Source organism: Pseudophryne corroboree, unplaced genomic scaffold (assembly GCF_028390025.1).
Source record: "Pseudophryne corroboree isolate aPseCor3 unplaced genomic scaffold, aPseCor3.hap2 scaffold_945, whole genome shotgun sequence".
NCBI lineage: Eukaryota > Metazoa > Chordata > Amphibia > Anura > Myobatrachidae > Pseudophryne > Pseudophryne corroboree.
Genome location: NW_026970525.1, coordinates 1 through 137,002, shown reverse-complemented (window position 1 = coordinate 137,002; position 137,002 = coordinate 1). Strand labels below are relative to the sequence as shown.

At 43.8% G+C, this 137,002-nt stretch overlaps 60 non-coding genes and 8 pseudogenes across 60 annotated transcripts; 48 read left to right on the top strand and 20 right to left on the bottom strand.

Annotated features, from left to right (window-relative positions):
• Positions 1-12,890: 12,890 nt before the first annotated feature.
• On the bottom strand, positions 12,891-13,069 carry LOC135048099 (U1 spliceosomal RNA; annotated as a pseudogene).
• A 3,496-nt stretch (positions 13,070-16,565) lies between these two features.
• Positions 16,566-16,729, top strand: LOC135048151 (U1 spliceosomal RNA). The gene has a single exon (XR_010240090.1). It is a non-coding gene; the product is annotated as a U1 spliceosomal RNA (small nuclear RNA).
• A 152-nt stretch (positions 16,730-16,881) lies between these two features.
• Positions 16,882-17,044, top strand: LOC135048164 (U1 spliceosomal RNA). The gene has a single exon (XR_010240103.1). It is a non-coding gene; the product is annotated as a U1 spliceosomal RNA (small nuclear RNA).
• An 824-nt stretch (positions 17,045-17,868) lies between these two features.
• On the bottom strand, positions 17,869-18,031 carry LOC135048064 (U1 spliceosomal RNA). The gene has a single exon (XR_010240013.1). It is a non-coding gene; the product is annotated as a U1 spliceosomal RNA (small nuclear RNA).
• Positions 18,032-18,183: 152 nt separating this feature from the next.
• LOC135048150 (U1 spliceosomal RNA) lies at positions 18,184-18,347 on the bottom strand. Its single transcript, XR_010240089.1, has one exon. It is a non-coding gene; the product is annotated as a U1 spliceosomal RNA (small nuclear RNA).
• Positions 18,348-19,021: 674 nt separating this feature from the next.
• Positions 19,022-19,182, bottom strand: LOC135048092 (U1 spliceosomal RNA). Its single transcript, XR_010240034.1, has one exon. It is a non-coding gene; the product is annotated as a U1 spliceosomal RNA (small nuclear RNA).
• Positions 19,183-19,334: 152 nt separating this feature from the next.
• LOC135048143 (U1 spliceosomal RNA) lies at positions 19,335-19,498 on the bottom strand. Its single transcript, XR_010240082.1, has one exon. It is a non-coding gene; the product is annotated as a U1 spliceosomal RNA (small nuclear RNA).
• Positions 19,499-62,227: 42,729 nt separating this feature from the next.
• On the top strand, positions 62,228-62,301 carry TRNAN-AUU (transfer RNA asparagine (anticodon AUU)). Its single transcript has one exon. It is a non-coding gene; the product is annotated as a tRNA-Asn (tRNA).
• A 5,361-nt stretch (positions 62,302-67,662) lies between these two features.
• LOC135048120 (U5 spliceosomal RNA) lies at positions 67,663-67,778 on the bottom strand. Its single transcript, XR_010240059.1, has one exon. It is a non-coding gene; the product is annotated as a U5 spliceosomal RNA (small nuclear RNA).
• A 275-nt stretch (positions 67,779-68,053) lies between these two features.
• Positions 68,054-68,169, bottom strand: LOC135048116 (U5 spliceosomal RNA). The gene has a single exon (XR_010240055.1). It is a non-coding gene; the product is annotated as a U5 spliceosomal RNA (small nuclear RNA).
• A 278-nt stretch (positions 68,170-68,447) lies between these two features.
• On the bottom strand, positions 68,448-68,563 carry LOC135048109 (U5 spliceosomal RNA). Its single transcript, XR_010240047.1, has one exon. It is a non-coding gene; the product is annotated as a U5 spliceosomal RNA (small nuclear RNA).
• A 286-nt stretch (positions 68,564-68,849) lies between these two features.
• On the bottom strand, positions 68,850-68,965 carry LOC135048102 (U5 spliceosomal RNA). The gene has a single exon (XR_010240040.1). It is a non-coding gene; the product is annotated as a U5 spliceosomal RNA (small nuclear RNA).
• Positions 68,966-69,235: 270 nt separating this feature from the next.
• LOC135048105 (U5 spliceosomal RNA) lies at positions 69,236-69,351 on the bottom strand. Its single transcript, XR_010240043.1, has one exon. It is a non-coding gene; the product is annotated as a U5 spliceosomal RNA (small nuclear RNA).
• Positions 69,352-69,495: 144 nt separating this feature from the next.
• LOC135048088 (U1 spliceosomal RNA) lies at positions 69,496-69,658 on the top strand. Its single transcript, XR_010240032.1, has one exon. It is a non-coding gene; the product is annotated as a U1 spliceosomal RNA (small nuclear RNA).
• A 671-nt stretch (positions 69,659-70,329) lies between these two features.
• LOC135048140 (U1 spliceosomal RNA) lies at positions 70,330-70,493 on the top strand. Its single transcript, XR_010240079.1, has one exon. It is a non-coding gene; the product is annotated as a U1 spliceosomal RNA (small nuclear RNA).
• A 152-nt stretch (positions 70,494-70,645) lies between these two features.
• On the top strand, positions 70,646-70,808 carry LOC135048077 (U1 spliceosomal RNA). The gene has a single exon (XR_010240025.1). It is a non-coding gene; the product is annotated as a U1 spliceosomal RNA (small nuclear RNA).
• Positions 70,809-71,479: 671 nt separating this feature from the next.
• On the top strand, positions 71,480-71,643 carry LOC135048124 (U1 spliceosomal RNA). The gene has a single exon (XR_010240063.1). It is a non-coding gene; the product is annotated as a U1 spliceosomal RNA (small nuclear RNA).
• Positions 71,644-71,795: 152 nt separating this feature from the next.
• On the top strand, positions 71,796-71,958 carry LOC135048086 (U1 spliceosomal RNA). The gene has a single exon (XR_010240030.1). It is a non-coding gene; the product is annotated as a U1 spliceosomal RNA (small nuclear RNA).
• A 672-nt stretch (positions 71,959-72,630) lies between these two features.
• On the top strand, positions 72,631-72,794 carry LOC135048156 (U1 spliceosomal RNA). Its single transcript, XR_010240095.1, has one exon. It is a non-coding gene; the product is annotated as a U1 spliceosomal RNA (small nuclear RNA).
• Positions 72,795-72,946: 152 nt separating this feature from the next.
• LOC135048074 (U1 spliceosomal RNA) lies at positions 72,947-73,109 on the top strand. The gene has a single exon (XR_010240022.1). It is a non-coding gene; the product is annotated as a U1 spliceosomal RNA (small nuclear RNA).
• A 615-nt stretch (positions 73,110-73,724) lies between these two features.
• Positions 73,725-73,888, top strand: LOC135048144 (U1 spliceosomal RNA). The gene has a single exon (XR_010240083.1). It is a non-coding gene; the product is annotated as a U1 spliceosomal RNA (small nuclear RNA).
• Positions 73,889-74,040: 152 nt separating this feature from the next.
• On the top strand, positions 74,041-74,203 carry LOC135048076 (U1 spliceosomal RNA). Its single transcript, XR_010240024.1, has one exon. It is a non-coding gene; the product is annotated as a U1 spliceosomal RNA (small nuclear RNA).
• A 671-nt stretch (positions 74,204-74,874) lies between these two features.
• Positions 74,875-75,038, top strand: LOC135048134 (U1 spliceosomal RNA). The gene has a single exon (XR_010240073.1). It is a non-coding gene; the product is annotated as a U1 spliceosomal RNA (small nuclear RNA).
• Positions 75,039-75,190: 152 nt separating this feature from the next.
• On the top strand, positions 75,191-75,342 carry LOC135048090 (U1 spliceosomal RNA; annotated as a pseudogene).
• Positions 75,343-76,025: 683 nt separating this feature from the next.
• Positions 76,026-76,189, top strand: LOC135048067 (U1 spliceosomal RNA). The gene has a single exon (XR_010240016.1). It is a non-coding gene; the product is annotated as a U1 spliceosomal RNA (small nuclear RNA).
• Positions 76,190-76,342: 153 nt separating this feature from the next.
• Positions 76,343-76,505, top strand: LOC135048072 (U1 spliceosomal RNA). The gene has a single exon (XR_010240020.1). It is a non-coding gene; the product is annotated as a U1 spliceosomal RNA (small nuclear RNA).
• A 615-nt stretch (positions 76,506-77,120) lies between these two features.
• On the top strand, positions 77,121-77,284 carry LOC135048157 (U1 spliceosomal RNA). The gene has a single exon (XR_010240096.1). It is a non-coding gene; the product is annotated as a U1 spliceosomal RNA (small nuclear RNA).
• A 152-nt stretch (positions 77,285-77,436) lies between these two features.
• Positions 77,437-77,599, top strand: LOC135048060 (U1 spliceosomal RNA). Its single transcript, XR_010240009.1, has one exon. It is a non-coding gene; the product is annotated as a U1 spliceosomal RNA (small nuclear RNA).
• A 671-nt stretch (positions 77,600-78,270) lies between these two features.
• LOC135048084 (U1 spliceosomal RNA) lies at positions 78,271-78,434 on the top strand. Its single transcript, XR_010240028.1, has one exon. It is a non-coding gene; the product is annotated as a U1 spliceosomal RNA (small nuclear RNA).
• Positions 78,435-78,586: 152 nt separating this feature from the next.
• Positions 78,587-78,728, top strand: LOC135048081 (U1 spliceosomal RNA; annotated as a pseudogene).
• A 694-nt stretch (positions 78,729-79,422) lies between these two features.
• On the top strand, positions 79,423-79,586 carry LOC135048160 (U1 spliceosomal RNA). Its single transcript, XR_010240099.1, has one exon. It is a non-coding gene; the product is annotated as a U1 spliceosomal RNA (small nuclear RNA).
• A 152-nt stretch (positions 79,587-79,738) lies between these two features.
• On the top strand, positions 79,739-79,902 carry LOC135048055 (U1 spliceosomal RNA). The gene has a single exon (XR_010240007.1). It is a non-coding gene; the product is annotated as a U1 spliceosomal RNA (small nuclear RNA).
• Positions 79,903-80,573: 671 nt separating this feature from the next.
• LOC135048117 (U1 spliceosomal RNA) lies at positions 80,574-80,737 on the top strand. Its single transcript, XR_010240056.1, has one exon. It is a non-coding gene; the product is annotated as a U1 spliceosomal RNA (small nuclear RNA).
• A 152-nt stretch (positions 80,738-80,889) lies between these two features.
• Positions 80,890-81,031, top strand: LOC135048080 (U1 spliceosomal RNA; annotated as a pseudogene).
• Positions 81,032-81,649: 618 nt separating this feature from the next.
• On the bottom strand, positions 81,650-81,812 carry LOC135048063 (U1 spliceosomal RNA). Its single transcript, XR_010240012.1, has one exon. It is a non-coding gene; the product is annotated as a U1 spliceosomal RNA (small nuclear RNA).
• A 152-nt stretch (positions 81,813-81,964) lies between these two features.
• On the bottom strand, positions 81,965-82,128 carry LOC135048153 (U1 spliceosomal RNA). Its single transcript, XR_010240092.1, has one exon. It is a non-coding gene; the product is annotated as a U1 spliceosomal RNA (small nuclear RNA).
• Positions 82,129-88,081: 5,953 nt separating this feature from the next.
• Positions 88,082-88,245, top strand: LOC135048146 (U1 spliceosomal RNA). The gene has a single exon (XR_010240085.1). It is a non-coding gene; the product is annotated as a U1 spliceosomal RNA (small nuclear RNA).
• Positions 88,246-88,397: 152 nt separating this feature from the next.
• Positions 88,398-88,532, top strand: LOC135048094 (U1 spliceosomal RNA; annotated as a pseudogene).
• A 702-nt stretch (positions 88,533-89,234) lies between these two features.
• LOC135048129 (U1 spliceosomal RNA) lies at positions 89,235-89,398 on the top strand. The gene has a single exon (XR_010240068.1). It is a non-coding gene; the product is annotated as a U1 spliceosomal RNA (small nuclear RNA).
• Positions 89,399-89,550: 152 nt separating this feature from the next.
• On the top strand, positions 89,551-89,713 carry LOC135048070 (U1 spliceosomal RNA). The gene has a single exon (XR_010240018.1). It is a non-coding gene; the product is annotated as a U1 spliceosomal RNA (small nuclear RNA).
• Positions 89,714-90,384: 671 nt separating this feature from the next.
• Positions 90,385-90,548, top strand: LOC135048131 (U1 spliceosomal RNA). The gene has a single exon (XR_010240070.1). It is a non-coding gene; the product is annotated as a U1 spliceosomal RNA (small nuclear RNA).
• Positions 90,549-90,700: 152 nt separating this feature from the next.
• On the top strand, positions 90,701-90,863 carry LOC135048100 (U1 spliceosomal RNA). The gene has a single exon (XR_010240039.1). It is a non-coding gene; the product is annotated as a U1 spliceosomal RNA (small nuclear RNA).
• Positions 90,864-91,534: 671 nt separating this feature from the next.
• LOC135048054 (U1 spliceosomal RNA) lies at positions 91,535-91,698 on the top strand. Its single transcript, XR_010240006.1, has one exon. It is a non-coding gene; the product is annotated as a U1 spliceosomal RNA (small nuclear RNA).
• A 5,546-nt stretch (positions 91,699-97,244) lies between these two features.
• Positions 97,245-97,408, bottom strand: LOC135048139 (U1 spliceosomal RNA). Its single transcript, XR_010240078.1, has one exon. It is a non-coding gene; the product is annotated as a U1 spliceosomal RNA (small nuclear RNA).
• A 655-nt stretch (positions 97,409-98,063) lies between these two features.
• On the bottom strand, positions 98,064-98,226 carry LOC135048163 (U1 spliceosomal RNA). Its single transcript, XR_010240102.1, has one exon. It is a non-coding gene; the product is annotated as a U1 spliceosomal RNA (small nuclear RNA).
• A 152-nt stretch (positions 98,227-98,378) lies between these two features.
• On the bottom strand, positions 98,379-98,542 carry LOC135048147 (U1 spliceosomal RNA). The gene has a single exon (XR_010240086.1). It is a non-coding gene; the product is annotated as a U1 spliceosomal RNA (small nuclear RNA).
• Positions 98,543-108,945: 10,403 nt separating this feature from the next.
• Positions 108,946-109,111, top strand: LOC135048161 (U1 spliceosomal RNA). The gene has a single exon (XR_010240100.1). It is a non-coding gene; the product is annotated as a U1 spliceosomal RNA (small nuclear RNA).
• Positions 109,112-109,263: 152 nt separating this feature from the next.
• On the top strand, positions 109,264-109,426 carry LOC135048162 (U1 spliceosomal RNA). Its single transcript, XR_010240101.1, has one exon. It is a non-coding gene; the product is annotated as a U1 spliceosomal RNA (small nuclear RNA).
• Positions 109,427-110,419: 993 nt separating this feature from the next.
• Positions 110,420-110,583, top strand: LOC135048155 (U1 spliceosomal RNA). Its single transcript, XR_010240094.1, has one exon. It is a non-coding gene; the product is annotated as a U1 spliceosomal RNA (small nuclear RNA).
• A 152-nt stretch (positions 110,584-110,735) lies between these two features.
• LOC135048066 (U1 spliceosomal RNA) lies at positions 110,736-110,898 on the top strand. The gene has a single exon (XR_010240015.1). It is a non-coding gene; the product is annotated as a U1 spliceosomal RNA (small nuclear RNA).
• Positions 110,899-111,553: 655 nt separating this feature from the next.
• On the top strand, positions 111,554-111,717 carry LOC135048137 (U1 spliceosomal RNA). Its single transcript, XR_010240076.1, has one exon. It is a non-coding gene; the product is annotated as a U1 spliceosomal RNA (small nuclear RNA).
• Positions 111,718-121,309: 9,592 nt separating this feature from the next.
• On the bottom strand, positions 121,310-121,472 carry LOC135048085 (U1 spliceosomal RNA). The gene has a single exon (XR_010240029.1). It is a non-coding gene; the product is annotated as a U1 spliceosomal RNA (small nuclear RNA).
• Positions 121,473-121,624: 152 nt separating this feature from the next.
• LOC135048152 (U1 spliceosomal RNA) lies at positions 121,625-121,788 on the bottom strand. Its single transcript, XR_010240091.1, has one exon. It is a non-coding gene; the product is annotated as a U1 spliceosomal RNA (small nuclear RNA).
• Positions 121,789-122,463: 675 nt separating this feature from the next.
• LOC135048165 (U1 spliceosomal RNA) lies at positions 122,464-122,626 on the bottom strand. The gene has a single exon (XR_010240104.1). It is a non-coding gene; the product is annotated as a U1 spliceosomal RNA (small nuclear RNA).
• A 152-nt stretch (positions 122,627-122,778) lies between these two features.
• Positions 122,779-122,942, bottom strand: LOC135048149 (U1 spliceosomal RNA). Its single transcript, XR_010240088.1, has one exon. It is a non-coding gene; the product is annotated as a U1 spliceosomal RNA (small nuclear RNA).
• Positions 122,943-123,535: 593 nt separating this feature from the next.
• LOC135048101 (U1 spliceosomal RNA) lies at positions 123,536-123,663 on the bottom strand (annotated as a pseudogene).
• A 144-nt stretch (positions 123,664-123,807) lies between these two features.
• On the top strand, positions 123,808-123,923 carry LOC135048114 (U5 spliceosomal RNA). The gene has a single exon (XR_010240053.1). It is a non-coding gene; the product is annotated as a U5 spliceosomal RNA (small nuclear RNA).
• Positions 123,924-124,193: 270 nt separating this feature from the next.
• On the top strand, positions 124,194-124,309 carry LOC135048118 (U5 spliceosomal RNA). The gene has a single exon (XR_010240057.1). It is a non-coding gene; the product is annotated as a U5 spliceosomal RNA (small nuclear RNA).
• A 264-nt stretch (positions 124,310-124,573) lies between these two features.
• On the top strand, positions 124,574-124,689 carry LOC135048111 (U5 spliceosomal RNA). The gene has a single exon (XR_010240049.1). It is a non-coding gene; the product is annotated as a U5 spliceosomal RNA (small nuclear RNA).
• A 274-nt stretch (positions 124,690-124,963) lies between these two features.
• LOC135048112 (U5 spliceosomal RNA) lies at positions 124,964-125,079 on the top strand. Its single transcript, XR_010240050.1, has one exon. It is a non-coding gene; the product is annotated as a U5 spliceosomal RNA (small nuclear RNA).
• A 275-nt stretch (positions 125,080-125,354) lies between these two features.
• Positions 125,355-125,470, top strand: LOC135048115 (U5 spliceosomal RNA). Its single transcript, XR_010240054.1, has one exon. It is a non-coding gene; the product is annotated as a U5 spliceosomal RNA (small nuclear RNA).
• A 274-nt stretch (positions 125,471-125,744) lies between these two features.
• On the top strand, positions 125,745-125,860 carry LOC135048110 (U5 spliceosomal RNA). The gene has a single exon (XR_010240048.1). It is a non-coding gene; the product is annotated as a U5 spliceosomal RNA (small nuclear RNA).
• A 275-nt stretch (positions 125,861-126,135) lies between these two features.
• LOC135048119 (U5 spliceosomal RNA) lies at positions 126,136-126,251 on the top strand. The gene has a single exon (XR_010240058.1). It is a non-coding gene; the product is annotated as a U5 spliceosomal RNA (small nuclear RNA).
• Positions 126,252-132,994: 6,743 nt separating this feature from the next.
• On the top strand, positions 132,995-133,158 carry LOC135048106 (U1 spliceosomal RNA). The gene has a single exon (XR_010240044.1). It is a non-coding gene; the product is annotated as a U1 spliceosomal RNA (small nuclear RNA).
• Positions 133,159-133,310: 152 nt separating this feature from the next.
• LOC135048059 (U1 spliceosomal RNA) lies at positions 133,311-133,452 on the top strand (annotated as a pseudogene).
• Positions 133,453-134,144: 692 nt separating this feature from the next.
• Positions 134,145-134,308, top strand: LOC135048136 (U1 spliceosomal RNA). The gene has a single exon (XR_010240075.1). It is a non-coding gene; the product is annotated as a U1 spliceosomal RNA (small nuclear RNA).
• A 152-nt stretch (positions 134,309-134,460) lies between these two features.
• Positions 134,461-134,602, top strand: LOC135048057 (U1 spliceosomal RNA; annotated as a pseudogene).
• Positions 134,603-135,294: 692 nt separating this feature from the next.
• LOC135048135 (U1 spliceosomal RNA) lies at positions 135,295-135,458 on the top strand. The gene has a single exon (XR_010240074.1). It is a non-coding gene; the product is annotated as a U1 spliceosomal RNA (small nuclear RNA).
• Positions 135,459-137,002: the final 1,544 nt, after the last annotated feature.

The following is a 137,002-nucleotide window of genomic DNA, read 5'->3' as shown; positions in this document are numbered from 1 at the left end:
TTTCTTTACCCGATTATTAAAATGGTAATTGACAAAAGCAAACTACATTGTCACCAGAAGAGCAATACAAAATGTACAAGTGATATATTAAAATCATCTTTCCAGCTTGAATTTCAATGATGCATTGGGGCAACGATTTTGTGAGAAACATCTTCACCCTTAAATAAAGATTTTCTTAATTCCTTACCTGTGTGCTAATTAGATATCACCTTGTTTTCACATTAAACAGACTTCCACATGAGAAAGCAGCAAGGATGCAGTGGCGTTAATGTTTCCTGGTGTCAACCTGTATTATTTCAGTAGATATTGAAATGAGGATGCATCTTGCTGCCTTTCCAATGAAGCAAGTTTAATTTAGTAATAGGTGAAAAACCATCCCTACAAAGATGTTAATCAGATACTTGGCTTTGTGGACACTTTTCAGAGAACAAATTTGTTAGCATAAAAATAAAGCCAGAAAATGAAGAGCTGTTTAATCAGTCAATTGGATTTTTTTGCCAGCATATTTCTTTTTCTCTGCAACCCACTGCTAAATTGTGCTTCCTAGCTGTTTTTATAAAATCACTGAATCAAATCTAACTCTGATTACATCAGAGAAGGCCAGGTACCCTACACCATAACAGGGGTTTTCGAAATTTTGACTTGTCTACTTAAATATCACCAAAATCTGATCACAAGGTCAATTACGTCCCTGGGTGGGATTGAACCACCAACCTTTTGATTAATAGCTGAACACACTAACCGATTGCGCCACAGAGACACTTTGCAAAAAGTACATACTGACAAAGACTAATAAGCATTCATCTAGAACGTTTCCTAGAAAAACTTTAAAAAGTCAATAATCTGGAGAGTTTTTGTAAGATGTTTCTTCCAGCAACCAATGAAGAAACACATTGGTACTTTCGCATGATGAGTGAGTGCTTCAGGATCTCTTGCACTTACATGTGCAGCAGAGTACTGCACTGGAAGCATGCTGGGCCCATAACCCAGAGGTAGGCAGATTGAAACTATCCTTTGCTATATGCATTTTTTTTTGTTCATTAAAGTAATCCAAAACTGGGATTGATATTTTAGCTTTTATTTTTACTTAAAGTACAATAACTTTTACCATTTTAATTTTTTCTAATAGTATATTGACAGTATTGTTTTCTTTCAAAAATCCAATTAATTTTCTTTACCCGATTATTAAAATGGTAATTGACAAAAACAAACTACATTGTCACCAGAAGAGCAATACAAAATGTACAAGTGATATATTAAAATCATCTTTCCAGCTTGAATTTCAATGATGCATTGGGGCAACGATTTTGTGAGAAACATCTTCACCCTTAAATAAAGATTTTCTTAATTCCTTACCTGTGTGCTAATTAGATATCACCTTGTTTTCACATTAAACAGACTTCCACATGAGAAAGCAGCAAGGATGCAGTGGCGTTAATGTTTCCTGGTGTCAACCTGTATTATTTCAGTAGATATTGAAATGAGGATGCATCTTGCTGCCTTTCCAATGAAGCAAGTTTAATTTAGTAATAGGTGAAAAACCATCCCTACAAAGATGTTAATCAGATACTTGGCTTTGTGGACACTTTTCAGAGAACAAATTAGTTAGCATAAAAATAAAGCCAGAAAATGAAGAGCTGTTTAATCATTCAATTGGATTTTTCTGCCAGCATATTTCTTTTTCTCTGCAACCCACTGCTAAATTGTGCTTCCTAGCTGTTTTTATAAAATCACTGAATCAAATCTAACTCTGATTACATCAGAGAAGGCCAGGTACCCTACACCATAAGATGGGGTTTGCAATTTTGACTTGTCTACTTAAATATCACCAAAATCTGATCACAAGGTCAATTACGTCCCTGGGTGGGATTGAACCACCAACCTTTTGATTAATAGCTGAACACACTAACCGATTGCGCCACAGAGACACTTTGCAAAAAGTATATACTGACAAAGACTAATAAGCATTCATCTAGAACGTTTCCTAGAAAAACTTTAAAAAGTCAATAATCTGGAGAGTGTTTGTAAGATGTTTCTTCCAGCAACCAATGAAGAAACACATTGGTACTTTCGCATGATGAGTGAGTGCTTCAGGATCTCTTGCACTTACATGTGCAGCAGAGTACTGCAATGGAAGCATGCTGGGTCCATAACCCAGAGGTAGGCAGATTGAAACTATCCTTTGCTATATGCTTTTTTTTTTGTTCATTAAAGTAATCCAAAACTGGGATTGATATTTTAGCTTTTATTTTTACTTAAAGTACAATAACTTTTACCATTTTAATTTGTTTTAATAGTATATTGACAGTATTGTTTTCTTTCAAAAATCCAATTAATTTTCTTTACCCGATTATTAAAATGGTAATTGACAAAAACAAACTACATTGTCACCAGAAGAGCAATACAAAATGTACAAGTGATATATTAAAATCATCTTTCCAGCTTGAATTTCAATGATGCATTGGGGCAACGATTTTGTGAGAAACATCTTCACCCTTAAATAAAGATTTTCTTAATTCCTTACCTGTGTGCTAATTAGATATCACCTTGTTTTCACATTAAACAGACTTCCACATGAGAAAGCAGCAAGGATGCAGTGGCGTTAATGTTTCCTGGTGTCAACCTGTATTATTTCAGTAGATATTGAAATGAGGATGCATCTTGCTGCCTTTCCAATGAAGCAAGTTTAATTTAGTAATAGGTGAAAAACCATCCCTACAAATATGTTAATCAGATACTTGGCTTTGTGGACACTTTTCAGAGAACAAATTAGTTAGCATAAAAATAAAGCCAGAAAATGAAGAGCTGTTTAATCACTCAATTGGATTTTTCTGCCAGCATTTTTCTTTTTCTCTGCAACCCACTGCTAAATTGTGCTTCCTAGCTGTTTTTATAAAATCACTGAATCAAATCTAACTCTGATTACATCAGAGAAGGCCAGGTACCCTACACCATAACAGGGGGTTTGAAATTTTGACTTGTCTACTTAAAGATCACCAAAATCTGATAACAAGGTCAATTAAGTCCCTGGGTGGGATTGAACCACCAACCTTTTGGTTAATAGCCTTACACACTAACTGATTGCGCCACCGCGACACTTTGCAAAAGTACATACTGACAAAGGCTAATAAGCATTCATCTAGAACGATTCCTAGAAACATTTTAAAAAGTCAATAATGTGGAGAGTTTTTGTATGATGTTTCTTCCATCAACCAATGAAGAAACACATTGGTACTTTCCCATGATGAGTGAGTGCTTCAGGATCTCTTGCACTTACATGTGCAGCAGAGTACTGTAATGGAAGCATGCTGGGTCCATAACCCAGAGGTAGGCAGATTGAAACTATCCTCTGCTATATGCATTTTTTTTTTGTTAATTAAAGTAATCCAAAACTGGGATTGATATTTTTGCTCTTTTATTTTTACTTAAAGTACAATAACTTTTACCATTTTAATTTGTTTTAATAGTATATTGACAGTATTGTTTTCTTTCAAAAATCCAATTAATTTTCTTTACCCGATTATTAAAATGGTAATTGACAAAAGCAAACTACATTGTCACCAGAAGAGCAATACAAAATGTACAAGTGATATATTAAAATCATCTTTCCAGCTTGAATTTCAATGATGCATTGGGGCAACGATTTTGTGAGAAACATCTTCACCCTTAAATAAAGATTTTCTTAATTCCTTACCTGTGTGCTAATTAGATATCACCTTGTTTTCACATTAAACAGACTTCCACATGAGAAAGCAGCAAGGATGCAGTGGCGTTAATGTTTCCTGGTGTCAACCTGTATTATTTCAGTAGATATTGAAATGAGGATGCATCTTGCTGCCTTTCCAATGAAGCAAGTTTAATTTAGTAATAGGTGAAAAACCATCCCTACAAAGATGTTAATCAGATACTTGGCTTTGTGGACACTTTTCAGAGAACAAATTTGTTAGCATAAAAATAAAGCCAGAAAATGAAGAGCTGTTTAATCAGTCAATTGGATTTTTTTGCCAGCATATTTCTTTTTCTCTGCAACCCACTGCTAAATTGTGCTTCCTAGCTGTTTTTATAAAATCACTGAATCAAATCTAACTCTGATTACATCAGAGAAGGCCAGGTACCCTACACCATAACAGGGGTTTTCGAAATTTTGACTTGTCTACTTAAATATCACCAAAATCTGATCACAAGGTCAATTACATCCCTGGGTGGGATTGAACCACCAACCTTTTGATTAATAGCTGAACACACTAACCGATTGCGCCACAGAGACACTTTGCAAAAAGTACATACTGACAAAGACTAATAAGCATTCATCTAGAACGTTTCCTAGAAAAACTTTAAAAAGTCAATAATCTGGAGAGTTTTTGTAAGATGTTTCTTCCAGCAACCAATGAAGAAACACATTGGTACTTTCGCATGATGAGTGAGTGCTTCAGGATCTCTTGCACTTACATGTGCAGCAGAGTACTGCACTGGAAGCATGCTGGGCCCATAACCCAGAGGTAGGCAGATTGAAACTATCCTTTGCTATACGCATTTTTTTTTTGTTCATTAAAGTAATCCAAAACTGGGATTGATATTTTAGCTTTTATTTTTACTTAAAGTACAATAACTTTTACCATTTTAATTTGTTTTAATAGTATATTGACAGTATTGTTTTCTTTCAAAAATCCAATTAATTTTCTTTACCCGAGTATTAAAATGGTAATTGACAAAAACAAACTACATTGTCACCAGAAGAGCAATACAAAATGTACAAGTGATATATTAAAATCATCTTTCCAGCTTGAATTTCAATGATGCATTGGGGCAACGATTTTGTGAGAAACATCTTCACCCTTAAATAAAGATTTTCTTAATTCCTTACCTGTGTGCTAATTAGATATCACCTTGTTTTCACATTAAACAGACTTCCACATGAGAAAGCAGCAAGGTAGCAGTGGCGTTAATGTTTCCTGGTGTCAACCTGTATTATTTCAGTAGATATTGAAATGAGGATGCATCTTGCTGCCTTTCCAATGAAGCAAGTTTAATTTAGTAATAGGTGAAAAACCATCACTACAAATATGTTAATCAGATACTTGGCTTTGTGGACACTTTTCAGAGAACAAATTAGTTAGCATAAAAATAAAGCCAGAAAATGAAGAGCTGTTTAATCACTCAATTGGATTTTTCTGCCAGCATATTTCTTTTTCTCTGCAACCCACTGCTAAATTGTGCTTCCTAGCTGTTTTTATAAAATCACTGAATCAAATCTAACTCTGATTACATCAGAGAAGGCCAGGTACCCTACACCATAACAGGGGGTTTGAAATTTTGACTTGTCTACTTAAAGATCACCAAAATCTGATAACAAGGTCAATTAAGTCCCTGGGTGGGATTGAACCACCAACCTTTTGGTTAATAGCCTTACACACTAACTGATTGCGCCACAGCGACACTTTGCAAAGCTATATACTGACAAAGGCTAATAAGCATTCATCTAGAACGATTCCTAGAAACATTTTAAAAAGTCAATAATGTGGAGAGTTTTTGTAAGATGTTTCTTCCATCAACCAATGAAGAAACACATTGGTACTTTCCCATGATGAGTGAGTGCTTCAGGATCTCTTGCACTTACATGTGCAGTAGAGTACTGTAATGGAAGCATGCTGGGTCCATAACCCAGAGGTAGGCAGATTGAAACTATCCTCTGCTATATGCATTTTTTTTGTTAATTAAAGTAATCCAAAACTGGGATTGATATTTTTGCTCTTTTATTTTTACTTAAAGTACAATCACTTTTACCATTTTAATTTGTTTTAATAGTATATTGACAGTATTGTTTTCTTTCAAAAATCCAATTAATTTTCTTTACCCGATTATTAAAATGGTAATTGACAAAAACAAACTACATTGTCACCAGAAGAGCAATACAAAATGTACAAGTGATATATTAAAATCATCTTTCCAGCTTGAATTTCAATGATGCATTGGGGCAACGATTTTGTGAGAAACATCTTCACCCTTAAATAAAGATTTTCTTAATTCCTTACCTGTGTGCTAATTAGATATCACCTTGTTTTCACATTAAACAGACTTCCACATGAGAAAACAGCAAAGATGCAGTGGCGTTAATGTTTCCTGGTGTCAACCTGTATTATTTCCGTAGATATTGAAATGAGGATGCATCTTGCTGCCTTTCCAATGAAGCAAGTTTAATTTAGTAATAGGTGAAAAACCATCCCTACAAAGATGTTAATCAGATACTTGGCTTTGTGGACACTTTTCAGAGAACAAATTTGTTATCATAAAAATAAAGCCAGAAAATGAAGAGCTGTTTAATCACTCAATTGGATTTTTCTGCCAGCATTTTTCTTTTTCTCTGCAACCAACTGCTAAATTGTGCTTCCTAGCTGATTTTTTATAAAATCACTTAATCAAATTTAACTCTGATTACATCAGAGAAGGCCAGGTACCCTACACCATAAGAGGGGGTTTGCAATTTTGACTTGTCTACTTAAATATCACCAAAATCTGATCACAAGGTCAATTAGGTCCCTGGGTGGGATTGAACCACCAACCTTTTGACTAATAGCTGAACACACTAACCGATTGCGCCACAGAGACACTTTGCAAAAAGTCCATACTGACAAAGACTAATAAGCATTCATCTAGAACGTTTCCTAGAAAAACTTTAAAAAGTCAATAATCTGGAGAGTTTTTGTAAGATGTTTCTTCCAGCAACCAATGAAGAAACACATTGGTACTTTCCCATGATGAGTGAGTGCTTCAGGATCTCTTGCACTTACATGTGCAGCAGAGTACTGTAATGGAAGCATGCTGGGTCCATAACCCAGAGGTAGGCAGATTGAAACTATCCTCTGCTATATGCATTTTTTTTTTGTTAATTAAAGTAATCCAAAACTGGGATTGATATTTTTGCTCTTTTATTTTTACTTAAAGTACAATAACTTTTACCATTTTAATTTGTTTTAATAGTATATTGACAGTATTGTTTTCTTTCAAAAATCCAATTAATTTTCTTTACCCGATTATTAAAATGGTAATTGACAAAAGCAAACTACATTGTCACCAGAAGAGCAATACAAAATGTACAAGTGATATATTAAAATCATCTTTCCAGCTTGAATTTCAATGATGCATTGGGGCAACGATTTTGTGAGAAACATCTTCACCCTTAAATAAAGATTTTCTTAATTCCTTACCTGTGTGCTAATTAGATATCACCTTGTTTTCACATTAAACAGACTTCCACATGAGAAAGCAGCAAGGATGCAGTGGCGTTAATGTTTCCTGGTGTCAACCTGTATTATTTCAGTAGATATTGAAATGAGGATGCATCTTGCTGCCTTTCCAATGAAGCAAGTTTAATTTAGTAATAGGTGAAAAACCATCCCTACAAATATGTTAATCAGATACTTGGCTTTGTGGACACTTTTCAGAGAACAAATTTGTTAGCATAAAAATAAAGCCAGAAAATGAAGAGCTGTTTAATCAGTCAATTGGATTTTTTTGCCAGCATATTTCTTTTTCTCTGCAACCCACTGCTAAATTGTGCTTCCTAGCTGTTTTTATAAAATCACTGAATCAAATCTAACTCTGATTACATCAGAGAAGGCCAGGTACCCTACACCATAACAGGGGTTTTCGAAATTTTGACTTGTCTACTTAAATATCACCAAAATCTGATCACAAGGTCAATTACATCCCTGGGTGGGATTGAACCACCAACCTTTTGATTAATAGCTGAACACACTAACCGATTGCGCCACAGAGACACTTTGCAAAAAGTGCATACTGACAAAGACTAATAAGCATTCATCTAGAACGTTTCCTAGAAAAACTTTAAAAAGTCAATAATCTGGAGAGTTTTTGTAAGATGTTTCTTCCAGCAACCAATGAAGAAACACATTGGTACTTTCGCATGATGAGTGAGTGCTTCAGGATCTCTTGCACTTACATGTGCAGCAGAGTACTGCACTGGAAGCATGCTGGGCCCATAACCCAGAGGTAGGCAGATTGAAACTATCCTTTGCTATATGCATTTTTTTTTTGTTCATTAAAGTAATCCAAAACTGGGATTGATATTTTAGCTTTTATTTTTACTTAAAGTACAATAACTTTTACCATTTTAATTTGTTTTAATAGTATATTGACAGTATTGTTTTCTTTCAAAAATCCAATTAATTTTCTTTACCCGAGTATTAAAATGGTAATTGACAAAAACAAACTACATTGTCACCAGAAGAGCAATACAAAATGTACAAGTGATATATTAAAATCATCTTTCCAGCTTGAATTTCAATGATGCATTGGGGCAACGATTTTGTGAGAAACATCTTCACCCTTAAATAAAGATTTTCTTAATTCCTTACCTGTGTGCTAATTAGATATCACCTTGTTTTCACATTAAACAGACTTCCACATGAGAAAGCAGCAAGGATGCAGTGGCGTTAATGTTTCCTGGTGTCAACCTGTATTATTTCAGTAGATATTGAAATGAGGATGCATCTTGCTGCCTTTCCAATGAAGCAAGTTTAATTTAGTAATAGGTGAAAAACCATCACTACAAATATGTTAATCAGATACTTGGCTTTGTGGACACTTTTCAGAGAACAAATTAGTTAGCATAAAAATAAAGCCAGAAAATGAAGAGCTGTTTAATCACTCAATTGGATTTTTCTGCCAGCATATTTCTTTTTCTCTGCAACCCACTGCTAAATTGTGCTTCCTAGCTGTTTTTATAAAATCACTGAATCAAATCTAACTCTGATTACATCAGAGAAGGCCAGGTACCCTACACCATAACAGGGGGTTTGAAATTTTGACTTGTCTACTTAAAGATCACCAAAATCTGATAACAAGGTCAATTACGTCCCTGGGTGGGATTGAACCACCAACCTTTTGGTTAATAGCCTTACACACTAACTGATTGCGCCACAGCGACACTTTGCAAAACTATATACTGACAAAGGCTAATAAGCATTCATCTAGAACGATTCCTAGAAACATTTTAAAAAGTCAATAATGTGGAGAGTTTTTGTAAGATGTTTCTTCCATCAACCAATGAAGAAACACATTGGTACTTTCCCATGATGAGTGAGTGCTTCAGGATCTCTTGCACTTACATGTGCAGCAGAGTACTGTAATGGAAGCATGCTGGGTCCATAACCCAGAGGTAGGCAGATTGAAACTATCCTCTGCTATATGCATTTTTTTTGTTAATTAAAGTAATCCAAAACTGGGATTGATATTTTTGCTCTTTTATTTTTACTTAAAGTACAATAACTTTTACCATTTTAATTTGTTTTAATAGTATATTGACAGTATTGTTTTCTTTCAAAAATCCAATTAATTTTCTTTACCCGATTATTAAAATGGTAATTGACAAAAACAAACTACATTGTCACCAGAAGAGCAATACAAAATGTACAAGTGATATATTAAAATCATCTTTCCAGCTTGAATTTCAATGATGCATTGGGGCAACGATTTTGTGAGAAACATCTTCACCCTTAAATAAAGATTTTCTTAATTCCTTACCTGTGTGCTAATTAGATATCACCTTGTTTTCACATTAAACAGACTTCCACATGAGAAAACAGCAAAGATGCAGTGGCGTTAATGTTTCCTGGTGTCAACCTGTATTATTTCCGTAGATATTGAAATGAGGATGCATCTTATTGAAACTATCCTTTGCTATATGCATTATTTTTTTGTACATTAAAGTAATTCATAACTGGGATTGATATTTTAGCTTTTATTTTTACTTAAAGTACAATAACTTTTACCATTTTAATTTGTTTTAATAGTATATTGACAGTATTGTTTTCTTTCAAAAATCCAAGCCACTGCATCTTTGCTGTTTTCTCATATGGAAGTCTGTTTAATGTGAAAACAAGGTGATATCTAATTAGCACACAGGTAAGGAATTAAGAAAATCTTTATTTAAGGGTGAAGATGTTTCTCACAAAATCGTTGCCCCAATGCATCATTGAAATTCAAGCTGGAAAGATGATTTTAATATATCACTTGTACATTTTGTATTGCTCTTCTGGTGACAATGTAGTTTGTTTTTGTCAATTACCATTTTAATAATCGGGTAAAGAAAATTAATTGGATTTTTGAAAGAAAACAATACTGTCAATATACTATTAAAACAAATTAAAATGGTAAAAGTTATTGTACTTTAAGTAAAAATAAAAGCTAAAATATCAATCCCAGTTTTGGATTACTTTAATGAACAAAAAAAAATGCATATAGCAAAGGATAGTTTCAATCTGCCTACCTCTGGGTTATGGGCCCAGCATGCTTCCAGTGCAGTACTCTGCTACACATGTAAGTGCAAGAGATCCTGAAGCACTCACTCATCATGCGAAAGTACCAATGTGTTTCTTCATTGGTTGCTGGAAGAAACATCTTACAAAAACTCTCCAGATTATTGACTTTTTAAAGTTTTTCTAGGAAACGTTCTAGATGAATGCTTATTAGTCTTTGTCAGTATGTACTTTTTGCAAAGTGTCTCTGTGGCGCAATCGGTTAGTGTGTTCAGCTATTAATCAAAAGGTTGGTGGTTCAATCCCACCCAGGGACGTAATTGACCTTGTGATCAGATTTTGGTGATATTTAAGTAGACAAGTCAAAATTGCAAACCCCCTCTTATGGTGTAGGGTACCTGGCCTTCTCTGATGTAATCAGAGTTAGATTTGATTAAGTGATTTTATAAAAAAACAGCTAGGAAGCACAATTTAGCAGTGGGTTGCAGAGAAAAAGAAAAATGCTGGCAGAAAAATCCAATTGAGTGATTAAACAGCTCTTCATTTTCTGGCTTTATTTTTATGATAACAAATTTGTTCTCTGAAAAGTGTCCACAAAGCCAAGTATCTGATTAACATATTTGTAGGGATGGTTTTTCACCTATTACTAAATTAAACTTGCTTCATTGGAAAGGCAGCAAGATGCATCCTCATTTCAATGCCTACCTCTGGGTTATGGGCCCAGCATGCTTCCATTGCAGTACTCTGCTGCACATGTAAGTGCAAGAGATCCTGAAGCACTCACTCATCATGCGAAAGTACCAATGTGTTTCTTCATTGGTTGCTGGAAGAAACATCTTACAAAAACTCTCCAGATTATTGACTTTTTAAAGTTTTTCTAGGAAACGTTCTAGATGAATGCTTATTAGTCTTTGTCAGTATGTATTTTCTGCAAAGTGTCTCTGTGGCGCAATCGGTTAGTGTGTTCAGCTATTTATCAAAAGGTTGGTGGTTCAATCCCACCCAGGGACGTAATTGACCTTGTGATCAGATTTTGGTGATATTTAAGTAGACAAGTCAAAATTGCAAACCCCCTCTTATGGTGTAGGGTACCTGGCCTTCTCTGATGTAATCAGAGTTAGATTTGATTAAGTGATTTTATAAAAAAAACAGGTAGGAAGCACAATTTAGCAGTGGGTTGCAGAGAAAAAGAAAAATGCTGGCAGAAAAATCCAATTGAGTGATTAAACATCTCTTCATTTTCTGGCTTTATTTTTATGATAACAAATTTGTTCTCAGAAAAGTGTCCACAAAGCCAAGTATCTGATTAACATCTTTGTAGGGATGGTTTTTCACCTATTACTAAATTAAACTTGCTTCATTGGAAAGGCAGCAAGATGCATCCTCATTTCAATATCTACGGAAATAATACAGGTTGACACCAGGAAACATTAACGCCACTGCATCTTTGCTGTTTTCTCATGTGGAAGTCTGTTTAATATGAAAACAAGGTGATATCTAATTAGCACACAGGTAAGGAATTAAGAAAATCTTTATTTAAGGGTGAAGATGTTTCTCACAAAATCGTTGCCCCAATGCATCATTGAAATTCAAGCTGGAAAGATGATTTTAATATATCACTTGTACATTTTGTATTGCTCTTCTGGTGACAATGTAGTTTGTTTTTGTCAATTACCATTTTAATAATCGGGTAAAGAAAATTAATTGGATTTTTGAAAGAAAACAATACTGTCAATATACTATTAAAACAAATTAAAATGGTAAAAGTTATTGTACTTTAAGTAAAAATAAAAGAGCAAAAATATCAATCCCAGTTTTGGATTACTTTAATTAACAAAAAAAAATGCATATAGCAGAGGATAGTTTCAATCTGCCTACCTCTGGGTTATGGACCCAGCACTTCCATTACAGTACTCTGCTGCACATGTAAGTGCAAAAGATCCTGAAGCACTCACTCATCATGGGAAAGTACCAATGTGTTTCTTCATTGGTTGATGGAAGAAACATCTTACAAAAACTCTCCACATTATTGACTTTTTAAAATGTTTCTAGGAATCGTTCTAGATGAATGCTTATTAGCCTTTGTCAGTATGGACTTTTGCAAAGTGTTGCTGTGGCGCAATCAGTTAGTGTGTAAGGCTATTAACCAAAAGGTTGGTGGTTCAATCCCACCCAGAGACTTAATTGACCTTGTTATCAGATTTTGGTGATCTTTAAGTAGACAAGTCAAAATTTCAAACCCCCTGTTATGGTGTAGGGTACCTGGCCTTCTCTGATGTAATCAGAGTTAGATTTGATTCAGTGATTTTATAAAAACAGCTAGGAAGCACAATTTAGCAGTGGGTTGCAGAGAAAAAGAAATATGCTGGCAGAAAAATCCAATTGAGTGATTAAACAGCTCTTCATTTTCTGGCTTTATTTTATGCTAACAAATTTGTGCTCTGAAAAGTGTCCACAAAGCCAAGTATCTGATTAACACCTTTGTAGGGATGGTTTTTCACCTATTATTAAATTAAACTTGCTTCATTGGAAAGGCAGCAAGTGATGTCATCCAAGCAGTGGGTCAAAGTTGGCTTCAAACCTCGTCTGCTTATGAAAAGAGAAAAGGGGTATGCAGGGCATGGCGGCCTTTTGCGGTGCTTGGATGACCCCTAGTTCGCATTAAATAATGCAGTCGAGTTTCCCACATTTGGGGAAATCACAGGGGTCAGCATACCCAGAATGCAATGAATGAACCGCTCCCTGGGAGAACAGTCTTCATGACCATGGTATCTCCTATGCAAAATAAGTATGATTTGGGATAGGGCTGGGGAGGGCCGCTGCTCAGGCACATCTCTGTCAAGTAAAGGAGATTCAACTGAGGCAGCACAAGGGAACTCTCATCTGGGGACAACAACTGCAGGGAGAACACATATTTTCAGATGAACATGGGAGGGCAGAAGGCTGCCTAATACTGAAGCACCCCCAAACAACAAACCAAATGCAACAACTAGTGCAAGCATTCCTGGGGGAAGGCCTGCAGCAGATGGATTTGCATATGGCGATGTCATCCAAGCAGTGGGTCAAAGTTGGCTTCAACCCTCGTCTGCATATGAAAAGAGAAAAGGGGCGTGCAGGGCATGGCGGCCTTTTGCGGCACTTGGATGACCCCTAGTTCACATTTCTTGCAGCAGCTGGGCACTGTAACAGCTCCAGAGCTGCTCTGTAAGGCAAGTAAAAGGGTGTGGGCCCTGCAGCACTACCTGTAGTTCGCATTGTGCGAGACCCCTAGTTCGCATTAAACACCCCCACCCTCCTTCGGTGTGGGGCTCATGTTGGCCATGCCCCAGCCCCTGAAGCATTCACGCTGATTTCTTGCAGCAGCTGGGCACTGTAACAGCTCAAGAGCTGCTCTGTAAGGCAAGTAAAAGGGTGTGGGCCCTGCAGCACTAACTGTAGTTTGCATTGTGCTTTGGAAGGCACAAAGTAAGCAGACGGGAAGAGAAGTCAGGATAGTGCACAAGGGTATAGACGGGAGGGGCTCAAGAAAAAAGAAGTGGAAACAGACAGCAAACTAGGCTTCCAATGCACAATGCAAACTACAGGTAGTGCTGCAGGGCCCACACCCTTTTACTTGCCTTACAGAGCAGCTCTGGAGCTGTTTAATCACTCAATTGGATTTTTCTGCCAGCATAATTTTTCTCTTACGTCCTAGAGGATGCTGGGGACTCCGTAAGGACCATGGGGGATAGACGGGCTCCGCAGGAGACATGGGCACTTTAAGAAAGACTTTAGATCTGGGTGTGCACTGGCTCCTCCCTCTATGCCCCTCCTCCAGACCTCAGTTTACTACTGTGCCCAGAGGAGACTGGGTGCTTTTCAGGGAGCTCTCCTGAGTTTCCTGACAGAAAGTATATTTGTTAGATTTTTTTATTTTCAGGGAGCCTGCTGGCAACAGACTCCCTGCATCGAGGGGCGGAGGGGAGAGATGCACACCTACTTCTGTGAGTTGATAGGCTCTGCTTCTTAGGCTACTGTACAGCATTAGCTCCAGAGGGATCGTACGCAGGTCTCACCCTCGCCGTCCGTCCCAGCGCCGCGCCGCCGTCCCCCTCGCAGAGCCGGAAGATAGAAGCCGGGTGAGTATGAGAAGAAAAGAAGACTTCAGAGGCGGCGGAAGACTTCATGATCTTCACTGAGGTAACGCACAGCAGTAAAGCTGTGCTCCATTGCTCCCATACACCTCTCACACGGCAGTCAGTGTAAGGGTGAAGGGCGCAGGGGGGACGCCCTGGGCAGCAATATAGACCTCTCTTTGGCAAAATAAATATATATGCAGCTAGGCACTGTATATATATATAAGAGCCCCCGCCTTTTTTTTACTATATTTGAGCGGGACAGAAGCCCGTCGCTGAGGGGGTGGGGCTTCTCCCTCAGCACTCACCAGCGCCATTTTCTCCACAGCACCGCTGAGGGGAAGCTCCACGGACTCTCCCCTGCTTATACCACGGTAGAAAGAGGGTCTTAAAGAAGAGGGGGGCACATAATTAGGCGCATATATATATGGAAATACAGCGCTACTGGGTAAACATAAAATTATTGTGTTTTTTTCCTGGGTCATATAGCGCTGGGGTGTGTGCTGGCATACTCTCTCTCTCTGTCTCTCCAAAGGGCCTTGTTGGGGAACTGTCCTCAGATAAGAGGATTCCCTGAGTGTATGGTGTGTCGGTACACGTGTGTCGACATGTCTGAGGTAGAAGGCTCTCCTAGAGAGGAGCAGGAGCAAATTAATGTGGTGTCTCCATCGACAACGCCGACACCTGACTGGATGGATATGTGGAATGTTTTAAGTGCTAATGTAAACTTATTACACAAGAGATTAGACAAAGCTGAAGCTAGGGAACAGTCAGGGAGTCAACCCATGCCTGTCCCTATGTCGCAGGGACCTTCGGGGTCTCAAAAGCGCCCACTATCCCAAATAGTTGACACAGATACCGACACGGATTCTGACTCCAGTGTCGACTACGATGATGCAAAGTTACAGCCAAAATTGGCTAAATGTATTCGATATATGATTATTGCACTAAAAGATGTTTTGCACATCACAGAGTCCCCTGTCCCTGACACGAGGGTACACATGTATAAGGGAAAGAAACCTGAGATAACCTTTCCCCCCTCACATGAGTTGAACGAATTATGTGAAAAAGCTTGGGAATCTCCAGACAAAAAGCTGCAGATTCCCAAAAGGATTCTTATGGCGTATCCTTTCCCGCCAATGGACAGGATACGGTGGGAATCCTCCCCTAGGGTGGATAAAGCATTGACACGCTTATCCAAAAAGGTAGCGCTGCCATCCCAGGATACGGCTACCATCAGGGACCCTGCTGACCGCAAGCAGGAGGTTACCCTAAAGTCCATTTACACACATTCTGGTACCTTACTCAGACCGGCAATTGCGTCGGCCGGGGTTGTAGCGCGGTGGCAGCGGAATTGCAGACCCGTCCTCAATTCCTGCTAAAAGTGGAATCATCCTTTCATATGAACCAACCTATTGTGATGCCTGTGGCTACGCGTGACTTGGAGGATTCCGAGTCCCTTGATGTGGTCAGGGCTTTGAAAATTTACGTGGCCAGAACGGCTAGAGTCAGAAAAACAGAAGCACTGTTTGTCCTGTATGCAGCCAACAAGATTGGCACCCCTGCTTCAAAGCAGACTATTGCTCTCTGGATCTGTAACACGATTCAGCAGGCGCATTCTATGGCGGCAAATCCATCTGCGAACTACAGGTAGTGCTGCAGGGCCCACACCCTTTTACTTGCCTTACAGAGCAGCTCTGGAGCTGTTACAGTGCCCAGCTGCTGCAAGAATTCAGCTTGAATGCTTCAGGGGCTGGGGCATAGCCAACATGAGCCCCACACCAAAGGAGGGTGGAGGTGTTTAATGCAAACTAGGGGTCAGCCAAGCGCCGCAAAAGGCCACCATGCCCTGCACGCCCCTTTTCTCTTTTCATATGCAGACGAGGGTTGAAGCCAACTTTGACCAACTGCTTGGATGACATCACCATATGCAAATCCATCTGCGGCAGGCCTTCCCCCAGGAATGCTTGCACTAGTTGTTGCATTTGGTTTGTTGTTTGGGGGTGCTTCAGTATTAGGCAGCCTTCTGCCCTCCCATGTTCATCTGAAAATATATGTTCTCCCTGCAGTTGTTGTCCCAAGATGAGAGTTCCCTTGTGCTGCCTCAGTTGAATCTCCTTTACTTGACAGAGATGTGCATGAGCAGCGGCCCTCCCCAGCCCTATTCCAAATCATACTTATTTTGCATAGGAGATACCATGGTCATGAAGATTTTTCTCCCAGGGTGAGGTTCATTCATTGCATTTTGGGTATGCTGACCCCTGTGATTTCCCCAAATGTGGGAAACTCGACTGCATTATTTGTGGTAGTGGGAGGCTGTGTTTGTGATTTCTTCTGGTCAGCTCTGGTAAAAGTCAGATTTCTTTGTTTCAGATTTTCCTTTAGCCTTGTTCTTCTTTCGAGAGTTCCCTTGTGCTGCCTCAGTTGGATCTCCTTCACTTAACAGGGGGGTGCCCGAGCAGCGACCCTCCCCAGCTCTAGCCCAACTCCTACTTACCTGCCAGGTGAGATACTATGATCATGAAGGTGCTTCTCCCAGGGCAAGGCTCACCCATTGCACTCTGGGTGTGCTGCCCCTGCGATTTCCCCAAATGTGGGAAACTTGACTGCATAATTTGTGTTTCCCCTGGTCGGCTCTCGTATAATTCAGATATCTTTGTCTCAGATCTCTCTCCAGCCTAGTTTGCTGTCTGTTTCCACTTCTCTTTTCTTCAGCCGCTCCCTTCTATACCCTTGTGCACTATCCTGACTTCTCCTCCCGTCTGCTTACTTTGTGCCTTCCAATGCACAATGCAAACTACAGGTAGTGCTGCAGGGCCCACACCCTTTTACTTGCCTTACAGAGCGTCTCTGGAGCTGTTACAGTGCCCAGCTGCTGCAAGAAATCTGCTTGAATGCTTCAGGGGATGGGACATGGCCAACATGAGCCCCACACCAAAGGAGGGTGGAGCAGAAGGCTGCCTAATACTGAAGCACCCCCAAACAACAAACCAAATGCAACAACTAGTGCAAGCATTCCTGGGGGAAGGCCTGCCGCAGATGGATTTGTGGTGATGTCATCCAAGCAGTTGGTCAAAGGTGGCTTCAACCCTCGTCTGCATATGAAAACAGAAAAGGGGCGTGCAGGGCATGGTGGCCTTTTGCGGCGCTTGACTGACCCCTAGTTTGCATTAAACACCTCCACCCTCCTTCGGTGTGGGGCTCATGTTGGCTATGCCCCAGCCCCTGAAGCATTCAAGCTGATTTCTTGCAGCAGCTGGCCACTGTAACAGCTCCAGAGCTGCTCTGTAAGGCAAGTAAAAGGGTGTGGGCCCTGCAGCACTACCTGTAGTTTGCATTGTGCATTGGAAGGCACAAAGTAAGCAGACGGGAGGAGAAGTCAGGATAGTGCACAAGGGTATAGAAGGGAGCGGCTGAAGAAAAGAGAAGTGGAAACAGACAGCAAACTAGGCTGGAGAGAGACCTGAGACAAAGAGATCTGAATTATACGAGAGCCGACCAGGGGAAACACAAATTATGCAGTCAAGTTTCCCACATTTGGGGAAATCGCAGGAGCAGCACACCCAGAGTACAATGGGTGAGCCTTGCCCTGGGAGAAGCACCTTCATGATCATAGTATCTCACCTGGCAGGTAAGTAGGAGTTGGGCTAGAGCTGGGGAGGGTCGCTGCTCGGGTACCCCCCTGTAAAGTGAAGGAGATCCAACTGAGGCAGCACAAGGGAACTCTCGAAAGAAGAACAAGGCTAAAGGAAAATCTGAGACAAAGAAATCTGACTTTTACCAGAGCTGACCAGAAGAAATCACAAACACAGCCTCCCACTACCACAAATAATGCAGTCAAGTTTCCCACATTTGGGGAAATCACAGGGGTCAGCATACCCAAAATGCAATGAATAAACCTCACCCTGGGAGAAAAATCTTCATGACCATGGTATCTCCTATGCAAAATAAGTATGATTTGGAATAGGGCTGGGGAGGGCCGCTGCTCATGCACATCTCTGTCAAGTAAAGGAGATTTAACTGAGGCAACACAAGGGAACTCTCATCTGGGGACAACAACTGCAGGGAGAACATATATTTTCAGATGAACATGGGAGGGCAGAAGGCTGCCTAATACTGAAGCACCCCCAAACAACAAACCAAATGCAACAACTAGTGCAAGCATTCCTGGGGGAAGGCCTGCCGCAGATGGATTTGCATATGGTGATGTCATCCAAGCAGTGGGTCAAAGTTGGCTTCAACCCTCGTCTGCATATGAAAAGAGAAAAGGGGCGTGCAGGGCATGGTGGCCTTTTGCGGCGCTTGGCTGACCCCTAGTTTGCATTAAACACCTCCACCCTCCTTTGGTGTGGGGCTCATGTTGGCTATGCCCCAGCCCCTGAAGCATTCAAGCTGATTTCTTGCAGCAGCTGGGCACTGTAACAGCTCCAGAGCTGCTCTGTAAGGCAAGTAAAAGGGTGTGGGCCCTGCAGCACTACCTGTAGTTCGCATTGTGCGTTGGAAGGCACAAAGTAAGCAGACAGGAGGAGAAGTCAGGATAGTGCGCAAGGGCATAGAAGGGAGCGGCTCAAGAAAAGAGAAGTGGAAACAGACAGCAAACTAGGCTGGAGAGAGACCTGAGACAAAGAGATCTGAATTATACGAGAGCCGACCAGGGGAAACACAAATTATGCAGTCAAGTTTCCCACATTTGGGGAAATCGCAGGAGCAGCACACCCAGAGCAATGGGTGAGCCTTGCCCTGGGAGAAGCACCTTCATGATCATAGTATCTCACCTGGCAGGTAAGTAGGAGTTGGGCTAGAGCTGGGGAGGGTCGCTGCTCGGGTACCCCCCTGTAAAGTGAAGGAGATCCAACTGAGGCAGCACAAGGGAACTCTCGAAAGAAGAACAAGGCTAGAGGAAAATCTGAGACAAAGAAATCTGACTTTTACCAGAGCTGACCAGAGGAAAGCACAAACACAGTCCCCCACTACCACAAATAATGCAGTCAAGTTTCCCACATTTGGGGAAATCACAAGGGTCAGCATACCCAAAATGCAATGAATGAACCTCACCCTGGGAGAACAATCTTCATGACCATGGTATCTCCTATGCAAAATAAGTATGATTTGGAATAGGGCTGGGGAGGGCCGCTGCTCATGCACATCTCTGTCAAGTAAAGGAGATTCAACTGAGGCAGCACAAGGGAACTCTCATCTGGGGACAACAACTGCAGGGAGAACACATATTTTCAGATGAACATGGGAGGGCAGAAGGCTGCCTAATACTGAAGCACCCCCAAACAACAAACCAAATGCAACAACTAGTGCAAGCATTCCTGGGGGAAGTTCTGCAGAAGACGGATTTGCATACGGTGATGTCATCCAAGCAGTGCAAAAGAGAGATATCGGCAAGGAAATGCTGTATTGTACCTTTGCATTTTTCTCCCAAACGAAAGACACTAGAATGAAAATTTTAAAGCCTCCTGTTAGTGCTTCATCTACACGTTATAGCCCTGCATTTTCCAATGCCTATCTCTTTGCAAAAGAGAGATATCGGCAAGGAAAAGCTGCATTGTACTTTTGCATTTTTCTCCCAAACGAAAGACACTAGAATGAAAATTTTAAAGCCTCCTGTTAGTGCTTCATCTACACGTTATAGCCCTGCATTTTCCAATGCCTAGCTCTTTGCAAAAGAGAGATATTGGCAAGGAAAAGCTGTATTGTACCTTTGCATTTTTCTCCCAAACGAAAGACACTAGAATGAAAATTTTAAAGCCTCCTGTTAGTGCTTCATCTACGCGTTATAGCCCTGAATTTTCCAATGCCTATCTCTTTGCCAAATAGAGATATCGGCAAGGAAAAACTGTATTGTACCTTTGCATTTTTCTCCCAAACGATAGACACTAGAATGAAAATTTTAAAGCCTCCTGTTAGTGCTTCATCTACACGTTATAGCCCTGAATTTTCCAATGCCTATCTCTTTGCCAAAGAGAGATATCGGCAAGGAAAAACTGTATTGTACCTTTGCATTTTTCTCCCAAACGAAAGACACTAGAATTAAAATTTTAAAGCCTCCTGTTAGTGCTTCATCTACACGTTATAGCCCTGAATTTTCCAATGCCTATCTCTTTGCAAAAGAAAGATATCGGCAAGGAAAAGCTGTATTGTACCTTTGCATTTTTCTCCCAAACGAAGGACACTAGAATGAAAATTTAAAAGCCTCCTGTTAGTGCTTCATCTACACGGTATAGCCCTGAATTTTCCAATGCCTAGCTCTTTGCAAAAGAGAGATATTGGCAAGGAAAAGCTGTATTGTACCTTTGCATTTTTCTCCCAAACGAAAGACACTAGAATTAAAATTTTAAAGCCTACTGTTAGTGCTTCATCTACACGTTATAGCCCTGAATTTTCCAATGCCTAGCTCTTTGCAAAAGAGAGATATCGGCAAGGAAAAGCTGTATTGTACCTTTGCATTTTTCTCCCAAACGAAAGACACTAGAATGAAAATTTTAAAGCCTCCTGTTAGTGCTTCATCTACACGTTATAGCCCTGAATTTTCCAATGCCTATCTCTTTGCAAAAGAGAGATATCGGCAAGGAAAAGCTGTATTGTACCTTTGCATTTTTCTCCCAAACGAAGGACACTAGAATGAAAATTTAAAAGCCTCCTATTAGTGCTTCATCTACACGGTATAGCCCTGAATTTTCCAATGCCTAGCTCTTTGCAAAAGAGAGATATTGGCAAGGAAAAGCTGTATTGTACCTTTGCATTTTTCTCCCATACGAAGGACACTAGAATGAAAATTTTAAAGCCTCCTGTTAGTGCTTCATCTACACGTTATAGCCCTGAATTTTCCAATGCCTAGCTCTTTGCAAAAGAGAGATATCGGCAAGGAAAATCTGTATTGTACCTTTGCATTTTTCTCCCAAACGAAAGACACTAGAATGAAAATTTTAAAGCCTCCTGTTAGTGCTTCATCTACACGTTATAGCCCTGCATTTTCCAATTGCTATCTCTTTGCAAAAGAGAGATATCGGCAAGGAAAAGCTGCATTGTACTTTTGCATTTTTCTCCCAAACGAAAGACACTAGAATGAAAATTTTAAAGCCTCCTGTTAGTGCTTCATCTACGCGTTATAGCCCTGAATTTTCCAATGCCTATCTCTTTGCCAAAGAGAGATATCGGCAAGGAAAAACTGTATTGTACCTTTGCATTTTTCTCCCAAACGAAAGACACTAGAATGAAAATTTTAAAGCCTCCTGTTAGTGCTTCATCTACACGTTATAGCCCTGCATTTTCCAATGCCTAGCTCTTTGCAAAAGAGAGATATTGGCAAGGAAAAGCTGTATTGTACCTTTGCATTTTTCTCCCAAACGAAAGACACTAGAATGAAAATTTTAAAGCCTCCTGTTAGTGCTTCATCTACGCGTTATAGCCCTGAATTTTCCAATGCCTATCTCTTTGCCAAAGAGAGATATCGGCAAGGAAAAACTGTATTGTACCTTTGCATTTTTCTCCCAAACGAAAGACACTAGAATGAAAATTTTAAAGCCTCCTGTTAGTGCTTCATCTACACGTTATAGCCCTTAATTTTCCAATGCCTATCTCTTTGCCAAAGAGAGATATCGGCAAGGAAAAACTGTATTGTACCTTTGCATTTTTCTCCCAAACGAAGGACACTAGAATGAAAATTTAAAAGCCTCCTGTTAGTGCTTCATCTACACGGTATAGCCCTGAATTTTCCAATGCCTAGCTCTTTGCAAAAGAGAGATATTGGCAAGGAAAAGCTGTATTGTACCTTTGCATTTTTTCTCTCAAACGAAAGACACTAGAATGAAAATTTTAAAGCCTCCTGTTAGTGCTTCATCTACACGTTATAGCCCTGCATTTTCAAATGCCTATCTCTTTGCAAAAGAGAGATATCGGCAAGAAAAAGCTGTATTGTACCTTTGCATTTTTCTCCCAAACGAAAGACACTAGAATGAAAATTGTAAAGCCTCCTGTTAGTGCTTCATCTACACGTTATAGCCCTGAATTTTCCAATGCCTATCTCTTTGCAAAAGAGAGATATCGGCAAGGAAAAGCTGTATTGTACCTTTGCATTTTTCTCCCAAACGAAGGACACTAGAATGAAAATTTAAAAGCCTCCTATTAGTGCTTCATCTACACGGTATAGCCCTGAATTTTCCAATGCCTAGCTCTTTGCAAAAGAGAGATATTGGCAAGGAAAAGCTGTATTGTACCTTTGCATTTTTCTCCCATACGAAGGACACTAGAATGAAAATTTTAAAGCCTCCTGTTAGTGCTTCATCTACACGTTATAGCCCTGAATTTTCCAATGCCTAGCTCTTTGCAAAAGAGAGATATCGGCAAGGAAAATCTGTATTGTACCTTTGCATTTTTCTCCCAAACGAAAGACACTAGAATGAAAATTTTAAAGCCTCCTGTTAGTGCTTCATCTACACGTTATAGCCCTGCATTTTCCAATTGCTATCTCTTTGCAAAAGAGAGATATCGGCAAGGAAAAGCTGCATTGTACTTTTGCATTTTTCTCCCAAACGAAAGACACTAGAATGAAAATTTTAAAGCCTCCTGTTAGTGCTTCATCTACGCGTTATAGCCCTGAATTTTCCAATGCCTATCTCTTTGCCAAAGAGAGATATCGGCAAGGAAAAACTGTATTGTACCTTTGCATTTTTCTCCCAAACGAAAGACACTAGAATGAAAATTTTAAAGCCTCCTGTTAGTGCTTCATCTACACGTTATAGCCCTGCATTTTCCAATGCCTAGCTCTTTGCAAAAGAGAGATATTGGCAAGGAAAAGCTGTATTGTACCTTTGCATTTTTCTCCCAAACGAAAGACACTAGAATGAAAATTTTAAAGCCTCCTGTTAGTGCTTCATCTACGCGTTATAGCCCTGAATTTTCCAATGCCTATCTCTTTGCCAAAGAGAGATATCGGCAAGGAAAAACTGTATTGTACCTTTGCATTTTTCTCCCAAACGAAAGACACTAGAATGAAAATTTTAAAGCCTCCTGTTAGTGCTTCATCTACACGTTATAGCCCTTAATTTTCCAATGCCTATCTCTTTGCCAAAGAGAGATATCGGCAAGGAAAAACTGTATTGTACCTTTGCATTTTTCTCCCAAACGAAGGACACTAGAATGAAAATTTAAAAGCCTCCTGTTAGTGCTTCATCTACACGGTATAGCCCTGAATTTTCCAATGCCTAGCTCTTTGCAAAAGAGAGATATTGGCAAGGAAAAGCTGTATTGTACCTTTGCATTTTTTCTCTCAAACGAAAGACACTAGAATGAAAATTTTAAAGCCTCCTGTTAGTGCTTCATCTACACGTTATAGCCCTGCATTTTCAAATGCCTATCTCTTTGCAAAAGAGAGATATCGGCAAGGAAAAGCAGCATTGTACTTTTGCATTTTTCTCCCAAACGAAAGACACTAGAATGAAAATTTTAAAGCCTCCTGTTAGTGCTTCATCTACACGTTATAGCCCTGAATTTTCCAATGCCTATCTCTTTGCAAAAGAGAGATATCGGCAAGGAAAAGCTGTATTGTACCTTTGCATTTTTCTCCCAAACGAAAGACACTAGAATGAAAATTTTAAAGCCTCCTGTTAGTGCTTCATCTACACGTTATAGCCCTGAATTTTCCAATGCCTATCTCTTTGCAAAAGAGAGATATCGGCAAGGAAAAGCTGTATTGTACCTTTGCATTTTTCTCCCAAACGAAAGACACTAGAATGAAAATTTTAAAGCCTCCTGTTAGGGCTTCATCTACACGTTATAGCCCTGAATTTTCCAATGCCTATCTCTTTGCAAAAGAGAGATATCGGCAAGGAAAAGCTGTATTGTACCTTTGCATTTTTCTCCCAAACGAAGGACACTAGAATGAAAATTTAAAAGCCTCCTGTTAGTGCTTCATCTACACGGTATAGCCCTGAATTTTCCAATGCCTAGCTCTTTGCAAAAGAGAGATATTGGCAAGGAAAAGCTGTATTGTACCTTTGCATTTTTCTCCCAAACGAAGGACACTAGAATGAAAATTTTAAAGCCTCCTGTTAGTGCTTCATCTGCACGTTATAGCCCTGAATTTTCCAATGCCTATCTCTTTGCAAAAGAGATATATTGGCAAGGAAAAACTGTATTGTACCTTTGCATTTTTCTCCTAAACGAAAGACACTAGAATGAAAATTTTAAAGCCTCCTGTTAGTGCTTCATCTACACGTTATAGCCCTGAATTTTCCAATGCCTAGCTCTTTGCAAAAGAGAGATATTGGCAAGGAAAAGCTGTATTGTACCTTTGCATTTTTCTCCCAAACGAAAGACACTAGAATGAAAATTTTAAAGCCTACTGTTAATGCTTCATCTACACGTTATAGCCCTGAATTTTCCAATGCCTATCTCTTTGCAAAAGAGAGATATCGGCAAGGAAAAGCTGTATTGTACCTTTGCATTTTTCTCCCAAACGAAGGACACTAGAATGAAAATTTTAAAGCCTCCTGTTAGTGCTTCATCTACACGTTATAGCCCTGAATTTTCCAATTCCTATCTCTTTGCAAAAGAGAGATATCGGCAAGGAAAAGCTGTATTGTACCTTTGCATTTTTCTCCCAAACGAAAGACACTAGAATGAAAATTTTAAAGCCTCCTGTTAGTGCTTCATCTACACGTTATAGCCCTGAATTTTCCAATGCCTATCTCTTTGCAAAAGAGAGATATCGGCAAGGAAATGCTGTATTATACCTTTGCATTTTTCTCCCAAACGAAAGACACTAGAATGAAAATTTTAAAGCCTCCTGTTAGTGCTTCATCTACACGTTATAGCCCTGCATTTTCCAATGCCTATCTCTTTGCAAAAGAGAGATATCGGCAAGGAAAAGCTGCATTGTACTTTTGCATTTTTCTCCCAAACGAAAGACACTAGAATGAAAATTTTAAAGCCTCCTGTTAGTGCTTCATCTACACGTAATAGCCCTGAATTTTCCAATGCCTATCTCTTTACAAAAGAGAGATATCGGCAAGGAAATGCTGTATTGTACCTTTGCATTTTTCTCCCAAACGAAAGACACTAGAATGAAAATTTTAAAGCCTCCTGTTAGTGCTTCATCTACACGTTATAGCCCTGAATTTTCCAATGCCTATCTCTTTGCAAAAGAGAGATATCGGCAAGGAAAAGCTGTACTGTACCTTTGCATTTTTCTCCCAAACGAAAGACACTAGAATGAAAATTTTAAAGCCTCCTGTTAGTGCTTCATCTACACGTTATAGCCCTGAATTTTCCAATGCCTATCTCTTTGCCAAAGAGAGATATCGGCAAGGAAAAACTGTATTGTACCTTTGCATTTTTCTCCCAAACGAAAGACACTAGAATTAAAATTTTAAAGCCTCCTGTTAGTGCTTCATCTACACGTAATAGCCCTGAATTTTCCAATGCCTATCTCTTTACAAAAGAGAGATATCGGCAAGGAAATGCTGTATTGTACCTTTGCATTTTTCTCCCAAACGAAAGACACTAGAATGAAAATTTTAAAGCCTCCTGTTAGTGCTTCATCTACACGTTATAGCCCTGCATTTTCCAATGCCTATCTCTTTGCAAAAGAGAGATATCGGCAAGGAAAAGCTGCATTGTACTTTTGCATTTTTCTCCCAAACGAAAGACACTAGAATGAAAATTTTAAAGCCTCCTGTTAGTGCTTCATCTACACGTTATAGCCCTGAATTTTCCAATGCCTATCTCTTTGCCAAAGAGAGATATCGGCAAGGAAAAACTGTATTGTACCTTTGCATTTTTCTCCCAAACGAAAGACACTAGAATTAAAATTTTAAAGCCTCCTGTTAGTGCTTCATCTACACGTTATAGCCCTGAATTTTCCAATGCCTATCTCTTTGCAAAAGAGAGATATCGGCAAGGAAAAGCTGTATTGTACCTTTGCATTTTTCTCCCAAACGAAGGACACTAGAATGAAAATTTAAAAGCCTCCTGTTAGTGCTTCATCTACACGGTATAGCCCTGAATTTTCCAATGCCTAGCTCTTTGCAAAAGAGAGATATTGGCAAGGAAAAGCTGTATTGTACCTTTGCATTTTTCTCCCAAACGAAAGACACTAGAATGAAAATTTTAAAGCCTACTGTTAGTGCTTCATCTACACGTTATAGCCCTGAATTTTCCAATGCCTAGCTCTTTGCAAAAGAGAGATATCGGCAAGGAAAAGCTGTATTGTACCTTTGCATTTTTCTCCCAAACGAAAGACACTAGAATGAAAATTTTAAAGCCTCCTGTCAGTGCTTCATCTACACGTTATAGCCCTGAATTTTCCAATGCCTATCTCTTTGCAAAAGAGAGATATCGGCAAGGAAAAGCTGTATTGTACCTTTGCATTTTTCTCCCAAACGAAGGACACTAGAATGAAAATTTAAAAGCCTCCTGTTAGTGCTTCAACTACACGGTATAGCCCTGAATTTTCCAATGCCTAGCTCTTTGCAAAAGAGAGATATTGGCAAGGAAAAGCTGTATTGTACCTTTGCATTTTTCTCCCAAACGAAGGACACTAGAATGAAAATTTTAAAGCCTCCTGTTAGTGCTTCATCTACACGTTATAGCCCTGAATTTTCCAATGCCTAGCTCTTTGCAAAAGAGAGATATCGGCAAGGAAAATCTGTATTGTACCTTTGCATTTTTCTCCCAAACGAAAGACACTAGAATGAAAATTTTAAAGCCTCCTGTTAGTGCTTCATCTACACGTTATAGCCCTGCATTTTCCAATGCCTATCTCTTTGCAAAAGAGAGATATTGGCAAGGAAAAGCTGTATTGTACCTTTGCATTTTTCTCCCAAACGAAAGACACTAGAATGAAAATTTTAAAGCCTACTGTTAGTGCTTCATCTACACGTTATAGCTCTGAATTTTCCAATGCCTAGCTCTTTGCAAAAGAGAGATATCGGCAAGGAAAAGCTGTATTGTACCTTTGCATTTTTCTCCCAAACGAAAGACACTAGAATGAAAATTTTAAAGCCTCCTGTTAGTGCTTCGTCTACACGTTATAGCCCTGAATTTTCCAATGCCTATCTCTTTGCAAAAGAGAGATATCGGCAAGGAAAAGCTGTATTGTACCTTTGCATTTTTCTCCCAAACGAAAGACACTAGAATGAAAATTTTAAAGCCTCCTGTTAGTGCTTCATCTACACGTTATAGCGCTGCATTTTCCAATGCCTATCTCTTTGCAAAAGAGAGATATCGGCAAGGAAAAGCTGCATTGTACTTTTGCATTTTTCTCCCAAACGAAAGACACTAGAATGAAAAATTTAAAGCCTCCTGTTAGTGCTTCATGTACACGTAATAGCCCTGAATTTTCCAATGCCTATCTCTTTGCAAAAGAGAGATATCGGCAAGGAAATGCTGTATTGTACCTTTGCATTTTTCTCCCAAACGAAAGACACTAGAATGAAAATTTTAAAGCCTCCTGTTAGTGCTTCATCTACACGTTATAGCCCTGCATTTTCCAATGCCTATCTCTTTGCAAAAGAGAGATATCGGCAAGGAAAAGCTGCATTGTACTTTTGCATTTTTCTCCCAAACGAAAGACACTAGAATGAAAATTTTAAAGCCTCCTGTTAGTGCTTCATCTACATGTTATAGCCCTGAATTTTCCAATTCCTATCTCTTTGCAAAAGAGAGATATCGGCAAGGAAAAGCTGTATTGTACCTTTGCATTTTTCTCCCAAACGAAGGACACTAGAATGAAAGTTTTAAAGCCTCCTATTAGTGCTTCATCTACACGTTATAGCCCTGAATTTTCCAATGCCTATCTCTTTGCAAAAGAGAGATATCGGCAAGGAAAAGCTGTATTGTACCTTTGCATTTTTCTCCCAAACGAAGGACACTAGAATGAAAATTTTAAAGCCTCCTGTTAGTGCTTCATCTACACGTTATAGCCCTGCATTTTCCAATTGCTATCTCTTTGCAAAAGAGAGATATCGGCAAGGAAAAGCTGCATTGTACTTTTGCATTTTTCTCCCAAACGAAAGACACTAGAATGAAAATTTTAAAGCCTCCTGTTAGTGCTTCATCTACGCGTTATAGCCCTGAATTTTCCAATGCCTATCTCTTTGCCAAAGAGAGATATCGGCAAGGAAAAACTGTATTGTACCTTTGCATTTTTCTCCCAAACGAAAGACACTAGAATGAAAATTTTAAAGCCTCCTGTTAGTGCTTCATCTACACGTTATAGCCCTGCATTTTCCAATGCCTAGCTCTTTGCAAAAGAGAGATATTGGCAAGGAAAAGCTGTATTGTACCTTTGCATTTTTCTCCCAAACGAAAGACACTAGAATGAAAATTTTAAAGCCTCCTGTTAGTGCTTCATCTACGCGTTATAGCCCTGAATTTTCCAATGCCTATCTCTTTGCCAAAGAGAGATATCGGCAAGGAAAAACTGTATTGTACCTTTGCATTTTTCTCCCAAACGAAAGACACTAGAATGAAAATTTTAAAGCCTCCTGTTAGTGCTTCATCTACACGTTATAGCCCTTAATTTTCCAATGCCTATCTCTTTGCCAAAGAGAGATATCGGCAAGGAAAAACTGTATTGTACCTTTGCATTTTTCTCCCAAACGAAGGACACTAGAATGAAAATTTAAAAGCCTCCTGTTAGTGCTTCATCTACACGGTATAGCCCTGAATTTTCCAATGCCTAGCTCTTTGCAAAAGAGAGATATTGGCAAGGAAAAGCTGTATTGTACCTTTGCATTTTTTCTCTCAAACGAAAGACACTAGAATGAAAATTTTAAAGCCTCCTGTTAGTGCTTCATCTACACGTTATAGCCCTGCATTTTCAAATGCCTATCTCTTTGCAAAAGAGAGATATCGGCAAGGAAAAGCAGCATTGTACTTTTGCATTTTTCTCCCAAACGAAAGACACTAGAATGAAAATTTTAAAGCCTCCTGTTAGTGCTTCATCTACACGTTATAGCCCTGAATTTTCCAATGCCTATCTCTTTGCAAAAGAGAGATATCGGCAAGGAAAAGCTGTATTGTACCTTTGCATTTTTCTCCCAAACGAAAGACACTAGAATGAAAATTTTAAAGCCTCCTGTTAGGGCTTCATCTACACGTTATAGCCCTGAATTTTCCAATGCCTATCTCTTTGCAAAAGAGAGATATCGGCAAGGAAAAGCTGTATTGTACCTTTGCATTTTTCTCCCAAACGAAGGACACTAGAATGAAAATTTAAAAGCCTCCTGTTAGTGCTTCATCTACACGGTATAGCCCTGAATTTTCCAATGCCTAGCTCTTTGCAAAAGAGAGATATTGGCAAGGAAAAGCTGTATTGTACCTTTGCATTTTTCTCCCAAACGAAGGACACTAGAATGAAAATTTTAAAGCCTCCTGTTAGTGCTTCATCTGCACGTTATAGCCCTGAATTTTCCAATGCCTATCTCTTTGCAAAAGAGATATATTGGCAAGGAAAAACTGTATTGTACCTTTGCATTTTTCTCCTAAACGAAAGACACTAGAATGAAAATTTTAAAGCCTCCTGTTAGTGCTTCATCTACACGTTATAGCCCTGAATTTTCCAATGCCTAGCTCTTTGCAAAAGAGAGATATTGGCAAGGAAAAGCTGTATTGTACCTTTGCATTTTTCTCCCAAACGAAAGACACTAGAATGAAAATTTTAAAGCCTACTGTTAATGCTTCATCTACACGTTATAGCCCTGAATTTTCCAATGCCTATCTCTTTGCAAAAGAGAGATATCGGCAAGGAAAAGCTGTATTGTACCTTTGCATTTTTCTCCCAAACGAAGGACACTAGAATGAAAATTTTAAAGCCTCCTGTTAGTGCTTCATCTACACGTTATAGCCCTGAATTTTCCAATTCCTATCTCTTTGCAAAAGAGAGATATCGGCAAGGAAAAGCTGTATTGTACCTTTGCATTTTTCTCCCAAACGAAAGACACTAGAATGAAAATTTTAAAGCCTCCTGTTAGTGCTTCATCTACACGTTATAGCCCTGAATTTTCCAATGCCTATCTCTTTGCAAAAGAGAGATATCGGCAAGGAAAATGCTGTATTATACCTTTGCATTTTTCTCCCAAACGAAAGACACTAGAATGAAAATTTTAAAGCCTCCTGTTAGTGCTTCATCTACACGTTATAGCCCTGCATTTTCCAATGCCTATCTCTTTGCAAAAGAGAGATATCGGCAAGGAAAAGCTGCATTGTACTTTTGCATTTTTCTCCCAAACGAAAGACACTAGAATGAAAATTTTAAAGCCTCCTGTTAGTGCTTCATCTACACGTAATAGCCCTGAATTTTCCAATGCCTATCTCTTTACAAAAGAGAGATATCGGCAAGGAAATGCTGTATTGTACCTTTGCATTTTTCTCCCAAACGAAAGACACTAGAATGAAAATTTTAAAGCCTCCTGTTAGTGCTTCATCTACACGTTATAGCCCTGAATTTTCCAATGCCTATCTCTTTGCAAAAGAGAGATATCGGCAAGGAAAAGCTGTACTGTACCTTTGGCATTTTTCTCCCAAACGAAAGACACTAGAATGAAAATTTTAAAGCCTCATGTTAGTGCTTCATCTACACGTTATAGCCCTGAATTTTCCAATGCCTATCTCTTTGCCAAAGAGAGATATCGGCAAGGAAAAACTGTATTGTACCTTTGCATTTTTCTCCCAAACGAAAGACACTAGAATTAAAATTTTAAAGCCTCCTGTTAGTGCTTCATCTACACGTAATAGCCCTGAATTTTCCAATGCCTATCTCTTTACAAAAGAGAGATATCGGCAAGGAAATGCTGTATTGTACCTTTGCATTTTTCTCCCAAACGAAAGACACTAGAATGAAAATTTTAAAGCCTCCTGTTAGTGCTTCATCTACACGTTATAGCCCTGCATTTTCCAATGCCTATCTCTTTGCAAAAGAGAGATATCGGCAAGGAAAAGCTGCATTGTACTTTTGCATTTTTCTCCCAAACGAAAGACACTAGAATGAAAATTTAAAGCCTCCTGTTAGTGCTTCATCTACACGTTATAGCCCTGAATTTTCCAATGCCTATCTCTTTGCCAAAGAGAGATATCGGCAAGGAAAAACTGTATTGTACCTTTGCATTTTTCTCCCAAACGAAAGACACTAGAATTAAAATTTTAAAGCCTCCTGTTAGTGCTTCATCTACACGTTATAGCCCTGAATTTTCCAATGCCTATCTCTTTGCAAAAGAGAGATATCGGCAAGGAAAAGCTGTATTGTACCTTTGCATTTTTCTCCCAAACGAAGGACACTAGAATGAAAATTTAAAAGCCTCCTGTTAGTGCTTCATCTACACGGTATAGCCCTGAATTTTCCAATGCCTAGCTCTTTGCAAAAGAGAGATATTGGCAAGGAAAAGCTGTATTGTACCTTTGCATTTTTCTCCCAAACGAAAGACACTAGAATGAAAATTTTAAAGCCTACTGTTAGTGCTTCATCTACACGTTATAGCCCTGAATTTTCCAATGCCTAGCTCTTTGCAAAAGAGAGATATCGGCAAGGAAAAGCTGTATTGTACCTTTGCATTTTTCTCCCAAACGAAAGACACTAGAATGAAAATTTTAAAGCCTCCTGTCAGTGCTTCATCTACACGTTATAGCCCTGAATTTTCCAATGCCTATCTCTTTGCAAAAGAGAGATATCGGCAAGGAAAAGCTGTATTGTACCTTTGCATTTTTCTCCCAAACGAAGGACACTAGAATGAAAATTTAAAAGCCTCCTGTTAGTGCTTCAACTACACGGTATAGCCCTGAATTTTCCAATGCCTAGCTCTTTGCAAAAGAGAGATATTGGCAAGGAAAAGCTGTATTGTACCTTTGCATTTTTCTCCCAAACGAAGGACACTAGAATGAAAATTTTAAAGCCTCCTGTTAGTGCTTCATCTACACGTTATAGCCCTGAATTTTCCAATGCCTAGCTCTTTGCAAAAGAGAGATATCGGCAAGGAAAATCTGTATTGTACCTTTGCATTTTTCTCCCAAACGAAAGACACTAGAATGAAAATTTTAAAGCCTCCTGTTAGTGCTTCATCTACACGTTATAGCCCTGCATTTTCCAATGCCTATCTCTTTGCAAAAGAGAGATATTGGCAAGGAAAAGCTGTATTGTACCTTTGCATTTTTCTCCCAAACGAAAGACACTAGAATGAAAATTTTAAAGCCTACTGTTAGTGCTTCATCTACACGTTATAGCTCTGAATTTTCCAATGCCTAGCTCTTTGCAAAAGAGAGATATCGGCAAGGAAAAGCTGTATTGTACCTTTGCATTTTTCTCCCAAACGAAAGACACTAGAATGAAAATTTTAAAGCCTCCTGTTAGTGCTTCGTCTACACGTTATAGCCCTGAATTTTCCAATGCCTATCTCTTTGCAAAAGAGAGATATCGGCAAGGAAAAGCTGTATTGTACCTTTGCATTTTTCTCCCAAACGAAAGACACTAGAATGAAAATTTTAAAGCCTCCTGTTAGTGCTTCATCTACACGTTATAGCGCTGCATTTTCCAATGCCTATCTCTTTGCAAAAGAGAGATATCGGCAAGGAAAAGCTGCATTGTACTTTTGCATTTTTCTCCCAAACGAAAGACACTAGAATGAAAAATTTAAAGCCTCCTGTTAGTGCTTCATGTACACGTAATAGCCCTGAATTTTCCAATGCCTATCTCTTTGCAAAAGAGAGATATCGGCAAGGAAATGCTGTATTGTACCTTTGCATTTTTCTCCCAAACGAAAGAACACTAGAATGAAAATTTTAAAGCCTCCTGTTGTGCTTCATCTACACGTTATAGCCCTGCATTTTCCAATGCCTATCTCTTTGCAAAAGAGAGATATCGGCAAGGAAAAGCTGCATTGTACTTTTGCATTTTTCTCCCAAACGAAAGACACTAGAATGAAAATTTTAAAGCCTCCTGTTAGTGCTTCATCTACATGTTATAGCCCTGAATTTTCCAATTCCTATCTCTTTGCAAAAGAGAGATATCGGCAAGGAAAAGCTGTATTGTACCTTTGCATTTTTCTCCCAAACGAAGGACACTAGAATGAAAGTTTTAAAGCCTCCTATTAGTGCTTCATCTACACGTTATAGCCCTGAATTTTCCAATGCCTATCTCTTTGCAAAAGAGAGATATCGGCAAGGAAAAGCTGTATTGTACCTTTGCATTTTTCTCCCAAACGAAGGACACTAGAATGAAAATTTTAAAGCCTCCTATTAGTGCTTCATCTACACGTTATAGCCCTGAATTTTCCAATGCCTATCTCTTTGCAAAAGAGACATATCGGCAAGGAAAAGCTGTATTGCACCTTTGCATTTTTCTCCCAAACGAAGGACACTAGAATGAAAATTTTAAAGCCTCCTGTTAGTGCTTAATCTACACGTTATAGCCCTGAATTTTCCAATGCCTATCTCTTTGCAAAAGAGAGATATCGGCAAGGAAATGCTGTATTGTACCTTTGCATTTTTCTCCCAAACGAAAGACACTAGAATGAAAATTTTAAAGCCTCCTGTTAGTGCTTCATCTACACGTTATAGCCCTGCATTTTCCAATGCCTATCTCTTTGCAAAAGAGAGATATCGGCAAGGAAAAGCTGCATTGTACTTTTGCATTTTTCTCCCAAACGAAAGACACTAGAATGAAAATTTTAAAGCCTCCTGTTAGTGCTTCATCTACACGTAATAGCCCTGAATTTTCCAATGCCTATCTCTTTGCAAAAGAGAGATATCGGCAAGGAAATGCTGTATTGTACCTTTGCATTTTTCTCCCAAACGAAAGACACTAGAATGAAAATTTTAAAGCCTCCTGTTAGTGCTTCATCTACACGTTATAGCCCTGCATTTTCCAATGCCTATCTCTTTGCAAAAGAGAGATATCGGCAAGGAAAAGCTGCATTGTACTTTTGCATTTTTCTCCCAAACGAAAGACACTAGAATGAAAATTTTAAAGCCTCCTGTTAGTGCTTCATCTACACGTTATAGCCCTGAATTTTCCAATGCCTATCTCTTTGCAAAAGAGAGATATCGGCAAGGAAAAGCTGTATTGTACCTTTGCATTTTTCTCCCAAACGAAGGACACTAGAATAAAAATTTTAAAGCCTCCTGTTAGTGCTTCATCTACACGTTATAGCCCTGAATTTTCCAATGCCTATCTCTTTGCAAAAGAGAGATATCGGCAAGGAAAAGCTGTATTGTACCTTTGCATTTTTCTCCCAAACGAAGGACACTAGAATGAAAATTTTAAAGCCTCCTGTTAATGCTTCATCTACACGTTATAGCCCTGAATTTTCCAATGCCTATCTCTTTGCAAAAGAGAGATATCGGCAAGGAAAAGCTGTATTGTACCTTTGCATTTTTCTCCCAAACGAAAGACACTAGAATGAAAATTTTAAAGCCTCCTGTTAGTGCTTCATCTACTTGTTATAGCCCTGAATTTTCCAATGCCTATCTCTTTGTTATCATGCTGTTAACTGGGTTCAGATCACAAGTTGTACGGTGTGATTGGTGTGGCTGGTATGAGTCTTACCCGGGATTCAAAATCCTTCCTTATTGTGTACGCTCGTCCGGGCACAGTATCCTAACTGAGGCTTGGAGGAGGGTCATAGGGGGAGGAGCCAGTGCACACCAGCTAGTCCTAAAGCTTTTACTTTGTGCCCAGTCTCCTGCGGAGCCGCTATTCCCCATGGTCCTTTCGGAGTCCCCAGCATCCACTACGGACTATGAGAAATAGAATTATCGGTAAGTAAATTCTTATTTTCTGGACTGTGTCCAGGATCATCCTTAGGAATAGAAGACGTGTCGTCGGGATCAGCTGCGATTTTGGAATATTAAGAATCCAACCGTGCTGCCGCAACACTACCTGAGATAGTGCTACCCCGACTACCAACTGTTCCCTGGATCTTGCCCTTATCCGGAGATCGTCCAAGTAAGGGATAATTAAAACTCCATTCCTTCGAAGGAGTATCATCATTTCGGCCATTACTTTGGTAAAGACCCGGGGTGCCGTGGACAAACCAAACGGCAGCGTCTGAAACTGATAGTGACAGTTCTGTACCACAAACCTGAGGTACCCTTGGTGAGAAGGGTAATTTGGGACATGGAGATAAGCATCCTTGATGTCCAGAGACACCATATAATCCCCTTCTTCCCGGTTTGCCATCACCGCTCTGAGTGACTCCATCTTGAATTTGAACCTTTGTATGTAAGTGTTCAAGGATTTCAGATTTAAATTAGGTCTCACCGAGCCGTCCGGCTTCGGTACCACAAACAGCGTGGAATAATACCCCTTTCCCTGTTGTAGGAGGGGTACCTTGATTATCACCTGCTGGGAATACAGCTTGTGAATGGCTTCCCATACCGCCTCCCTGTCGGAGGGAGACGTCGGTAAAGCAGACTTTAGGAAAACGGCGAAGGGGAGACGTCTCGAATTCCAATTTGTACCCCTGAGATACCACCTGAAGGATCCAGGGGTCCACCTGTGAGTGAGCCCACTGCACGCTGAAATTTATGAGACGGGCCCACACCGTTTCTGTTCCTGGGAACTGGCTGTTTGCTGCAGCCTTTTTCCTCTCCCTCTGCCACGGGGCAGAAATGAGGAGCCTTTTGCCCGCTTGCCCTTATGGGGCCCAAAGGACTGCGCCTGATAATACGGCGTCTTCTTATGTTGAGAGGCTACCTGGGGTAAAAATGTGGATTTCCCAGCCGTTGCCGTGGCCACCAGGTCTGTTAGACCTACCCCAAATAACTCCTCCCTTTTATAAGGCGATACTTCCATATGCCTTTTGGAATCAGCATCACCTGACCACTGTCTTGTCCATAACCCTCTTCTGGCAGAAATGGACAGCGCACTTACTCTTGATGCCAGTCGGCAAATATCCCTCTGTGCATCACGCATATATAGAAAGCATATTTTAAATGCTCTATAGTCAGTAATATACTGTCCCTATCTAGGGTATCAATATTGTCAGTCAGGGAATCCGACCAAGCCACCCCAGCACTGCACATCCAGGCTGAGGCGATTGCTGGTCGCAGTATCACACCCGTGTGAGTGTATATACATTTTAGGATATTTTACTGCTTTCTGTCAGCAGGTTCCTTAAGGGCGGCCGTATCCGGGGACGGTAGTGCCACCTGTTTAGACAAGCGTGTGAGCGCTTTATTCACCCTAGGGGGTGTTTCCCAATGTGCCCTATCCTCTGGCGGGAAGGGGTATGATGCTAATAACTTTTTAGGAATTAACAGTTTTTATCGGGGGAAACCCACGCATCATCACACACTTCATTTAATTCCTCAGATGCAGGAAAAACTACAGGCAGTTTTTTCTCACCCAACATAATACCCTTTTTAGTGGTACTGGTATTATCAGAAATGTGTAAAAACATTTTCCATAGCCTCAATCATGTAACGTGTGGCCCTACTGGAAGTCACATTCGTCTCTTAATCGTCGACACTGGAATCAGTATCCGTGTCGGCGTCTGTATCTGCCATCTGCGGTAACGGGCGTTTTAGAGCCCCTGATGGCTTTTGAGACACCTGGACAGGCACAGGCTGAGTAGCCGGCTGTCTCATGTCATCAATCTTTTGTAAAGAGCTGACACTGTCACGTAATTCCTTCCATAAGCTCAGCCACTCAGGTGTTGACTCCCTAGGGGGTGACAACTCCATTACAGGCAATTGCTCCGCCTCCACACCATTTTCCTCCTCATACATGTCGACACAATCGTACCGACACACAGCACACACACAGGGAATGCTCTGATAGAGGACAGGACCCCACTAGCCCTTTGGGGAGACAGAGGGAGAGTATGCCAGCACACACCAGAGCGCTAATAATATATATACAGGGATAACCTTATATAAGTGTTTTTCCCCTTATAGCTGCTGTATTGTTATACTACGCCTAATTAGTGCCCCCCTCTCTTTTTTAACCCCTTTCTGTAGTGTAGTAACTGCAGGGGAGAGCCAGGGAGCTTCCCTCCAACGGAGCTGTGAGAGAAAATGGCGCCAGTGTGCTGAGGAGATAGGCTCCGCCCCCTTCTCGGCGGCCTTTTCTCCCGTTTTTCTGTGGAATCTGGCAGGGGTTAAAATTCATCCATATAGCCCTGGGGGCTATATGTGATGTATTTTCGCCAGCCAAGGTGTTTCTATTGCTGCTCAGGGCGCCCCCCCCTAGCGCCCTGCACCCTCAGTGACCGAAGTGTGAAGTGTGCTGAGGAGCAATGGCGCACAGCTGCAGTGCTGTGCGCTACCTTGGTGAAGACAGGATGTCTTCTGCCGCCGATTTTCCGGACCTCTTCTTGCTTCTGGCTCTGTAAGGGGGCCGGCGGCGCGGCTCTGGGACCGAGCTCCGAGGCTGGGCCTGTGTTCGGTCCCTCTGGAGCTAATGGTGTCCAGTAGCCTAAGAAGCCCAATCCACTCTGCACGCAGGTGAGTTCGCTTCTTCTCCCCTTAGTCCCTCGATGCAGTGAGCCTGTTGCCAGCAGGTTTCACTGAAAATAAAAAACCTAAAACTAAACTTTCACTAAGAAGCTCAGGAGAGCCCCTAGTGTGCACCCTTCTCGGCCGGGCACAAAAATCTAACTGAGGCTTGGAGGATTGTCATAGGGGGAGGAGCCAGTGCACACCAGGTAGTCCTAAAGCTTTACTTTTGTGCCCAGTCTCCAGCGGAGCCGCTAATCCCCATGGTCCTTATGGAGTTCCCAGCATCCACTAGGACGTCAGAGAAACACTGATAGAGTACATTATATTTATGAATTAATTGCTTCCAGATTCTGCAGCAGCATCATCAGCACCACCAGTGTTACTCACAGTCACTTCACACTGACTGCTGCACAACACATCACTTAATTTCCGGGCCGCCCGCCACCTGGTGAAGAGACATGGGAGATGAAGGACCAGCAGTGCCACGTTGAGCGGAAGTATTGTGAATTAGTTACCCACACACTCCTTGTGACACCTGCTCCCCGTCTGCCCTCCCACCCGCCGCCTGCCGTCCGGAACCCGCACTGACAAGTAAGTCTCAGCAGAATGTGTCTGCCAGCAGCTCCCAGTCCCTCCTAGAGGAACACTGCCAGTGGTGTGGCGGCCGCGGCACACTAGGACTGAGAGACCGCAGCAGGAGGAAAGCACAGGTGGGCGGGAGGAGAGCATGGGCGGACATCACCATGTCACATTGCAAGGTGACGCCAGTCCCCCCAGTGAGGCCGCCGACGAATGCACTCAGCATAGTATTAGCAGCAGGCAGAGGGGGGTCGGGTGCAGCGGTGGTGGGAGGTACGGAAATGAGCTGCAGGCTAGGCTCCACCGATCACACACTCAGCGATCACTGTGCTACAGCAAGCGTGGCGTGCAGCGGTGCTGGACATTAGGGAGTGCCTGTGCGCACCAGGCACCCCCTGTACGCACGCCTATGCGCTACCACCACCCATATGCCACACTACATCACTATGCTACAGCCCTCCCATATGCTGCACTTCATAATTACACTATACCCCCCATACAACATACTACATCACCACACTACACTACTCACAATAAAATTAAAACATCCCAGTTCCTCATTCTTAATGAGCTCACGTGAGTTCTCTCCCCAACGGAGCTCCAGACCAAGTAACAATGAAGACACCAGCAGCGTGTAGGGGGCAGGCCTGGTCCACTTGTCAGGAGAGAGCAGTCACAGGAGGGTAAGAAGGGGGCGGGGCCTAGTCCTACAGACGGGAGAGAGCACAGACAGGAGAGAGCAAGGTACAGGGGTAGAAGGGGACGGAGCCTATTCTTACACGCTTTCAAAATTCGACTTTAAAATTCGACATTTGACAAATTCGACTTTTCTGCAATGGTACAAATGCGGCAATTCGACAAAAGTATATTCAATTGAAGTTTGTAAATTCGACAACAGTGCTTTTAAACAGTAAATTCGTCATTTTCAATCCGCCACACTTTGCTGGCGGAATCTAATAAAAAAAATTTAAAAACATGTTTTTTTTTTTGCAGTTTTTTTTTTTTGGTAATAGCATATCTATTTATATTAGAAGGGATTAGGTACTTGGTTTGTCTTTTTTGGAGGCACAAGTATTATTTATATATTTTTTAAAATATTATTTATTTTTTAAATGGAATGTGAAAAACCCGAAAAAAAATTGCGTGGGTCCCCCCTCCAAAGCATAACCAGCCTCGGGCTCTTCGAGCCGGTCCTGGTTCTAAAAATCTGGGGGAAAAACGGACAGGGGATCCCCCGTATTTTTAAAACCAGCACCGGGCTCTGCGCCTGGTGCTGGTGCAAAAAATACGGGGAACAAAAAGAGTAGGGGTCCCCCGTATTTTTTACACCAGCATCGGGCTCCACTAGCTGGACAGATAATGCCACAGCCGGGGGTCACTTTTATACAGTGCCCTGCGGCCGTGGCATTAAATATCCAACTAGTCACCCCTGGCCGGGGTACCCTTGGGGAGTGGGGACCCCTTCAATCAAGGGGTCCCCCCCAGCCACCCAAGGGCCAGGGGTGAAGCCCGAGGCTGTCCCCCCCATCCAAGGGCTGCGGATGGGAGGCTGATAGCCTTGAGAAAATTTAAATAATATTGTTTTTTCTAGTAGTACTACAAGTCCCAGCAAGCCTCCCCCGCAAGCTGGTACTTGGAGAACCACAAGTACCAGCATGCAGGAGAAAAACGGGCCCGCTGGTACCTGTAGTTCTACTGGGGAAAAAATACCCAAATAAAAACAGGACACAGACACCGTAAAAATGTAACTTTATTTCCCACCTGCCGACACACCCATACTTACCTATGTTGACATGAAGCAGTCGGTCCTCTTCTCCAAGTAGAATCCACGGGTACCTGAAAATAAAAGATAATTATACTCACCTGATCCAGGTTCCAGACTAAATCCACGTACTTGGCAAAACAACAAACCGAACACCCGGACCAGACGGACTGAAAGGGGTCCCATGTTTACACATGGGATCCCTTTCCACGAATGCAGACATCCGAATCTCGCGAGAATCCGACAGCGGGATGATGACGTTCGTGCGCGCTCGGGCTAGCCGAGCAAGGCGGGAAGGTTCGAACCTGCCTCGGACCCGTGTAAAATGGGTGAAGTTCGGGGGGTTCGGATTCCGACGAACCGAACCCACTCATCACTAGTATGTACGTGAGTGTCAGGTGCCGTGCGCGTACATACGTGTCAGTGCCGTGCGTGTACGTACGTGTGTGTGTCAAGTGTCGTGCGTGTACGTGTGTGTGTGTGTGTCAGGTGGCGCGTACCTACATGTGTGTATGTCAGGTGCTGTGCATGTGTGTACGTACAGGCGTGTGTCAGGTGCCGCGCGTGTACGTACGTGTGTGTGTGTGCCAGGAGCCGCGCGTGTACATGCGTGTGGGTGTCAGGAGCCGTGCGTATACGTACATACGTGTAGGTGTCAGGTGCCGTGCGTATACGTATATACGTGTGTGTGTCAGGAGCCGCGCGTGTTCGTACATGTGTGTGTGTGTCAGGAGCCACGCGTGTGTGTGTGTGTGTCAGGAGCCGCGCGTGTTCGTACATGTGTGTCAGGTGCCGCACGTGTATGTGTGTGTGTGTGTTAAATTCCGCGTGTGTACGTACGTATGTGTGTGCCTGGAGCCGCGCGTGTACATACATGTGTGTGTGTGTCAGGTGCTGTACGTGTATGTGTGTGTCTCAGGTGCTGCACGTGTATATGTGTGTATCTCAGGTGCTGCATTTGTATGCGTCAGCTGCCACGTGGGTGTCAGGTGTTGAGCGTGTATGTGTTTGTGTCGCATCTGTATGTGTGTGACTGTCAGGTGCTGCACGTGTATGTGTGTGTCAGGTGCTGCATGTATATATGTGTGTGTTAGGTGCTGTTCATGTATGTGGGAGTGGCAGGTGCTACATGTGTATATATGTGTGAGTGGCAGGTGCTGCGTGTGTATACGAGTGTGTGTGAGGTGCTGCGAGTGTATGTGTGTGTTAGGTGCTCTGAGTGTATATGATTGTGTGTCAGGTGCTGTGCGTGTGTGCGTTAAATGCCACATGTATGTATGTATGTGTGTCAGGTGCTGCGTGTGTGTGTGGGTGTGTCAGGTGCTGCATGTCTGTGTGTGTGGGTGTGTCAGGTGCTGCATGTGTGTGTGTGTGTGTGTGTGTCTGTCAGGTGCTGCATGTGTGTGTCAGGTGCTGCATGTCTGCGTGTGTGTCAGGCGCTGCATGTCTGTGTCAGGTGCTGCGTGTGTGTGTGTGTGTGTGTGTGTGTCAGGTGCTGTGTGTGTGTGTGTGTGTGTGTGTCAGGTGCTGCGTGTCTGCGTGTGTGTGTCAGGTGCTGCGTGTCTGCGTGTGTGTGTCAGGTGCTGCGTGTGTGTGTGTGTGTCAGGTGCTGCGTGTCTGCGTGTGTGTGTCAGGTGCTGCATGTCTGCGTGTGTGTGTCAGGCGCTGCATGTCTGTGTGTCAGGTGCTGCGTGTGTGTGTGTCAGGTGCTGTGTGTGTGTGTCAGGTGCTGCGTGCCGTGTGCGTGTGTCAGGTGCGTGAGTGTGCGTGTGTCAGGTGCGTGAGTGTGTGTGTGTCAGGTGCGTGAGTGTGTGTGTGTGTGTCAGGTGCGTGAGTGTGTGTGTCAGGTGCGTGAGTGTGTGTGTGTCAGGCGCTGCGTGTCTGTGTGTGTCAGGCGCTGCGTGTCTGTGTGTGTAAGGCGCTGCGTGTGAGTGTGTGCGTGTGTGTCAGGTCCGTGTGAGTGTCAGGTGCTGCGTCTGTGTGTGTGTGTCAGGTGCTGCGTGTGTGCGTGTGTGTCAGGCGCTGCGTGTGCGTGTGTCAGGCGCTGCAGGGAGGGCGGGGGGGACGGACAGCAGGGAGGGCGGGGGGGGGACGGACACAGCAGGGAGGGCGGGGGGAGAACGGACACACAGCAGAGAGGAGGAGGGGGGGTGGCCGGACACAGCGGGAGGAGGGGGGGTGGCCGGACACAGCGGGAGGAGGGGGGTGGCCGGACACAGCGGGAGGAGGGGGGGTGGCCGGACACAGCGGGAGGAGAGGGGGTGGCCGGACACGGCGGGAGGGGGGGGTGGCCGGACACAGCGGGAGGGGGGGTGGCCGGACACAGCGGGAGGGGGGGTGGACGGAAACAGCGGGAGGGGGGGGTGGCCGGACACAGCGGGAGGGGGGGGTGGCCGGACACAGCGGGAGGAGGGGAGGGTGGCCGGACACAGCGGGAGGGGGGGGTGGCCAGACACAGCGGGAGGGGGGGGTGGCCGGACACAGCGGGAGGGGGGGGTGGCCGGACACAGCGGGAGGGGGGGTGGACGGACACAGCGAGAGGGGGGGGTGGCCGGACACAGCGGGAGGGGGGGGGTGGCCGGACACAGCGGGAGGAGGGGAGGGTGGCCGGACACAGCGGGAGGAGGGGAGGGTGGCCGGACACACAGCAGGGAGGGCGCGGGGGGGAACACACTGCAGGGAGGAGGGGGGGGGGGGACACAGCAGGGAGGGCAAGGGGGGGGGCGACGGACACACAGCAGGGGGGGGGGGAGGGAGACGGACACACAGCAGGGAGGGCGAGAGGGGGAGGGGGGGGTGACTGGTGACCATAGAGACCTTGATAAATACCGCATACTGCACGGAGGGAGGGCCGGACACAGCGGGAGGAGGAGGAGGGAGGAGTGGCCGGACACAGCTGCCCGAGGCGCCTCCTACTGCCAGCCGCACTACAGACGCGGGGAGGAGACGCAGGCAGCCACCAGGGAAGGTCCGGCGGGCGGCCGGGCACACAGCGGGCGAGCGGGCGGGCGAGCGGGCGGGCGGGCGGGCGGGAGGGGAGGGTGGCCGGGCGGGCGGGAGGGGAGGGTGGCCGTACACGCGGGGGAGAAGTGGAAGCTGGGTACACAGCGGTGGGCTGCCTGACAGAACTCACCCAGTGCTACGCAGCTCCGGCGATCTCCTCCCGCTTCATGGACCTCAATGAACTCACACGCCGGGAACCGCTGGCTGTCCTCCTGCAGCTCCACGTGACTCCTTCCCGCTCTGTCTCCTCGTGCCCAACTGCCAGAGCTACTCTCTGTACACCCCCTGCTGGCGGTCACTGCGCAGGCGCAACAAATTGAAATGCCCTATCTCTATAATGGGGCATATTTCTCTTAATTAAAAAAACCCTATAACTTTCTGAAAAACCACAACCCCAAAAGGCACTACACTGGGGCATACTCTATCTAGTAAAACAAACCCCAAGTCTTAATTCGTCCTCTATCCTGACTTATGCCTTCCCAAAAAAATCTTCATTCACTCTATGGGAAAACGTTGTCAAAAAGCCACAGAGGGAGTGGCAGAAAAAAACTGACAGTTGGAAATTTAGCTTACTCCCAATTCCTCATTTTTTATTATTTTGCCCTGAAATTTGTCCTGCAGCAGCGGGTGACGATTCTACGCGTCCATACCAAATTTCAGCTCAGTACGTCCAATCAGTTTTGAGGTGTAGCCCCTCAAACACCATGCCCCCATCTCAGAAGTTCCCTATGGGAGAATTCCGTTTGTTCGATTCAGCCTTAATATAAGGGCACGACCGTGCCCTTATAATTGACTGTATTGTTTTCTTTCAAAAATCCACTTAATTTTCTTTACCCGATTATTAAAATGGTAATTGACAAAAACAAACTACATTGTCACCAGAAGAGCAATACAAAATGTACAAGTGATATATTAAAATCATCTTTCCAGCTTGAATTTCAATGATGCATTGGGGCAACGATTTTGTGAGAAACATCTTCACCCTTAAATAAAGATTTTCTTAATTCCTTACCTGTGTGCTAATTAGATATCACCTTGTTTTCACATTAAACAGACTTCCACATGAGAAAACAGCAAAGATGCAGTGGCGTTAATGTTTCCTGGTGTCAACCTGTATTATTTCCGTAGATATTGAAATGAGGATGCATCTTGCTGCCTTTCCAATGAAGCAAGTTTAATTTAGTAATAGGTGAAAAACCATCCCTACAAAGATGTTAATCAGATACTTGGCTTTGTGGACACTTTTCAGAGAACAAATTTGTTATCATAAAAATAAAGCCAGAAAATGAAGAGCTGTTTAATCACTCAATTGGATTTTTCTGCCAGCATTTTTCTTTTTCTCTGCAACCCACTGCTAAATTGTGCTTCCTAGCTGTTTTTTTATAAAATCACTTAATCAAATCTAACTCTGATTACATCAGAGAAGGCCAGGTACCCTACACCATAAGAGGGGGTTTGCAATTTTGACTTGTCTACTTAAATATCACCAAAATCTGATCACAAGGTCAATTACGTCCCTGGGTGGGATTGAACCACCAACCTTTTGATTAATAGCTGAACACACTAACCGATTGCGCCACAGAGACACTTTGCAAAAACTATATACTGACAAAGACTAATAAGCATTCATCTAGAACGTTTCCTAGAAAAACTTTAAAAAGTCAATAATCTGGAGAGTTTTTGTAAGATGTTTCTTCCAGCAACCAATGAAGAAACACATTGGTACTTTCCCATGATGAGTGAGTGCTTCAGGATCTCTTGCACTTACATGTGCAGCAGAGTACTGTAATGGAAGCATGCTGGGTCCATAACCCAGAGGTAGGCAGATTGAAACTATCCTCTGCTATATGCATTTTTTTTTGGTTAATTAAAGTAATCCAAAACTGGGATTGATATTTTTGCTCTTTTATTTTTACTTAAAGTACAATAACTTTTACCATTTTAATTTGTTTTAATAGTATATTGACAGTATTGTTTTCTTTCAAAAATCCAATTAATTTTCTTTACCCGATTATTAAAATGGTAATTGACAAAAGCAAACTACATTGTCACCAGAAGAGCAATACAAAATGTACAAGTGATATATTAAAATCATCTTTCCAGCTTGAATTTCAATGATGCATTGGGGCAACGATTTTGTGAGAAACATCTTCACCCTTAAATAAAGATTTTCTTAATTCCTTACCTGTGTGCTAATTAGATATCACCTTGTTTTCACATTAAACAGACTTCCACACGAGAAAGCAGCAAGGATGCAGTGGCGTTAATGTTCCCTGGTGTCAACCTGTATTATTTCAGTAGATATTGAAATGAGGATGCATCTTGCTGCCTTTCCAATGAAGCAAGTTTAATTTAGTAATAGGTGAAAAACCATCCCTACAAAGATGTTAATCAGATACTTGGCTTTGTGGACACTTTTCAGAGAACAAATTTGTTAGCATAAAAATAAAGCCAGAAAATGAAGAGCTGTTTAATCAGTCAATTGGATTTTTTTGCCAGCATATTTCTTTTTCTCTGCAACCCACTGCTAAATTGTGCTTCCTAGCTGTTTTTATAAAATCACTGAATCAAATCTAACTCTGATTACATCAGAGAAGGCCAGGTACCCTACACCATAACAGGGGTTTTAGAAATTTTGACTTGTCTACTTAAATATCACCAAAATCTGATCACAAGGTCAATTACGTCCCTGGGTGGGATTGAACCACCAACCTTTTGATTAATAGCTGAACACACTAACCGATTGCGCCACAGAGACACTTTGCAAAAAGTACATACTGACAAAGACTAATAAGCATTCATCTAGAACGTTTCCTAGAAAAACTTTAAAAAGTCAATAATCTGGAGAGTTTTTGTAAGATGTTTCTTCCAGCAACCAATGAAGAAACACATTGGTACTTTCGCATGATGAGTGAGTGCTTCAGGATCTCTTGCACTTACATGTGCAGCAGAGTACTGCACTGGAAGCATGCTGGGCCCATAACCCAGAGGTAGGCAGATTGAAACTATCCTTTGCTATATGCATTTTTTTTTGTTCATTAAAGTAATCCAAAACTGGGATTGATATTTTAGCTTTTATTTTTACTTAAAGTACAATAACTTTTACCATTTTAATTTTTTTTAATAGTATATTGACAGTATTGTTTTCTTTCAAAAATCCAATTAATTTTCTTTACCCGATTATTAAAATGGTAATTGACAAAAACAAACTACATTGTCACCAGAAGAGCAATACAAAATGTACAAGTGATATATTAAAATCATCTTTCCAGCTTGAATTTCAATGATGCATTGGGGCAACGATTTTGTGAGAAACATCTTCACCCTTAAATAAAGATTTTCTTAATTCCTTACCTGTGTGCTAATTAGATATCACCTTGTTTTCACATTAAACAGACTTCCACATGAGAAAGCAGCAAGGATGCAGTGGCGTTAATGTTTCCTGGTGTCAACCTGTATTATTTCAGTAGATATTGAAATGAGGATGCATCTTGCTGCCTTTCCAATGAAGCAAGTTTAATTTAGTAATAGGTGAAAAACCATCCCTACAAATATGTTAATCAGATACTTGGCTTTGTGGACACTTTTCAGAGAACAAATTAGTTAGCATAAAAATAAAGCCAGAAAATGAAGAGCTGTTTAATCACTCAATTGGATTTTTCTGCCAGCATTTTTCTTTTTCTCTGCAACCCACTGCTAAATTGTGCTTCCTAGCTGTTTTTATAAAATCACTGAATCAAATCTAACTCTGATTACATCAGAGAAGGCCAGGTATCCTACACCATAACAGGGGGTTTGAAATTTTGACTTGTCTACTTAAAGATCACCAAAATCTGATAACAAGGTCAATTAAGTCCCTGGGTGGGATTGAACCACCAACCTTTTGGTTAATAGCCTTACACACTAACTGATTGCGCCACCGCGACACTTTGCAAAAGTACATACTGACAAAGGCTAATAAGCATTCATCTAGAACGATTCCTAGAAACATTTTAAAAAGTCAATAATGTGGAGAGTTTTTGTATGATGTTTCTTCCATCAACCAATGAAGAAACACATTGGTACTTTCCCATGATGAGTGAGTGCTTCAGGATCTCTTGCACTCACTTTCCCCAGGAGTGTGATCAAGAGGACGAATCGGCAACAATATCGGCGCTCTCTCTAGCAGCCACTATATCAGAAACGACAGTAGGCACGGCCCAACCCATAAGATTAGTAACAAAGCCCCCTAGCGGAGGGACAGGTGAGGTCGTATCAACGGGTAAGTACGGCACCTTACACTATGCTGAAACCATTTCACCACAGGCTGTAGAATCTACACAGAATGATGTTAGTAGACTTAATCCTGTTAGGGTAATAGCTGTTCCAAATGGGAAAACTGACACATCAGGAGTCACTCCTATCAGGAACATTGCCATGTATATCCCATTTTCCAGAATGGAATTAAGGACCATAGTGTCTGAATTCCCTGACCCCAGAAAAGACTTAGTTGCTAGCCAAAAATACATCAGAGACCTAGGAAACACTTTAGAGCCCAATAACAAAGACTGGCAGATATTGCTGAGGGCATGTTTACCCTCCAATGTCGACTCAGCTCAATTTTTAGCTGACTGTGGATTGGATCTGGATGTACCTCTTACAGATGTGTACAACAAAGATAACGTAAAAAGAATAAATTTACAGTTAAAGGAGTATTTCCCAGCTGTAGCCAAATGGAATAGAATTTTTTCCATTAAACAAAAAGAGACAGAAACAGCTGCTGATTATTTTCACCGGGCATTATTAGAAATGGCAAAGTACACTGGCATAGAGGACATTAGGACCAATGCAAACCATCAAGAAGTAGCAGTATCTGTGCTAATGGATGGTTTAAAAGAAGCATTAAAGACAAGGGTACAGACCACGCAACCATGTTGGCGAGGTCTGTCAGTGGCTACTTTGAGAGAGGCTGCTATTGATCACGACCGGAATATCACCAGACACAGGGAGTCGCAAGGTGATAAGTTAATGTCAGTAAGTATACAGGCCCTGACCACAAAACAGCCTGTGTTTATATCACCAAACCCTGTGGGTAAGTCAAATGTGGTAACATGTTATTTTTGTCATAAACAGGGACACATAGCACGAGACTGTAGAGCGAAAAATTCGCAAAGATCTTACCAACCCCCTAGACAACGACACGACACACGACATTGGGAGCAAGGTCCGCAGAGACGGAGTTATGAGCCACATGCAGGAGAAACAAAAAGATACCCCCCGAACAGAGACTGGCAAACTCCTGGCAGTTCCCATTTAACCCCTTCACAAGTAGTTGCTGCCAGCGGGATTCAGGGAGGTCACCATACCCAATAGGGGTGTAGCCATACCTGTAATCTGCAGCCAGTAAAATTGATTGCAAGCCTTGGGAATGAACCTGAAATTGCAATCAATGTAGCTGGTAAATCATTAAACTTTCTTGTAGACACAGGGGCGGCCAAATCAGTGATAAATTCGACAGTGGGCATGAGAACCACTGGTAAGACAATTCCAGCCATAGGGGTAACGGGAGTAGTCCAGCACTACCCTGTTAGCAAACCAGCCGAGATTACAGTAGGGCCTTTACATACCAAGCATTCCTTTTTGCTGGCTGCATCGGCACCGACTAATCTCCTGGGAAGAGACTTATTGTGTAAAATGGGGTGCGTCATTTATTGTACTCCTGAAGGTGTATTCTTGGACATACCTGAGAATCACGCTCAGGAAGTGCGAGACATGTTAGACTCCCCATCAAAATTAATGTCACATACCATTATGACAAATAGGACTCCATCCAAAGTAGAAGAAATGACATCCCAGATACCAGAGTCACTTTGGACTAAAGATGGACAGGACACTGGATAATGGCAAATGTAGCTCCAGTAGTTGTACAAGTAAAAGATGGTAGGATAGCTCCAAAAATCCCACAGTACCCTCTGAAGCCAGAGGTGGAGTTAGGAGTGTATCCCGTAATAGAGCGCTTGCTACAACAGGGTATTCTGGTAAGAACGTCCAGCACTGCCAATAGTCCCATCTTCCCTGTGAAAAAGAGTGGGGGGAGGGGTTACCGGCTAGTGCAGGATCTAAGGGGGATCAACAAAATAGTTGAGAGTCAGTTCCCCGTAGTGCCAAATCCAGCTGTCATCCTTATGCAAATCCCTCCCACTGCGAAATTTTTCACTGTTATTGACCTCTGCTCCGCTTTCTTTTCGGTACCTCTGCACCCTGACAGCCAATATTTGTTTGCATTCACATACAGAGGAGTCCAATACACATGGACTCGATTACCACAAGGTTTCATAGACAGTCCAAGTATATTTTCCCAGGCTTTGCATGATTGTTTACAGTCTTTCCAACCAGAGAGTGGATCAGTATTAATACAGTACGTGGATGATCTACTACTGTGTTCTGATTCATTGGAAGCATCCCTGAAGGATACGAAACAGCTCCTGTTTCATCTTTCAGACACAGGACACAAGGTTTCCAAAGACAAGTTGCAATTATGCCAAACTAAGGTAAAATATTTGGGACACTGTCTAACACAAGGACTGAGACACCTGACCACTGATAGAATTCAAGCAATTAGAGACATGACTCTGCCAAAAACCCAGCAACAGATCAGAACATTTTTAGGAATGTGTGGGTATTGCCGTAACTGGATCCCAGGGTTTTCCATTCTAGCGTTACCTCTGCAGGAGATGGTCTCCTCAAACAAACCTGATCGGATTTCGCATACAGACGAGTCCGAGATGGCATTTGAGAGACTTAAACAGTGCCTAACGCAGGCACCAGCATTAGGTATGCCAGACTATGGGAAACCCTTTGAGCTGTACGGAACAGAAAGTGCTGGTTGCGCGGCAGGCGTCTTAACCCAAAAGCACGGTGATGCCAGCAGGCCAGTAGCATACTACAGCGCTCAGCTAGACACGGTAGCGCGATCCCTCCCCACATGCTTGCGAAGCGTCGCTGCGATAGCATTGCTAGTAACGAAAAGCGAAGATGTAGTGCTAGGTCACAACCTCACAATTCATACACCACATGCAGTGTCAGCCTTGCTAAATTCTGCCCAAACCAGGCACGTCTCATCAGCGCGGTTTACAAGATGGGAATTGGCACTAATGGCCCCCGTAAACATCACCATAAGGAGATGCAGTGCATTAAATCCTGCAACATATCTCCCAGGTGTGCCTGGACAGGCACAAAGGGTGGAGGATGAGAGTGGTGGGGAAGGAGAATTTAACACACAGGAGGACACACATGATTGTATGGAATATTTGACCCAAAATTTTACCGCAAGGCCTGACATCAGTGACAACCCGCTGGAAAATGTAGATCTAACTTTCTACACGGACGGTAGTTGTCACAGACAGTCAGACTCGGGAGACTTGTGTACTGGATACGCAGTCGTAGATGACCAAGGCACCATAGAAGCGGAACCGCTAGGCCCACCTCACTCAGCCCAGGTTGCTGAACTGGTCGCCCTAACCAGAGCATGTGAATTGGCTAAGGGCAAATCAGCCAATATCTACACCGACTCTAGATACGCATTCGGGGTAGTCCATGATTTCGGAGCCCTATGGCGCCTCAGAAATTTCATGACGGCAGCTGGTACACCGGTAGCGCATGCAGCTCACATCAAAAGGCTTCTAACAGCGATACAGGAACCCGACAGAGTGGCTGTTATCAAGTGTAAAGCACACACATATAGCTAGGACCCAGTATCACTTGGTAACAGCCGAGCAGACGAAGCAGCTAAGTTAGCAGCTGGTACCCCCAGACAGACAGACACCACACAACTGATGGTATTTAATACCATCAACACACAGAAGTTGTGTGAAATGCAAAATTTGTGTTCCACACAGGAAAAGGCAGTCTGGAAGGCGAAGGGATATGGCCAGGAGTCCTCAGGACTCTGGACGGATGGACAAGGTAAACCGGTGGCCCCCAGAGCATATCTTCCATGTTTAGCTGAGGCAGCTCACGGGCTGACTCATCTGGGCAAGGAAGGAATGTGCAAGTTGGTAAGAGCATATTGGTGCGCCCCAGGATTTTCATCTCATGCAAGTAAGAGAGCAATGTCATGCCTTACCTGTTTGAGAAAGAATATCGGAAAGGCAATACCAACAGAACCATCTCATATCCCACCTGCAGGCGGTCCTTTCCAGGCAATACAGATTGACTTCATTCAATTACCCCCTTGTCGAAATTTGAAATATGTACTTGTTTGTATAGATGTGTTCTCAAATTGGGTTGAAGCATTCCCGGCGGCCACAAATACCGCTATGTTTACTGCTAAGAAAATTGTGCAGGAATTTGTATGTAGATATGGTATTCCTAGAATTATCAAAAGTGATAGGGGTACCCATTTTACAGGTGATGTCTTTCAAGGAATGTGTAAGTTGATGGGAATTGATAGCAAGCTGCACACGCCATACCGTCCACAGGCGAGTGCGAAGGTGGAAAGAGTGAATAGCACTATTAAAAATAATTTGAGCAAAGTTATGGCAGAAACAGGATTGACATGGCCAGAAGCTTTACCCATTGTACTGTACAGCATCAGAACCACTCCCAGGTCCCCTCTTAATCTGTCCCCTTTTGAAATCTTGTTTGGTCGACAACCGCATGTTATGATTAACCCTCAGGATGATTTGAAGTGTAACAATGAAGTGACTGTAAAGTACCTGGTTAATATGAGTAAACAGCTAAGGAATCAAAATAATAATTTGAAGTTGGTGATTCCTGATTTACCAGAAAGTAATTGTCATGACATTGAACCTGGGGAGTATGTAATGATACAAAATTTTCTACGCTCAGGTTGCCTTATTGACAGATGGGAAGGACCATACCAAGTCTTATTGACTAGCACTACAGCATTGAAAGTTGCCGAGAGAGAGACTTGGGTTCATTCGTCCCATTGTAAGAAGGTTGCTGATCCAGAGAGGTCCCGTGATAAGGAACAGACGGTAGAGGACGTTGTATCACTGGAGTGTCTGTTCCAGGAGGACTGAGGCGGCACCTGAGCATTGAAAATCACAAGATCAAAAGCAGTTGTCGATTCCCTGTTCCCTTTTATTGTTTTTCTCCAACTTCCCATCCCCTCTCCCTCAAATTATTTTCCCCCCCTTCTCATTCTTCTTCGTTTCCTCCTATAAGATGGACTTGCCCCAAGAGACTGTGATCCGGATTTTCCTGTTGACCATGATGTTGACCAGAGCAGTCTGTTCCGGCGAGAGTACCATGGAGGTCGAGAGAGGTTCTGGAATGGGTTCTGATGACAGAGATGGAGGCGTAGTTTTCCGAGAACAACATAATCAACAAGCAAAGGCGAGTATCAGAAAACGATCCGATAGCATTGACAATAGAAGGAATTGTGAAGGATTGTTAGCTGAAGAAAACTGTATCTGTAGGCTCTGTGACAACGTAGTCGAGGATGGGTGCATTAAGAAATGCCAATCCAGTTTTAATATCCACATGGACCGGCATCCCTTGAGTGACTATCACTCCTTAGTGGGTAGCGTGTTAAATCAAACAGATTGTTGGGTATGCTCTCAAGTACCTCAAGGTCATAGCAAATCAGGACTAGTACCATTTCCTTTAACGATAGGGGAGGTACTTGAGCTAAGTGGTGGGAGACCGGTGGACAGGAGGTTTAATATCTCCAGTCCTCCTAGTTTGAAGCTCCACCAATATCATGTGGATAGATCCCTCATATGTTTTAACATTTCCAATCCCCGAAAGCCGGGAAATTGGGAAGTGTCATGGAGTAACCAAACCATGACCTTTTCATATAGAGCAGATAGAATGCCGACAGATACAGAGCTTATACGCCACATAGCCAGTAGAGGAAAATCTTTCCGGTATAGGTATACCCTAGGAAGTAGGATTACGAGAGTTGGAGAGGTATCACCAGGATACTGTGCACATATCGTACAAGCTGATACGTGTACTAGACAGATGGGAGAATTAGGGTTAGGAGATTTCACATGGAAAATGTGTAATATGGTTATGTCCTACTCCGTCCCATATGTTCTCCCCGATGATGCATATTTCATATGCGGGAGGAAGGCGTATAAGTGGCTTGCCCCAAACTCTGAAGGATTGTGTTATATTGGAAAAGTATTGCCTGAGGTAATGACTGTATCACATGCCAAAATGAAAGACATACACCGTGTTGCCCAAACTCCTTATACTCACACCCATTACGAGCACGTAGTTAAACGGCACCTGATAGAAAGAACAGAGCACCCGGCCTCTGACATGATCCATGAATCCACCGGGATTCAGTTTCTACTTGCGTTAGACCTCACTCGCACCGCCAGAGGAGTGTTGAATTATAAATACATATCTGCGCTCGCAAATTTGTTAGACAATATCACAGAAATGTATGATGACACGTTTAGGTATACTGGAAGAGAACTTCAAGCTTATAAAACAGAACTAGTTCAGCATAGAATGATTCTCAATTATCTCACAGCAGTAACAGGTGGATATTGTGTCACACTGGCAACGCAGTACGGCGTGAAATGCTGCACATATATAACGAATAGTACCGAGGACCCGGTCGAGGTCATAGACCAAAAGATGGACGATATTCTCCAATTGAAGTGGGAATTTCGCAGGAGACACAATCTCACCCTTGCTGCTGTGAGTAATGAGCTGACTAGTTGGGTGTCATGGTTGAACCCGCGAAATTGGTTCTCCGGTTTAGGAGAATGGGCTCAAGGAGTTATAATGGATGTAGGGAAGTTTCTCCTATGTATCTTAGGTGTTATCATAACGATTGGCTTGATATTTAGATGCGGTCAGGCTTTAACGAAGTGCAAACGAAGTACCAGGGTGATGAGTTTAAGGAGTGAGGAAATTGTAATGCGATTTCTACGGTCCGTTTCTTTCACCTGTTTTTCCGTTTTCCTCTGAGGTAAAAAGACCCACTTGGACGAGGAATTTGATGAGCCGATATACAGACAACAGATGGATTAAAGAAGAAGTTTTGACAACCTTATACACAGATTTTTGATGAACTATGCCATAGATCCCCAGTTTCCCTAGAAATTTTAAAATTACTCTAGCCCAACACTTTTGTAAATCTATGGACATTGACAAAGCTTTTTGCTCGCACCTTATGGGCAAAAGCACAAAGAAGACTGCATTCAACAGACACCAAACAAGACCTCAATCGACGAATGTTCATTAACCTGACATAGAATACCACTGCATTTACCGTAACTATGTATTTTCTTCATCTCTACAACCTTCAGGTAATTACACACATAGTATAGGGAATACAGGCACAGATATCAGCAATCACATATTCCCCCATTCATGTATCATCAACTAAAATGTGCTCCCCATTTTTGTTACAACCAAAATCCGAAAAAAGCTCGGTAAAGTTTGACAGCCCATCCACAGACCCGTACCACGGGATAAGAAGGAATTCAAATGTATACTTCGCAATACCTCAAAGCTTGATTTAAAACACGTACGGCACGATGATACATGACCCCCCAAACATGGATTCATACACACATGCTTCTGCTATCTCACTAGGTCATACCCTTTTCCTACCTTCTCCTCTCCTCCCCTACCCAACCATGTAAATGTATTAACCCCTGACATATATTTTTCTCTTTTTGAAATGTTTTAGGAAGTGGCAGTTATTGTTGACTGCCAAAGGGTGGACTGTCAAAGTCAGAAAAATATCACGATGCACACTGCCATATTTGCACCTCATATGTGTCCCTGCTGCGCATGCGTGCGCTCTACCGTGCGTGCGCATACTCGCTGTTGCGGGCACCCGCAGGCGCACGGTATGCACATTTACGGTAGAGATTGTGTGCGTCTAGCGGGCGACTCTTTCGTTACATATTTTCACCATATAATGCATTTTGTAGATTATGGTCCCTTTGATAGATTCTGAAAGTTTAGTTAATGTAGTATGTTCCTGGACAGAGAGATCCCTCATTGTTTGATACGAAGGGTCAGACAGGAGTAATACAGTGGTGTTTAGTATCCATCGGAAGAGTATTTAATTAGCAATATTCCGGTGTTGGTTTGAAGCGGATCAATCGCTCGTGCGAATAGTTATGGACATAAGAAGTTTATGAACATTTACTGTATTTGCACTTACTTATCCATGCGGCGGGAAACCCAGTTTCCCTCCCACCTGAGCTGTTGGAAATAGTCACAGCCCACCTGTATGAATCAACCTATGACCTTTTGTTATAATGCGAAGACGAATTCCTGTGTCCAATGAACAATGAGATTGTAGGGACCATTGAATTGTATTGTGTGTGGGGCATAAATAGACAGGCCGATCACATCCAGCACTCACTCTTCATCGGTTATCATTGCTGAAAATCGGGAGCTGGATGTCCAGAGGCGCATGCGATCGTTTCCTTTGTGCGTAAGTTTTCTCCGTAATCATATTGTCTTTTCTTGTTATTATGGGCCATATCTTTCTCTCTCTCTCTTCTCTTTCTCTCATTTTCTCTTAAACGTACTTGTATTGTATTTACTGTGTAGTTACCTGGTTAGTTAGTCTATGTTATATTGTAGTGTATGACTTGTATTGTATTAATTCTTTTGCAAGTATAACATTCATAATATATATATTAGGCGTTGGACCCTAAGCACGGTATTTGTGTATTTCTTATAGTGTTAAGTATTCTCAGAGCGTCGGTGACGCTCGAACAGCTTTTGAGTTAATAAGGTTATACAGTGTTGCATTTACACCCTATCTCTACACTAAGGTTTTACAGCAAATTACATTGTTTGTGGTTTAGACATAAAGGTTTAACATTGTGAGCGTCGGCGCCGCTCGTGATCTCCTCGTGGTCTCGAGCGTCCGCTACGCTGATAGCGTCGCATTACGGTAGTCGCTCACCTATAAGTGTGCCCGATACCAACAGCGTATTCTCGTGAGCGTCTGTATCGCTCGAGCAGCCCGCTCCCGATACAGCGTCCGTTATGCTATAGCGAACCATTACGTTAGTCAGCAGCCAATAGCGTGCCTGCCTGTGATCTCTTGGCCGTGAGCGAACGTGACGCTTGAGCGTCTCGACCACGGCTAAGCGATTGTTACGCAACGAGCGTACCCTTACAGTACTCCATACGCAAATAGCGTACAGTGTTCTTAGACCTCACAAAGGGTTTTAAATAAGATAAATATTTAGCTTTATCAAAGCGCACTGTCAGCAGTGTTCATTCCGGGAGTGGACAACTGGGATGCAGACTTCCTCAGCAGACACGACCTACATCCAGGAGAGTGGGGACTCCATCAGGAAGTCTTCGCACAGATTGCAAGTCGGTGGGGACTGTTCCAGATAGACATGATGGCGTCCCGCCTCAACAAAAAGCTACAGAGGTATTGCAACAGGTCAAGAGACCCTCGGGCAGTAGCTGTAGACGCCCTAGTGACACCGTGGGTGTTCCGGTCGGTCTATGTATTTCCTCCTCTACCTCTCATACCCAAGGTGTTGATAATAGTAAGAAAAAGAGGAGTAAGAACAATTCTCATTGTTCCAGATTGGCCGCGAAGGACCTGGTATCCAGATCTGCAGGAAATGCTCACAGAAGATCCGTGGCCACTTCCTCTAAGACAGGACCTGTTGCAACAGGGGCCCTGTCTGTTCCAAGACTTACCGCGGCTGCGTTTGACGGCATGGCGGTTGAACGCCGGATCCTAGCGGAAAAGGGTATTCCAGATGAGGTCATTCCTACGCTAATAAAGGCTAGGAAGGACGTGACATCTAAACATTATCACTGTATATGGCGAAAATATGTTTCTTTGTGTGAGGCCAGGAATGCTCATACGTAAGAATTCCACCTGGGCCACTTCCTTCACTTCCTACAAACTGGAGTGAATTTGGGCCTAAAATTAGGCTCTATTAAGGTTCAGATTTTGGCCTTATCCATTTTCTTTCAAAAGGAATTGGCCTCTCTTCCTGAAGTAAGTACAAACTTTTGTGAAGGGAGTACTGCATATTCAGCCTCCTTTTGTACCTCCGGTGGTCCCTTGGGACCTTAACGTGGTGTTAAGGTTATGGTTTGAACCACTTAAAATGGTGGAGTTTAAATATCTCACTTGGAAGGTGGTCATGTTATTAGCCTTGGCTTCCGCTAGGCGAGTGTCGGAATTAGCAGCTTTATCACATAAAATCCCCTATCTGGTTTTCCATATGGATAGAGCGGAATTGCAGACCCGTCCTCAATTCCTGCTAAAAGTGGACTCATCCTTTCATATGAACCAACCTATTGTGGTGCCTGTGGCTACGCGTGACTTGGAGGATTCCGAGTCCCTTGATGTGGTCAGGGCTTTGAAAATTTACGTGGCCAGAACGGCTAGAGTCAGAAAAACAGAAGCACTGTTTGTCCTGTATGCAGCCAACAAGATTGGCACCCCTGCTTCAAATCAGACTATTGCTCTCTGGATCTGTAACACGATTCAGCAGGCGCATTCTATGGCGGGATTGCCGTTGCCTAATTCAGTCAAGGCCCATTCCACTAGGAAGGTGGGCTCTTCTTGGGCAGCTGCCCGGGGGTCTCGGCACTACAGCTGTGCCGAGCTGCTACTTGGTCGGGTTCAAACACCTTTGCAAAGTTCTATAAGTTTGATACCCTGGCTGAGGAGGACCTCCTGTTTGCTCAATCGGTGCTGCAGAGTCATCCGCAGGAGCCCGTTTGGGAGCTTTGGTATAATCCCCATGGTCCTTACGGAGTCCCCAGCATCTTTTAGGACGTAAGAGAAAATAAGATTTTAAACCTACCGGTAAATCTTTTTCTCGTAGTCCGTAGAGGATGCTGGGTGCCCGTCCCAAGTGCGGACTACTTCTGCAAGACTTGTATATAGTTATTGCTTACATAAGGGTTATATGTTAGTTTTCATCGGTCTTGGACTGATGCTATGTTGTTTTCATACTGTTAACTGGGTAGTATATCACAAGTTATACGGTGTGATTGGTGTGGCTGGTATGAATCTTGACCTTGGATTAACAAAAATCCTTTCCTCGTACTGTCCGTCTCCTCTGGGCACAGTTTCTCTAACTGAGGTATGGAGGAGGGGCATAGAGGGAGGAGCCAGTGCACACCCAGATCTAAAGTCTTTCTTAAAGTGCCCATGTCTGCTGCGGAGCCCGTCTATCCCCCATGGTCCTTACGGAGTCCCCATCATCCTCTACGGACTACGAGAAAAAAAATTTACCGGTAGGTTTAAAATGTTATTTTTTTCTCTGCAACCCACTGCTAAATTGTGCTTCCTAGCTGTTTTTTATAAAATCACTTAATTAAATCTAACTCTGATTACGTCAGAGAAGGCCAGGTACCCTACACCATAAGAGGGGGTTTGACATTTTGACTTGTCTACTTAAAGATCACCAAAATCTGATCACAAGGTCAATTACATCCCTGGGTGGGATTGAACCACCAACCTTTTGGTTAATAGCCCATGTAAGTGAAAGAGATCCTGAAGCACTCACTCATCATGGGAAAGTACCAATGTGTTTCTTACAAAAATTCTCCAGATTATTGACTTTTTAAAGTTTTTCTAGGAAACGTTCTAGATAAATGCTTATTAGCCTTTGTCAGTATCTACTTTTGCAAGGTGTCTATGTGGCGCAATCGGTTAGCATGTTTGGCTATTAACCAAAAGGTTGGTGGTTCAATCCCACCCAGGGATGTAAATAACCTTGTAATCAGATTTTGGTGATCTTTAAATAGACAAGTCAAAATTTCAAACCCCCTCTTATGGTGTAGGGTACCTGGCCTTCTCTGATGTAATCAGAGTTAGATTTGATTAAGTGATTTTATAAAAAAACAGCTAGGAAGCACAATTTAGCAGTGGGTTGCAGAGAAAAAAAATTATGCTGGCAGAAAAGTCCAATTTAGTGACGAAACAGCTCTTCATTTTCTGATTTTATGTTTATGCTAACAAATTTGCTCTCTGAAAAGTGTCCACAAAGCCAAGTCTCTGATTAACACCTTTGTAGGGATGGTTTTTCACCTATTACTGAATTAAACTTGCTTCATTGGAAAGGCAGCAAGATGCATCCTCATTTCAATGTCTACTGAAATAATACAGGTTGACACCAGGAAACATAAACGTCACTGCATCCTTGCTGCTTCCTCATGGGGAAGTCTGTTTAATGTGAAAACAAGGTGATATCTAATCAGCACACAGGTAAGGAATTAAGAAAATCTTTCTTTATGGGTGAAGATGTTTCTCACAAAATTGTTGCACCAAAGCATCATTGAAATTCAAGCTGGAAAGATGATTTTAATATATCACTTGTACATTTTGTACTGCTCTTCTGGTGACAATGTAGTTTGTTTTTGTCAATTACCATTTTAATAATAGGGTAAAGAAAATTAAGTGGATTTTTGAAAGAAAACAATACTGTCAATATACTATTAAAACAAATTAAAATGGTAAAAGTTATTGTACTTTAAGTAAAAATAAAAGAGCCAAAATATCAATCCCAGTTTTGGATTACTTTAATTAACAAAAAACAATGCATATAGCAGAGGATAGTTTCAATCTGCCTACCTCTGGGTTATGGGCCCAGCATGCTTCCGTTGCAGTACTCTGCTGCTCATGTAAGTGAAAGAGATCCTGAAGCACTCACTCATCATGGGAAAGTACCAATGTGTTTCTTACAAAAATTCTCCAGATTATTGACTTTTTAAAGTTTTTCTAGGAAACATTCTAGATAAATGCTTATTAGCCTTTGTCAGTATCTACTTTTGCAAGGTGTCTATGTGGCGCAATCGGTTAGCATGTTTGGCTATTAACCAAAAGGTTGGTGGTTCAATCCCACCCAGGGATGTAAATAACCTTGTAATCAGATTTTGGTGATCTTTAAATAGACAAGTCAAAATTTCAAACCCCCTCTTATGGTGTAGGGTACCTGGCCTTCTCTGATGTAATCAGAGTTAGATTTGATTAAGTGATTTTATAAAAAAACAGCTAGGAAGCACAATTTAGCAGTGGGTTGCAGAGAAAAAAAATTATGCTGGCAGAAAAGTCCAATTTAGTGACGAAACAGCTCTTCATTTTCTGATTTTATGTTTATGCTAACAAATTTGCTCTCTGAAAAGTGTCCACAAAGCCAAGTCTCTGATTAACACCTTTGTAGGGATGGTTTTTCACCTATTACTGAATTAAACTTGCTTCATTGGAAAGGCAGCAAGATGCATCCTCATTTCAATGTCTACTGAAATAATACAGGTTGACACCAGGAAACATAAACGTCACTGCATCCTTGCTGCTTCCTCATGGGGAAGTCTGTTTAATGTGAAAACAAGGTGATATCTAATCAGCACACAGGTAAGGAATTAAGAAAATCTTTCTTTATGGGTGAAGATGTTTCTCACAAAATTGTTGCACCAAAGCATCATTGAAATTCAAGCTGGAAAGATGATTTTAATATATCACTTGTACATTTTGTACTGCTCTTCTGGTGACAATGTAGTTTGTTTTTGTCAATTACCATTTTAATAATAGGGTAAAGAAAATTAAGTGGATTTTTGAAAGAAAACAATACTGTCAATATACTATTAAAACAAATTAAAATGGTAAAAGTTATTGTACTTTAAGTAAAAATAAAAGAGCCAAAATATCAATCCCAGTTTTGGATTACTTTAATTAACAAAAAACAATGCATATAGCAGAGGATAGTTTCAATCTGCCTACCTCTGGGTTATGGGCCCAGCATGCTTCCGTTGCAGTACTCTGCTGCTCATGTAAGTGCAAGAGATCCTGAAGCACTCACTCATCATGGGAAAGTACCAATGTGTTTCTTACAAAAACTCTCCAGATTATTGACTTTTTAAAGTTTTTCTAGGAAACGTTCTAGATGAATGCTTATTAGCCTTTGTCAGTATATACTTTTACGAGGTGTCTCTGTGGTGCAATCGGTTAGCATGTTTGGCTATTAACCAAAAGGTTGGTGGTTCAATCCCACCCATGGATGTAATTGACCTTGTGATTAGATTTTGGTAATCTTTAAGTAGACAAGTCAAAATGTCAAACTCCCTCTTATGGTGTAGGGTACCTGGCCTTCTCTGATGTAATCAGAGTTAGATTTGATTAAGTGATTTTATAAAAAACAGCTAGGAAGCACAATTTAGCAGTGGGTTGCAGAGAAAAAAAACTATGCTGGCAGAAAAGTCCAATTGAGTGATTAAACAGCTCTTCATTTTCTGATTTTATGTTTATGCTAACAAATTTGCTCTCTGAAAAGTGTCCACAAAGTAAAGTCTCTGATTAACACCTTTGTAGGAATGGTTTTTCACCTATTACTGAATTAAACTTGCTTCATTGGAAAGGCAGCAAGATGCATCCTCATTTCAATGTCTACTGAAATAATACAGGTTGACACCAGGAAACATAAACGTCACTGCATCCTTGCTGCTTCCTCATGGGGAAGTCTGTTTAATGTGAAAACAAGGTGATATCTAATCAGCACACAGGTAAGGAATTAAGAAAATCTTTCTTTATGGGTGAAGATGTTTCTCACAAAATTGTTGCACCAAAGCATCATTGAAATTCAAGCTGGAATGATGATTTTAATATATCACTTGTACATTTTATACTGCTCTTCTGGTGACAATGTAGTTTGTTTTTGTCAATTACCATTTTAATAATAGGGTAAAGAAAATTAAGTGGATTTTTGAAAGAAAACAATACTGTCAATTTACTATTAAAACAAATTAAAATGGTAAAAGTTATTGTACTTTAAGTAAAAATAAAAGAGCCAAAATATCAATCCCAGTTTTGGATTACTTTAATTAACAAAAAACAATGCATATAGCAGAAGATAGTTTCAATCTGCCTACATCTGGGTTATGGGCCCAGCATGCTTCCGTTGCAGTACTCTGCTGCTCATGTAAGTGCAAGAGATCCTGAAGCACTCACTCATCATGGGAAAGTAGCAATGTGTTTCTTACAAAAACTCTCCAGATTATTGACTTTTTAAAGTTTTTCTAGGAAACGTTCTAGATGAATGCTTATTAGCCTTTGTCAGAATGGACTTTTACGAGGTGTCTCTGTGGTGCAATCGGTTAGCATGTTTGGCTATTAACCAAAAGGTTGGTGGTTCAATCCCACCCAGGGATGTAATTGACCTTGTGATCAGATTTTGGTGATCTTTAAGTAGACAAGTCAAAATTTCAAACCCCCTCTTATGGTGTAGGGTACCTGGCCTTCTCTGATGTAATCAGAGTTAGATTTGATTAAGTGATTTTATAAAAAACAGCTAGGAAGCACAATTTAGCAGTGGGTTGCAGAGAAAAAAAAATTATGCTGGCAGAAAAGTCCAATTGAGTGATTAAACAGCTCTTCATTTTCTGACTTTATTTTTATGCTAACAAATTTGCTCTCTGAAAAGTGTCCACAAAGCCAAGTCTCTGATTAACACCTTTGTAGGAATGTTTTTTCACCTATTACTGAATTAAACTTGCTACATTGGAAAGGCAGCAAGATGCATCCTCATTTCAATGTCTACTGAAATAATACAGGTTGACACCAGGAAACATAAACGTTACTGCATCCTTGCTGCTTTCTCATGTGGAAGTCTGTTTAATGTGAAAACAAGGTAATATCTAATCAGCACACAGATAAGGAATTAAGAAAATCTTTCTTTATGGGTGAAGATGTTTCTCACAAAATTGTTGTCCCAATGCATCATTGAAATTCAAGATGGAAGATGATTTTAATATATCACTTGTACATTTTGCATTGCTCTTCTGGTGACAATGTAGTTTGTTTTTGTCAATTACCATTTCAGTGATAGGGTAAAGAAAATTAAGTGGATTTTTTAAAGAAAACAATGCTGTCAATATACTATTAAAACAAATTAAAATGATAAAAGTTATTGTACTTTAAGTAAAAATAAAAGAGCCAAAATATCAATCCCAGTTTTTGATTACTTTAATTATAAAAAAAAATGCACATAGCAGAGGATAGTTTCGATTAATCGACCTCTGGGTTATGCGCCCAGCATCCTTCCATTGCACTACTCTGCTGCTCATGGAAGTCCGAGAGATCCTGAAGACTAAATTGATTAAAGGCCTAAAAGTACTGGACTATAAGGAAAGACTTACTAGGCTGAATATGTATACACTAGAAAAGAGGTGCCTAAGAGGAGATATTATTAATATCTTCAAATATGTAAAGATACATAACAAAGAGTTATCAGAGGAATTATTTATTAAAAGAACACGTGGTCACTCGCTGCGACTGGAGGAAAGTTCAGAACGCAATGGAGGAAAGGTTTCTTCACTGTTAGGGCAATCAGGATGTGGAATTCCCTGCCAGGGAAGGTGGTAATGGCGGACTCTGTAATTGGATTTAAAAAAGGAATGGATACATTTCTGAATGAAAAAGCTATCCAAGGTTATAATACTTAAAATATCAACATGGTTAATCCGGGGGTAACATGAGTTATAGTAGCTAACTAGTCATAAAACATTATTCAGCAAGTATGTAGAATCATCACAACTTAAAACAGGTTGAACACGATGGGCAATTTGCCTCTATTCAACCTCAAAAACTATGTTACTATATGTTACTATATTACTGTAGTATACAGAACACCACAATGCAATGAGCAGTGATAGTGAGCACTGATGAGGATACTAGAACTGACACTGAGCAGCAAGATGCAGCACTGGACTATTAGTAATGTACTGTAGTATGCTGAGCACCACAATGCAGCACAAGACAATGAGCAGTGATACTGAGCACTGATGAGGATACTACTGAGAACTGACACTGAGCAGGAGAGACACACTACTAGTATTACTGAGCAGCAATAAGTAACCACTGATACTGAGCACTGATATTGAGATTTCCACTGAGAGAACATAGCCACGTCCTCTCCGCTCTCTCTTCAATGCACGAGTAAAAATGGCGGCAACGCGCTGCTCTATATATAATATCCGAATCTCGCGAGAATCCGACAGCGGGATGATGACATTTTCCCTTGTTCAGGTTTTCCGAGTCAGGCGGGAACAACCGAGCCTGCCTCAGACCAGTGTAAACCACGTGGAGTTCGTGGGGAATTCGGTTCTCGGAGAACCGAACCCGCTCCTCTCTACCTTATACCCATCAATTTTTTTTATTTTCAATCTAAGCCCCTGCAGTTTTCTGTAAGCATCTGCTTCGCTATGATGATCAACAAGTCACAAGGGCAAACACTCAGGGCTTGAGGCATAGATCTTTGGACTAGCTGCTACAAGCATGGCAGAGGTGTCACTATCACTGGTGACACCCAGAGAGGTGTCGAGGGAGATTGTAATGCAGTGCGTGCAAATAAGCAGCGCAATGGTAAAAAGGAGGCATGATTTCATAGGTAGGGGCGTGGCCTGGTGGCCTGAATCTACATTTTGTTGCTCCGGGTGTCCCGGGGGTTGGGTGCTGCACCCGGGGACTAGTGTGTAAGCGGTGCTGGCTCCTGCACAGTGACAGGGCATGGCCACCCAGTATGACACCTCCCTTCTTGACCATGCTGTAATTGCAGTCGCACTGCAGTTCAGCGTGATCATAAACAATGGTGTAGCCTCCTGCTGGTGCAGACTGTATGTGCGCGCAGGAAGCCGCCACCATTTTTGTGATCACAGCGGCTGAATGTGATGTCATACAGCCGCTGTGACCACGCCCCCTGTGTCTCCTCCATTGCAGACCCCATTTTGAAGCCTTGCCCCCGCACTGCTCCATCCCTGACTTGGAAATGGAGTGTTGCTGACCCCACTCTCCCCCCCTGCCCCGATTGACAGGCAGAGGCGATCGCATGCAGGCACATGCGTATGCTCTTAGCAATTTTTGCAGTTGGATCGCTTATTGTGATTGCAATCCAACCTGAATCAGGTCCTATTACCTATCACAATGCGCTGCGGGCAGTACAAAATTGGGTTAATATAGGAGAAAAACCCCCAGACCTGTGCTCCTTAACTGTACCTGGTGGCTAGTGGAGCGGCTGCCCAGTAATCAGTGTCCACCCCAGTGCGCACACGGCCCACCCCCTACGGCCACGCTCCCCTTAATCAGCGGCCTCGTGATCCGGAAGGGCGGTGTGTGTGTGTGACTGACCTTAGGAAGAAACCGGAGCCTCCGCTGCAGTGACCCAGCAACCAGGGCACGGGAGTATACAGCGCCGCTGGGAGTGATGAAGCTGCAGTAAAGATGTCTATTAGACCTAGCCTGCTGCAGCCCTTGTAGATTCTCATAAAACAAGTTCTTCTTTTCTTGTCAAAATTAATAGCTAAGAATAGGCTGCCTGAGGCAGGCCCCTGTTAAGTGGCCTGCTACTGAAGGCACCAACTACAAACTGAGCTCCCTGTTCATGGAAGCGGGGTTATAGAGGAGGATGCGCTGAGCATCTTGGGAACAGTCAAAAGCTTTGAGCCGGTTGGTGCCTCAGATCAAGATCCTACTCTACACCCCAATGTGAATCCTTGTGGAGTCCAGTGTACCCCACAGAAGAAATTAATGTGTCACACCCATTGGCAGCGACCTTAGAATAGCTGCTGACGGGCACAATTGAGAAAGGAAGGGGGGGGGCATTTGAATCCAGCACATAGATGCAATTCAAATATGTAATTTGTACCTTCCTATTTTAAAATATAATGGATGAACCTCACCCTGTGAGAACAATCTTCATGATCAAGAGATCTAATATGTAAAATAAGTATGAGTTGGGATAGGGCTGGGGAGGGTGGCAGCTCGGGCAGCCCCTCCCCCGTCAAGTTAAGGAGATTCAACTGAGGAAGCACAAGGGAACTCTCGTCTGGGGACAACAACTGCAGGGAGACCACATCTTTTCAGATGAACATGGGAGGGCGGAAGGCTGCCTAATACTGAAGCACCATCAAATATCAAACCATATCCAACAACTAGTACAAGCATTCCTGGGGGAAGGTCTGCAGCAGACGGATTTGCATACGGTGATGTCATCCAAGCAGTGGGCCAAAGTTGGCTGGAACCCTCATCTGCATATAAAAAGAGAAAAGGGGCATGCAGGGCATGGCGGCCTTTTGCAGTGCTTGGATGACCCCTAGTTTGCATTAAACACCCCCACCCTCCTTTGGTGTGGGGCTCATGTTGGCCATGCCCCATCCCCTGAAGCATTCATGCTGATTTCTTGCAGCAGCTGGGCACTGTAACAGCTCCAGAGCTGCTCTGTAAGGCAAGTAAAAGGGTGTGGGCCCTGCAGCACCACCTGTAGTTCGCATTGTGCGTTGGAAGGCACAAAGTAAGCAGACGGGAGGAGAAGTCAGGATAGTACACAAGGGCATCCTTTTCTCTTAGTCCGTAAAGGATGCTGGGGTCACATTAAGAACCATGGGGTATAGACGGGATCCGCAAGAGACATGGGCACTTTAAGACTTTCAAAGGGTGTGAACTGGCTCCTCCCTCTATGCCCCTCCTCCAGACTCCAGTTATAGGAACTGTGCCCAGGGAGACGGACATTTCGAGGAAAGGATTTATTTTTAAACTAAGGTGAGCATCTTACCAGCTCACACCTTAAGCATGCCGCAGAACGTGGCATTCAACAGAACACAAGCCAACGGCATGAACAATTGCAGCAAAAAGCTGACCAGAACCGTAACACAACATGTGTATAACCACAAGTAATAACTGCAGACACAGTATGGACTGGGACGGGTGCCCAGCATCCTCTACGTACTAAGAGAAAAGGATTTACCAGTAGGTATTAAAATCCTATTTTCTCATACGACCTAGAGGATGCTGGGGTCACATTAAGAACCATGGGGTTATACCAAAGCTCTTGAACGGGTGGGAGAGTGCGTACGACTCTGCAGCACCGAATGACCCAACTTGAGGTTATCATCAGCCAAGGTATCAAACTTGTAAAACTTAGCAAAAGTGTTTACTAAATAGCTGCTCGGCAAAGTTGCAATGCTGAGACTCCCCGACCAGCTGCCCAGGATGAACCCACCTTTCTAGTAGAATGGGTCTTCACCTAATTCAGTAACGGCAATCCTGCCGTGGAATGAGCATGCTGAATCTTACCACAGATTCAGCGCATAATGGTCTGCATGGAAGCAGGACACCCAATCCTGTTGGGAGCATACAGGACAAACAGAGCCTCTGTTTTCCTAATCTGAACCGTTCTGGTGACATAAATTTTCAAAGTTCTGACCACAGCCAGAGACTTTGACTCAACGAAGGTGTCAGTGGCCAAAGGCACCATGTGGAAAGATGAACCACCTTTGGCAGAAATTGTTGACGTGTCCTCAATTCTGCTCTATCTTCATGAAAGATCAAATAAAGGCTCTTGTGATACTGCATGGTTTGTACTGTTTTCCATGTGCTCCCAGATCTTTCAAGCAAGTAGCATGGTCAAGAAAGTTCTGTTTGAAAAGAAACAAACATTTACTGTCATTGTTATGCAAATAAACTTACATTAAAGCTAACAAGAAAGCACACTCGTTCTGTCTTTAAACTGATAAAAGAAACCCCAATAATATGGGGCATGCAAAAATTGAGATAAAACTCAGTTTTGCTCCTCTCCACGGAAATCTTTAATAAAAGGCGAAATATTTGTTAGTTCTGAAGAGAAACCAGAGCATGACCAAGATTCCACCTGTCGCCTGAGTGCCATGCCAGCAGTTCTCATTCAGCTCAAAGTGAGCACCCAATTTGAATGAAAGAAAGCAGATTTCTCACCAGGCTTCCCCTTGCTATAAACATGGTTTGTACTCTTTTCCATGTGCTCCCAGATCTTTCAAACAATTAGTGTGGTCAAGAAAGTTCTGTTTGAAAAGAAACAAACATTGACTGTCATTTCTATGCAAATGAGCTTACATTAAAGCACACTCGTTCTATCTTTAAACCGATAAAATAAAACCCCAATAAGATGGGGCATGCAAAAATTGAGATAAAACTCAGTTTTGCTCCTCTTCACGGAAATCTTTAGTAAAAGGCGAAAGATTTGTTCGTTCTGAAGAGAAACCACAGGATGACCAAGATTCTACCTGTCGCCTGAGTGCCATGCCAGCAGTCCTCATTCAGCTCAAAGTGAGCACCCAATTTGAAAGAAAGAAAGAAAGCAGATTTCTCACCAGGCTTCCCCTTGCTATAAACATGGTTTGTACTCTTTTCCATGTGCTCCCACATCTTTCAAGCAATTAGTATAGTCAAGAAAGTTCTGTTTGAAAAGAAACAAACATTTACTGTCATTTCTATGCAAATGTGCTTACATTAAAGCACACTCATTCTATCTTTAAACTGATAAAAGAAACCCCAATAAGACGGGGCATGCAAAAATTGAGATAAAACTCAGTTTTGCTACTCTCCACGGAAATCTTTAGTAAAAGGCGAAAGATTTGTTCGTTCTGAAGAGAAACCAGAGCATGACCAAGATTCCACCTGTCGCCTGAGTGCCATGCCAGCAGTCCTCATTCAGCTCAAAGTGAGCACCCAATTTGAAAGAAAGAAAGCAGATTTCTCACCAGGCTTCCCCTTGCTATAAGCATGGTTTGTACTCTTTTCCATGTGCTCCCAGATCTTTCAAGCAATTAGTATGGTCAAGAAAGTTCTGCTTGAAAAGAAACAGACATTTATTGTCATTGTTCTGCAAATAAACTTACATTAAAGCTAACAAGAAAGCACACTCGTTCTGTCTTTAATCCGATAAAAGAAACCCCAATAATATGGGGCATGCAAAAATTGAGATAAAACTCAGTTTTGCTCCTCTCCACGGAAATCTTTAGTAAAAGGCGAAAGATTTGTTCGTTCTGAAGAGAAACCAGAGCATGACCAAGATTCCACCTGTCGCCTGAGTGCCGTGCCAGCAGTCCTCATTCAGATCAAAGTGAGCGCCCAATTTGAAAGAAAGCAGATTTCTCACCTGTCTTCTCCTTGCTATAAGCATGGTTTGTACTGTATTCCATGTGCTCCCAGATCTTTCAAGCAAGTAGCATGGTCAAGAAAGTTCTGTTTGAAAAGAAACAAACATTTACTGTCATTTCTATGCAAATGAGCTTTCATTAAAGCACACTCATTCTATCTTTAAACCGATAAAAGAAACCCCAAAAAGATGGGGCATGCAAAAATTGAGATAAAACTCGGTTTTGCTCCTCTCCACGGAAATCTTTAGTAAAAGGCGAAAGATTTGTTCGTTCTGAAGAGAAACCAGAGCATGACCAAGATTTTTATCTGAAAATATGTGTTCTCCCTGCAGTTGTTGTCCCCAGATGAGAGTTCCCTTGTGCTGCCTCAGTTGAATCTCCTTTACTTGACAGGGGGATGCTCGAGCAGCGACCCTCCCCAGCTCTAGCCCAACTCCTACTTACCTGCCAGGTGAGATACTATGATCATGAAGGTGCTTCTCCCAGGGCAAGGCTCACCCATTGCACTCTGGGTGTGCTGCTTCTGCGTTTTCCCCAAATGTGGGAAACTTGACTGCATAATTTGTGTTTCCCCTGGTCGGCTCTCGTATAATTCAGATCTCTTTGTCTCAGGTCTCTCTCCAGCCTAGTTTGCTGTCTGTTTCCACTTCTCTTTTCTTGAGCCGCTCCCTTCTATGCCCTTGCGCACTATCCTGACTTCTACCGTCTGCTTACTTCGTGCCTTCCAACGCACAATGCAAACTACAGGTAGTGCTGCAGGGCCCACACCCTTTTACTTGCCTTACAGAGCGTCTCTGGAGCAGTTACAGTGCCCAGCTGCTGCAAGAAATCAGCTTGTATGCTTCAGGGGCTGGGGCATAGCCAACATGAGCCCCACACCGAAGGAGGGTGGAGGTGTGTAATGCGAACTAGGGGTCATCCAAGCGCCGCAAAAGGCCGCCATGCCCTGCACGCCCCTTGTCTCTTTTCATATGCAGACGAGGGTTGAAGCCAACTTTGACCCACTGTTTGGATGACATCACCATATGCAAATCCATCTGCTGCAGGCCTTCCCCCAGGAATGCTTGCACTAGTTGTTGCATTTGGTTTGTTGTTTGGGGGTGCTTCAGTATTAGGCAGCCTTCTGCCCTCCCATGTTCATCTGAAAATATGTGTTCTCCCTGCAGTTGTTGTCCCCAGATGAGAGTTCCCTTGTGCTGCCTCAGTTGAATCTCCTTTACTTGACAGAGATGTGCCTGAGCAGCGGCCCTCCCCAGCCCTATCCCAAATCATACTTATTTTGCATAGGCGATACCATGGTCATGAAGATTGTTCTCCCAGGGTGAGGTTCATTCATTGCATTCTGGGTATGCTGACCCCTGTGATTTCCCCAAATGTGGGAAACTCGACTGCATTATTTGTGGTAGTGGGGGACTGTGTTTGTGCTTTCCTCTGGTCAGCTCTGGTAAAAATCAGATTTCTTTATATCAGATCTTCCTCTAGCCTTGTTCTTCTTTCGAGAGTTCCCTTGTGCTGCCTCAGTTGGATCTCTTTCACTTGAGAGGGGGGTGCCCGAGCAGCGACCCTCCCCAGCTCTAGCCCAACTCCTACTTACCTGCCAGGTGAGATACTATGATCATGAAGGTGCTTCTCCCAGGGCAAGGCTCACCCATTGCACTCTGGTTGTGCTGCCCCTGCGATTTCCCCAAATGTGGGAAACTTGACTGCATAATTTGTGTTTCCCTTGGTCATCTCTCGTATAATTCAGATCTCTTTGTCTCAGGTCTCTCTCCAGCCTAGTTTGCTGTCTGTTTCCACTTCTCTTTTCTTGAGCCGCTCCCTTCTATGCCCTTGCGCACTATCCTGACTTCTCCCGTCTGCTTACTTCGTGCCTTCCAACGCACAATGCAAACTACAGGTAGTGCTGCAGGGCCCACACCCTTTTACTTGCCTTACAGAGCAGCTCTGGAGCAGTTACAGTGCCCAGCTGCTGCAAGAAATCAGCTTGAATGCTTCAGGGGCTGGGGCATAGCCAACATGAGCCCCACACCGAAGGAGGGTGGAGGTGTGTAATGCGAACTAGGGGTCATCCAAGCGCCGCAAAAGGCCGCCATGCCCTGCACGCCCCTTTTCTCTTTTCATATGCAGACGAGGGTTGAAGCCAACTTTGACCCACTGCTTGGATGGCATCACCATATGCAAATCCATCTGCTGCAGGCCTTCCCCCAGGAATGCTTGCACTGGTTGTTGCATTTGGTTTGTTGTTTGGGGGTGCTTCAGTATTAGGCAGCCTTCTGCCCTCCCATGTTCATCTGAAAATATGTGTTCTCCCTGCAGTTGTTGTCCCCAGATGAGAGTTCCCTTGTGCTGCCTCAGTTGAATCTCCTTTACTTGAAAGAGATGTGCCTGAGCAGCGGCCCTCCCCAGCCCTATCCCAAATCATACTTATTTTGCATAGGAGAGACCATGGTCTTGAAGATTGTTCTCCCAGGGTGAGGTTCATTCATTGCATTCTGGGTATGCTGACCCCTGTGATTTCCCCAAATGTGGGAAACTCAACTGCATTATTTGTGGTAGTGGGGGACTGTGTTTGTGCTTTCCTCTGGTCAGCTCTGGTAAAAGTCAGATTTCTTTGTTTCAGATCTTCCTCTAGCCTTGTTCTTCTTTCGAGAGTTCCCTTGTGCTGCCTCAGTTGGATCTCCTTCACTTGACAGGGGGGTGCCCGTGCAGCGACTCTCCCCAGCTCTAGCCCAACTTCTACTTACCTGCCAGGTGAGATACTATAATCATGAAGGTGCTTCTCCCAGGGCAAGGCTCACCCATTGCACTCTGGATGTGCTGCCCCTGCGATTTCCCCAAATGTGGGAAACTTGACTGCATAATTTGTGTTTCCCCTGGTCGGCTCTCGTATAATTCAGATCTCTTTGTCTCAGGTCTCTCTCCAGCCTAGTTTGCTGTCTGTTTCCACTTCTCTTTTCTTAAGCCGCTCCATTCTATGGCCTTGCGCACTATCCTTACTTCTCCCGTCTGCTTACTTTGTGCCTTCCAATGCACAATGCAAACTACAGGTAGTGCTGCAGGGCCCACACCCTTTTACTTGCCGTACAGAGCAGCTCTGGAGCAGTTACAGTGCCCAGCTACTGCAAGAAATCAGCTTGAATGCTTCAGGGGCTGGGGCATAGCCAACATGAGCCCCACACCGAAGGAGGGTGGAGGTGTTTAATGCGAACTAGGGGTCATCCAAGCGCCGCAAAAGGCCGCCATGCCCTGCACGCCCCTTTTCTCTTTTCATATGCAGACGAGGGTTGAAGCCAACTTTGACCCACTGCTTTGGATGACATCACCATATGCAAATCCATCTGCTGCAGGCCTTCCCCCAGGAATGCTTGCACTAGTTGTTGCATTTGGTTTGTTGTTTGGGGGTGCTTCAGTATTAGGCAGCCTTCTGCCCTCCCATGTTCATCTGAAAATATGTGTTCTCCCTGCAGTTGTTGTCCCCAGATGAGAGTTCCCTTATGCTGCCTCAGTTGAATCTCCTTTACTTGAAAGAGATGTGCCTGAGCAGCGGCCCTCCCCAGCCCTATCCCAAATCATACTTATTTTGCATAGGAGATACCATGGTCATGAAGATTATTCTCCCAGTGTGAGGTTCATTCATTGCATTCTGGGTATGCTGACCCCTGTGATTTCCCCAAATGTGGGAAACTCGACAGCATTATTTGTGGTAGTGGGGGACTGTGTTTGTGTTTTCCTCTGGTCAGCTCTGGTAAAAGTCAGATTTCTTTGTCTCAGATCTTCCTCTAGCCTTGTTCTTCTTTCGAGAATTCCCTTGTGCTGCCTCAGTTGGATCTCCTTCACTTGACAGGGGGTTACCCGAGCAGCGACCCTCCCCAGCTCTAGCCCAACTCCTACTTACCTGCCAGGTGAGATACTATGATCACGTAGGTGCTTCTCCCAGGGCAAGGCTCACCCATTGCACTCTGGGTGTGCTGCTCCTGCGATTTCCCCAAATGTGGGAAACTTGACTGCATAATTTGTGTTTCCCCTGGTCGGCTCTCGTATAATTCAGATCTCTTTGTCTCAGGTCTCTCTCCAGCCTAGTTTGCTGTCTGTTTCCACTTCTCTTTTCTTAAGTGCCTTCCAATGCACAATGCAAACTACAGGTAGTGCTGCAGGGCCCACACCCTTTTACTTGCCGTACAGAGCAGCTCTGGAGCTGTTACAGTGCCCAGCTGCTGCAAGAAATCAGCTTGAATGCTTCAGGGGCTGGGGCATAGCAAACATGAGCCCCACACCGAAGGAGGGTGGGGGTGTTTAATGTGAACTAAGGGTCATCCAAGCGCCGCAAAAGGCCGCCATGCCCTGCATACCCCTTTTCTCTTTTCATATGCAGATGAGGGTTCCAGCCAACTTTGGCCCACTGCTTGGATGACATCACCGTATGCAAATCCGTCTTCTGCAGAACTTCCCCCAGGAATGCTTGTACTAGTTGTTGCATTTGGTTTGTTGTTTGGGGGTGCTTCAGTATTAGGCAGCCTTCTGCCCTCCCATGTTCATCTGAAAATATGTGTTCTCCCTGCAGTTGTTGTCCCCAGATGGGAGTTCCCTTGTGCTGCCTCAGTTGAATCTCCTTTACTTGACAGAGATGTGCCTGAGCAGCGGCCCTCCCCAGCCCTATCCCAAATCATACTTATTTTGCATAGGAGATACCATTTTCATGAAGATTGTTCTCCGAGGGTGAGGTTCATTCATTGCATTTTGGGTATGCTGACCCCTGTGATTTCCCCAAATGTGGGAAACTCGACTGCATTATTTGTGGTAGTGGGGGACTGTGTTTGTGCTTTCCTCTGGTCAGCTCTGGTAAAAATCAGATTTCTTTATATCAGATCTTCCTCTAGCCTTGTTCTTCTTTCGAGAGTTCCCTTGTGCTGCCTCAGTTGGATCTCTTTCACTTGAGAGGGGGGTGCCCGAGCAGTGACCCTCCCCAGCTCTAGCCCAACTCCTACTTACCTGCCAGGTGAGATACTATGATCATGAAGGTGCTTCTCCCAGGGCAAGGCTCACCCATTGCACTCTGGTTGTGCTGCCCCTGCGATTTCCCCAAATGTGGGAAACTTGACTGCATAATTTGTGTTTCCCTTGGTCATCTCTCGTATAATTCAGATCTCTTTGTCTCAGGTCTCTCTCCAGCCTAGTTTGCTGTCTGTTTCCACTTCTCTTTTCTTGAGCCGCTCCCTTCTATGCCCTTGCGCACTATCCTGACTTCTCCCGTCTGCTTACTTCGTGCCTTCCAACGCACAATGCAAACTACAGGTAGTGCTGCAGGGCCCACACCCTTTTACTTGCCTTACAGAGCAGCTCTGGAGCAGTTACAGTGCCCAGCTGCTGCAAGAAATCAGCTTGAATGCTTCAGGGGCTGGGGCATAGCCAACATGAGCCCCACACCGAAGGAGGGTGGAGGTGTGTAATGCGAACTAGGGGTCATCCAAGCGCCGCAAAAGGCCGCCATGCCCTGCACGCCCCTTTTCTCTTTTCATATGCAGACGAGGGTTGAAGCCAACTTTGACCCACTGCTTGGATGGCATCACCATATGCAAATCCATCTGCTGCAGGCCTTCCCCCAGGAATGCTTGCACTAGTTGTTGCATTTGGTTTGTTGTTTGGGGGTGCTTCAGTATTAGGCAGCCTTCTGCCCTCCCATGTTCATCTGAAAATATGTGTTCTCCCTGCAGTTGTTGTCCCCAGATGAGAGTTCCCTTGTGCTGCCTCAGTTGAATCTCCTTTACTTGACAGAGATGTGCCTGAGCAGCGGCCCTCCCCAGCCCTATCCCAAATCATACTTATTTTGCATAGGAGAGATCATGGTCTTGAAGATTGTTCTCCCAGGGTGAGGTTCATTCATTGCATTCTGGGTATGCTGACCCCTGTGATTTCCCCAAATGTGGGAAACTCAACTGCATTATTTGTGGTAGTGGGGGACTGTGTTTGTGCTTTCCTCTGGTCAGCTCTGGTAAAAGTCAGATTTCTTTGTTTCAGATCTTCCTCTAGCCTTGTTCTTCTTTCGAGAGTTCCCTTGTGCTGCCTCAGTTGGATCTCCTTCACTTGACAGGGGGGTGCCCGTGCAGCGACTCTCCCCAGCTCTAGCCCAACTTCTACTTACCTGCCAGGTGAGATGCTATAATCATGAAGGTGCTTCTCCCAGGGCAAGGCTCACCCATTGCACTCTGGATGTGCTGCCCCTGCGATTTCCCCAAATGTGGGAAACTTGACTGCATAATTTGTGTTTCCCCTGGTCGGCTCTGGTATAATTCAGATCTCTTTGTCTCAGGTCTCTCTCCAGCCTAGTTTGCTGTCTGTTTCCACTTCTCTTTTCTTAAGCCGCTCCATTCTATGGCCTTGCGCACTATCCTTACTTCTCCCGTCTGCTTACTTTGTGCCTTCCAATGCACAATGCAAACTACAGGTAGTGCTGCAGGGCCCACACCCTTTTACTTGCCGTACAGAGCAGCTCTGGAGCAGTTACAGTGCCCAGCTAATGCAAGAAATCAGCTTGAATGCTTCAGGGGCTGGGGCATAGCCAACATGAGCCCCACACCGAAGGAGGGTGGAGGTGTTTAATGCGAACTAGGGGTCATCCAAGCGCCGCAAAAGGCCGCCATGCCCTGCACGCCCCTTTTCTCTTTTCATATAAAGACGAGGGTTGAAGCCAACTTTGACCCACTGCTTTGGATGACATCACCATATGCAAATCCATCTGCTGCAGGCCTTCCCCCAGGAATGCTTGCACTAGTTGTTGCATTTGGTTTGTTGTTTGGGGGTGCTTCTGTATTAGGCAGCCTTCTGCCCTCCCATGTTCATCTGAAAATATGTGTTCTCCCTGCAGTTGTTGTCCCCAGATGAGAGTTCCTTTATGCTGCCTCAGTTGAATCTCCTTTACTTGACAGAGATGTGCCTGAGCAGCGGCCCTCCCCAGCCCTATCCCAAATCATACTTATTTTGCATAGGAGAGACCATGGTCATGAAGATTATTCTCCCAGTATGAGGTTCATTCATTGCATTCTGGGTATGCTGACCCCTGTGATTTCCCCAAATGTGGGAAACTCGACAGCATTATTTGTGGTAGTGGGAGACTGTGTTTGTGTTTTCCTCTGGTCAGCTCTGGTAAAAGTCAGATTTCTTTGTCTCAGATCTTCCTCTAGCCTTGTTCTTCTTTCGAGAATTCCCTTGTGCTGCCTCAGTTGGATCTCCTTCACTTGACAGGGGGGGTACCCGAGCAGCGACCCTCCCCAGCTCTAGCCCAACTCCTACTTACCTGCCAGGTGAGATACTATGATCACGTAGGTGCTTCTCCCAGGGCAAGGCTCACCCATTGCACTCTGGGTGTGCTGCTCCTGCGATTTCCCCAAATGTGGGAAACTTGACTGCATAATTTGTGTTTCCCCTGGTCGGCTCTCGTATAATTCAGATCTCTTTGTCTCAGGTCTCTCTCCAGCCTAGTTTGCTGTCTGTTTCCACTTCTCTTTTCTTAAGTGCCTTCCAATGCACAATGCAAACTACAGGTAGTGCTGCAGGGCCCACACCCTTTTACTTGCCTTACAGAGCAGCTCTGGAGCTGTTACAGTGCCAAGCTGCTGCAAGAAATCAGCTTGAATGCTTCAGGGGCTGGGGCATGGCCAACATGAGCCCCACACCGAAGGAGGGTGGGGGTGTTTAATGCGAACTAAGGGTCATCCAAGCGCCGCAAAAGGCCGCCATGCCCTGCATACCCCTTTTCTCTTTTCATATGCAGATGAGGGTTCCAGCCAACTTTGGCCCACTGCTTGGATGACATCACCGTATGCAAATCCGTCTTCTGCAGACCTTCCCCCAGGAATGCTTGTACTAGTTGTTGCATTTGGTTTGTTGTTTGGGCGTGCTTCAGTATTAGGCAGCCTTCTGCCCTCCCATGTTCATCTGAAAATATGTGTTCTCCCTGCAGTTGTTGTCCCCAGATGAGAGTTCCCTTGTGCTGCCTCAGTTGAATCTCCTTTACTTGACAGAGATGTGCCTGAGCAGCGGCCCTCCCCAGCCCTATCCCAAATCATACTTATTTTGCATAGTAGATACCATGGTCATAAAGACTGTTCTCCCAGGATGAGGTTCATTCATTGCATTCTGGGTATGCTGACCCCTGTGATTTCCCCAAATGTGGGAAACTCAACTGCATTATTTGTGGTAGTGGGGGACTGTTTTTGTGTTTTCCTCTGGTCAGCTCTGGTAAAAGTCAGATTTCTTTGTCTCAGATCTTCCTCTAGCCTTGTTCTTCTTTCGAGAGTTCCATTGTGCTGCCTCAGTTTGATCTCCTTCACTTGACAGGGGGGTACCCGAGTAGCGACCCTCCCCAGCTCTAGCCCAACTCCTACATACCTGCCAGGTGAGATACTATGATCATGAAGGTGCTTCTCCCAGGGCAAGGCTCACCCATTGCACTCTGGGTGTGCTGCTCCTGCGATTTCCCCAAATGTGGGAAACTTGACTGCATAATTTGTGTTTCCCCTGGTCGGCGCTTGTATAATTCAGATCTCTTTGTCTCAGGTCTCTCTCCAGCCTAGTTTGCTGTCTGTTTCCACTTCTCTTTTCTTGAGCCCCTGCCGTCTATGCCCTTGTGCACTCTCCTGACTTCTCCTGTCTGCTTACTTTGTGCCTTCCAACGCACAATGCGAACTACAGGTAGTGCTGCAGGGCCCACACCCTTTTACTTGCCTTACAGAGCAGCTCTGGAGCTGTTACAGTGCCCAGCTGCTGCAAGAAATCAGCTTGAATACTTCAGGGGCTGGGGCATAGCCAACATGAGCCCCACACCGAAGGAGAATGGAGGTGTTTAATGCGAACTAGGGGTCATCCAAGCACCGCAAAAGGCCGCCATGCCCTGCATAACCCTTTTTTCTTTGCATATGCAGATGAGGGTTCCAGCCAACTTTGGCCCACTGCTTGGATGACATCACCGTATGCAAATCCGTCTTCTGCAGACCTTCTCCCAGGAATGCTTTTACTAGTTGTTGCATTTGGTTTGTTGTTTGGGGGTGCTTCAGTATTAGGCAGCCTTCTGCCCTCCCATGTTCATCTGAAAATATGTGTTCTCCCTGCAGTTGTTGTCCCCAGATGAGAGTTCCCTTGTGCTGCCTCAGTTGAATCTCCTTTACTTGACAGAGATGTGCCTGAGCAGCGGCCCTCCCCAGCCCTATCCCAAATCATACTTATTTTGCATAGGAGATACCATGGTCATGAAGATTGTTCTCCCAGGGTTAGGTTCATTCATTGCATTCTGGGTATGCTGACCCCTGTGATTTCCCCAAATGTGGGAAACTCAACTGCATTATTTGTGGTAGTGGGGGACTGTGTTTGTGCTTTCCTCTGGTCAGCTCTGGTAAAAGTCAGATTTCTTTGTCTCAGATCTTCCTCTAGCCTTGTTCTTCTTTCGAGAGTTCCCTTGTGTTGCCTCAGTTGGATCTCCTTCACTTGACAGGGGGGTGCCCGAGCAGCGACCCTCCCCAGCTCTAGCCCAACTCCTACTTACCTGCCAGGTGAGATACTATGATCATGTAGGTGCTTCTCCCAGGGCAAGGCTCACCCATTGCACTCTGGGTGTGCTGCCCCTGCGATTTCCCCAAATGTGGGAAACTTGACTGCATAATTTGTGTTTCCCCTGGTCGGCTCTCATATAATTCAGATCTCTTTGTCTCAGGTCTCTCTCCAGCCTAGTTTGCTGTCTGTTTCCACTTCTTTTTTCTTGAGCCCCTCCCTTCTATACCCTTGTGGACTCTCTTGACTTCTCCTCCTGTCTGCTTACTTTGTGCCTTCCAACGCACAATGCAAACTACAGGTAGTGCTGCAGGGCCCACACCCTTTTACTTGCCTTTCAGAGCAGCTCTGGAGCTGTTACAGTGCCCAGCTGCTGCAAGAAATCAGCTTGAATGCTTCAGGGGCTGGGGCATAGCCAACATGAGCCCCACACCGACGGAGGGTGGAGGTGTTTAATGCGAACTAAGGGTCATCCAAGCGCCGCAAAAGGCCGCCATGCCCTGCATACCCCTTTTCTCTTTTCATATGCAGATGAGGGTTCCAGCCAACTTTGGCCCACTGCTTGGATGACATCACCGTATGCAAATCCGTCTTCTGCAGACCTTCCCCCAGGAATGCTTGTACTATTTGTTGCATTTGGTTTGTTGTTTGGGGTGCTTCAGTATTAGGCAGCCTTCTGCTCTCCCATGTTCATCTGAAAATATGTGTTCTCCCTGCAGTTGTTGTCCCCAGATGAGAGTTCCCTTGTGCTGCCTCAGTTGAATCTCCTTTACTTGACAGAGATGTGCCTGAGCAGCGGCCCTCCCCAGCCCTATCCCAAATCATACTTATTTTGCATAGGAGATACCATGGTCATGAAGATTGTTCTCCCAGGGTGAGGTTCATTCATTGCATTCTGGGTATGCTGACCCCTGTGATTTCCCCAAATGTGGGAAACTCGACTGCATTATTTGTGGTAGTGGGGGACTGTGTTTGTGCTTTCCTCTGGTCAGCTCTGGTAAAAGTCAGATTTCTTTGTCTCAGATCTTCCTCTAGCCTTGTTCTCTTTTTGAGAGTTTCCTTGTGCTGCCTCAGTTGGATCTCCTTCACTTGACAGGGGGGTGCCCGAGCAGCGACCCTCCCCAGCTCAAGCCCAACTCTTACTTACCTGCCAGGTGAGATACTATGATCAGGAAGGTGCTTCTCCCAGGGCAAGGCTCACCCATTGCACTCTGGGTGTGCTGCTCCTACGATTTCCCCAAATGTGGGACACTTGATTGCATAATTTGTGTTTCCTCTGGTCGGCTACTCGTATAATTCAGATCTCTTTGTCTCAGGTCTCTCTTTAGCCTAGTTTGCTGTCTGTTTCCACTTCTCTTTTCTTGAGCCCCTGCCTTCTATGCCCTTGTGCACTCTCCTGACTTCTCCTGTCTGCTTACTTTGTGCCTTCCAACGCACAATGCGAACTACAGGTAGTGCTGCAGGGCCCACACCCTTTTACTTGCCTTACAGAGCAGCTCTGGAGCTGTTACAGTGCCCAGCTGCTGCAAGAAATCAGCTTGAATACTTCAGGGGCTGGGGCATAGCCAACATGAGCCCCACACCGAAGGAGAATGGAGGTGTTTAATGCGAACTAGGGGTCATCCAAGCGCCGCAAAAGGCCGCCATGCCCTGCATAACCCTTTTTTCTTTGCATATGCAGATGAGGGTTCCAGCCAACTTTGGCCCACTGCTTGGATGACATCACCGTATGCAAATCCGTCTTCTGCAGACCTTCTCCCAGGAATGCTTTTACTAGTTGTTGCATTTGGTTTGTTGTTTGGGGGTGCTTCAGTATTAGGCAGCCTTCTGCCCTCCCATGTTCATCTGAAAATATGTGTTCTCCCTGCAGTTGTTGTCCCCAGATGAGAGTTCCCTTGTGCTGCCTCAGTTGAATCTCCTTTACTTGACAGAGATGTGCCTGAGCAGCGGCCCTCCCCAGCCCTATCCCAAATCATACTTATTTTGCATAGGAGATACCATGGTCATGAAGATTGTTCTCCCAGGGTTAGGTTAATTCATTGCATTCTGGGTATGCTGACCCCTGTGATTTCCCCAAATGTGGGAAACTCAACTGCATTATTTGTGGTAGTGGGGGACTGTGTTTGTGCTTTCCTCTGGTCAGCTCTGGTAAAAGTCAGATTTCTTTGTCTCAGATCTTCCTCTAGCCTTGTTCTTCTTTCGAGAGTTCCCTTGTGTTGCCTCAGTTGGATCTCCTTCACTTGACAGGGGGGTGCCCGAGCAGCGACCCTCCCCAGCTCTAGCCCAACTCCTACTTACCTGCCAGGTGAGATACTATGATCATGTAGGTGCTTCTCCCAGGGCAAGGCTCACCCATTGCACTCTGGGTGTGCTGCCCCTGCGATTTCCCCAAATGTGGGAAACTTGACTGCATAATTTGTGTTTCCCCTGGTCGGCTCTCATATAATTCAGATCTCTTTGTCTCAGGTCTCTCTCCAGCCTAGTTTGCTGTCTGTTTCCACTTCTTTTTTCTTGAGCCCCTCCCTTCTATACCCTTGTGGACTCTCTTGACTTCTCCTCCTGTCTGCTTACTTTGTGCCTTCCAACGCACAATGCAAACTACAGGTAGTGCTGCAGGGCCCACACCCTTTTACTTGCCTTTCAGAGCAGCTCTGGAGCTGTTACAGTGCCCAGCTGCTGCAAGAAATCAGCTTGAATGCTTCAGGGGCTGGGGCATAGCCAACATGACTGACCCCTAGTTTGCATTAAACACCTCCACCCTCCTTCGGTGTGGGGCTCATGTTGGCTATGCCCCAGCCCCTGAAGCATTCAAGCTGATTTCTTGCAGCAGCTGGGCACTGTAACAGCTCCAGAGCTGCTCTGTAAGGCAAGTAAAAGGGTGTGGGCCCTGCAGCACTACCTGTAGTTTGCATTGTGCATTGGAAGGCACAAAGTAAGCAGACGGGAGGAGAAGTCAGGATAGTGCACAAGGGTATAGAAGGAAGCGGCTGAAGAAAAGAGAAGTGGAAACAGACAGCAAACTAGGCTGGAGAGAGACCTGAGACAAAGAGATCTGAATTATACGAGAGCCGACCAGGGGAAACACAAATTATGCAGTCAAGTTTCCCACATTTGGGGAAATCGCAGGAGCAGCACACCCAGAGTACAATGGGTGAGCCTTGCCCTGGGAGAAGCACCTTCATGATCATAGTATCTCACCTGGCAGGTAAGTAGGAGTTGGTCTAGAGCTGGGGAGGGTTGCTGCTCGGGTACCCCCCTGTAAAGTGAAGGAGATCCAACTGAGGCAGCACAAGGGAACTCTCGAAAGAAGAACAAGGCTAAAGGAAAATCTGAGACAAAGAAATCTGACTTTTACCAGAGCTGACCAGAAGAAATCACAAACACAGCCTCCCACTACCACAAATAATGCAGTCAAGTTTCCCACATTTGGGGAAATCACAGGGGTCAGCATACCCAAAATGCAATGAATGAACCTCACCCTGGGAGAAAAATCTTCATGACCATGGTATCTCCTATGCAAAATAAGTATGATTTGGAATAGGGCTGGGGAGGGCCGCTGCTCATGCACATCTCTATCAAGTAAAGGAGATTCAACTGAGGCAGCACAAGGGAACTCTCATCTGGGGACAACAACTGCAGGGAGAACATATATTTTCAGATGAACATGGGAGGGCAGAAGGCTGCCTAATACTGAAGCACCCCCAAACAACAAACCAAATGCAACAACTAGTGCAAGCATTCCTGGGGGAAGGCCTGCCGCAGATGGATTTGCATATGGTGATGTCATCCAAGCAGTGGGTCAAAGTTGGCTTCAACCCTCGTCTGCATATGAAAAGAGAAAAGGGGCGTGCAGGGCATGGTGGCCTTTTGCGGCGCTTGGCTGACCCCTAGTTTGCATTAAACACCTCCAACCTCCTTTGGTGTGGGGCTCATGTTCAAAGTTCAAAACAGGGTACAACTTGCACGGGTTAATGCTTGCATTGGTTAACTTATTAACATTATCCTTAACATTTATACAGTTGCTAAGTGCCTATTAGTCAAAAGGTTGGTGGTTCAATCCCACCCAGGGACGTAATTGACCTTGTGATCAGATTTTGGTGATATTTAAGTAGACAAGTCAAAATTGCAAACCCCCTCTTATGGTGTAGGGTACCTGGCCTTCTCTGATGTAATCAGAGTTAGATTTGATTAAGTGATTTTATAAAAAATCAGCTAGGAAGCACAATTTAGCAGTGGGTTGCAGAGAAAAAGAAAAATGCTGGCAGAAAAATCCAATTGAGTGATTAAACAGCTCTTCATTTTCTGGCTTTATTTTTATGATAACAAATTTGTTCTCTGAAAAGTGTCCACAAAGCCAAGTATCTGATTAACATCTTTGTAGGGATGGTTTTTCACCTATTACTAAATTAAACTTGCTTCATTGGAAAGGCAGCAAGATGCATCCTCATTTCAATATCTATGGAAATAATACAGGTTGACACCAGGAAACATTAACGCCACTGCATCTTTGCTGTTTTCTCATGTGGAAGTCTGTTTAATGTGAAAACAAGGTGATATCTAATTAGCACACAGGTAAGGAATTAAGAAAATCTTTATTTAAGGGTGAAGATGTTTCTCACAAAATCGTTGCCCCAATGCATCATTGAAATTCAAGCTGGAAAGATGATTTTAATATATCACTTGTACATTTTGTATTGCTCTTCTGGTGACAATGTAGTTTGTTTTTGTCAATTACCATTTTAATAATCGGGTAAAGAAAATTAATTGGATTTTTGAAAGAAAACAATACTGTCAATATACTATTAAAACAAATTAAAATGGTAAAAGTTATTGTACTTTAAGTAAAAATAAAAGCTAAAATATCAATCCCAGTTTTGGATTACTTTAATGAACAAAAAAAAATGCATATAGCAAAGGATAGTTTCAATCTGCCTACCTCTGGGTTATGGGCCCAGCATGCTTCCAGTGCAGTACTCTGCTGCACATGTAAGTGCAAGAGATCCTGAAGCACTCACTCATCATGCGAAAGTACCAATGTGTTTCTTCATTGGTTGCTGGAAGAAACATCTTACAAAAACTCTCCAGATTATTGACTTTTTAAAGTTTTTCTAGGAAACCTGCGACCCTCCAGCTGCTGTGGAACTACATATCCCAGCATGCCCTGCCTCAGTTTTAGCATACCTTAATAGCAAAACTGTGGCAGGGCATGCTGGGATGTGTAGTTTCACAGCAGCTGGAGGGCCACAGGATGAAGACCCATGTGCTAGAACCAAACCGCAGGTACATTGAATGCTAGCAAGCTGAATGTTTAAATCCTTTTTGTTCCGCAGCATTCCAATGCGGAAGATTCCATGGAACCAGAGATTATTCCATTGAGAAGGACATGCTGCCTGGATGACTGCACTGTGCAAATTAAATCACGGAGCCAGTTGGCTTGTGGGTGGCTCTGGTGACTGGGTGGTTGGGTGGGCGGTGTGTCGGAGGTGGAGCACATGCAAATGAATGTGTATCATCCAGCTAGTGAGAGAGAAAACTCATGCAGGAGTGTGCCTGCTTGTCAGTGAGTTATGCACCTTGCCAGACGTCAAATCTACATGGAGCAACTGGAGGGGACAAGAGCAGGTTTGGAAAATATACACAGAAGAGCATATATGCTGGCGCATTCTCCATGATTGTGTCAGCTTATGTTTTGGTGCACTGCACTTTCCTCCACTAAGTTTTAGCCATTTTGTTTAAACGCAAGTGTAGTTGCTTCTCGCTCTTTTGGCTGTGATATTGTATTGTGGTTGAAGAGTCTGCTGGAGGGATTGTTTTCTTCATTGGCGAGAGACTGAAGATATTCCAGGATGGAAGGCTTGGGAACACTATCCGTTTTTCAGTTGTGGAAGAGTTGAAAGACCGGATTGGACTACATTCTATAGTAAAGGGTATCTTTGTATTTATTAATCCTCCCTTTATATGTGTCTGTCTTTTAATAAAGCTTTGGGCTTGTGATTCCGTCACCCTCTTACACTCCACACCCATAGCCTTATTAACTATTGTATTGTTTAAATGTATAGTGCAGTTCATGATTTATAGTGTAGGCTGACCTGTACTGTAGTTCTTGAACTGTACTATACCGACAGCATTTGTATTGTGTTTTGGCTGTGCTGCAACACAGTACTTATGTGTGTAATGTTTATGTATGTTTTTTTGCTTCTTTATGTCAATAAAGACTGCTTTTTCAATCCAATATCTGAAAACAATCAATGTTTATCTTTGATGGCAATAGAAGTGGTATGATATTTGCTGCTTTTGAAAGGCAATATCTGATATGTCCCCTATCTGGGAACCATATATTAAATGGCTTTTCAGAAAAGGGAGATGGGAGAAGAGCTTTCAGTACTTGTAGGACCGATGCACATTTCCTATTCTAGCCTCCAAAAACAGATTCAGTTGCATTTTCCAGCGTGTTTTGGATGCGCCTTTGCAAATGTCTTACATCGACAAACTTATTTAGTACTATTTTGCAAATAGGGTTACATTGTTGCAACATTGTGTTCCCTAATTGCTTGATTTTTTAAATGCAACAATTGATAAAAACACCTGATAACTGCTCTGCGGAGTCTTATTTTGTGTCTACTTCTTATCTACATTTAATTCCGTACCTCTAATCAAGGCATTTTTAAATGCTGGCGGCTGCCAGGACGTGAGGCCTACCTAGACTTTAGATCTGAATTTGAATGTACTTGTGAACTAACTTAATTTCCTACTTCTAAATTCATTCCTAAATTCACTACTTACATGAATCCTGTAGTTGGGCATTTTGGGACTTCGATTGTGGGCATTGTTTTGTGTCCAGACCAGCAGCAGGTGGTGTGCATTTGCTGGAAAGGCATCGAAGACCTCCGATATGCTGCATCTCCTGATGTGTGTCTCCCTCAAGTGGCTGTCAGCAAATGCCTGCTAGACACCCCATTCCAAGCTGATTGTGACATCACGGAACATGCATCATAGAACAGGCATGCTAAAACATGGGTCTTCAACCTGCGACCCTCCAGCTGCTATGGAACTACACATCCCAGCATGCCCTGCCTCAGTTTTAGCATACCTTATAGCAAAACTGTGGCAGGGCGTGCTGGGATGTGTAGTTTCACAGCAGCTGGAGGGCCACAGGATGAAGACCCATGTGCTAGAGCCAAGCCGCAGGTACATTGAATGCTAGCAAGCTGAATATTTAAATCCTTTTTGTTCCGCAGCATTCCAATGCGGAAGATTCCATGGAACCAGAGATCCTTCCATTGAGAAGGACATGCTGCCTGGATGACTACACTGTGCAAATTAAATCACGGAGCCAGTTGGTTTGTGGGTGGCTCTGGTGACTGGGTGGTTGGGTGGGTGGTGTGTCGGAGGTGGAGCACATGCAAATGATTGTGTATCATCCAGCTAGTGAGAGTGAAAACTCATGCAGGAGTGTGCCTGCTTGTCAGTGGGTTATGCACCTTGCCAGACGTTAAATCTACATAGAGCAGCTGGAGGGGACAAGAGCATGTTTGCAAAATATAGATAGAAGAGCATATATGCTGGCGCATTCTCCATGATTGTGTCAGCTTATGTTTTGGTGCACTGCACTTTCCTCCACTAAGTTTTAGCCATTTTTGTTAAGCTCAAGTGTAGTTGCTTCTCGGCCTTTTGGCTGTGATCTTGTATTGTGGTTGAAGGGTCTGCTGGAGGGAGGGATTGCTTTCTTCATTGGCGAAAGACCAAAGATATTCCAGGATGGAAGGCTTGGGAACACTATCTGTTTTTCAGTTGTGGAAGAGCACAGAGGTCGGATTGGACTACATTCTATAGTAAAGGATGTCTTTCTATTTATTAAACCTCCCCTTATATGTGTCAGTCTTTCAATAAAGCTTCGGGCTTGTGATTCCCTCACCCTCTTACACTCCACACCCATAGCCTTATTAACTGTTGTATTATTGTACAGTTTAAATGTATAGTGCAGTTCATGATTTATAGTGTAGGCTGGCCTGTGCTGTAGTTCTTGAACTGTACTATACCATCAGCATTTCTATTGTGTTTTGGCTGTGCCGCAACGCGGTACTTATGTGTGTAATGTTTATGTATGTTTTTTTGCTTCTTTATGTGCATCGGTCCTACAAGTAATGAAAGCTCTTCTCCCATCTCCCTTTTCTGAAAAGCCATTTAATATATGGTTCCCAGATAGGGGACATATCAGATATTGGATTTCAAAAGCATCAAATATCATACCACTTTTATTGCCATCAAAGATAAACATTGATTGTTTTCAGATATTGGCTTGAAAAAGCAGTCTTTATTGACATAAAAAAAAACATACATAAACATTGCACACATAAATACAGTGTTGCAGCACAGCCAAAACACAATACAAATGCTGACGGTATAGTACAGTTCAAGAACTACAGCACAGGCCAGTCTACACTATAAATCATGAACTGCACTATACATTTAAAGTATACAATAATACAACAGTTAATAAGGCTATGGGTGTGGAGTGTAAGAGGGTGAGGGATTCACAAAACCGAAGCTTTATTGTAACACAGACACATATAAGGGGAGGGTCAATAAATAGAAAGATATCCTTTACTATAGAATGTAGTCCAATCCGACCTCTGTGCTCTTCCACAACTGAAAAACAGATAGTGTTCCCAAGCCTTCCATCCTGGAATATCTTTGATCTTTCGCCAATGAAGAAAACAATCCCTCCCTCCAGCAGACCCTTCAACCACGATACAAGATCACAGCCAAAAGGCCGAGAAGCAACTACACTTGAGCTTAACAAAAATGGCTAAAACTTAGTGGAGGAAAGTGCAGTGCACCAAAACATAAGCTGACACAATCATGGAGAATGCGCCAGCATATATGCTCTTCTATCTATATTTTGCAAACCTGCTCTTGTCCCCTCCAGCTGCTCTATGTAGATTTAACGTCTGGCAAGGTGCATAACCCACTGACAAGCAGGAACACTCCTGCATGAGTTTTCTCTCTCACTAGCTGGATGATACACAATCATTTGCATGCGCTCCACTTCCGACACACCACCCACCCAACCACCCAGTCACCAGAGCCACCCACAAGCCAACTGGCTCCGTGATTTAATTTGCACAGTGTAGTCATCCAGGCAGCATGTCCTTCTCAATGGAAGGATCTCTGGTTCCATGGAATCTTCCGCATTGGAATGCTGCGGAACAAAAAGGATTTAAATATTCAGCTTGCTAGCATTCAATGTACCTGCGGCTTGGCTCTAGCACATGGGTCTTCATCTTGTTGCATTTGGTTTGTTGTTTGGGGGTGCTTCAGTATTAGGCAGCCTTCTGCCCTCCCATGTTCATCTGAAAATATGTGTTCTCCCTGCAGTTGTTGTCCCCAGATGAGAGTTCCCTTGTGCTGCCTCAGTTGAATCTCCTTTACTTGACAGAGATGTGCCTGAGCAGCGGCCCTCCCCAGCCCTATCCCAAATCATACTTATTTTGCATAGGAGATAACATGGTCATGAAGATTGTTCTCCCAGGGTTAGGTTCATTCATTGCATTCTGGGTATGCTGACCTCTGTGATTTCCCCAAATGTGGGAAACTCAACTGCATTATTTGTGGTAGTGGGGGACTGTGTTTGTGCTTTCCTCTGGTCAGCTCTGGTAAAAGTCAGATTTCTTTGTCTCAGATCTTCCTCTAGCCTTGTTCTTCTTTCAAGAGTTCCCTTGTGCTGCCTCAGTTGGATCTCCTTCACTTGACAGGGGGGTGCCCGAGCAGCGACCCTCCCCAGCTCTAGCCCAACTCCTACTTACCTGCCAGGTTAGATACTATGATCATGAAGTTGCTTCTCCCAGGGCAAGGCTCACCCATTGCACTCTGGGTGTGCTGCCCCTGCGATTTCCCCAAATGTGGGAAACTTGACTGCATAATTTGTGTTTCCCCTAGTCGGCTCTCATATAATTCAGATCTCTTTGTCTCAGGTCTCTCTCCAGCCTAGTTTGCTGTCTGTTTCCACTTCTTTTTTCTTGAGCCCCTCCCTTCTACACCCTTGTGCACTATCCTGACTTCTCCTCCTGTCTGCTTACTTTGTGCCTTCCGATGCACAATGCAAACTACAGGTAGTGCTGCAGGGCCCACACCCTTTTACTTGCCTTACAGAGCAGCTCTGGAGCTGTTACAGTGCCAAGCTGCTGAAAGAAATCAGCTTGAATGCTTCAGGGGCTGGGGCATGGCCAACATGAGCCCCACACCGAAGGAGGGTGGGGGTGTTTAATGCGAACTAAGGGTCATCCAAGCGCCGCAAAAGGCCGCCATGCCCTGCATACCCCTTTTCTCTTTTCATATGCAGATGAGGGTTCCAGCCAACTTTGGCCCACTGCTTGGATGACATCACTGTATGCAAATCCGTCTTCTGCAGACCTTCCCCCAGGAATGCTTGAACTAGTTGTTGCATTTGGTTTGTTGTTTGGGGGTGCTTCAGTATTAGGCAGCCTTCTGCCCTCCCATGTTCATCTGAAAATATGTGTTCTCCCGGCAGTTGTTGTCCCCAGATGAGAGTTCCTTTGTGCTGCCTCAGTTGAATCTCCTTTACTTGACAGAGATGTGCCTGAGCAGCGGCCCTCCCCAGCCCTTTCCCAAATCATACTTATTTTGCATAGGAGATACCATGGTCATAAAGATTGTTCTCCCAGGGTGAGGTTCATTCATTGCATTCTGGGTATGCTGACCCCTGTGATTTCCCCAAATGTGGGAAACTCAACTGCATTATTTGTGGTAGTGGGGGACTGTGTTTGTGTTTTCCTCTGGTCAGCTCTGGTAAAAGTCAGATTTCTTTGTCTCAGATCTTCCTCTAGCCTTGTTCTTCTTTCGAGAGTTCCATTGTGCTGCCTCAGTTTGATCTCCTTCACTTGACAGGGGGGTACCCAAGCAGCGACCCTCCCCAGCTCTAGCCCAACTCCTACATACCTGCCAGGTGAGATACTATGATCATGAAGGTGCTTCTCCCAGGGCAAGGCTCACCCATTGCACTCTGGGTGTGCTGCTCCTGCGATTTCCCCAAATGTGGGAAACTTGACTGCATAATTTGTGTTTCCCCTGGTCGGCTCTCGTATAATTCAGATCTCTTTGTCTCAGGTCTCTCTCCAGCCTAGTTTGCTGTCTGTTTCCACTTCTCTTTTCTTGAGCCGCTGCCTTCTATGCCCTTGTGCACTCTCCTGACTTCTCCTGTCTGCTTACTTTGTGCCTTCCAACGCACAATGCAAACTACAGGTAGTGCTGCAGGGCCCACACCCTTTTACTTGCCTTTCAGAGCAGCTCTGGAGCTGTTACAGTGCCCAGCTGCTGCAAGAAATCAGCTTGAATGCTTCAGGGGCTGGGGCATAGCCAACATGAGCCCCACACCGACGGAGGGTGGAGGTGTTTAATGCGAACTAAGGGTCATCCAAGCGCCGCAAAAGGCCGCCATGCCCTGCATACCCCTTTTCTCTTTTCATATGCAGATGAGGGTTCCAGCCAACTTTGGCCCACTGCTTGGATGACATCACCGTATGCAAATCCGTCTTCTGCAGACCTTTTCCCAGGAATGCTTGTACTAGTTGTTGCATTTGGTTTGTTGTTTGGGGGTGCTTCAGTATTAGGCAGCCTTCTGCTCTCCCATGTTCATCTGAAAATATGTGTTCTCCCTGCAGTTGTTGTCCCCAGATGAGAGTTCCCTTGTGCTGCCTCAGTTGAATCTCCTTTACTTGACAGAGATGTGCCTGAGCAGCGGCCCTCCCCAGCCCTATCCCAAATCATACTTATTTTGCATAGGAGATACCATTGTCATGAAGATTGTTCTCCCAGGGTGAGGTTCATTCATTGCATTCTGGGTATGCTGACCCCTGTGATTTCCCCAAATGTGGGAAACTCGACTGCATTATTTGTGGTAGTGGGGGACTGTGTTTGTGCTTTCCTCTGGTCAGCTCTGGTAAAAGTCAGATTTCTTTGTCTCAGATCTTCCTCTAGCCTTGTTCTTTTTTCGAGAGTTTCCTTGTGCTGCCTCAGTTGGAGCTCCTTCACTTGACAGGGGGGTGCCCGAACAGCGACCCTCCCCAGCTCTAGCCCAACTCCTACTTACCTGCCAGGTGAGATACTATGATCAGGAAGGTGCTTCTCCCAGGGCAAGGCTCACCCAATGCACTCTGGTTGTGCTGCTCCTACGATTTCCCCAAATGTGGGACACTTGATTACATAATTTGTGTTTCCTCTGGTCGGCTCTCGTATAATTCAGATCTCTTTGTCTCAGGTCTCTCTCCAGCCTAGTTTGCTGTCTGTTTCCACTTCTCTTTTCTTGAGCCGCTCCCTTCTATGCCCTTGTGCACTATCCTGACTTCTCCCGTCTGCTTACTTTGTGCCTTCCAAAGCACAATGCAAACTACAGGTAGTGCTGCAGGGCCCACACCCTTTTACTTGCTTTACAGAGCAGCTCTGGAGCTGTTACAGTGCCCAGCTGCTGCAAGAAATCAGCTTGAATGCTTCAGGGGCTGGGGCATAGCCAACATGAGCCCCACACCGAAGGAAGGTGGAGGTGTTTAATGCGAACTAGGGGTCATCCAAGCGCCGCAAAAGGCCGCCATGCCCTGCACACCCCATTTTTATTTTCATATGCAGACGAGGGTTGAAGCCAACTTTGACCCACTGCTTGGATGACATCACCATATGCAAATCCATCTGCTGCAGGCCTTCCCCCAGGAATGCTTGCACTAGTAGTTGCATTTGGTTTGTTGTTTGGGGGTGCTTCAGTATTAGGCAGCCTTCTGCCCTCCCATGTTCATCTGAAAATATGTGTTCTCCCTGCAGTTGTTGTCCCCAGATGAGAGTTCCCTTGTGCTGCCTCAGTTGAATCTCCTTTACTTGACAGAGATGTGCCTGAGCAGCGGCCCTCCCCAGCCCTATCCCAAATCATACTTATTTTGCATAGGAGATACCATGGTCATGAAGATTGTTCTCCCAGGGTGAGGTTCATTCATTGCACTCTGGGTATGCTGACCCCTGTGATTTCCCCAAATGTGGGAAACTCGACTGCATTATTTGTGGTAGTGGGGGACTGTGTTTGTGCTTTCCTCTGGTCAGCTCTGGTAAAAGTCAGATTTCTTTGTCTCAGATCTTCCTCTAGCCTTGTTCTTCTTTCGAGAGTTCCCTTGTGCTGCCTCAGTTGGATCTCCTTCACTTGACAGGGGGTGCCCGAGCAGCAATCCTCCACAGCTCTAGCCCAACTCCTACTTACCTGCCAGGTGAGATACTATGATCTTCACTGTTAGGGCAATCAGGATGTGGAATTCCCTGCCAGGGAAGGTGGTAATGGCGGACTCTGTAATTGGATTTAAAAAAGGAATGGATACATTTCTGAATGAAAAAGCTATCCAAGGTTATAATACTTAAAATATCAACATGGTTAATCCGGGGGTAACATGAGTTATAGTAGTTAACTAGTCATAAAACATTATTCAGCAAGTATGTAGAATCATCACAACTTAAAACAGGTTGAACACGATGGGCAATTTGGCAATACTTTGGGATCAAAATGACTCCCAAATTCTATGATTTAAGCTGTTTTTTTAGGGTTTTTTGAAAAAAACACCCGAATCCAAAACACACCAGGATGAGGAGGATATGGGTGTTGCTGGCGCTGGGGAGGAAATTGACAAGGAGGATTCTGATGGTGAGGTGGTTTGTTTAAGTCAGGCACCCGGCGAGACACCTGTTGTCCGTGGGAGGAATATGGCCATTGACATGCCTGGTGAAAATACCAAAAAAATCAGCTCTTCGGTGTGGAAGTATTTCAACAGAAATGCGGACAACAGGTGTCAAGCCGTGTGTTGCCTTTGTCAAGCTGTAATAAGTAGGGGTATAGACGTTAACCACCTCGGAACATCCTCCCTTATACGTCACCTGCAGCGCATTCATCATAAGTCAGTGACAAGTTCAAAAACTTTGGGCGACAGCGGAAGCAGTCCACTGACCAGTAAATCCCTTCCTCTTGTAACCAAGCTCACGCAAACCACCCCACCAACTCCCTCAGTGTCAATTTCCTCCTTCCCCAGGAATGCCAATAGTCCTGCAGGCCATGTCACTGACAATTCTGACGAGTTCTCTCCTGCCTGGGATTCCTCCGATGCATCCTTGAGTGTAACGCCTACTGCTGCTGGCGCTGCTGTTGTTGCTGCTGGGAGTCGATGGTCATCCCAGAGGGGAAGTCGTAAGACCACTTTTACTACTTCCACCAAGCAATTGACTGTCCAACAGTCTTTTGCAAGGAAGATGAAATATCACAGCAGTCATCCTGCTGCAAAGCGGATAACTGAGGCCTTGGCATCCTGGGCAGTGAGAAACGTGGTTCCGGTATCCATCATTACTTCAGAGCCAACTATAGACTTGATTGAGGTACTGTGTCCCCGGTACCAAATACCATCTAGGTTCCATTTCTCTAGGCAGGCGATACCGAAAATGTACACAGACCTCAGAAAAAGACTCACCAGTGTCCTAAAAAATGCAGTTGTACCCAATGTCCACTTAACCACGGACATGTGGACAAGTGGAGCAGGGCAGACTCAGGACTATATGACTGTGACAGCCCACTGGGTAGATGTATTGACTCCCGCCGCAAGAACAGCAGCGGCGGCACCAGTAGCAGCATCTCGCAAACGCCAACTCTTTCCTAGGCAGGCTACGCTTTGTATCACCGCTTTCCAGAATACGCACACAGCTGAAAACCTCTTACGGCAACTAAGGAAGATCATCACAGAATGGCTTACCCCAATTGGACTCTCCTGTGGATTTGTGGCATCGGACAACGCCAGCAATATTGTGCGTGCATTATATCTGGGCAAATTCCAGCACGTCCCATGTTTTGCACATACCTTGAATTTGGTGGTGCAGAATTATTTAAAAAACGACAGGGGCGTGCAAGAGATGCTGTCAGTGGCCACAAGAATTGCGGGACACTTTCGGCGTACAGGCACCACGTACAGAAGACTGGAGCAACACCAAAAACGCCTGAACCTGCCCTGCCATCATCTGAAGCAAGAAGTGGTAACGAGGTGGAATTCAACCCTCTATATGCTTCAGAGGATGGAGGAGCAGCAAAAGGCCATTCAAGCCTATACATCTGACCACGATATAGGAGGTGGAATGCACCTGTCTCAAGCGCAGTGGAGAATGATTTCAACGTTGTGCAAGGTTCTGCAACCTTTTGAACTTGCCACACGTGAAGTCAGTTCAGACACTGCCAGCCTGAGTCAGGTCATTCCCGTCATCAGGCTTTTGCAGAAGAAGCTGGAGACATTGAAGGAGGAGCTAAGACAGAGCGATTCCGCTAGGCATGTGGGACTTGTGGATGGAGCCCTTCATTCGCTTAACCAGGATTCACGGGTGGTCAATCTGTTGAAATCAGAGCACTACATTTTGGCCACCGTGCTCGATCCTAGATTTAAAACCTACGTTGTATCTCTCTTTCCGGCAGGGGTTCAAAGACCTGCTGGTGAGAAAATTATCAAGTCAAGCGGAACTTGATCGGTCAACAGCTCCTCCTTCACATTCTCCCGCAATTGGGGGTGCGAGGAAAAGGCTCAGAATTCCGAGCCCACCCGCTGGCGGTGATGCAGGGCAGTCTGGAGCGACTGCTGATGCTGACATCTGGTCCGGACTGAAGGACCTGCCAACGATTACGGACATGTCGTCTACTGTCACTGCATATGATTCTCTCACCATTGAAAGAATGGTGGAGGATTATATGAGTGACCGCATCCAAGTAGGCACGTCAGACAGTCCGTACGTATACTGGCAGGAAAAAGAGGCAATTTGGAGGCCCTTGCACAAACTGGCTTTATTCTACCTAAGTTGCCCTCCCACAAGTGTGTACTCCGAAAGAGTGTTTAGTGCCGCCGCTCACCTTGTCAGCAATCGGCGTACGAGGTTACTTCCAGAAAATGTGGAGAAGATGATGTTCATTAAAATGAATTATAATCAATTTCTCCGTGGAGACATTGACCAGCAGCAATTGCCTCCACAAAGTATACAGGGAGCTGAGATGGTGGATTCCAGTGGGGACGAATTGATAATCTGTGAGGAGGGGGATGTACACGGTGATGAATCGGAGGATGATGAGGTGGACATCTTGCCTCTATAGAGCCAGTTTGTGCAAGGAGAGATTAATTGCTTCTTTTTTGGTGGGGGTCCAAACCAACCCGTCATTTCAGTCACAGTCGTGTGGCAGACCCTGTCACTGAAATGATGGGTTGGTTAAAGTGTGCATGTCCTGTTTATACAACATAAGGGTGGGTGGGAGGGCCCAAGGCAATTCCACCTTGCACCTCTTTTTTCTTTTATTTTTCTTTGCGTCATGTGCTGTTTGGGGAGTGTTTTTTGGAAGGGCCATCCTGCGTGACACTGCAGTGCCACTCCTAGATGGGCCAGGTGTTTGTGTCGGCCACTTGGGTCGCTGAGCTTAGTCACACAGCTACCTCATTGCGCCTCTTTTTTTCTTTGCGTCATGTGCTGTTTGGGGAGTGTTTTTTGGAAGGGCCATCCTGCGTGACACTGCAGTGACACTCCTAGATGGGCCAGGTGTTTGTGTCGTCCACTTGGGTCGCTGAGCTTAGTCACACAGCTACCTCATTGCGCCTCTTTTTTTCTTTGCGTCATGTGCTGTTTGGGGAGTGTTTTTTGGAAGGGCCATCCTGCGTGACACTGCAGTGCCACTCCTAGATGGGCCAGGTGTTTGTGTCGGCCACTTGGGTCGCTGAGCTTAGTCACACAGCTACCTCATTGCGCCTCTTTTTTTCTTTGCGTCATGTGCTGTTTGGGGAGTGTTTTTTGGATGGGCCATCATGCGTGACACTGCAGTGCCACTCCTAGATGGGCCAGGTGTTTGTGTCGGCCACTTGGGTCACTGAGCTTAGTCATCCAGCGACCTCGGTGCAAATTTTAGGACTAAAAATAATATTGTGAGGTGTGAGGTGTTAAGAATAGACTGAAAATGAGTGGAAATTATGGTTATTGAGGTTAATAATACTTTGGGATCAAAATGACTCCCAAATTCTATGATTTAAGCTGTTTTTTAGGGTTTTTTGAAAAAAACACCCGAATCCAAAACACACCCGAATCCGACAACAAAAAATTCGGTGAGGTTTAGCCAAAACGCGTTCGAACCCAAAACACGGCCGCGGAACCGAACCCAAAACCAAAACACAAAACCCGAAAAATTTCCGGTGCACATCTCTAGTGGCCATGCCATGTCACTGTGCAGGAGCCAGCACCGCTCACACACTAGTCCCCGGTGCAGCCCCCAACCCCCGGGACACCCGGAGCAACAAAATGTAGATTCAGGCCACCAGGCCACGCCCCTACCTATGAAACCATGCCTCCGTTTTACCATTGCGCTGCTTATCTGCGCGCACTGCATTACAATCTCCCTCGCCACCTCTCTGGGTGTCACCAGTGATAGTGACACCTCTGCCATGCTTGTAGCAGCTGGTCCTAAGATCTACGCCTCAAGCCCTGAGTGTTTGCCCTTGTGACTTGTTGATCATCATAGCAAAGCAGATGCTTACAGAAAACTGCAGGGGCTTAGATTGAAAATAAAAAAAATTGATGGGTATAAGGTAGAGAGGAGCGGGTTCGGTTCTCCGAGAACCGAATTCCCCACGAACTCCACGTGGTTTACACTGGTACGAGGCAGGCTCGGTTGTTCCCGCCTGACTCGGAAAACCTGAACAAGGGAAAATGTCATCATCCCGCTGTCGGATTCTCGCGAGATTCGGATTCCATATAAAGAGCTGCGCGTTGCCGCCATTTTTACTCGTGCATTGAAGAGAGAGCGGAGAGGACGTGGCTATGTTCTCTCAGTGGAAATCTCAATATCAGTGCTCAGTATCAGTGGATACTTATTGCTGCTCAGTAATACTAGTAGTGTGTCTCTCCTGCTCAGTGTCAGTTCTCAGTAGTATCCTCATCAGTGCTCAGTATCACTGCTCATTGTCTTGTGCTGCATTGTTGTGCTCAGCATACTACAGTACATTACTAATAGTCCAGTGCTGCATCTTGCTGCTCAGTGTCAGTTCTAGTATCCTCATCAGTGCTCACTATCACTGCTCATTGCATTGTGGTGTTCTGTATACTACAGTAACATAGTAATATAGTAACATATAGTAACATAGTTTTTGAGGTTGAATAGAGGCAAATTGCCCATCGTGTTCAACCTGTTTTAAGTTGTGATGATTCTACATACTTGCTGAATAATGTTTTATGACTAGTTAGCTACTACAACTCATGTTACCCCCGGATTAACCATGTTGATATTTTAAGTATTATAACCTTGGATAGCTTTTTCATTCAGAAATGTATCCATTCCTTTTTTAAATCCAATTACAGAGTCCGCCATTACCACCTTCCCTGGCAGGGAATTCCACATCCTGATTGCCCTAACAGTGAAGATCATAGTATCTCTCCTGGCAGGTAAGTAGGAGTTGGGCCAGAGCTGTGGAGGATTGCTGCTCGGGCACCCCCTGTCAAGTGAAGGAGATCCAACTGAGGCAGCACAAGGGAACTCTCGAAAGAAGAACAAGGCTAGAGGAAGATCTGAGACAAAGAAATCTGACTTTTACCAGAGCTGACCAGAGGAAAGCACAAACACAGTCCCCCACTACCACAAATAATGCAGTCGAGTTTCCCACATTTGGGGAAATCACAGGGGTCAGCATACCCAGAATGCAATGAATGAACCTCACCCTGGGAGAACAATCTTCATGACCATGGTATCGCCTATGCAAAATAAGTATGATTTGGGATAGGGCTGGGGAGGGCCGCTGCTCAGGCACATCTCTGTCAAGTAAAGGAGATTCAACTGAGGCAGCACAAGGGAACTCTCATCTGGAGACAACAACTGCAGGGAGTACACATATTTTCAGATGAACATGGGAGGGCAGAAGGCTGCCTAATACTGAAGCACCCCCAAACAACAAACCAAATGCAACAACTAGTACAAGCATTCCTGGGGGAAGTTCTGCAGAAGATGGATTTGCATACGGTGATGTCATCCAAGCAGTGGGCCAAAGTTGGCTGGAACCCTCATCTGCATATGAAAAGAGAAAAGGGGTATGCAGGGCATGGCGGCCTTTTGCGGCGCTTGGATGACCCTTAGTTCGCATTAAACACCCCCACCCTCCTTCGGTGTGGGGCTCATGTTGACAATGCCCCAGCCCCTGAAGCATTCAAGCTGATTTCTTACAGCAGCTTGGCACTGTAACAGCTCCAGAGCTGCTCTGTAAGGCAAGTAAAAGGGTGTGTAGTTTGCATTGTGCATTGGAAGGCACAAAGTAAGCAGACAGGAGGAGAAGTCAGGATAGTGCACAAGGGTATAAAAGGGAGGGGCTCAAGAAAAAAGAAGTGGAAACAGACAGCAAACTAGGCTGGAGAGAGACCTGAGACAAAGAGATCTGAATTATACGAGAGCCGACCAGGGGAAACACAAATTATGCAGTCAAGTTTCCCACATTTGGGGAAATCGCAGGGGCAGCACACCCAGAGTGCAATGGGTGAGCCTTGCCCTGGGAGAAGCACCTTCATGATCATAGTATCTCACCTGGCAGGTAAGTAGGAGTTGGGCTTGAGCTGGGGAGGGTCGCTGCTCGGGCACCCCCCTGTCAAGTGAAGGAGATCCAACTGAGGCAGCACAAGGGAACTCTCGAAAGAAGAACAAGGCTAGAGGAAGATCTGAAACAAAGAAATCTGACTTTTACCAGAGCTGACCAGAGGAAAACACAAACACAGTCCCCCACTACCACAAATAATGCAGTCGAGTTACCCACATTTGGGGAAATCACAGGGGTCAGCATACCCAGAATGCAATGAATGAACCTCACCCTGGGAGAATAATCTTCATGACCATGGTATCTCCTATGCAAAATAAGTATGATTTGGGATAGGGCTGGGGAGGGCCGCTGCTCAGGCACATCTCTGTCAAGTAAAGGAGATTCAACTGAGGCAGCACAAGGGAACTCCAGCATCCTCTACAGACTAAGAGAAAAGGATTTACCGGTAGGTATTAAAATCCTATTTTCTCATACGACCTAGAGGATGCTGGGGTCACATTAAGAACCATGGGGTTATACCAAAGCTCTTGAACGGGTGGAAGAATGCGTACGACTCTGCAGCACCGAATGACCCAACTTGAGGTTATCATCGGCAAGGATGCAGTGGCGTTAATGTTTCCTGGTGTCAACCTGTATTATTTCAGTAGATATTGAAATGAGGATGCATCTTGCTGCCTTTCCAATGAAGCAAGTTTAATTTAGTAATAGGTGAAAAACCATCCCTACAAAGATGTTAATCAGATACTTGGCTTTGTGGACACTTTTCAGAGAACAAATTTGTTATCATAAAAATAAAGCCAGAAAATGAAGAGCTGTTTAATCACTCAATTGGATTTTTTTGCCAGCATATTTCTTTTTCTCTGCAAACCACTGCTAAATTGTGCTTCCTAGCTGTTTTTATAAAATCACTGAATCAAATCTAACTCTGATTACATCAGAGAAGGCCAGGCACCCTACACCATAACAGGGGTTTTTGAAATTTTGACTTGTCTACTTAAAGATCACCAAAATCTGATAACAAGGTCAATTACATCCCTGGGTGGGATTGAACCACCAACCCTTTGGTTAATAACCAATCACACTAACCAATTGCGCCACAGAGACACTTTGCAAAAGTCCATACTGACAAAGGCTAATAAGCATTCATCTAGAACGTTTCCTAGAAAAACTTTAAAAAGTCAATAATCTGGAGAGTTTTTGTAAGATGTTTCTTCCATCAACCAACGAAGAAACACATTGTTACTTTCCCATGATGAGTGAGTGCTTCAAGATCTCTTGCACTTACATGTGCAGCAGAGTACTGTAATGAAAGCATGCTGGGTTCATAACCCAGAGGTAGGCAGATTGAAACTATCCTCTGCTATATGCATTTTTTTTTTGTTAATTAAAGTAATCCAAAACTGGGATTGATATTTTTTCTCTTTTATTTTTACTTAAAGTACAATAACTTTTACCATTTTAATATGTTTTAATAGTATATTGACAGTATTGTTTTCTTTCAAAAATCCACTTAATTTTCTTTACCCGATTATTAAAATGGTAATTGACAAAAACAAACTACATTGTCACCAGAAGAGCAATACAAAATGTACAAGTGATATATTAAAATCATCTTTCCAGCTTGAATTTCAATGATGCATTGGGGCAACGATTTTGTGAGAAACATCTTCACCCTTAAATAAAGATTTTCTTAATTCCTTACCTGTGTGCTAATTAGATATCACCTTGTTTTCACATTAAACAGACTTCCACATGAGAAAGCAGCAAGGATGCAGTGGCGTTAATGTTTCCTGGTGTCAACCTGTATTATTTCAGTAGATATTGAAATGAGGATGCATCTTGCTGCCTTTCCAATGAAGCAAGTTTAATTTAGTAATAGGTGAAAAACCATCCCTACAAAGATGTTAATCCGATACTTGGCTTTGTGGACACTTTTCAGAGAACAAATTTGTTAGCATAAAAATAAAGCCAGAAAATGAAGAGCTGTTTAATCACTCAATTGGATTTTTCTGCCAGCATATTTCATTTTCTCTGCAACCCACTGCTAAATTGTGCTTCCTAGCTGTTTTTTGATAAAATCACTTAATCAAATCTAACTCTGATTACATCAGAGTAGGCCAGGTACCCTACACCATAAGAGGGGGTTTGAAATTTTGACTTGTCTACTTAAAGATCACCAAAATCTGATGACAAGGTCAATAACATCCCTGGGTGGGATTGAACCACCAACCCTTTGGTTAATAACCAAACACACTAACCGATTGCACCACAGAGACACTTTGCAAAAGTACATACTGACAAAGGCTAATAAGCATTCATCTAGAACGTTTCCTAGAAAAACTTTAAATAGTCAATAATCTGGAGAGTTTTTGTAAGATGTTTCTTCCATCAACCAATGAAGAAACACATTGGTACTTTCCCATGATGAGTGAGTGCTTCAGGATCTCTTGCAATTACATGTGCAGCAGAGTACTGTAATGGAAGCTCGCTGGGTCCATAACCCAGAGGTAGGCAGATTGAAACTATCCTCTGCTGTATGCATTTTTTTTTGTTAATTAAAGTAAACCAAAACTGGGATTGATATTTTTGCTCTTTTATTTTTACTTAAAGTAACAATAAGTTTTACCATTTTAATTTGTTTTAATAGTATATTGACAGTATTGTTTTCTTTCAAAAATCCACTTAATTTTCTTTACCCGATTATTAAAATGGTAATTGACAAAAACAAACTACATTGACACCAGAAGAGCAATACAAAATGTACAAGTGATATATTAAAATCATCTTTCCAGCTTGGATTTCAATGATGCATTGGGGCAACGATTTTGTGAGAAACATCTTCACCCTTAAATAAAGATTTTCTTAATTCCTTACCTGTGTGCTAATTAGATATCACCTTGTTTTCACATTAAACAGACTTCCACATGAGAAAACAGCAAAGATGCAGTGGCGTTAATGTTTCATGGTGTCAACCTGTATTATTTCCGTAGATATTGAAATGAGGATGCATCTTGCTGCCTTTCCAATGAAGCAAGTTTAATTTAGTAATAGGTGAAAAACCATCCCTACAAAGATGTTAATCAGATACTTGGCTTTGTGGACACTTTTCAGAGAACAAATTTGTTATCATAAAAATAAAGCCAGAAAATGAAGAGCTGTTTAATCACTCAATTGTATTTTTCTGCCAGCTTTTTTCTTTTTCTCTGCAACCCACTGCTAAATTGTGCTTCCTAGCTGTTTTTTTATAAAATCACTTAATCAAATCTAACTCTGATTACATCAGAGAAGGCCAGGTACCCTACACCATAAGAGGGGGTTTGCAATTTTGACTTGTCTACTTAAATATCACCGAAATCTGATCACAAGGTCAATTACGTCCCTGGGTGGGATTGAACCACCAACCTTTTGATTAATAGCTGAACACACTAACCGATTGCGCCACAGAGACACTTTGCAAAAAGAATATACTGACAAAGACTAATAAGCATTCATCTAGAACGTTTCCTAGAAAAACTTTAAAAAGTCAATAATCTGGAGAGTTTTTGTAAGATGTTTCTTCCAGCAACCAATGAAGAAACACATTGGTACTTTCGCATGATGAGTGAGTGCTTCAGGATCTCTTGCACTTACATGTGCAGCAGAGTACTGCAATGGAAGCATGCTGGGCCCATAACCCAGAGGTAGGCAGATTGAAACTATCCTTTGCTATATGCATTTTTTTTTTGTTCATTAAAGTAATCCAAAACTGGGATTGATATTTTAGCTTTTATTTTTACTTAAAGTACAATAACTTTTACCATTTTAATTTGTTTTAATAGTATATTGACAGTATTGTTTTCTTTCAAAAATCCACTTAATTTTCTTTACCCTATTATTAAAATGGTAATTGACAAAAACAAACTACATTGTCACCAGAAGAGCAATACAAAATGTACAAGTGATATATTAAAATCATCTTTCCAGCTTGAATTTCAATGATGCATTGGGGCAATGATTTTGTGAGAAACATCTTTACCCTTAAATAAAGATTTTCTTAATTCCTTACCTGTGTGCTAATTAGATATCACCTTGTTTTCACATTAAACAGACTTCCACATGAGAAAGCAGCAAGGATGCAGTGGCGTTAATGTTTCCTGGTGTCAACCTGTATTATTTCAGTAGATATTGAAATGAGGATGCATCTTGCTGCCTTTCCAATGAAGCAAGTTTAATTTAGTAATAGGTGAAAAACCATCCCTACAAATATGTTAATCAGATACTTGGCTTTGTGGACACTTTTCAGAGAACAAATTAGTTAGCATAAAAATAAAGCCAGAAAATGAAGAGCTGTTTAATCACTCAATTGGATTTTTCTGCCAGCATATTTCTTTTTCTCTGCAACCCACTGCTAAATTGTGCTTCCTAGCTGTTTTTATAAAATCACTGAATCAAATCTAACTCTGATTACATCAGAGAAGGCCAGGTACCCTACACCATAACAGGGGTTTTCGAAATTTTGACTTGTCTACTTAAAGATCAACAAAATCTGATAACAAGGTCAATTATGTCCCTGGGTGGGATTGAACCACCAACCTTTTGGTTAATAGCTGTACACACTAACTGATTGCGCCACAGCGACACTTTGCAAAAGTACATACTGACAAAGGCTAATAAGCATTCATCTAGAACGTTTCCTATAAAAACTTTAAATAGTCAATAATCTGGAGAGTTTTTGTAAGATGTTTCTTCCATCAACCAATGAAGAAACACATTGGTACTTTCCCATGATGAGTGAGTGCTTCAGGATCTCTTGCACTTACATGTGCAGCAGAGTACTGTTATGAAAGCATGCTGGGTCCATAACCCAGAGGTAGGCAGATTGAAACTATCCTCTGCTATATGCATTTTTTTTTTGTTAATTAAAGTAATCCAAAACTGGGATTGATATTTTTGCTCTTTTATTTTTACTTAAAGTACAATAACTTTTACCATTTTAATTTGTTTTAATAGTATATTGACAGTATTGTTTTCTTTCAAAAATCCAATTAATTTTCTTTACCCGATTATTAAAATGGTAATTGACAAAAACAAACTACATTGTCACCAGAAGAGCAATACAAAATGTACAAGTGATATATTAAAATCATCTTTCCAGCTTGGATTTCAATGATGCATTGGGGCAACGATTTTGTGAGAAACATCTTCACCCTTAAATAAAGATTTTCTTAATTCCTTACCTGTGTGCTAATTAGATATCACTTTGTTTTCACATTAAACAGACTTCCACATGAGAAAACAGCAAAGATGCAGTGGCGTTAATGTTTCCTGGTGTCAACCTGTATTATTTCCGTAGATATTGAAATGAGGATGCATCTTGCTGCCTTTCCAATGAAGCAAGTTTAATTTAGTAATAGGTGAAAAACCATCCCTACAAAGATGTTAATCAGATACTTGGCTTTGTGGACACTTTTCAGAGAACAAATTTGTTATCATAAAAATAAAGCCAGAAAATGAAGAGCTGTTTAATCACTCAATTGGATTTTTCTGCCAGCATTTTTCTTTTTCTCTGCAACCCACTGCTAAATTGTGCTTCCTAGCTGTTTTTTTTATAAAATCACTTAATCAAATCTAACTCTGATTACATCAGAGAAGGCCAGGTACCCTACACCATAAGAGGGGTTTTGCAATTTTGACTTGTCTACTTAAATATTACCAAAATCTGATCACAATGTCAATTACGCCCCTGGGTGGGATTGAACCACCAACCTTCTGATTAATAGCTGAACACACTAACCGATTGCGCCACAGAGACACTTTGCAAAAAGTACATACTGACAAAGACTAATAAGCATTCATCTAGAACGTTTCCTAGAAAAACTTTAAAAAGTCAATAATCTGGAGAGTTTTTGTAAAATGTTTCTTCCAGCAACCAATGAAGAAACACATTGGTACTTTCGCATGATGAGTGAGTGCTTCAGGATCTCTTGCACTTACATGTGCAGCAGAGTACTGCACTGGAAGCATGCTGGGCCCATAACCCAGAGGTAGGCAGATTGAAACTATCCTTTGCTATATGCATTTTTTTTTTGTTCATTAAAGTAATCCAAAACTGGGATTGATATTTTAGCTTTTATTTTTACTTAAAGTACAATAACTTTTACCATTTTAATTTGTTTTAATAGTATATTGACAGTATTGTTTTCTTTCAAAAATCCAATTAATTTTCTTTACCCGATTTTTAAAATGGTAATTGACAAAAACAAACTACATTGTCACCAGAAGAGCAATACAAAATGTACAAGTGATATATTAAAATCATCTTTCCAGCTTGAATTTCAATGATGCATTGGGGCAACGATTTTGTGAGAAACATCTTCACCCTTAAATAAAGATTTTCTTAATTCCTTACCTGTGTGCTAATTAGATATCACCTTGTTTTCACATTAAACAGACTTCCACATGAGAAAACAGCAAAGATGCAGTGGCGTTAATGTTTCCTGGTGTCAACCTGTATTATTTCCGTAGATATTGAAATGAGGATGCATCTTGCTGCCTTTCCAATGAAGCAAGTTTAATTTAGTAATAGGTGAAAAACCATCCCTACAAAAATGTTAATCAGATACTTGGCTTTGTGGACACTTTTCAGAGAACAAATTTGTTATCATAAAAATAAAGCCAGAAAATGAAGAGCTGTTTAATCACTCAATTGGATTTTTCTGCCAGCATTTTTCTTTTTCTCTGCAACCCACTGCTAAATTGTGCTTCCTAGCTGTTTTTTTATAAAATCACTTAATCAAATCTAACTCTGATTACATCAGAGAAGGCCAGGTACCCTACACCATAAGAGGGGGTTTGCAATTTTGACTTGTCTACTTAAATATCACCAAAATCTGATCACAAGGTCAATTATGTCCCTGGGTGGGATTGAACCACCAACTTTTTGATTAATAGCTGAACACACTAACCAATTGCGCCACAGAGACACTTTGCAAAAAGTACATACTGACAAAGACTAATAAGCATTCATCTAGAACGTTTCCTAAAAAAACTTTAAAAAGTCAATAATCTGGAGAGTTTTTGTAAGATGTTTCTTCCAGCAACCAACGAAGAAACACATTGGTACTTTCGCATGATGAGTGAGTGCTTCAGGATCTCTTGCACTTACATGTGCAGCAGAGTACTGCAATGGAAGCATGCTGGGCCCATAACCCAGAGGTAGGCAGATTGAAACTATCCTTTGCTATATGCATTTTTTTTTGTTCATTAAAGTAATCCAAAACTGGGATTGATATTTTAGCTTTTATTTTTACTTAAAGTACAACAACTTTTACCATTTTAATTTGTTTTAATAGTATATTGACAGTATTGTTTTCTTTCAAAAATCCAATTAATTTTCTTTACCCGATTATTAAAATGGTAATTGACAAAAACAAACTACATTGTCACCAGAAGAGCAATACAAAATGTACAAGTGATATATTAAAATCATCTTTCCAGCTTGAATTTCAATGATGCATTGGGGCAACGATTTTGTGAGAAACATCTTCACCCTTAAATAAAGATTTTCTTAATTCTTTACCTGTGTGCTAATTAGATATCACCTTGTTTTCACATTAAACAGACTTCCACATGAGAAAACAGCAAAGATGCAGTGGTGTTAATGTTTCCTGGTGTCAACCTGTATTATTTCTGTAGATATTGAAATGAGGATGCATCTTGCTGCCTTTTTAATGAAGCAAGTTTAATTTAGTAATAGGTGAAAAACCATCCCTACAAAGATGTTAATCAGATACTTGGCTTTGTGGACACTTTTCAGAGAACAAATTTGTTATCATAAAAATAAAGCCAGAAAATGAAGAGCTGTTTAATCACTCAATTGGATTTTTCTGCCAGCATTTTTCTTTTTCTCTGCAACCCACTGCTAAATTGTGCTTCCTAGCTGTTTTTTTTATAAAATCACTTAATCAAATCTAACTCTGATTACATCAGAGAAGGCCAGGTACCCTACACCATAAGAGAGGGTTTGCAATTTTGACTTGTCTACTTAAATATCACCAAAATCTGATCACAAGGTCAATTACGTCCCTGGGTGGGATTGAACCACCAACCTTTTGATTAATAGCTGAACACACTAACAGATTGCGCCACAGAGACACTTTGCAAAAAGTCCATACTGACAAAGACTAATAAGCATTCATCTAGAACGTTTCCTAGAAAAACTTTAAAAAGTCAATAATCTGGAGAGTTTTTGTAAGATGTTTCTTCCAGCAACCAATGAAGAAACACATTGGTACTTTCGCATGATGAGTGAGTGCTTCAGGATCTCTTGCACTTAAATGTGCAGCAGAGTACTGCAATGGAAGCATGCTGGGCCCATAACCCAGAGGTAGGCAGATTGAAACTATCCTTTGCTATATGCATTTTTTTTTGTTCATTAAAGTAATCCAAAACTGGGATTGATATTTTAGCTTTTATTTTTACTTAAAGTACAATAACTTTTACCATTTTAATTTGTTTTAATAGTATATTGACAATATTGTTTTCTTTCAAAAATCCACTTAATTTTCTTTACCCTATTATTAAAATGGTAATTAACAAAAACAAACTACATTGTCACCAGAAGAGCAATACAAAATGTACAAGTGATACATTAAAATCATCTTTCCAGCTTGAATTTCAATGATGCATTGGGGCAACGATTATGTGAGAAACATCTTCACCCTTAAATAAAGATTTTCTTAATTCCTTACCTGTGTGCTAATTAGATATCACCTTGTTTTCACATTAAACAGACTTCCACATGAGAAAGCAGCAAGGATGCAGTGGCGTTAATGTTTCCTGGTGTCAACCTGTATTATTTCAGTAGATATTGAAATGAGGATGCATCTTGCTGCCTTTCCAATGAAGCAAGTTTAATTTAGTAATAGATGAAAAACCATCCCTACAAATATGTTAATCAGATACTTGGCTTTGTGGACACTTTTCAGAGAACAAATTAGTTAGCATAAAAATAAAGCCAGAAAATGAAGAGCTGTTTAATCACTCAATTGGATTTTTCTGCCAGCATATTTCTTTTTCTCTGCAACCCACTGCTAAATTGTGCTTCCTAGCTGTTTTTATAAAATCACTGAATCAAATCTAACTACATCAGAGAAGGCCAGGTACCCTACACCATAACAGGGGGTTTGAAATTTTGACTTGTCTACTTAAAGATCACCAAAATCTGATAACAAGGTCAATTAAGTCCCTGGGTGGGATTGAACCACCAACCTTTTGGTTAATAGCCTTACACACTAACTGATTGCGCCACAGCGACACTTTGCAAAAGTACATACTGACAAAGGCTAATAAGCATTCATCTAGAACGATTCCTAGAAACATTTTAAAAAGTCAATAATGTGGAGAGTTTTTGTAAGATGTTTCTTCCATCAACCAATGAAGAAACACATTGGTACTTTCCCATGATGAGTGAGTGCTTCAGGATCTTTTGCACTTACATGTGCAGCAGAGTACTGTAATGGAAGCATGCTGGGTCCATAACCCAGAGGTAGGCAGATTGAAACTATCCTCTGCTATATGCATTTTTTTTTTGTTAATTAACGTAATCCAAAACTGGGATTGATATTTTTGCTCTTTTATTTTTACTTAAAGTACAATAACTTTTACCATTTTAATTTGTTTTAATAGTATATTGACAGTATTGTTTTCTTTCAAAAATCCACTTAATTTTCTTTACCCGATAATTAAAATGGTAATTGACAAAAACAAACTACATTGTCACCAGAAGAGCAATACAAAATGTACAAGTGATATATTAAAATCATCTTTCCAGCTTGAATTTCAATGATGCATTGGGGCAACGATTTTGTGAGAAACATCTTCACCCTTAAATAAAGATTTTCTTAATTCCTTACCTGTGTGCTAATTAGATATCACCTTGTTTTCACATTAAACAGACTTCCACATGAGAAAACAGTAAAGATGCAGTGGCGTTAATGTTTCCTGGTGTCAACCTGTATTATTTCCGTAGATATTGAAATGAGGATGCATCTTGCTGCCTTTCCAATGAAGCAAGTTTAATTTAGTAATAGGTGAAAAACCATCCCTACAAAGATGTTAATCAGATATTTGGCTTTGTGGACACTTTTCAGAGAACAAATTTGTTATCATAAAAATAAAGCCAGAAAATGAAGAGCTGTTTAATCACTCAATTGGATTTTTCTGCCAGCATTATTCTTTTTCTCTGCAACCCACTGCTAAATTGTGCTTCCTAGCTGTTTTTTTATAAAATCACTTAATCAAATCTAACTCTGATTACATCAGAGAAGGCCATGGAGAACAAAAATGTTGAGGTTCCAAAAATAGGGAAAGATCAAGATCCACTTCCACCTCGTGCTGAAGCTGCTGCCACTAGTCATGCCCTGCACGCCCCTTTTCTCTTTTCATATGCAGACGAGGGTTGAAGCCAACTTTGACCCACTGCTTGGATGACATCACCGTATGCAAATCCATCTGCTGCAGGCCTTCCCCCAGGAATGCTTGCACTAGTTGTTGCATTTGGTTTGTTGTTTGGGGGTGCTTCAGTATTAGGCAGCCTTCTGCCCTCCCATGTTCATCTGAAAATATGTGTTCTCCCTGCAGTTGTTGTCCCCAGATGAGAGTTCCCTTGTGCTGCCTCAGTTGAATCTCCTTTACTTGACAGAGATGTGCATGAGCAGCGGCCCTCCCCAGCCCTATCCCAAATCATACTTATTTTGCATAGGAGATACCATGGTCATGAAGATTACTCTCCCAGGGTGAGGTTCATTCATTGCATTCTGGGTATGCTGACCCCTGTGATTTCCCCAAATGTGGGAAACGCGACTGCTTTATTTGTTGGTAGTGGGGGGACTGTGTTTGTGCTTTCTTCTGGTCAGCTCTGGTAAAAGTCAGATTTCTTTGTCTCAGATCTTCCTCTAGCCTTGTTCTTCTTTCGAGAGTTCCTTTGTGCTGCCTCAGTTGGATCTCCTTCACTTGACAGGGGGGTGCCCGAGCAGCGACCCTCCCCAGTTCTTGCCCAACTCCTACTTACCTGCCAGGTGAGATACTATGATCATGAAGGTGCTTCTCCCAGGGCAAGGCTCACCCATTGCACTCTGGGTGTGCTGCCCCTGCGATTTCCCCAAATGTGGGAAACTTGACTGCATAATTTGTGTTTCCCCTGGTCGGCTCTCGTATAATTCAGATCTCTTTGTCTCAGGTCTCTCTCACAAAAAAAATTCGGTGAGGTTTAGCCAAAATGCGTTCGAACACAAAACACGGCCGCGGAACCGAACCCAAAACCAAAACACAAAACCCGAAAAATTTCCGGTGCACATCTCTAGTGGCCATGCCATGTCACTGTGCAGGAGCCAGCACCGCTCACACACTAGTCCCCGGTGCAGCCCCCAACCCCCGGGACACCCGGAGCAACAAAATGTAGATTCAGGCCACCAGGCCACGCCCCTACCTATGAAACCATGCCTCCTTTTTACCATTGCGCTGCTTATCTGCGCGCACTGCATTACAATCTCCCTCGCCACCTCTCTGGGTGTCACCAGTGATAGTGACACCTCTGCCATGCTTGTAGCAGCTGGTCCTAAGATCTACACCTCAAGCCCTGAGTGTTTGCCCTTGTGACTTGTTGATCATCATAGCAAAGCAGATGCTTACAGAAAACTGCAGGGGCTTAGATTGAAAATAAAAAAAATTGATGGGTATAAGGTAGAGAGGAGCGGGTTCGGTTCTCCGAGAACCGAATTCCCCACGAACCCCACGAACTCCTCCTCCGAGGCAGGCTCGGTTGTTCCCGCCTGCCTCGGAAAACCTGAACAAGGGAAAATGTCATCATCCCGCTGTCGGATTCTCGCGAGATTCGGATTTCATATAAAGAGTGCAAGCATTCCTGGGGGAAGGCCTGCAGCAGATGGATTTGCATATGGTGATGTCATCCAAGCAGTGGGTCAAAGTTGGCTTCAGAAACAAACAGGAATGCTTGCACTAGTTGTTGCATTTGGTTTGTTGTTTGGGGGTGCTTCAGTATTAGGCAGCCTTCTGCCCTCCCATGTTCATCTGAAAATATGTGTTCTCCCTGCAGTTGTTGTCCCCAGATGAGAGTTCCCTTGTGCTGCCTCAGTTGAATCTCCTTTACTTGACAGAGATGTGCCTGAGCAGCGGCCCTCCCCAGCCCTATCCCAAATCATACTTATTTTGCATATGAGATACCATGGTCATGAAGATTATTCTCCCAGGGTGAGGTTCATTCATTGCATTCTGGGTATGCTGACCCCTGTGATTTCCCCAAATGTGGGTAACTCGACTGCATTATTTGTGGTAGTGGGGGACTGTGTTTGTGTTTTCCTCTGGTCAGCTCTGGTAAAAGTCAGATTTCTTTGTTTCAGATCTTCCTCTAGCCTTGTTCTTCTTTCGAGAGTTCCCTTGTGCTGCCTCAGTTGGATCTCCTTCACTTGACAGGGGGGTGCCCGAGCAGCGACCCTCCCCAGCTCAAGCCCAACTCCTACTTACCTGCCAGGTGAGATACTATGATCATGAAGGTGCTTCTTCCAGGGCAAGGCTCACCCATTGCACTCTGGGTGTGCTGCCCCTGCGATTTCCCCAAATGTGGGAAACTTGACTGCATAATTTGTGTTTCCCCTGGTCGGCTCTCGTATAATTCAGATCTCTTTGTCTCAGGTCTCTCTCCAGCCTAGTTTGCTGTCTGTTTCCACTTCTTTTTTCTTGAGCCCCTCCCTTTTATACCCTTGTGCACTATCCTGACTTCTCCTCCTGTCTGCTTACTTTGTGCCTTCCAATGCACAATGCAAACTACACACCCTTTTACTTGCCTTACAGAGCAGCTCTGGAGCTGTTACAGTGCCAAGCTGCTGTAAGAAATCAGCTTGAATGCTTCAGGGGCTGGGGCATTGTCAACATGAGCCCCACACCGAAGGAGGGTGGGGGTGTTTAATGCGAACTAAGGGTCATCCAAGCGCCGCAAAAGGCCGCCATGCCCTGCATACCCCTTTTCTCTTTTCATATGCAGATGAGGGATCCAGCCAACTTTGGCCCACTGCTTGGATGACATCACCGTATGCAAATCCGTCTTCTGCAGAACTTCCCCCAGGAATGCTTGTACTAGTTGTTGCATTTGGTTTGTTGTTTGGGGGTGCTTCAGTATTAGGCAGCCTTCTGCCCTCCCATGTTCATCTGAAAATATGTGTTCTCCCTGCAGTTGTTGTCCCCAGATGAGAGTTCCCTTGTGCTGCCTCAGTTGAATCTCCTTTACTTGACAGAGATGTGCCTGAGCAGCGGCCCTCCCCAGCCCTATCCCAAATCATACTTATTTTGCATAGGCGATACCATGGTCATGAAGATTGTTCTCCCAGGGTGAGGTTCATTCATTGCATTCTGGGTATGCTGACCCCTGTGATTTCCCCAAATGTGGGAAACTCGACTGCATTATTTGTGGTAGTGGGGGACTGTGTTTGTGCTTTCCTCTGGTCAGCTCTGGTAAAAGTCAGATTTCTTTGTCTCAGATCTTCCTCTAGCCTTGTTCTTCTTTCGAGAGTTCCCTTGTGCTGCCTCAGTTGGATCTCCTTCATTTGACAGGGGGTGCCCGAGCAGCAATCCTCCACAGCTCTGGCCCAACTCCTACTTACCTGCCAGGTGAGATACTATGATCTTCACTGTTAGGGCAATCAGGATGTGGAATTCCCTGCCAGGGAAGGTGGTAATGGCGGACTCTGTAATTGGATTTAAAAAAGGAATGGATACATTTCTGAATGAAAAAGCTATCCAAGGTTATAATACTTAAAATATCAACATGGTTAATCCGGGGGTAACATGAGTTGTAGTAGCTAACTAGTCATAAAACATTATTCAGCAAGTATGTAGAATCATCACAACTTAAAACAGGTTGAACACGATGGGCAATTTGCCTCTATTCAACCTCAAAAACTATGTTACTATATGTTACTATATTACTATGTTACTGTAGTATACAGAACACCACAATGCAATGAGCAGTGATAGTGAGCACTGATGAGGATACTAGAACTGACACTGAGCAGCAAGATGCAGCACTGGACTATTAGTAATGTACTGTAGTATGCTGAGCACAACAATGCAGCACAAGACAATGAGCAGTGATACTGAGCACTGATGAGGATACTACTGAGAACTGACACTGAGCAGGAGAGACACACTACTAGTATTACTGAGCAGCAATAAGTATCCACTAATACTGAGCACTGATATTGAGATTTCCACTGAGAGAACATAGCCACGTCCTCTCCGCTCTCTCTTCAATGCACGAGTAAAAATGGCGGCAACGCGCAGCTCTTTATATGGAATCCGAATCTCGCGAGAATCCGACAGCGGGATGATGACATTTTCCCTTGTTCAGGTTTTCCGAGTCAGGCGGGAACAACCGAGCCTGCCTCGGAGGAGGAGTTCGTGGGGTTCGTGGGGAATTCGGTTCTCGGAGAACCGAACCCGCTCCTCTCTACCTTATACCCATCAATTTTTTTTATTTTCAATCTAAGCCCCTGCAGTTTTCTGTAAGCATCTGCTTTGCTATGATGATCAACAAGTCACAAGGGCAAACACTCAGGGCTTGAGGTGTAGATCTTAGGACCAGCTGCTACAAGCATGGCAGAGGTGTCACTATCACTGGTGACACCCAGAGAGGTGGCGAGGGAGATTGTAATGCAGTGCGCGCAGATAAGCAGCGCAATGGTAAAAAGGAGGCATGGTTTCATAGGTAGGGGCGTGGCCTGGTGGCCTGAATCTACATTTTGTTGCTCCGGGTGTCCCGGGGGTTGGGGGCTGCACCGGGGACTAGTGTGTGAGCGGTGCTGGCTCCTGCACAGTGACATGGCATGGCCACTAGAGATGTGCACCGGAAATTTTTCGGGTTTTGTGTTTTGGTTTTGGGTTCGGTTCCGCGGCCGTGTTTTGGGTTCGAACGCGTTTTGGCTAAACCTCACCGAATTTTTTTTGTCGGATTCGGGTGTGTTTTGGATTCGGGTGTTTTTTTCAAAAAACCCTAAAAAACAGCTTAAATCATAGAATTTGGGAGTCATTTTGATCCCAAAGTATTATTAACCTCAATAACCATAATTTCCACTAATTTTCAGTCTATTCTTAACACCTCACACCTCACAATATTATTTTTAGTCCTAAAATTTGCACCGAGGTCGCTGGATGACTAAGCTCAGTGACCCAAGTGGCCGACACAAACACCTGGCCCATCTAGGAGTGGCACTGCAGTGTCACGCATGATGGCCCTTCCAAAAAACACTCCCCAAACAGCACATGACGCAAAGAAAAAAAGAGGCGCAATGAGGTAGCTGTGTGACTAAGCTCAGCGACCCAAGTGGCCGACACAAACACCTGGCCCATCTAGGAGTGGCACTGCAGTGTCACGCAGGATGGCCCTTCCAGAAACACTCCCCAAACAGCACATGACGCAAAGAAAAAAAGAGGCGCAATGAGGTAGCTGTGTGACTAAGCTCAGCGACCCAAGTGGCCGACACAAACACCTGGCCCATCTAGGAGTGGCACTGCAGTGTCACGCAGGATGGCCCTTCCAAAAAACACTCCCCAAACAGCACATGACGCAAAGAAAAAAAGTGGCGCAATGAGGTAGCTGTGTGACTAAGCTCAGCGACCCAAGTGGACGACACAAACACCTGGCCCATCTAGGAGTGTCACTGCAGTGTCACGCAGGATGGCCCTTCCAAAAAACACTCCCCAAACAGCACATGACGCAAAGAAAAAAAGAGGCGCAATGAGGTAGCTGTGTGACTAAGCTCAGCGACCCAAGTGGCCGACACAAACACCTGGCCCATCTAGGAGTGGCACTGCAGTGTCACGCAGGATGGCCCTTCCAAAAAACACTCACCAAACAGCACATGACGCAAAGAAAAATAAAAGAAAAAAGAGGTGCAAGGTGGAATTGCCTTGGGCCCTCCCACCCACCCTTATGTTGTATAAACAGGACATGCACACTTTAACCAACCCATCATTTCAGTGACAGGGTCTGCCACACGACTGTGACTGAAATGACGGGTTGGTTTGGACCCCCACCAAAAAAGAAGCAATAAATCTCTCCTTGCACAAACTGGCTCTATAGAGGCAAGATGTCCACCTCATCATCATCCTCCGATTCATCACCGTGTACATCCCCCTCCTCACAGATTATCAATTCGTCCCCACTGGAATCCACCATCTCAGCTCCCTGTATACTTTGTGGAGGCAATTGCTGCTGGTCAATGTCTCCACGGAGCAATTGATTATAATTCATTTTAATGAACATCATCTTCTCCACATTTTCTGGAAGTAACCTCGTACGCCGATTGCTGACAAGGTGAGCGGCGGCACTAAACACTCTTTCGGAGTACACACTTGTGGGAGGGCAACTTAGGTAGAATAAAGCCAGTTTGTGCAAGGGCCTCCAAATTGCCTCTTTTTCCTGCCAGTATACGTACGGACTGTCTGACGTGCCTACTTGGATGCGGTCACTCATATAATCCTCCACCATTCTTTCAATGGTGAGAGAATCATATGCAGTGACAGTAGACGACATGTCCGTAATCGTTGGCAGGTCCTTCAGTCCGGACCAGATGTCAGCATCAGCAGTCGCTCCAGACTGCCCTGCATCACCGCCAGCGGGTGGGCTCGGAATTCTGAGCCTTTTCCTCGCACCCCCAATTGCGGGAGACTGTGAAGGAGGAGCTGTTGACCGATCAAGTTCCGCTTGACTTGATAATTTTCTCACCAGCAGGTCTTTGAACCCCTGCAGACTTGTGTCTGCCGGAAAGAGAGATACAACGTAGGTTTTAAATCTAGGATCGAGCACGGTGGCCAAAATGTAGTGCTCTGATTTCAACAGATTGACCACCCGTGAATCCTGGTTAAGCGAATGAAGGGCTCCATCCACAAGTCCCACATGCCTAGCGGAATCGCTCTGTCTTAGCTCCTCCTTCAATGTCTCCAGCTTCTTCTGCAAAAGCCTGATGACGGGAATGACCTGACTCAGGCTGGCAGTGTCTGAACTGACTTCACGTGTGGCAAGTTCAAAGGTTGCAGAACCTTGCACAACGTTGAAATCATTCTCCACTGCGCTTGAGACAGGTGCATTCCACCTCCTATATCGTGGTCAGATGTATAGGCTTGAATGGCCTTTTGCTGCTCCTCCATCCTCTGAAGCATATAGAGGGTTGAATTCCACCTCGTTTCCACTTCTTGCTTCAGATGATGGCAGGGCAGGTTCAGGCGTTTTTGGTGTTGCTCCAGTCTTCTGTACGTGGTGCCTGTACGCCGAAAGTGTCCCGCAATTCTTGTGGCCACCGACAGCATCTCTTGCACGCCCCTGTCGTTTTTTAAATAATTCTGCACCACCAAATTCAAGGTATGTGCAAAACATGGGACGTGCTGGAATTTGCCCAGATATAATGCACGCACAATATTGCTGGCGTTGTCCGATGCCACAAATCCACAGGAGAGTCCAATTGGGGTAAGCCATTCTGTGATGATCTTCCTCAGTTGCCGTAAGAGGTTTTCATCTGTGTGCGTATTCTGGAAAGCGGTGATACAAAGCGTAGCCTGCCTAGGAAAGAGTTGGCGTTTGCGAGATGCTGCTACTGGTGCCGCCGCTGCTGTTCTTGCGGCGGGAGTCAATACATCTACCCAGTGGGCTGTCACAGTCATATAGTCCTGAGTCTGCCCTGCTCCACTTGTCCACATGTCCGTGGTTAAGTGGACATTGGGTACAACTGCATTTTTTAGGACACTGGTGAGTCTTTTTCTGAGGTCTGTGTACATTTTCGGTATCGCCTGCCTAGAGAAATGGAACCTAGATAGTATTTGGTACCGGGGACACAGTACCTCAATCAAGTCTATAGTTGGCTCTGAAGTAATGATGGATACCGGAACCACGTTTCTCACTGCCCAGGATGCCAAGGCCTCAGTTATCCGCTTTGCAGCAGGATGACTGCTGTGATATTTCATCTTCCTCGCAAAGGACTGTTGGACAGTCAATTGCTTGGTGGAAGTAGTAAAAGTGGTCTTACGACTTCCCCTCTGGGATGACCATCGACTCCCAGCAGCAACAACAGCAGCGCCAGCAGCAGTAGGCGTTACACTCAAGGATGCATTGGAGGAATCCCAGGCAGGAGAGAACTCGTCAGAATTGCCAGTGACATGGCCTGCAGGACTATTGGCATTCCTGGGGAAGGAGGAAATTGACACTGAGGGAGTTGGTGGGGTGGTTTGCGTGAGCTTGGTTACAAGAGGAAGGGATTTACTGGTCAGTGGACTGCTTCCGCTGTCGCCCAAAGTTTTTGAACTTGTCACTGACTTATGATGAATGCGCTGCAGGTGACGTATAAGGGAGGATGTTCCGAGGTGGTTAACGTCCTTACCCCTACTTATTACAGCTTGACAAAGGCAACACACGGCTTGACACCTGTTGTCCGCATTTCTGTTGAAATACTTCCACACCGAAGAGCTGATTTTTTTGGTATTTTCACCAGGCATGTCAATGGCCATATTCCTCCCACGGACAACAGGTGTCTCGCCGGGTGCCTGACTTAAACAAACCACCTCACCATCAGAATCCTCCTTGTCAATTTCCTCCCCAGCGCCAGCAACACCCATATTCTCCTCATCCTGGTGTACTTCAACACTGACATCTTCAATCTGACTATCAGGAACTGGACTGCGGGTGCTCCTTCCAGCACTTGCAGGGGGTGTGCAAATGGTGGAAGGTGCATGCTCTTCACGTCCAGTGTTGGGAAGGTCAGGCATCGCAACCGACACAATTGGACTCTCCTTGTGGATTTGTGATTTTGAAGAACGCACAGTTCTTTGCTGTGCTTTTGCCAGCTTAAGTCTTTTCATTTTTCTAGCGAGAGGCTGAGTGCTTCCATCCTCATGTGAAGCTGAACCACTAGCCATGAAGATAGGCCAGGGCCTCAGCCGTTCCTTGCCACTCCGTGTGGTAAATGGCATATTGGCAAGTTTACGCTTCTCCTCCGACGATTTTTATTTAGATTTTTGAGTCATTTTTTTACTGATCTTTTGTGTTTTGGATTTTACATGCTCTGTACTATGACATTGGGCATCGGCCTTGGCAGACGACGTTGATGGAATTTCATCGTCTCGGCCATGACTAGTGGCAGCAGCTTCAGCACGAGGTGGAAGTGGATCTTGATCTTTCCCTATTTTTGGAACCTCAACATTTTTGTTCTCCATATTTTAATAGGCACAACTAAAAGGCACCTCAGGTAAACAATGGAGATGGATGGATACTAGTATACTTATGGATGACGAGTGACTGACGACACAGAGGTAGCTACAGCCGTGGACTACCGTACTGCGTCTGCTAGTATAGAGATGATAATTAATGATATAAAAAAAAATATATATATAACTACTGTAGGTATATATAATATAATGACGGACCTGGTGGACACTGTCAGCAGACTGCTAAACTACTAGTATGAAGAAGATAGAAAAAAACTTCCACCACAGGTAGGTAGGTATACAATTATGGACGAGCACTGACGACACAGAGATAGCCACAGCCGTGGCCTACCGTACTGCGTCTGCTAGTATAGAGATGATAATTAATGATATAAAAAAAAATATATATAACTACTGTAGGTATATATAATATAATGACGGACCTGGTGGACACTGTCAGCAGACTGCTAAACTACTAGTATGAAGAAGATAGAAAAAAAAAACCACCACAGTTAGGTATACAATTATGGACGAGTGACGACACAGAGGTAGGTACAGCCGTGGACTACCGTACTGCGTCTGCTAGTATAGATAATATACTAAATATATTACTACTGTAGGTATATAATATAATGACGGACCTGGTGGACACTGTCAGCAGACTCCTAAACTACTAGTATGAAGAAGATAGAAAAAAAAACCCCACCACAGGTAGGTATACAATTATGGACGAGCACTGACGACACAGAGGTAGGTACAGCCGTGGACTACCGTACTGCATCTGCTAGTATAGATAATATAATAAATATATTACTACTGTAGGTATATAATATAATGACGGACCTGTGGACACTGTCAGCAGACTGCTAAACTACTAGTATGAAGAAGATAAAAAAAAAAACCCACCACAGGTAGGTAGGTATACAATTATGGACGAGCACTGACGACACAGAGATAGCCACAGCCGTGGACTACCGTACTGCGTCTGCTAGTATAGATAATATAATAAATATATTACTACTGTAGGTATATAATATAATGATGGACCTGGTGGACACTGTCAGTAGACTCCTAAACTACTAGTATGAAGAAGATAGAAAAAAAAAAACCACCACAGGTAGGTAGGTATACAATTATGGACGAGCACTGACGACACAGAGATAGCCACAGCCGTGGACTACCGTACTGCGTCTGCTAATATAGAGATGATAAAGATGAAAAAAAATATATAACACTACTGCAGGTAAATATTTATATAATATATGTATGACGGACCTGCTGGACACTGTCAGCAGAATGCATTTATAGAATAAAAAAAAAACACCACAGGAGTGTTTAACTTTTTCAGGCAGACAATATACTGGTGGTCACACTGGCAGCAAAAGTGTGCACTGTACTCCTGCTATAACTGCTCCCCAGTCTCCCCCACAATTAAGCTGTGTGAGCAGTGAGCACTCAGCACAGTCAGATATACATAGATAATATATAATGCAGCACACTGAGGCTGAGCACAGATATGGTATGTGTATCGTTTTTTTTCAGGCAGAGAACGGATTATAAATAATAAAACTGGTGGTCACTATCAGCAAAACTCTGCACTACTGAGTACTCCTGACAAGTTCAACTGCTCCCCAAATTAGTAGTAAATCAAATGTCACTCGTCTCTATCTTCTAATCTAAACGGAGAGGACGCCAGCCACGTCCTCTCCCTATCAATCTCAATGCACGTGTGAAAATGGCGGCGACGCGCGGCTCCTTATATAGAATCCAAGTCTCGTGAGAATCCTACAGCGGGATGATGACGTTCGGGCGCGCTCGGGTTAACCGAGCAAGGCGAGAGGATCCGAGTCTGCTCGGACCCGAGCAAAAAAGGGTGAAGTTCGGGCGGGTTCGGATTCCGAGGAACCGAACCCGCTCATCTCTTATGGCCACCCAGCATGACGCCTCCCTTCTTGACCATGCTGTAATTGCAGTCGCACTGCAGTTCAGCGTGATCATAAAAAATGGTGTAGCCTCCTGCTGGTGCAGACTGTATGTGCGCGCAGGAAGCCGCCACCATTTTTGTGATCACAGCGGCTGAATGTGATGTCATACAGCTGCTGTGACCACGCCCCCTGTGTCTCCTCCATTGCAGACCCCATTTTGAAGCCTTGCCCCCGCACCGCTCCATCCCTGACTTGGAAATGGAGTGTTGCTGACCCCCCTCTCCCCCCCTGCCCCGATTGACAGGCAGAGGCGATCGCATTCTCTGCGGGGTGCCGCAGAAAATGCAGGCACATGCGTATGCTCTTAGCAATTTTTGCAGTTGGATCACTTATTGTGATTGCAATCCAACCTGAATCAGGCCCTATTACCTATCACAATGCGCTGCGGGCAGTACAAAATTGGTTTAATATAGGAGAAAAACCCCCAGACCTGTGCTCCTTAACTGTACCTGGTGGCTAGTGGAGCGGCTGCCCAGTAATCAGTGTCCACGCCAGTGCGCACACGGTCCACCCCCTACGGCCACGCTCCTCTTCATCAGCGGCCTCGTGATCCGGAAGGGCGGTGTGTGTGTGACTGACCTTAGGAAGAAACCGGAGCCTCCGCTGCAGTGACCCAGCAACCAGGGCACGGGAGTATACAGCGCCGCTGGGAGTGATGAAGCTGCAGTAAAGATGTCTATTAGACCTAGCCTGCTGCAGCCCTTGTAGATTCTCATAAAACAAGTTCTTCTTTTCTTGTCAAAATGAATAGCTAAGAATTGGCTTCCTGAGGCAGGCCCCTGTTAAGTGGCCTGCTACTGAAGGCACCAACTACAAACTGAGCTCCCTGTTCATGGAAGCGGGGTTATAGAGGAGGATGCGCTGAGCATCTTGGGAACAGTCAAAAGCTTTGAGTCGGTTGGTGCCTCAGATCAAGATCCTACTCTACACCCCAATGTGAATCCTTGTGGAGTCCTGTGTACCCCACAGAAGAAATTAATGTGTCACACCCATTGGCAGCAACCTTAGAATAGCTGCTGATGGGCACAATTGAGAAAGGAAGGGGGGGGGGACATTTGAATCCAGCACATAGATGCAATTCAAATATGTAATTTGTACCTTCCTATTTTAAAATATAATGGATGAACTTCACCCTGTGAGAACAATCTTCATGATCAAGAGATCTCATATGCAAAATAAGTATGAGTTGGGATAGGGCTGGGGAGGGTGGCTGCTCGGGCAGCCCCTCCCCCATCAAGTTAAGGAGATTCAACTGAGGAAGCACAAGGGAACTCTCGTCTGGGGACAACAACTGCAGGGAGACCACATCTTTTCAGATGAACATGGGAGGGCGGAAGGCTGCCTAATACTGAAGCACCATCAAATATCAAACCATATGCAACAACTAGTACAAGCATTCCTGGGGGAAGGTCTGCAGCAGACGGATTTGCATACGGTGATGTCATCCAAGCAGTGGGCCAAAGTTGGCTGGAACCCTCATCTGCATATGAAAAGAGAAAAGGGGCATGCAGGGCATGGTGGCCTTTTGCGGTGCTTGGATGACCCCTAGTTCGCATTAAACACCCCCACCCTCCTTTGGTGTGGGGCTCATGTTGGCTATGCCCCAGCCCCTGAAGCATTCAAGCTGATTTCTTGCAGCAGCTGGGCACTGTAACAGCTCCAGAGCTGCTCTGTAAGGCAACTAAAAGGGTGTGGGCCCTGCAGCACTACCTGTAGTTCGCATTGTGCGTTGGAAGGCACAAAGTAAGCAGACGGGAGAAGTCAGGATAGTGCGCAAGGGCATAGAAGGGAGTGGCTCCAGAAAAGAGAAGTGGAAACAGACAGCAAACTAGGCTGGAGAGAGACCTGAGACAAAGAGATCTGAATTATACGAGAGCCGACCAGGGGAAACACAAATTATGCAATCAAGTTTCCCACATTTGGGGAAATCACAGGAGCAGCACACCCAGAGTGCAATGGGTGAGCCTTGCCCTGGGAGAAGCACCTTCATGATCATAGTATCTCACCTGGCAGGTAAGTAGGAGTTGGGCTAGAGCTGGGGAGGGTCACTGCTCGGGCACCCCCCTGTCAAGTGAAGGAGATCCAACTGAGGCAGCACAAGGGAACTCTCGAAAGAAGAACAAGGCTAGAGGAATATATGAGACAAAGAAATCTGACTTTTACCAGAGCTGACCAGAGGAAAACACAAACACAGTCCCCCACTACCACAAAAAATGCAGGCGAGTTTCCCACATTTGGGGAAATCACAGGGGTCAGCATACCCAGAATGCAATGAATGAACCTCACCCTGGGTGAACAATCTTCATGACCATGGTGTCTCCTATGCAAAATAAGTATGATTTGGGATAGGGCTGGGAGGGCCGCTGCTCAGGCACATCTCTGTCAAGTAAAGGAGATTCAACTGAGGCAGCACAAGGGAACTCTCATCTGGGGACAACAACTGCAGGGAGAACACATATTTTCAGATGAACATGGGAGGGCAGAAGGCTGCCTAATACTGAAGCACCCCCAAACAACAAACCAAATGCAACAACTAGTGCAAGCATTCCTGGGGGATGGCCTGCAGCAGATGGATTTGCATATGGTGATGTCATCCAAGCAGTGGGTCAAAGTTGGCTTCAACCCTCATCTGCATATGAAAAGAGAAAAGGGGCGTGCAGGGCATGGCGGCCTTTTGCGGTGCTTGGATTACCCCTAGTTCGCATTAAACACCCCCACCCACCTTTGGTGTGGGGCTCATGTTGGCCATGCCCCATCCCCTGAAGCATTCAAGCTGATTTCTTGCAGCAGCTGGGCACTGTAACAGCTCCAGAGCTGCTCTTTAAGGCAAGTAAAAGATTGTGTGGGCCCTGCAGCACTACCTGTAGTTTGCATTGTGCATTGGAAGGCACAAAGTAAGCAGACGGGAGGAGAAGTCAGGATAGTGCACAAGGGTATAGAAGGGAGGGGCTCAAGATAAAAGAAGTGGAAACAGACAGCAAACTAGGCTGGAGAAAGACCTGAGACAAAGAGATCTGAATTATACGAGAGCCGACCAGAGGAAACACAAATTATGCAGTCAAGTGTCCCACATTTGGGGAAATCGTAGGAGCAGCACACCCAGAGTGCAATGGGTGAGCCTTGCCCTGGGAGAAGCACCTTCCTGATCATAGTATCTCACCTGGCAGGTAAGTAGGAGTTGGGCTAGAGCTGGGGAGGGTCGCTGCTCGGGCACCCCCCTGTCAAGTGAAGGAGATCCACCTGAGGCAGCACAAGGGAACTCTCGAAAGAAGAACAAGGCTAGAGGAAAATCTGAGACAAAGAAATCTGAGTTTTAACAGAGCTGACCAGAGGAAAGCACAAACACAGTCCCCCACTACCACAAATAATGCAGTCGAGTTTCCCACATTTGGGTAAATCACAGGGGTCAGCATACCCAAAATGCAATGAATGAACCTCACCCTGGGAGAACAATCTTCATGACCATGGTATCTCCTATGCAAAATAAGTATGATTTGGGATAGGGCTGGGGAGGGCCGCTGCTCATGCACATCTCTGTCAAGTAAAGGAGATTCAACTGAGGCAGCACAAGGGAACTCTCATCTGGGGACAACAACTGCAGGGAGAACACATATTTTCAGATGAACATGGGAGGGCAGAAGGCTGCCTAATACTGAAGCACCCCCAAACAACAAACCAAATGCAACAACTAGTGCAAGCATTCCTGGGGGAAGTTCTGCAGAAGACGGATTTGCATACGGTGATGTCATCCAAGCAGTGGGCCAAAGTTGGCTGGAACCCTCATCTGCATATGAAAAGAGAAAAGGGGTATGCAGGGCATGGCGGCCTTTTGCGGCGCTTGGATGACCCTTAGTTCGCATTAAACACCCCCACCCTCCTTCGGTGTGGGGCTCATGTTGGCCATGCCCCATCCCCTGAAGCATTCAAGCTGATTTCTTGCAGCAGCTTGGCACTGTATCAGCTCCAGAGCTGCTCTGTAAGGCAAGTAAAAGGGTGTGGGCCCTGCAGCACTACCTGTAGTTTGCATTGTGCATTGGAAGGCACAAAGTAAGCAGACAGGAGGAGAAGTCAGGATAGTGCACAAGGGTATAAAAGCGAGTTTCCCACATTTGGGAAAATCACAGGGGTCAGCATACCCAGAATGCAATGAATGAACCTCACCCTGGGAGAACAATCTTCATGACCATGGTATCTCCTATGCAAAATAAGTATGATTTGGGATAGGGCTGGGGAGGGCCGCTGCTCAGGCACATCTCTGTCAAGTAAAGGAGATTCAACTGAGGCAGCACAAGGGAACTCTCATCTGGGGACAACAACTGCAGGGAGAACACATATTTTCAGATAAAAATCTTGGTCATGCTCTGGTTTCTCTTCAGAACGAACAAATCTTTCGCCTTTTATTAAAGATTTCCGTGGAGAGGAGCAAAACCGAGTTTTATCTCAATTTTTGCATGCCCCATCTTTTTGGGGTTTCTTTTATCGGTTTAAAGATAGAATGAGTGTGCTTTAATGTAAGCTCATTTGCATAGAAATGACAGTAAATGTTTGTTTCTTTTCAAACAGAACTTTCTTGACCATGCTACTTGCTTGAAAGATCTGGGAGCACATGGAATACAGTACAAACCATGCTTATAGCAAGGAGAAGCCAGGTGAGAAATCTGCTTACTTTCAAGTTGGGCGCTCACTTTGATCTGAATGAGGACTGCTGGCACAGCATTTAGGCGACAGGTGGAATCTTGGTCATGCTCTGGTTTCTCTTCAGAACGAACAAATCTTTCGCCTTTTATTAAAGATTTCTGTGGAGAGGAGCAAAACTGAGTTTTATCTCAATTTTTGCATGCCCCATATTATTGGGGTTTCTTTTATCAGTTTCTTGTTAGCTTTAATGTAAGTTTATTTGCATAACAATGACTATAAATGTCTGTTTCTTTTCAAGCAGAACTTTCTTGACCATTCTAATTGCTTGAAAGATCTGGGAGCACATGGAAAAGAGTACAAACCATGCTTATAGCAAGGGGAAGCCTGGTGAGAAATCTGCTTTCTTTCTTTCAAATTGGGTGCTCACTTTGCGCTGAATGAGGACTGCTGGCATGGCACTCAGGCGACAGGTGGAATCTTAGTCATACTCTGGTTTCTCTTCAAAACGAACAGATCTTTCGCCTTTTACTAAAGATTTCCGTGGAGAGGAGCAAAACTGAGTTTTATCTCAATTTTTGCATGCTCCGTCTTATTGGGGTTTCTTTTATCGGTTTAAAGATAGAACGAGTGTGCTTTAATGTAAGCTCATTTGCATAGAAATGACAGTAAATGTTTGTTTCTTTTCAAACAGAACTTTCTTGACTATACTAAATGCTTGAAAGATCTGGGAGCACATGGAAAAGAGTACAAACCATGTTTACAGCAAGGGGAAGCCTGGTGAGAAATCTGCTTTCTTTCTTTCAAATTGGGTGCTCACTTTGAGCTGAATGAGGACTGCTGGCATGGCACTCAGGCGACAGGTGGAATCTTGGTCATGTTCTGGTTTCTCTTCAGAACGAACAAATCTTTCGCCTTTTACTAAAGATTTCCGTGGAGAGGAGCAAAACTGAGTTTTATCTCAATTTTTGCATGCCCCATCTTATTGGGATTTTATTTTATCGGTTTAAAGATAGAACGAGTGTGCTTTAATGTAAGCTCATTTGCATAGAAATGACAGTAAATGTTTGTTTCTTTTCAAACAGAACTTTCTTGACCACACTAATTGCTTGAAAGATCTGGGAGCACATGGAAAAGAGTACAAACCATGTTTATAGCAAGGGGAAGCCTGGTGAGAAATCTGCTTTCTTTCTTTCAAATTGGGTGCTCACTTTGAGCTGAATGAGGATTGCTGGCATGGCACTCAGGCGACAGGTGGAATCTTGGTCATGCTCTGGTTTCTCTTCAAAACGAACAGATCTTTCGCCTTTTACTAAAGATTTCCGTGGAGAGGAGCAAAACTGAGTTTTATCTCAATTTTTGCATGCTCCGTCTTATTGGGGTTTCTTTTATCGGTTTAAAGATAGAACGAGTGTGCTTTAATGTAAGCTCATTTGCATAGAAATGACAGTAAATGTTTGTTTCTTTTCAAACAGAACTTTCTTGACTATACTAATTGCTTGAAAGATCTGGGAGCACATGGAAAAGAGTACAAACCATGTTTATAGCAAGGGGAAGCCTGGTGAGAAATCTGCTTTCTTTCTTTCAAATTGGGTGCTCACTTTGAGCTGAATGAGGACTGCTGGCATGGCACTCAGGCGACAGGTGGAATCTTGGTCATGTTCTGGTTTCTCTTCAGAACGAACAAATCTTTCGCCTTTTACTAAAGATTTCCGTGGAGAGGAGCAAAACTGAGTTTTATCTCAATTTTTGCATGCCCCATCTTATTGGGGTTTTATTTTATCGGTTTAAAGATAGAACGAGTGTGCTTTAATGTAAGCTCATTTGCATAGAAATGACAGTAAATGTTTGTTTCTTTTCAAACAGAACTTTCTTGACCACACTAATTGCTTGAAAGATCTGGGAGCACATGGAAAAGAGTACAAACCATGTTTATAGCAAGGGGAAGCCTGGTGAGAAATCTGCTTTCTTTCATTCAAATTGGGTGCTCACTTTCAGCTGAATGAGAACTGCTGGCATGGCACTCAGGCGACAGGTGGAATCTTGGTCATGCTCTGGTTTCTCTTCAGAACTAACAAATATTTCGCCTTTTATTAAAGATTTCCGTGGAGAGGAGCAAAACTGAGTTTTATCTCAATTTTTGCATGCCCCATATTATTGGGGTTTCTTTTATCAGTTTAAAGACAGAACGAGTGTGCTTTCTTGTTAGCTTTAATGTAAGTTTATTTGCATAACAATGACAGTAAATGTTGTTTCTTTTCAAACAGAACTTTCTTGACCATGCTACTTGCTTAAAGGTCTGGGAGCACATGGAAAACAGTACAAACCATGCAGTATCACAAGAGCCTTTATTTGATCTTTCATGAAGATAGAGCAGAATTGAGGACACGTCAACAATTTCTGCCGAAGGTGGTTCATCTTTCCACATGGTGCCTTTGGCCACTGACACCTTCGTTGAGTCAAAGTCTCTGGCTGTGGTCAGAACTTTGAAAATGTATGTCACCAGAACGGTTCAGATTAGGAAAACAGAGGCTCTGTTTGTCCTGTATGCTCCCAACAGGATTTGGTGTCCTGCTTCCATGCAGACCATTATGCGCTGGATCTGTGGTAAGATTCAGCATGCTCGTTCCACGGCAGGATTGCCGTTACTGAAGTAGGTGAAGACCCATTCTACTAGAAAGGTGGGTTCATCCTTGGCAGCTGGTCGGGGAGTCTCGGCATTGCAACTTTGCCGAGCAGCTATTTAGTAAACACTTTTGCTAAGTTTTACAAGTTTGATACCTTGGCTGATGATAACCTTAAGTTGGGTCATTCGGTGCTGCAGAGTCGTACGCACTCTCCCACCCGTTCAAGAGCTTTGGTATAACCCCATGGTTCTTAATGTGACCCCAGCATCCTCTAGGTCGTATGAGAAAATAGGATTTTAATACCTACCGGTAAATCCTTTTCTCTTAGTCTGTAGAGGATGCTGGGCACCCGTCCCAGTCCATACTGTGTCTGCAGTTATTACTTGTGGTTATACACATGTTGTGTTATGGTTCTGGTCAGCTTTTTGCTGCAATTGTTCATGCCGTTGGCTTGTGTTCTGTTGAATGCCACGTTCTGCGGCATGTTTAAGGTGTGAGCTGGTAAGATGCTCACCTTAGTTTAACAATAAATCCTTTCCTCGAAATGTCCGTCTCCCTGGGCACAGTTCCTATAACTGGAGTCTGGAGGAGGGGCATAGAGGGAAGAGCCAGTTCACACCCTTTGAAAGTCTTAAAGTGCCCATGTATCTTGCGGATCCCGTCTATACCCCATGGTTCTTAATGTGACCCCAGCATCCTCTACGGACTAAGAGAAAAGAATGCCCTTGCGCACTATCCTGACTTCTCCTCCCGTCTGCTTACTTTGTGCCTTCCAACGCACAATGCGAACTACAGGTGGTGCTGCAGGGCCCACACCCTTTTACTTGCCTTACAGAACAGCTCTGGAGCTGTTACAGTGCCCAGCTGCTGCAAGAAATCAGCTTGAATGCTTCAGGGGATGGGGCATGGCCAACATGAGCCCCACACCAAAGGAGGGTGGGGGTGTTTAATGTGAACTAGGGGTCATCCAAGCACTGCAAAAGGCCGCCATGCCCTGCATGCCCCTTTTCTCTTTTCATATGCAGATGAGGGTTCCAGTCAACTTTGGCCCACTGCTTGGATAACATCACCGTATGCAAATCCGTCTGCTGCAGACCTTCCCCCAGGAATGCTTGTACTAGTTGTTGCATATGGTGCTTCAGTATTAGGCAGCCTTCCGCCCTCCCATGTTCATCTGAAAAGATGTGGTCTCCCTGCAGTTGTTGTCCCCAGATGAGAGTTCCCTTGTGCTTCCTCAGTTGAATCTCCTTAACTTGACGGGGGAGGTGCTGCCCGAGCAGCCCTCCCCAGCCCTATCCCAACTCATATTTATTTTGCATATGAGATCTCTTGATCATGAAGATTGTTCTCACAGGGTGAGGTTCATCCATTATATTTTAAAATAGGAAGGTACGAATTACATATTTGAATTGCATCTATGTGCTGGATTCAAATGTCCCCCCCCCCTTCCTTTCTCAATTGTGCCCGTCAGCAGCTATTCTAAGGTTGCTGCCAATGGGTGTGACACATTAATTTCTTCTGTGGGGTACACTGGACTCCACAAGGATTCACATTGGGGTGTAGAGTAGGATCTTGATCTGAGGCACCAACCGGCTCAAAGCTTTTGACTGTTCCCAAGAAGCTCAGTGCATTCTCCTCTATAACCCCGCTTCCATGAACAGGGAGCTCAGTTTGTAGTTGGTGCCTTCAGTAGCAGGCCAATTAACAGGGGCCTGCCTCAGGCAGCCTATTCTTAGCTATTAATTTTGACAAGAAAAGAAGAACTTGTTTTATGAGAATCTACAAGGGCTGCAGCAGGCTAGGTCTAATAGACATCTTTACTGCAGCTTCATCACTCCCAGCGGCGCTGTATACTCCCGTGCCCTGGTTGCTGGGTCACTGCAGCGGAGGCTCCGGTTTCATCCTAAGGTCAGTCACACACACACCACCCTTCCGGATCACGAGGCCGCTGCTGAAGGGGAGCGAGGCCGTAGGGGGTGGGCCGTGTGCGCACTGCGGTGGACACTGATTACTGGGCAGCCGCTCCACTAGCCACCAGGTACAGTTAAGGAGCACAGGTCTGGGGGTTTTTCTCCTATATTAACCCAATTTTGTACTGCCCGCAGCGCATTGTGATAGGTAATAGGGCCTGATTCAGGTTGGATTGCAATCACAATAAGCGATCCAACTGCAAAAATTGCTAAGAGCATACGCATGTGCCTGCATTTTCTGCGGCACCCCGCAGAGAATGTGATCGCCTCTGCCTGTCAATCGGGGCGGGGAAGGGGGGGAGAGGTGGGTCAGCAACACTCCATTTCCAAGTCAGGGATGGAGCGGTGCGGGGGCAAGGCTTCAAAATGGGGTCTGCAACGGAGGAGACACAGGGGGCGTGGTCACAGCGACTGTATGACATCACATTCAGCCGCTGTGATCACAAAAATGGTGGCGGCTTCCTGCGCGCACATACAGTCTGCACCAGCAGGAGCCTACACCATTTTTTATGATCACGCTGAACTGCAGTGCGACTGCAATTACAGCATGGTCAAGAAGGGAGGCGTCATGCTGGGTGGCCATGCCCTGTCACTTTGCAGGAGCCAGCACCGCTCACACACTAGTCCCCGGGTGCAGCCCCCAACCCCCGGGACACCCGGAGCAACAAAATGTAGATTCAGGCCACCAGGCCACGCCCCTACCTATGAAACCATGCCTCCTTTTTACCATTGCACTGCTTATCTGCGCGCACTGCATTACAATCTCCCTCGCCACCTCTCTGGGTGTCACCAGTGATAGTGACACCTCTGCCATGCTTGTAGCAGCTGGTCCTAAGATCTACGCCTCAAACCCTGAGTGTTTGCCCTTGTGACTTGTTGATCATCATAGCGAAGCAGATGCTTACAGAAAACTGCAGGGGCTTAGATTGAAAATAAAAAAATTGATAGGGTATAAGGTAGAGAGGAGCGGGTTCGGTTCTCCGAGAACCGAATTCCCCACGAACTCCACGTGGTTTACACTGGTCCGAGGCAGGCTCGGTTGTTCCCGCCTGACTCGGAAAACCTGAACAAGGGAAAATGTCATCATCCCGCTGTCGGATTCTCGCGAGATTCGGATTCCATATAAAGAGCTGCGCGTTGCTGCCATTTTTACTCGTGCATTGAAGAGAGAGCGGAGAGGACGTGGCTATGTTCTCTCAGTGGAAATCTCAATATCAGTGCTCAGTATCAGTGGTTACTTATTGCTGCTCAGTAATACTAGTAGTGTGTCTCTCCTGCTCAGTGTCAGTTCTCAGTAGTATCCTCATCAGTGCTCAGTATCACTGTTCATTGTCTTGTGCTGCATTGTGTTGCTCAGCATAATACAGTACATTACTAATAGTCCAGTGCTGCATCTTGCTGCTCAGTGTCAGTTCTAGTATCCTCATCAGTGCTCACTATCACTGCTCATTGCATTGTGGTGTTCTGTATACTACAATAACATAGTAATATAGTAACATAGTTTTTGAGGTTGAATAGAGGCAAATTGCCCATCGTGTTCAACCTGTTTTAAGTTGTGATGATTCTACATACTTGCTGAATAATGTTTTATGACTAGTTAGCTACTATAACTCATGTTACCCCCGGATTAACCATGTTGATATTTTAAGTATTATAACCTTGGATAGCTTTTTCATTCAGAAATGTATCCATTCCTTTTTTAAATCCAATTACAGAGTCCGCCATTACCACCTTCCCTGGCAGGGAATTCCACATCCTGATTGCCCTAACAGTGAAGAAACCTTTCCTCCATTGCGTTCTGAACTTTCCTCCAGTCGCAGCGAGTGACCACGTGTTCTTTTAATAAATAATTCCTCTGATAACTCTTTGTTATGTATCTTTACATATTTGAAGATATTAATAATATCTCCTCTTAGGCACCTCTTTTCTAGTGTATAAATATTCAGCCTAGTAAGTCTTTCCTTATAGTCCAGTACTTTAAGGCCTTTAATCAATTTAGTCTTCAGGATCTCTGACACTTCCATGAGCAGCAGAGTAGTGCAATGGAAGCATGCTGGGCCCATAACCCAGAGGTCGATTGATCGAAACTATCCTCTGCTATGTGCATTTTTTTTTTTATAATTAAAGTAATCAAAAACTGGGATTGATATTTTGGCACTTTTATTTTTACTTAAAGTACAATAACTTTTATCATTTTAATTTGTTTTAATAGTATATTGACAGCATTGTTTTCTTTAAAAAATCCACTTAATTTTCTTTACCCTATTACTGAAATGGTAATTGACAAAAACAAACTACATTGTCACCAGAAGAGCAATGCAAAATGTACAAGTGATATATGAAAATCATCTTCCATCTTGAATTTCAATGATGCATTGGGACAACAATTTGTGAGAAACATCTTCACCCATAAAGAAAGATTTTCTTAATTCCTTACCTGTGTGCTGATTAGATATCACCTTGTTTTCACATTAAACAGACTTCCCCATGAGGAAGCAGCAAGGATGCAGTGACGTTTCCTGGTGTCAACCTGTATTATTTCAGTAGACATTGAAATGAGGATGCATCTTTGATGCCTTTCCAATGAAGCAAGTTTAATTCAGTAATAGGTGAAAAACCATTCCTACAAAGGTGTTAATCAGAGACTTGGCTATGTGGACACTTTTCAGAGAGCAAATTTGTTAGCATAAACATAAAATCAGAAAATGAAGAGCTGTTTAATCACTCAATTGGACTTTTCTGCCAGCATAATTTTTTTTCTCTGCAACTCACTGCTAAATTGTGCTTCCTAGCTGTTTTTTTATAAAATCACTTAATCAAATCTAACTCTGATTACATCAGAGAAGGCCAGGTACCCTACACCATAAGGGGGGTTTTTGAAATTTTGACTTGTCTACTTAAAGATCACCAAAATCTGATTACAAGGTCAATTACATCCCTGGGTGGGATTGAACCACCAACCTTTTGGTTAATAGCCAAACATGCTAACCGATTGCGCCACAGAGACACCTTGCGAAAGTCAATACTGACAAAGGCTAATAAGCATTCATCTAGAACGTTTCCTAGAAAAACTTTAAAAAGTCAATAATCTGGAGAATTTTTGTAAGAAACACATTGGTACTTTCCCATGATGAGTGAGTGCTTCAGGATTTCTTGCACTTACATGGGCTATTAACCAAAAGGTTGGTGGTTCAATCCCACCCAGGGATGTAATTGACCTTGTCATCAGATTTTGGTGATCTTTAAGTAGACAAGTCAAAATTTCAAACCCCCTCTTATGGTGTAGGGTACCTGGCCTTCTCTGACGTAATCAGAGTTAGATTTAATTAAGTGATTTTATAAAAAACAGCTAGGAAGCACAATTTAGCAGTGGGTTGCAGAGAAAAAAATAACATTTTAAACCTACCGGTAATTTTTTTTTCTCGTAGTCCGTAGAGGATGATGGGGACTCCGTAAGGACCATGGGGGATAGACGGGCTCCGCAGCAGACATGGGCACTTTAAGAAAGACTTTAGATCTGGGTGTGCACTGGCTCCTCCCTCTATGCCCCTCCTCCATACCTCAGTTAGAGAAACTGTGCCCAGAGGAGACGGACAGTACGAGGAAAGGATTTTTGTTAATCCAAGGTCAAGATTCATACCAGCCACACCAATCACACCGTATAACTTGTGATATACTACCCAGTTAACAGTATGAAAACAACATAGCATCAGTCCAAGACCGATGAAAACTAACATATAACCCTTATGTAAGCAATAACTATATACAAGTCTTGCAGAAGTAGACCGCACTTGGGACGGGCACCCAGCATCCTCTACGGACTACGAGAAAAAGATTTACCGGTAGGTTTAAAATCTTATTTTCTCTTACGTCCTAGAGGATGCTGGGGACTCCGTAAGGACCATGGGGATTATACCAAAGCTCCCAAACGGGCAGGAGAGTGCGGATGACTTTGCAGCACCGATTGAGCAAACAGGAGGTCCTCCTCAGCCAGGGTATCAAACTTATAGAACTTTGCAAAGGTGTTTGAACCAACTTTGACCCACTGCTTGGATGACATCACCATATGCAAATCCATCTGCGGCAGGCCTTCCCCCAGGAATGCTTGCACTAGTTGTTGCATTTGGTTTGTTGTTTGGGGGTGCTTCAGTATTAGGCAGCCTTCTGCCCTCCCATGTTCATCTGAAAATATGTGTTCTCCCTGCAGTTGTTGTCCCCAGATGAGAGTTCCCTTGTGCTGCCTCAGTTGAATCTCCTTTACTTGACAGAGATGTGCCTGAGCAGCGGCCCTCCCCAGCCCTATCCCAAATCATACTTATTTTGCATAGGAGATACCATGGTCATGAAGATTGTTCTCCCAGGGTTAGGTTAATTCATTGCATTCTGGGTATGCTGACCCCTGTGATTTCCCCAAATGTGGGAAACTCAACTGCATTATTTGTGGTAGTGGGGGACTGTGTTTGTGCTTTCCTCTGGTCAGCTCTGGTAAAAGTCAGATTTCTTTGTCTCAGATCTTCCTCTAGCCTTGTTCTTCTTTCGAGAGTTCCCTTGTGCTGCCTCAGTTGGATCTCCTTCACTTGACAGGGGGGTGCCCGAGCAGCGACCCTCCCCAGCTCTAGCCCAACTCCTACTTACCTGCCAGGTGAGATACTATGATCATGAAGATGCTTCTCCCAGGGCAAGGCTCACCCATTGCACTCTGGGTGTGCTGCCCCTGCGATTTCCCCAAATGTGGGAAACTTGACTGCATAATTTGTGTTTCCCCTGGTCGGCTCTCATATAATTCAGATCTCTTTGTCTCAGGTCTCTCTCCAGCCTAGTTTGCTGTCTGTTTCCACTTCTTTTTTCTTGAGCCCCTCCCTTCTATACCCTTGTGCACTATCCTGACTTCTCCCGTCTGCTTACTTTGTGCCTTCCAACGCACAATACAAACTACAGGTAGTGCTGCAGGGCCCACACCCTTTTACTTGCTTTACAGAGCAGCTCTGGAGCTGTTACAGTGCCCAGCTGCTGCAAGAAATCAGCTTGAATGCTTCAGGGGCTGGGGCATAGCCAACATGAGCCCCACACCGAAGGAGGGTGGAGGTGTTTAATGCGAACTAGGGGTCATCCAAGCGCCGCAAAAGGCCGCCATGCCCTGCACACCCCTTTATTCTTTTCATATGCAGACGAGGGTTGAAGCCAACTTTGACCCACTGCTTGGATGACATCACCATATTCAAATCCATCTGCTGCAGGCCTTCCCCCAGGAATGCTTGCACTAGTTGTTGCATTTGGTTTGTTGTTTGGGGGTGCTTCAGTATTAGGCAGCCTTCTGCCCTCCCATGTTCATCTGAAAATATGTGTTCTCCCTGCAGTTGTTGTCCCCAGATGAGAGTTCCCTTGTGCTGCCTCAGTTGAATCTCCTTTACTTGACAGAGATGTGCCTGAGCAGCGGCCCTCCCCAGCCCTATCCCAAATCATACTTATTTTGCATAGGAGATACCATGGTCATGAAGATTGTTCTTCCAGGGTTAGGTTCATTCATTGCATTCTGGGTATGCTGACCCCTGTGATTTCCCCAAATGTGGGAAACTCAACTGCATTATTTGTGGTAGTGGGGGACTGTGTTTGTGCTTTCCTCTGGTCAGCTCTGGTAAAAGTCAGATTTCTTTGTCTCAGATCTTCCTCTAGCCTTGTTCTTCTTTCGAGAGTTCCCTTGTGCTGCCTCAGTTGGATCTCCTTCACTTGACAGGGGGGTGCCCGAGCAGCGACCCTCCCCAGCTCTAGCCCAACTCCTACTTACCTGCCAGGTGAGATACTATGATCATGAAGATGCTTCTCCCAGGGCAAGGCTCACCCATTGCACTCTGGGTGTGCTGCCCCTGCGATTTCCCCAAATGTGGGAAACTTGACTGCATAATTTGTGTTTCCCCTGGTCGGCTCTCATATAATTCAGATCTCTTTGTCTCAGGTCTCTCTCCAGCCTAGTTTGCTGTCTGTTTCCACTTCTTTTTTCTTGAGCCCCTCCCTTCTATACCCTTGTGCACTATCCTGACTTCTCCCATCTGCTTACTTTGTGCCTTCCAACGCACAATGCAAACTACAGGTAGTGCTGCAGGGCCCACACCCTTTTACTTGCTTTACAGAGCAGCTCTGGAGCTGTTACAGTGCCCAGCTGCTGCAAGAAATCAGCTTGAATGCTTCAGGGGCTGGGGCATAGCCAACATGAGCCCCACACCGAAGGAGGGTGGAGGTGTTTAATGCGAACTAGGGGTCATCCAAGCGCCGCAAAAGGCCGCCATGCCCTGCACACCCCTTTTTTCTTTTCATATGCAGACGAGGGTTGAAGCCAACTTTGACCCACTGCTTGGATGACATCACCATATGCAAATCCATCTGCTGCAGGCCTTCCCCCAGGAATGCTTGCACTAGTAGTTGCATTTGGTTCGTTGTTTGGGGGTGCTTCAGTTTTAGGCAGCCTTCTGCCCTCCCATGTTCATCTGAAAATATGTGTTCTCCCTGCAGTTGTTGTCCCCAGATGAGAGTTCCCTTGTGCTGCCTCAGTTGAATCTCCTTTACTTGACAGAGATGTGCCTGAGCAGCGGCCCTCCCCAGCCCTATCCCAAATCATACTTATTTTGCATAGGAGATACCTTGGTCATGAAGATTGTTCTCCCAGGGTGAGGTTCATTCATTGCATTCTGGGTATGCTGACCCCTGTGATTTCCCCAAATGTGGGAAACTCGACTGCATTATTTGTGGTAGTGGGGGACTGTGTTTGTGCTTTCCTCTGGTCAGCTCTGGTAAAAGTCAGATTTCTTTGTCTCAGATCTTCCTCTAGCCTTGTTCTTCTTTCGAGAGTTCCCTTGTGCTGCCTCAGTTGGATCTCCTTCACTTGACAGGGGGTGCCCAAGCAGCAATCCTCCACAGCTCTAGCCCAACTCCTACTTACCTGCCAGGTGAGATACTATGATCTTCACTGTTAGGGCAATCAGGATGTGGAATTCCCTGCCAGGGAAGGTGGTAATGGCGGACTCTGTAATTGGATTTAAAAAAGGAATGGATACATTTCTGAATGAAAAAGCTATCCAAGGTTATAATACTTAAAATATCAACATGGTTAATCCGGGGGTAACATGAGTTGTAGTAGTTAACTAGTCATAAAACATTATTCAGCAAGTATGTAGAATCATCACAACTTAAAACAGGTTGAACACGATGGGCAATTTGCCTCTTTTCAACCTCAAAAACTATATTACTATATGTTACTATATTACTATGTTACTGTAGTATACAGAACACCACAATGTAATGAGCAGTGATAGTGAGCACTGATGAGGATACTAGAACTGACACTGAGCAGCAAGATGCAGCACTGGACTATTAGTAATGTACTGTAGTATGCTGAGCACCACAATGCAGCACAAGACAATGAGCAGTGATACTGAGCACTGATGAGGATACTACTGAGAACTGACACTGAGCAGGAGAGACACACTACTAGTATTACTGAGCAGCAATAAGTAACCACTGATACTGAGCACTGATATTGAGATTTCCACTGAGAGAACATAGCCACGTCCTCTCCGCTCCCTCTTCAATGCACGAGTAAAAATGGCGGCAACGCGCAGCTCTTTATATGAAATCCGAATCTCGCGAGAATCCGACAGCGGGATGATGACATTTTCCCTTGTTCAGGTTTTCCGAGTCAGGCGGGAACAACCGAGCCTGCCTCGGACCAGTGTAAACCACGTGGAGTTCGTGGGGAATTCGGTTCTCGGAGAACCGAACCCGCTCCTCTCTACCTTATACCCATATATTTTTTTATTTTCAATCTAAGCCCCTGCAGTTTTCTGTAAGCATCTGCTTCGCTATGATGATCAACAAGTCACAAGGGCAAACACTCAGGGCTTGAGGCGTAGATCTTAGGACCAGCTGCTACAAGCATGGCAGAGGTGTCACTATCACTGGTGACACCCAGAGAGGTGGCGAAGGAGATTGTAATGCAGTGCGCGCAGATAAGCAGCGCAATGGTAAAAAGGAGGCATGGTTTCATAGGTAGGGGCGTGGCCTGGTGGTGTGAATCTACATTTTGTTGCTCCGGGTGTCCCGGGGGTTGGGGGCTGCACCCGGGGACTAGTGTGTGAGCGGTGCTGGCTCCTGCACAGTGACAGGACATGGCCACCCAGCATGACGCCTCCCTTCTTGACCAATCTGTAATTGCAGTCGCACTGCAGTTCAGCGTGATCATAAAAAATGGTGTAGCCTCCTGCTGGTGCAGACTGTATGTGCGCGCAGGAAGCCGCCACCATTTTTGTGATCACAGCGGCTGAATGT